Here is a 144,179-nt window from a genome sequence, read left to right on the forward strand (position 1 = left end):
GCCTGGAAGCCAAAAGCTAATTAAATCCCTTTTCTCTGTGAATTGTTGGTCCTGCCTTTTTGCACAGAGCAAGTTAAACCGTGTTTGCTTCAGCTGGGGGGGGTGGACCTACTACAAGAGCCGTGTGGGACAGAGTACTTTATGTGTGAAAGTCAAAATGTTGCTTTTCTTCTGCTCAGTTGCAGTTTGTCCTTCGTAGCTTACCTTGAGTAGTGGAAAGATTATGTTTATTTCTTAACAGTCTCTGTTCAGTATCCCTCACTTCCCTCTTAAACATCTGGTATTAGCAACTGCTGGAAATGTGATGCAGACTAAATGGAACATGTACTGATTTATGCAATGGCCTTAGTGGTTTTCTTGAGGTGTGGTTTGGTTCTTGGGGCCCCTTCCCCTCTATTTCTAAATCCATTCTTTGGGTTAAATACACTCTCTTCATTTTACCCTTGTACAGACTTTGGAATTCTGGTATCTGGGGATTTTCTGCAGATGGAAAGGAAGCCATGAGTTTTGAAGCTATTGAAACACTTGGAAGCTCAAATCTCTACAGCTATTCCACACAGCATTTGAAACACTAAAGCAAGTTTTATTACAGAGATTAGTTTACGTTACACTCATTTATTAAAACCTAAGGACATCTTTATAAAAACTACTGTGTATAAAGACGAGAGCAGTGCAATAGCAGTGTAAAACACATTTTTGGTTTACTTGGCAATCACTTTAGAAAGACAACATGGTTCATAATATGAAGTCAGAGAATGCTGCAAAAAATAGGACAGGATTAGACCAGAAACTAGATTAGCAAATCACTGGACACTGGCACGTATTGATTTCAAACATCAAGTGTTATGTAAACAGTATTATTGTCAATGTATCAATAAAGAGAAATCACTGCAACCCTAGAATTTCTAGTTAGCTTAATTAGCCTAAAATAGTCCGCTGACTATCAAAATAGACTATTGTACTGTATATATATTACCTTCTTAGTAATTTACTACTTTTGTAAAAGGAGGACTAGAAGAAATGTCGGTTTTACAGAAGAGAACTTTTGAGGCTGAGAAAAGGTGTTTCTTCCCGGCCAGTGGTTGAGGTTTTGTTTTTGTTGCTTTACTTTTCATACACAATCACAGGTGGTGGAATAGAACTGACTTTAGAAAATCATTTTGACGTGTTAACTTCGCTGCTTTTTCAAGTGGACAGTCCTCATACAGAAATTACAGCCATAGTAAAACTATAAAAAACAGGTCTCTAAAATAGCTGCTACAATATGCTGAATTATACATTAAGAGGCCAGATTATTTTCACTCTGGTTTTTTGTAAAATCGATAACCAGGCACGAAAGATGGTTAAATTACAACACCAAGTCCTGCACAAGCTTTATAACTTATCTTTTTATGTCCTACGTTATACACAGCAATTACTAAGAGGTTGGACACAGATCTCAGTGAAACAGAAGAGAGGAAGTTAGTTGGACAGGGGAGGAGGCTTCTGGAGCAGGAAGGTCACTAACAGCCACTGAGATAGACAGCTGCCATTGTCACATAAGGGGTTATAATTTACACACTTTTGTAAGTGTTAATTTTAGATCCCTTATTTTTCCAACCATATCAGGATGGACATGGAGGAAAATACAACTATTTTAGTCCAGATCGTTTCTTTTAGAGGAAGGTAGTGTTTGAACCAGTCTCTTTTGGCAGAAATAACTGAAAAATTCATTGCAGTTTATCTGGTTCACTGTAATTTTGATCAAGTAGATGCAGGGGGATACCAGAGCACAGCTACAGAGGTGGCTGAGGTGTTCAGGTGGCTGTTTGTGCAGCCAGTGCTCTTCTCCAGTGTCCCAACACCAAGAGAGAAGGGCTGAGAGAAATGGTGGTAGGGAAATTCGTGGTGCACTATTTCCCTTTAATTTAAGGCCCAGCTAGCATCAGTCTTATTCAGGATCTTTTATTCTGCTAAAATAGAGAGACTATCAGGTGATTATAACAACAGAATTGATGAAAAATTGTTCACCAGCTATGACGTGGTTTTATCCATAAATTAATTGGTAGGCAAAATCAGATTTTCAGCCAGGGAGTATCTACCTTATATTAACTGGCTCTCTATAGAGAACAAAAGAAAACAAACAAACAAAAAGCACATCCATTACCAGGTATAGGTGTACTAGAAGTAAAGCATAAAACTGCTCATTAATAACGCACAATTCCCAAAGGGAAAAAAACCCTTACAAAATACAGTAAGTCACACAAACCAGTATCTAATACAAATTCCTTTATGAACATAAGCTTTTTCCAAAGCTCTCTGTGGCAGTCATCACCTCACAATGAAAGCAGGTGCTGGGAGAAGGTAAAAGGACCAAGCAGTTACTGCAGAGGGCCACACTGGTTACTGTGGATACTTTTTTGGGTGTCTGCAGGGGTTATGGATCTTGGAGCCAACGAGGAAGTGTGGAGGAGGCATAATGTTGGCATGGATGGCATCACCTCCAGCTATGCGGTTTCCTTTGCTTTTCTTGGGAGTTCTTCCCAGCACTGCCTTACAGCTCATGTCTCCCACCACCAGGAGCATGGATCCTGTCCCCATCGAGCTCTCCTCCTCACGGACAGGGCAGCTTGGACTGTCTGCCAGCGTCTGCAAGCTACTTACAGCATGTCTTTGCTGGAGGGCCTTTGTGTTCCCAGCTAAAGTGCTTTGAACTTTAGCAATGCTAATGACATATTCTTTCTAGGAAATGAGGCAAATCTCTCAGGTTTAGCGTGAATCTAAAGAATCTTGACTCTTTATTTGAGGTGCTGTGTTATAAGGTGTAACACCCCAGGCGCACTGTGCCAGCTCCCTTAGGTCTCTACAACCTGGGAGCGTGTGCAGGAGCTTCTGTGATGAGTGAGAATGGGCCAGGCTTCACACTTTCCCGGGACAGGATGGAATCTAATGCCTGCAAGGTGGCAGGCCCACCCATGAATTTGTTCTTTTAGGCACTGCCTGCCACTACTCAGTGATACCCGGCATGTTTAGTTGTTGGTTTGCAGAGAAAAGGGGCATGTGCATGTTCATATCTTACTGAGATTGGGCTTTATTTGAAGACTGGACTTCCACTCCTGTGGTTTCCAGCTTTGTTGGGTCCTCCAATGCTATTTATTCCTGCATGGTTTTAGTCATGTGCCATCCTGAAGTCAGCAGTCACGAATTAAATCACTGACAAGAGTGCCCCTTTTGAGTTCTTCAACAGAAGACTAACATTCATTCAGCCAAAGAGGTACAAAAGGAACATTTGATTACTCTTTAACAAGGTGCTCCTCATGTTGTGGTTACATGGTAAAATACATGGTTATTTTAAAGTTACTCAGATTTGCAGGACAAAATATTAGACATGAAGGATTAAATTGGCATTATCATGGCTTTGTGTTATGACTTCCAGATGAAGTCCTCTGTTTGCTTGTCATTGCCAGGTTCTCCATGTATATATCTTAAAGAACTGAACTTCACAGGATTTGCTTATGTAATTGATACTGTATGATTTTAAAATAACCCCATCCCGTGGAAAGTTAAGCCACCTTATTGCAACCTAGTGACCAAGTGCTCCACATCCTTCTGTGGCAGAGTCCTTGCCTTTCTGGCTGCCAAATGGATTCTGAGATTTGAGTGGGGTAAACTCTGCAGCCAGTCAGTGGCTGAGGGAATTGGACTATTGCCTAGTAAAGCAGAGGGACAATGGTATTATTGCATTTGAAATATACAGTTTGTTGATTTTTCTTCTGTTTCTCTTTCAGCTTCAAGGAGTATGGGGGTGGAATGGTGTTGCATCCTAATAAAGTTGCCCTCTTCAAGAACCTGAATTTAAGATGGGCTCAGATGTTTGATGTCTTAGCAAAATCATTGCCAGCAATCTAAAACTCTGCATTATGTTTAAAATGATTGCTACCCTGCAGTCTAACTCAATGAAAGGGCTCTGCTTACCTTGCAATGCATAGGACAATACAGTTAACAGTGATGTGAATCACCAGCATCTACCCTACTGTGATAAAATGTTCACCAGAGAACTTTGGAAAAACTCACATTCAGGATTCTGACACTTAGATTAGGCTCAAATGGCAATTGATGGATGGGGAGGCAAAGAAAAGTTATCTACCAAAGGTTTGTCTTGTGGTTGTTTTCCACCTTTGTGTGGATTTGCCAGAGCAACTTAATTTTCTTCCTACTGAGCATTTTCTCAAATATGATGCTTCCTTTCAGAGATAATAGTGTCAGTCTAGAATTAAAATATTGCTTACAGACTACTTTATCCTGGAGACTCTTTCTATATCATTTGCCTGTACAAGTTGTTTGAATGGTGTCTTGTCTTCAGGTGACTTGCTCTATCTCCCTCTTGTAGTCTTTCTCTCTCCTCCTTATCCATAATTTTTTCAGCTCTTGTAATTTAGTTGATTTTCTTGAAAGCTGCTCCTTGAAGTCTGGTCTTACCTCTCCCATCTTGAGGCACATCAATATAATTTTCTGGAAGACATAAAGCACAAATGGTTTCCATAATGTTTCAGGAACATGCAACACCAAAGTATTTCTGTGAAGAAAAACTTGTAGTATTCTCAATTGTAGATTTATTTTAATTCAGATTTAGGCATTTTTTGCAGTACTGTCATCCAGGGAGGACCTCCAGACAGAAATATGCCATTTTCTTACAACTCTGAGGGTTTTTAAGCTTTCACCCAAAACTCAGTCACATGAGACCTGCTAAGGTTTGACAGAGAATTCCTTTCTAACAATCAAACAGCCTAGACAGCCTTATTGATATTAGGAATAAAAAAAAAAAAAAAAAAAAAAAGTTGTTTTGTTCTGTCACTGTCCTTTTTTGATATTGGTAGAAATGCATATCAACAACATGCAAGGCCTCTTGTCAGGTCTGCACACAGATGAAGTTTAAAATGAGTTGTTCATATCAAGAAGAGAGTCTCAGGAGACTTAGCTATAACTAATTAAAAAAACACCTGGGGAGAGAGAAACTGAAGAGTATGAGCACATATCTTGGCTTGCAGGCACCTCTGTCCTTCACAGCACCTTCAGCTGTTTCTTCCCACTCTTCTGTAGATTGCCATGTGTGGTTCACCTCCTGTGAAATGCTTTACTAATCTGCTATCTGCATAATCTAAATCACTAGACCGTTTGACAGGATGCAGTTTCTTTTCATTATCTACTTGCTTTTAAATACATGTTTAGAGATGAAGCAGAGCAGGCATTTGTGTGTTCCGGGACAAAATGCAATTTTAAACGTGTTGGACCTATCAGCCTCTTTTCCTCTACCTGAGTGTCCCAAAGTTGCTGCTGGCCAGGTCCTTCTTCAGGTTAATGCAAAATCAAGAGTGTCACCAAGGTGGTGTAAAGTGAGTTACTGGAGTTCCTGGACCCAAAGACCATAGCAAAGTTCATGAATATTTGTCTGCAGCACAGAAGCTAAAATAACACTCCTGTGAGTAGCTTGGATTTCCTGCCAATTCCTCTCATCTCTCTTAAGCTATGGGAGAATGAGTGGGAGGATGTGAACAGCAGAGCCAGCAACACATAGACCCCACTCAGCTCTGAAAGCCTCTTGCAGCAAGTAGGAAGTTTTCCCCCTGCCTTTTCCAAGCTGGATGAGTCTGGTGCCGAGTCCACAGCCTCTCCCTGATACTAAATCCTGACAGGACAGTTGCTACTAAAAGGTCCTCTTCCCCTACAAAAAGCTAAGTGGGGCGTGTGCTTGATTGATTGACTGGTGGCTGGACCAGTAAGGTTGGGAGGAGCTGCTTCAGCAATAGCAGGATCCCAAAAAACCACCTGCATTTTCCTAAGAAAGATGAATGCTAATTTCTGTGAGCAAGGGAATATTCCATATGCTATATTCCAGTCTCCCAGCACAGCGCACTTGGCAACAGAAACCCTGTGTTTGTCACTTCTGGTCACTTCTACAGGAATTTAATGCATGTAGAGCTGAAGGCAGTGCTCTGGAGGTGGCTCAGGTTGCTCCTTTTTTCGTTTGCAGAGGTTATTGTCCCTGTACAGCACCCCAGGCTGCCACTGCTGCTCTTCCCAGAGGAGCTGTGGCTGGCCCATCCCTGGAAGTGTCCAAGGCCAGGTTGGACAGGGCTTGGAGCAACCTGGTCTAGTGGAAGGTATCCCTGCCATGGCAGGGGGTGGAACTGGATAAGCTTTAAGGTCTGTTCCAACCCAAATCATTCTGTAGTTCCATGATTTTCATTGCCTGACAAGGCAGCAGCCAACTAAAAGATTGCCTCCTCTTTGACAGCAGTAACTGCTTGGTGGCTCAGTTCTGCTGGAATGAAATGCCATTCTTTAGTAATGAAGGAATGATTCAGAGCCTCTGGAGGCAAGTTTTTTCAGAGATTTCTGCCATTTTTCTGACAAATGAGGTAAACAGTTGCCACATTCACCATTACAAGGCCTCTGGTTAAGCTGGTGTTGACATAAAAGCTCCATTGATCACCGCAGTCCCTTCAGGCCTCAGATACACCCTGGATCCATGGCTTACACAAGTTGTGGCTCACAGTTCACATGAAAGCAACTGGTCTCTGCAACTATTCAGGTTCTACTCTGGCATAAAATGGAACTACACTGATCTGAGCAGACCTGCTGTGATCTGCACCCGTTGAGGTTCTGCTGCAGTGCCTTCCAGTCTGGTCAGTGGGAGAAAAGCTTTTGCTCCCTCTGGTCACAGGAAGAGCTGGGATGCCAGGCTAACAAACAGCTTTCTGCAATAAGAAGCCTTTGGTGGCTACACCAGTTGTTACAGGAAATAGGGATGTGCCCTCCTTCCCCAGAAATGAAAGGACAAGGGAGGACAAAGCACAAAGCACTAGGCTTTGTAAAAGCCTCACCAGATTGAAAGGAAGGATATGAGAAATTAATTGCAGGACAACCATTAAATGAAAAGCCATTCAGTTGTCTAAATATATTTCAGACCAGAAAGAAATAGAATATAATCTAACCCCTGTGCCTGTGGAGTCTGCCAAAGAGCAGGGAAATAATTTCCATAGTTTGGCATCTCTAGACTCCTATGGCTATGTTATACAGAGCATGTAACATTATATCCAAAATATATACTGAAAAGTTGCTTGGGTTACCAAAATTGATTCTTAAAAGTTAACAAAATTCCAAAATGAATGCTGCTGGTTCAATCTCAATTTGGCCATCTTATTTGCATGAAAGAAAGTGGAAAGTCTCAGACTTTTTAGGTGGGGCTCATTTTTTTTTTTTCCCCCAATGCAGAGGAAACTTCAGCAAGAAAAATTTGCTTCAGGTTGGCTCAGTACTGAAGAGACTGAATGTTTAGGTTTTTTTTTAATTGACAAGGAACAATTCAGCATTAAGCAGTGGCCCTGGGTGCTGCCATCTTCAATAAAGGAGCATTAGATTTGCCTCTATTTTCATCCCCAGGCTGAATAACCTCACTTTTGATGGATCACAAATTCTCATCTGGTCTAGCTGTGAAATGCATCCCGGCACCTGCATGAGGTTCAGATGAGAGGAGGACCTTAAGTCGTGGCAAATCAATTTTGTCACAGCCACTGTGTAAAATGACCGCCATCACTGATAGCTACCACTAATATTTCTGACTAATAGCTGGCTCGGGGAAGACAGACATCTGGTGCTTAAGAGTTTAAACAAAATTCAGGCACTGGAAATGTTCAACTTGAAAAACAGACTGAAATTTCAACTCCAGTGCTGTTCCTACCATAGCTGACAGTTCTGCAAGAACGGAGAGAAATGTCAAAATATGTTTGAAAGCGAATACCTCAGGATGGTGTTAAGGTTTAAATGGAATAAATGTGCAATACATGCCTGATTCACCAGAGTTAAACAACGTTGCTCTGCAGGTGGAGAGAAACCATTTGGATGATTTGAATTTCCCTTGCGTTAGGCTTACAGCAGTGTATCTGCTCACGCTGCAACCAGCTAACATCAGCACAACGCCTGTGAGGTCAGACACAAGGTGTGCAGGTCACCTGTCAGGCTGTTCCCCCTTCCACCTGGAAAATGCAGGTGGGAAACAGGCACGTGCTGACTTACAGTCCTCTTTCACAGCAGAATGGGAGCTAATTATCACCTAAGGGCATCACGTGTTAAAAGGGTGATTGCTGTCAGCTGTCTCAGACATCGGAGCACTGCAGAATGTACTCGAGTTGCAGTGACTGTTTCCAGTGGATTACTAGAAGGGCTTGCTAGAAAAGATCAGCCTGTGAAAAGATCAACCTGTGAAGCAGCGCAATTTTAAAGAACTTTCCATCTGAACAGTTTGTTGTGAGTGCTGGTAAGTCTGCTTTTTAAACTGCTCTCTCCATTTCCTAAGAATCTCACCTCTAATACACCAATTTAAGCTTGTGCAACTCCCATAAGGGCTCGGGGGTTATAAACCAAACAGCACATTGCATCACATCACTTCTGAGAGCTGCTCTCTGGACTTAGAGGAGCTTTAGAAACTTTGGGAATATCTTGTGTTCCTAAGGGACAGGCTGGCTTGGGCAGAGAGAGTTGCTGGCAGATGTCAGGCAGGTACCTGCTGGCTAGGTCATGCTGCTGCCCTGCAGAAGAAGGTTGGTGGGTCAAGGGAGGTGCAGGGCTGGTCTCTGTGCCAGAGGGAAAGACAAGAACTTGAAAGATTTAAACTCCACTGCTGCTTATTTTCCAGATAAATCTAAACCCAATACTAAGACCTTCTAATTAATAACAGCTGTGTCCCCCCCAATGCAGTCACCCATGAGATTGGGTTATCACACCAGTGGAGGTGCTTTGTTTGCCTCTTTAAATTACTTTTTAATTCAATTCCATGAATTAAATATTCAGTTCAGAGATGGTTTTCAGAGGAACACTTTGCCTACACATGTGTTTGGGCTTCACACTGGTAGGCCCACAGGTTTGGACTTGTGTCTAGGGCAGTACTGTGATCTGGAAGCCAGAGAGCTGGGAAACAAATTTCAACCAGCCAGGAACTGGTTTTGATCAGCCTGGTTTTGGTACAGCCCTCTGGTCACACTACCAAAGATCTGGCTGTTCTTTCAGTAAGTGAGGCTTGGGATCTGCTTGGATCCAAGGCCTGTCCCACACACGGATGCAGGGGGAGGTTTGGCACTTGGAGGGAGCCTGGAGAGCTGCTGCAGGCAAGGACTGGCTTCCTCCAGCTCTTTCCTCTGAACTGCGGGTATTAAAACAGCAGCTGGCTTAACTTTTGTTATTAATATGGCTGCCTGGCCAACAGACCAAAGCTAAGAAGGAAAACTGGTTTCCTCTAGAGTCTCTGGAATATCTATAATTGTACAAATTAAATACATCTTTTGTCCCATCAGCTGGGTTGGGTGGGAGAGGAATGAAACCACACAGGATACAATTTTCTCTCTTTTTTACTAATGGCCATCTTTTACAATACTCACTTGCAAAGAGCAGTGATTTGAAACCAGCTGGGTTGCTAACATAAATAAATATTACCTATTGTAAATAATGGTTTCTGAAGTAATCCTATGCTCCTGAAAGTCAAGTATTTTTCAATTAGTAGCAACGTTTTTCATTTGGTACTTCCTGAATTGGTTGATACTCCTGAACACTCTTCTGGAAAGTAAAAACATCCAGGAGAATTTCTGACGTTTGTTTTTATTTTAAATGGAAACATGAAGCATTCAAAATTTGATTTACAAGTTTTGAATGGAGGAACAGATGAAGGTTTCAGGACATAAATTGAAAGATAAGCACGGAAAAGCTGTGGTTTTCCTCACTGAAGAGGTGCAGGCTGACTTTTCATGATCTGAAATTCTTCCTCCTCTTAAGGTTATTTCAGAAAAATACTCAAAACACCCCAGACCTTTCAAAGAGTCTTAAAAAGAGTGGATGACCAATTGCAAGTAAAACTGAAAATTAGCTGGACTTACTAATTCTCCAGATATTTATGAAACCCTTGTGTCACTACTAGGCTGCCTGAATCAGATGTATTGCCTGAGGCTGGAATTCAGTCTGGTTGATTGTTGATGAATTCTCCTGCTAACATGTGGCAGCCATTAAACAGCTGATAAAATCTGAACCAAAATTTCTTTGTATGATTCACAAAAAAACCCCCAATCCTGATTTTGCTATGTAAACAGTTTGAGCTGCCTTCAATTTTTTTCAAGACCCCAAGGCATCATAATGCCAAACTGAATGTGGGTATCATGTAAGGAACTCTAGAGTTACTATTCCACTTGAGAATGTGCTCATTTTCACATGTTTTTCAGGTGGCTGGAGTGACCAAATAGCTTTAATTGCACTCCTGTCATAGAGAAAGATATTTGAAAAGAGAGGAACTATTGCTAGAGGCAAGAGAGTATTGTTTTGTCTGCTTCTTTAAGGTCCAAGCACGTTGCTTTGGAAAGGAGATTTATTGCTGTGTGTAGTGTAATTTAATGGCATAGATACTCCAAATGGGTTTCATCCCACCTAACTGCAGACATCAGAATGGTAAGATAGCTTAATTTTGGAGAGGCACCTCAGGGTCCTTTAGAAACAGAAAGCAACAGGCACCTCTGCAGAGCTACTCCACTCCTCCTCAGGCTCCAAAAGAAACCAGTAGTGCAGGAGCCTAAGAGTCCCAAGCCTAACTTAGGAAATGAGAAGCCCTACTGCCCCCAAAAACTGAATTATAAAATGTGCAGCACTAGTACAGATTTCTCTTAACATCATCTTCACTCCCATATTGCCACATGCAAATACACAATTTTGTATGAAAATGTATGCAACTCTGTTTTACAGTCCAGTACCACTAAGTGGAAGCATTTCTGTAGTCTCCATGTTCTGCTTAGAAACCTTCTTCCCTCATGTTTATTCATGACCAGATTTGATTAACATGTATAACAGACCCATAACATCCTAAAAGATTTTGATGGAGGACCCAAGGCCTGTAGGTATTTCCTCAAACACAGCTACCTCTGGAAAGAGAAGCAGATTCTTGTCCTACATCTGCATGGGCAGTTCTAGATGTTTTTTTCCCCCTATCTCACAAACTCAGTGGCAGTAAGGGTGAATCTCTGAGGCTCAGGACGTGTCAAGAGATGCTGCATGTTCCTGTGGGTGGGGTAATAGATGGGCACTTTCTGGAGCAGGGCTCGATCCTCCATTTGTTCTTGGTACTGCTGTAAAAGCTTTCCAAAAAATCTGTGAACTTGAATATTTCTGCATCTGTGGTAAGGACTGAGCTATCTCTGGTTTCAGCTCATCCCAATTTCCCAAAAGCTGCTGTCACCAGCTTTCAAAATCTGTTCCTAGAGAGTGGCTCTGACATACCCCAGATACTCAAATATTCTTCATGTTTGCCGAGCTCTTATACAGCAGTGCCAAATCATATATCTTGGATCCAGGAGAGCACAGTGGAAAGCACAGGAGGCTTTACAAGAGCATGCCCTTCTGTGTAAAAATTCAGGTACATGATAGGAGAAAAAGGCCTCTTTTCATGCTGACAGACAATTTAAATTTAACAGATCTACTAGAAATTGAAAGTGAGATATAAAGAATAAAAAGCAGTAAAACTTGCCATGTGGTTTTTGATGTAGCTTATAGGACACTGCCTTTCCCTGCTTACACAGTCCCCTAATGCACTGAAAATACTGACAGGGATATTTTTTAACACCCACAAACACCAAAACTTTGGTTTAACAGTATTACCTGATTCAGAAAGAAGGGCACTTACAGAGCAGCCTGGTAACTTTTAATTTTTTACATCAATTTATTTATAAATGAAGGTCATAATTGAAAAGGCTGTTTGTGTAAGCTATACTCAGTATAGCTCAGAGTATCTTTGCTTATGGGGATGGTCAATTCTAAGTGTTGTAACAGGTCTTTGCAAGTTACAGCTGAGGGTAAATGCAGCTCAGTTATACAGGACAATGTGGTTTGTACCTTGGCATTAAATGTACAGAAAAGTTACTGAGTGCAGGAGAAATGTGGCCAGATGTAAGGAATATTTATTATTGTTTATTTATGTGTCTATTTATCTGGCCCACAGTTTAATCTCTGACATTTTATATATAGGTATAGCTTAGCTTTTTTGTAAAATTCAAGAATAATCTACTGAGCTAAACAACAGCCCAGGCCAGCCTACATCAGGTGAATATCCTGCTCTTTTTGCCCTAACAGTCTCTGCCATCTTGGCGTTAGCAAAATTCAAGCTATTAAAATTGCTGCCTAGCGTGTCCTGATGTCCAACAGAGGCTGAACCCAACCACTTTTGTGGAAATTGCACTGCTGAAACATACTGCAAGGGGAAAAGGGGTCAGCCAAATATTAGACTGGACTGTTCTGGTACCATTTACAAAGCTTTGAGGTGGTGACTTCTTTCGAGGCCCACAGAAGTCAATAAAATTGAAAGTCACTGAGACATCAGAGGACTTATGTTAGAAGGGGACAAGACTGTCAGGGGACAAGAGTTTCTCCCAGATTCTATTTGAAAGAAGGCAGCAGCGTTGGTTTACAAAGCAGATCACATGAATATATTGCTTGAACTGGATCCCAGCTGCATCACTAAGAAATACTCCAGGCTCTTGTTCCCCTGGTAGGAGGGTGGGTGCTGCAGGGGCAGGGGGGCAGAACAGTGGAGGAGAAGGAAGGTGCCCAATTCCTGTGCTGGCCTCCAGTAACCAGGGAGCCCCTCTGCGTGCTGGAGCTGCTCCTCAACCTCTGCACTTCATCTGACTAAGGAAGTTACTCCCCCTTTCTTTCTTCCATTTCCATTTTTCTCTCCTGAGTATGAACAGTCTTCTGAGACAAGATGCATGTGCTGCTTCCCTCTGCCTCGCCAGAGGCTCAAATTGCTCCAGCTGCACAACCATGTATTTAGGAGGGAAGAATCAGTTTCAGCACTTGAACTTTGAATACCAAACCTGTGGTTTAGTCCAGAGTTGCGTATTTACTCCAAGTTAAACTAGCTTTTTTATTTACCCCTGCGCAATACAGGAGATTCTGTCATTTCTGGAAAGAAAACACATATTAATGACGTGAGAAAAAGTACTTTTGAATTAGTTATTCCTTTTACCAAAGAGCTTTATTTTATGCTCTCACTTTTCAGTATTAAGAGGGCTGGCTAGTCTTCTGACTCAGAGTTCAAGAGAAAATATGTAGCAATTACTGTGTTGAGAGCTTTCATTGTAGGATGAAACCAGTCGTGTTTCCTGCAACTGTTCTTTCTGTGTATGTTTTTCTTTTCACAACTGGATTTGTGTGGCTTTTCTAACAGCAGGAAAATTTCAACTATTTCTTTTAAAATAAGTTTCTGAAGATATTTCAAAAAACAACACTGAACTGCTTTTTAACGTTACCAAAAGTATCAACAGCTAAAAACCAATAGGAGTACAGCCTTTGAAATTTAACCTGGTTCCTGTTTGGCTTCCTGTTGTAGATCCAGTATGTGTTTCCTTGCACATAATCATCCAAGCAATAAATAATTTTTAACTTTGTTTCTTTGCAGTCAGAAGCAGAAGGGTAACAGCCACAACACCATTGCTGGTTATAGCACTGCACAATGGAGGCAACGTCAGAAAGGCGGTTTTATGCACAAATGCTTCTTCCCTCTTTCCTCCCCGCCTTTCCTATGTAAAAAAGTGATAGGAGAAATTGAGCTGTGTTGTGATGTGGAAAGAGAAGAGGCCAAGGACCTTGGGCAATTTCAGCAGAGTGCAAAAGACAAGGAAGCAATTTCTGTTCTGTGGTTATCTGAGCTGTATGGCTGGTTTTACACAGAAACGTGTTTTGACGCCAGTGCTGGAACTGCGACTGGTTTATTATTTTTATACTGTCTCACAGCTGCATCTAGATATGGGTCTGCTGGGGTATCAAATGTCCTGTGGCTGCAACAGGAACTTTGTGCATGGCTCAGTGACAGTGTATGACCCCTGCAGAGCAGCATTTCTTGAGTCACAGAGAAAGAAAAATGGTGCTTGGCTGGTGTCACAGGACTGAGGAATTCCACTTGGTATGGCATGGTTTGAATGATAATTTCTGAAGCATGGAAATTTTTTGTTGTGAGCCATTATGACTGCCAGCTGGTGAGTTATTCTCGTTTTGTTCTACATTACTTTTCATTACTTGCCCTTTTTTTTTGCATCTGTGTGCACATCTCCTATTGTGGATCTATTGTATGCTCATTTTTTCATGACAGGAATTTAAGCTTCTTAGAGCTGCCCAGTGATAACTGCAGCTATCATGTGTGCACTTTGACATTAGAGGAGAGACAGAAAGGCTGTAATAATTCAGGATGAGTAGTTCCACAGCAGCTTTCACATGCACACGCTGTAACAGACCACACTGCTGGATGCTCCTGTGTCCACTATAATCTCACAGCACTTCCACACGAAAATTTGGAAGCCTGTTACATACAAAAATAATCTTTACCACCAGTGGCTCCCTGCACCCCCAGAACCTGACAGATGAGTACTGGGCAGGTGGTACTGGGATGAGGCTTTGCCCAGAGATTCCCATTCTCTGGAGTGATTATGCAATCACTGCACAGTCCCACTGGCATCAGCAGCTATTATGCAGCAGCTGCATAATCAGGCATTTATTAGAAGAGGTGGGGAGGAAGAAGGCCACATGTTTGTCCCCTGCAGTCCTGAATGGCAGAGGGTGATACAACTGAAGAAAAACATTGCGTGAGTTTTGATGTGCAGCTGTTGGTTTGTGTTTTCTGACTGCTCAGTAAGCATCATGAGCTTGCCATGCTGGGAAAATGGATGCTTTGGTCTCACCAACCCCCTGCAGCTCCAGGCTGGGGCAGAGGGGCTGGAAAGCTGGGAAAGGCCCTGGGGGTGCTGGGGACAGCGGCTGGACATGAGCCCAGGTGTGCCCAGGGGGCCAAGAGGCCAATGGCCCCTGGGCTGTGCCAGCCATGGGGTGGCAGCAGGGCCGGGGCAGTGACTGTCCCCTGTGCTGGGCACTGCTGGGGCCACACCTCAGATCCTGGGGCAGCTCTGGGCCCCTCAGGACAAGAAAGGCATTGAGGGGCTGGAGCGTGTCCAGAGAAGGGAACGGAGCTGGGGAAGGGGCTGGAGCAGCAGGAGGGGCTGAGGGAGCTGGGAAAGGGGCTCAGCCTGGAGTAAGAAAGGCTTGGGGGAACCTTGTTGGTCTTTACGACTATCTGAAAGGGGGCTGAAAACAGGTGGGGGTCAGTTTCTTATCCCAGGTAATAAGCAACAGGGTAAGAGGAAACAGCCTCAAGTGGCATCAGGGGAGGTTTAGGTTGGATATTAGGAGAAATTTCTTCACTGGAAGAGCTGTCAAACACTGGCAGAAGCTACCCAGGGTAGTGGTGAAGTCCCCATCCCTGGTGGGATTTCAAAGCCATGTGGATGTGGCACATGGGAACATGAGTTTGGCAGTGCTGCTGGAACGGTTGGACCTTAAAGAGTCTTTTCCAGCCCAATGGTTCTATGAAAATTGATGTTGGTGTGAGACTTCTGGGACTGCAGCCTCACCTGTTCTCCAGACAAGTCAGATTTTGGAAGAGCCATTCTCTTAGGGTGCTCAGTTTGGCCAGCTGTGCAGACCTAGCTTCCTGTTCCTCCCACTGTTGCTTATATTCCACAAGCTCCCTTGCCAATTTTAAATTTACAAGTAATGGGTGTTCTGCTGCATCTCAAGACACTTCCTTGACCAACTGCCAACTTTAGAAGAAATGCCTGTTTGGAGGAGATGAGTCTCACTGGCAAATTTCAGCTGGATAAACGACTTCTCTAAACTCATCTTCCAGCATAATGTCAAAAAAATTAATCAAGCCAGGCTTCCAAGCAATTTCATCCATCTTAACATAGGTGGAATGAATAACCCCCTGGAAATGCCTCTTTCGATATGTTAGTGAGGATAACTAGTACATACAGGACTTTTAGATGGCTACATTGACTGAGTTTAATCCTGCTCTTTAGCACCAGTAAAGATTTGTATGATGAGATCATCCAGGTATTGGATCTTTTTGTGTCTTTGTTTGCTACAGCCCTCTGCTATCTGAAATCTCCTTACCATGAAGAATTTACAGACTGAGTTAAAATTGCCTTTTAGCCTTGAGCTTCTTAAACTTCTTAGTTTGACTGACTTTTGAGAAGTCATGGAAGCTCCCCAGCTCTTTCAGAATGCTTTCCCATCTGTCACTAGGATTTTTCCGGCTACAGGCCTTAGGGAAGGTGGTATTTCCCTCTAGCAATCTCCCCACTACTCGTGAGACAACAGCTCCCTACTTCTAGTTGGCATCTCCTCTCTGTGCACTCCAGAATTCCATTTTCTGGTTTAGCCATCATACTGTGTAAGAAACTGATGGTGAGGAGTTACCTGTTGTATCACTGGGTATTTCAAATAGTTCCAGGATATTCTCTATCAGCAGTGCCTACAACAGAGCACTGGAGAGGGAGCTGTGCTGTTACCCAAACCATTACAAAATTTTACACATATTAGAACAATGGCAGTACTGCCAAATATTTTCAGTGTGGCCCTCACAGAAAAAAACAGGTAAGTTCTCCATTTCCTCTGCCAAATGGAAGCACCAGGAGCTGACTGGGTCACCCAAGCACGGTGTAGATAAACACACCACAACCTACTAAGGAGTCACAGACTCCTGTAGTAACAACAGCACTAGCTCCAGCCAGCAGCCTCTGAGAACAATAAAGCCAGACAATCCCCTAGCTCATTTTTACTAAGTTTTTTTAAACATTCCAGACCATGTCTGCACTTATTTAACTAGAATAAAAGGAGAAAAATTAAACGGAGGCAGCTATTGCCCTCACAGGTGAAATTTATTATTGTAACAAACACTGCAAGGTTAGGACTCAGAATGGGAAGATGGGGATTATTCCTCATCATCCCGATGCTTAAGGTGTTTTTTTCCTATTATCTCACTTGTCTCTAACTCCTTCAAAACCCACCCCTCGCAGCCAAGTATGATTGTTGGACTGCTTCAGGTATTTCTACTTTTGCTTTATGTATTGCCAAGGAAAAGACAGGAAGAGTCAACCCAAGGCTGAACCAACCTTCCCTTTTTTTCTTCAGAAGCATGTCAGCTAGGTAATATTTTTAACACACCCACAAAAATGCATTCACAGCCTTTGTCTTCTTTTAGTTGTTCATGCAAACACTGGGGCTCTTTTTATTTGAGATGCCTATTTTTGTTATGCTCTGAGAGGTTTCAGTGAATATTAAAAAAAAAATATGGAGTCAACTCTCAGTCCGTCATGTAATTTTCTTTAAAATGTCTTAAAATGCAAATTAAGCAGGTGTTCTTCTGGTTGCTGTTAACTTCAGCAGCATAAGAGAAGTTTGGGAGGTTTTTGGGGAGTGAAAGGCTGATCTCTGGCTGCCTTCCAGTCACAACTTCTTCAGAATGTTTTTGGTGAAGCAGTGCTGGAGATGAGCAGGTAACAGGTGCTGGGTTCAGCAGTTCCCTGTGACTCACCACTTTCCAAAGACTGAATGCAACAGAAAATTACTTTGCCTCTGCGTGAGTGATTAAAATCTGTATCACTAATCAATGCAAGATATAGTTAATGACTGTTTAATTAATTTACTGTAATTCTTGATGAAGCAGTTACTTTTCCACGTGACAGCCATGATTTCCAGCAGACAGGAGGGAGCCTGTGTGCCGTGTGCTCAGCTCAGGGATACAATCAGCTCATTAATACACACAATTCCTGTAACTAGGACGACTCCTTTGTGCACAAACTCCTCCTTGATGTGTACTAGAGCACCAGTCCTTCAGGAAGAAAAATTGTAGGTGGAGCTTTTTCCCTTCCAGATTTGAGCCCCACAGTCATTTTTCTTCCGTGAACCACTGTGCCAAACACCTTTCCATTGCTGCCTTTAACATTTACTGTCAACAGGTCTGTCTCCCCCATAATTCCACCTCTGAGATTCTGTGGAGCCTAAGCAAAGTTTCCCACTACCTAGAAACACCAGAAAACAGATAATCCTACTTGCTACTGGGAAGTGAAGTAGCCGATTTCCACACATAACCGCTTTTTACACGTCTTTTTTACCCTCCTGTTTATTATGATGGGTGCCAAGTTTCAACCAGTTATTCCTCTGCTGCTGTTCTCTGGAGGCTACAGAATGTTGTGCTGCTTAAACTCATTTCCACTTTGAAGGAATGTACCTCACCTGTTCTGCTTTGGGATCATGTTATCACCTGACATGGGACTAACTTTAGCAGCGTTTCTTACTGTGTTCCAGTGATGTGTCATATTCCTGCCATTTCATGTCCTAAGCTGGTTTTATCTCCTCAGCATTGCACATTTCTGAGAAACTTTTGATGTGGATTTCAAACTCTCCTCAGAGGTGTTTTTTGTCTGCAGTGAATTGTAGACGGCTGTGCCATATGTATTTATGACAGTGTTGATCATGTAACTTCTCCAAAACACTTTAAGTTCCTGAAAATTGTTTCCTGATTGACAACAGCATTCTCTCATGTCTCAATGAAGAGTAAAATGACTCAGATCTCAACGTGTCTTGATTTTTTTTTTTTTTTTTGCTTTTGAGACCGAAACAGCCAAGATATATCTGATATCTTGCTAATAATGAAAAACTGTGTCTAATTTCTGGCTGTTCAGTGAAACATCATTATAAAACCAAGGTCATACAGACATGTTTTAGCACTTCTCTGATGAAATGACTGCTGTGGTTGTTTTCATCATGATCTCATCAGGGGACAGGGACAATAAAAGTAATGATGTGGTAGATTCCTGACCTCAGCTCTCACTGAAATTAATTGTCTGACATTGTTACCATTTATGGTCCTGCCTTGAGCATAATCACGTAAGTTTCTGATGTTTTCATTAATGCCTGGTATCCCATAATATGCCATCGCTTCACACAGAAATTTTAGCTTACTTAGAACATCTTTTGCTACCCCATAAAAGGGCTATTTATTACATATGGCTTTTTGTTTAATAATAACTCTGAGAATAATAAATAGGTCAGCGCAGGATCTTCAGCTCTCTTACTGGTTTGTTCCTCCTCAAGTTTAGGGAGTTACTTGTTTTTTTGACATCCAAAATATACATTGGGAGTTCATTCTCCAAGGTGAAAGCAATGGCATGTTACTTCAGAGACTCTTATCTTGTTTTTCCTTCTTCCTTCTCACTTCTGTTAAAAGCATCAAGTGTACGTAGATAGTTGTTTTGCAGGTATTTTAAGCAGTTCTCTGGGGCTTAAACTACTGAAGATGAGCAATATCCTGCCTATGTATTTTTTCTTTTTTCTTTTTGAAAAGTCTTTCAGTTCAGAACAATGAATTATACTAAATCTCCTACTCAAAAATCCTGTTGCCACTTTGCATAAAATAAGGCTTGTCCATTTAGATCATTAATTCCAGCTCCTCAACACCTCCCCTTTTATTCTTTCTACCACTAGAAATATCTTTGGCTGATGCTAAAGCTTCTCTGTCGTACTTCAGAACCCAAGTGAGGAGGTTATTTTACTTTTCTGTGCATATTTAAAACATGTAAAACAGGTACATGCTGTTAAAATTGCTATTGAGCATCTGGCACCTAAGAGGATGCAAGGGGTAGGACTTCTGTAACTACCAAAATATTTATAGAGTCTTTTAAAGTTTACTGGTTTCTACTGGGACAGAGGAGATGGAATTGGTTGATAGAATTTGGGTTGTCACACTCCTTCCTGTGTGATGGTACAGTGTTGTGACATTATACAGTGAAATTGTGGGTTTAATTGGAGCCTTCTGATTTCACATAAATTTTATGCTACTATCTGCTACTTCAGTGGTGTCATTCCAGATCTGTATCATGGAGATGAGGTAATGCTCTCACTGCAAAAAATTCTATCTTGAATGGATGAGAAAGTTCAAATATGGAAGATGTTCAGATCTGGTTTCCAGTAATTTTACTAGATTTCATTTCTCAGTGTGCAGAGTTCATTCAGCAATTGTATTCAGATAACCTTTTGGCCTAGTTACTATTTTCTCACAATTCATTACCATATTTAAGTTAAACTGCTTCAACTGTACAGTCCCTTTAAAAGAAAGTCTTTCTGGGAGCTGATGAATGCAATAGTCCCAACTCAATGAAAAGGCAGAGAAACAGCTAAAATAGGGAGTATCAATCAGCCTGCATCCCATGAATCTGAAGTTAGGAATACAGAGAAAGCAATGTGGGGTCTATAATTTATGGAGCCAAAGGAAAAGGAGAATATGGCACGAAATGAACAATATGTACTACATCTGTATCAACAAAAGATGCAGTTTGTGCATATCAATGTAGACAAAGATTTAGATTGAAGTGGACACAAAACCTTGCATCATGGCCTTAACTTCACATGGTAACAGTGAATTTCTAAACACAAGGAAGAAAGCAAGCAGGCACTCAGTAACTTGAACTATTTAAATGCAAATGATAGAACCAAAATCACCCAATAATTTGCATGTTGTAGTATCGAGGCAAGCAGACAAGACTCAGAGCACTGCAGATTTTGAGGTGTTTGTTTCCAAGCCCACTGTGTGTTTGTGCTGTTTACATCCTGCCCTGATGTGCTGGTTTGGGCTGGGGTAGAGCTAATTTCTATTTTTACAGTTATGTAGTTCCCAGCAAGCAAGGTAAGAATATTTAGAAGAAGATACATTCAGCAGTATCTGTTATTCTAACCCAGTTGATTCCAAGGGGACTGGAGGTGCACAGATAATGGTAGATACTGCCTCACCTAATCTTTGTAAACAAACAGATTTTCCAGGTGATGTCAGGTTCCCAGACAGTTCTTTCATAAAAGCATATAAGTATTCAATTTTATTTCTTTTCATCTTTTAAAAAAACCCAAACAAGTACTGGTGCTTTGATTTGCCGTATTTAGTCTAACATAAAAGTCTAGGTGGGGGCTCTACATAAAAAGTGTGCTTGGCCCTATGATGCAAAATTTTGCATCTTTAAAACAGCACCATTCTATTCCTGTTCAGTGATTTTGCAAATGCAAAGTTGAGATCTTTCTTATTTACTTAAAATGGAAAGAGGCAGCTTTTTTCCCCTTGGTTACTGCAAATAACTTGAATCAAGAGCAGCCCCTGCACAGACTCCTCTGTCACCACAGTGGCTCATGATTTTGGTGGACTGTGTTTACAGTGACTCACTGCAGCACCAGTGTCCCATGACACAGGTAAGATTGAGCTCTTAGAAGCCACTGAAGGAAGCACTGAAGTGATAGTCTAGATCCTCTTTCAAAATTGGGTATCAAAGCAAATTCTTTCACATAGTCTTTATAGCCACCAGCAAAATATTTATGTGTTTTTTGTACAGCTGCTGTGGACATGGCTCAGTTACCTGCTGGCTCCTAAACTCTGCCAGTATTTTTATAGGCTTTATTCTCTCGGGTGCTTTGGTAGTCATCTGAAGAGGTGTCAAGAAGCAGGTGAATAGCAGCAGGCTAAAAACTATTCCATTTGTTGTCCAAAAGACAAAGTGCCCCAGAGGAATTCACAGCAAAAGCAGATTCCAGCATTTTATAAGGGAAAGTAAAATAGACTTGCCTTCACCTAATCCATTCCAGCTGTGTAAAGGAAATAACACGGGCTAACCCTGCTGGGCTGCTACCTTTCCTGATTCTACACAAGCAGCAGGTTTCTGAAACTGGGAGTCACAGAGCACGTGTGTGATCACAGGCATTGCCTCTGCCTGCTGTGGTGCAGAGAGGCAGGGAACACAGAGGCAGGTGTTGGACTTGGAGACAGTATTTATTCCCTGTGATTTGCATCCTTGATGGAGGGCAGGAGGAGTTTAACATCATCACAGCAAGGCAGAGTGATCAGGTCTCCCTCTCACACTTCTTAATGTGATCTTCCTTTCTAGTCTGACCATTTTAATTACTATTAATTAACAATATTCCCACGGTTGTGAGAACAAGTTTGTTTCAGCAGCCAGAATTTCGATTCCCCAACTTGCGCTGTTTCGTTTTATCACCGCCCTGGCTTTTACTTCGCTGAGCAGTAGAAATAATTTGCCTGCTGCTTGTTGCAGTTCCATCTCCAGCTGTTACAGCTTGCTCAGGTAACCAGGCTGCAGGTTCTCCCTCAGGCCAGCGAGTGTGGAAGGGCCCAGCTCGTGCCCCTCAGCCCAGGAGGGAAGCCAGCGCTGTGTGAGCTCGGGCACGCGCGGGCTGTGACGGCGTTGGGGTTGCAGAAGGTATATCCACCAGGACCTTCAGCCCACACAGGCCTTGGACAGCCCTCAGATGCTTTTCATACTAAAGAAGAAATCAGCATTAGTTGGGCTGCACAATCCACACACTACAGGACGAAGCAACGTTAGTCCACACGGGGTTGTATGCTCCTGAGATTAATGATTTTCCTTCCTATCCTTGCACAACACCATGAGAGCAGGCAGCAGCTTTGCCTAATGGATTCCAGACCTCTTTACTTATAATAATATTATGGCTATACATGGTTCTCTTTGTCTCAAGTAAACAATGAAGTGATCCACTGTGACAAAACGTTTAAACATCATAGGGATGGTTCTACCCACTCTATACTATTACTTGCTTGATTTTTCTCTCTGACATACCCAATTCATTGCCAAGTCATGGCACTTAAAACTAGGGCAAGGAACGAAATGCTGAAATAAAAAGCAGTTACATAAATTTTTTAAACCCAGGGAGATCTGAAAACTGCTTTACAAACTATAGGTTAATCCTGACATCCTTCTTGGGACAGCTTCTTACACTGTCAGTTCTCTGCAGTACTCAAGGCATTTGCAAGAATCACTTTCCTATTATCATCATGTAGTGTGTTCTAGAATGGGCATATTTTTAACTGTGCTCAGATGAATGTAGTACAGGAAGTTAACAATTTCAACAACATCTGTCATCACGAAAACTGGCAAACTGTTTCGGAAAATGTCTTTAACAGTATTTAAGTTTTTTATGCCTGGGGGTATATTCATACCTCTCAGGATTAAAAGATCTATTCTGCATTTTCAAAATACTCATCTGTACACAGGACTCATTCTTATGGTATGATATCACCTGTGTGTGTATATATATATATATACACACACACACACACACACACAGTGTGCTTGTGAGATGCTAAAGAAAAATGCTTATTTTCTCTTTCAGACAGAAAATCTGGGATAAGTTTAGGACACATTAAAATGGCGACAAACTGAAAAGTTGATTTTTTTAGACTGGAAACCCAGTGTGTTACCAAAGCAGGTGTCATCATCTAGCATAATGGAAATTCAGATAGAAAATTTAAAACCAGTATTTTAACAGATTCAGTAATTTTGAAAATGGTGATAGAAATTATAAATCCAGTAGGTCCACTGCACTTCATCACTGATAGTATAGTTACATTTTGAGAAGACTGTACTGAGGTCATTCATCAAATATAGACTGCTGCAGAAAATCAGACTCTGAAACAAAGCTTAATTTCTGTAGGTCAAAATTACCATATTTTCATCTATATAACCTGCAGATTATCTAACAGAGAAATAAATAGCCAGGCAACCCACTCCCCACTCTTTTAGCAATTGCTGTAGTACACAAATCTGTCATTTTCTGAGGGAGCTGTTTACTCAAAATCCTCTTTTGCATGCTAAACATCTTGCCTGTGATCACCAGTGCCTATTGCTATTTTTTCTGTATCCAACTCAGACTGAATCATCTGTGCTCTTGGTTCATGGGCTCCAAGTTCCAAAAGTTGCAGGTTACAAGAATGAAAATGTGGCACCTCCTGTAGTGTTTCACATACTGAAATACAGGGGATAAATAGGGTTTTGACAGGAAACATCTACTTTTTTCTTCCACTGAGCAAGGAGAGGACTAGCGGAAAAAAAAGGAACAATTTAATGGGAACTGAGGGGAGCACAAACAGCTCACTGGGGAAGAAGTGAGTGTTACTGGAGTGACTTATCAATGCTCATCTCCTGCCAATACAGGACAAGGAGCATATGGGATGTGCTCACCTGATCCTAACATACATTGCCCGCTTAACGCTTTGGGAAAAGCAAAGAAACAGAACAACAGGAGTCAGTCATGTGAAGTAACCAGCAGTCAAGCCTTCAAGAACATTGAATGGTTTCAATTTACAATGTTATGGCAGACTACTAGTATATAAATTTGCAGATGCAGACATTTTTGTACATGTACACATACACATATTAAGCCAGGATACGATTACTTTACTACAAATGTAGTTCTTAACATACATGGCAATTTTAGCTGGAGACTGGGAAATCAGTGTGCAAAAAAGCTGGAAGACTTAGAGGAAAGAAAAAGGAAAGTGGAAGTGAAAAGAAGGATGCTTACAGCAAAGCACAAGCAATTCTCTCTCTTAAGCAGCAGCCTCAAACTCTTCTGTTTGAGCAAGAGCTGCTGGAATGGTCCGTAAGTCTGATCTCCACGGGATACATCCAGCACTGCCTCCAGTGTCAAGCAACCTCCTCTTTCACCAAATTAACCATCACTTCTTTCTCTATTGCAACAAATCTGCAACTCTATTTGCTCTGGATTTACACTTAAAATTAAGGGGCAAATGATGAAATCAAAGGACCATCACTGTTATCATCCCATCTGCAACACAGCAATACACAAAGGTTGCAGACTGAGATCAGTGCTGAGGCTTTATGTGCTCCACATCTCCAGGAACTGTCATCATCTTTTTCACCCTGCACATTCTTAGATCACTTTATTTTGCCAAAACTCAAAGCTCAGCCTTCTGGAACTCCTCTAAAATACACTGGTGACTCGGTACTCTCTCTGCATCCTTCCAAATCCTAATGCTTTCTTGCCAAGAAAAAAGTCCCTGCCTTTCTCGACACCTTTTTCAGAGAGAAATGTTTAACTCAGCTCTCTCCCTTTGCTTTCATTTTCTATGGCAAAACCAGTCCAAAATAATTCAATGTCATTTTTTCCCATGGCTATCTGTGTTTAATTTCTTCTGTTTATACTGCAGGTTCTGCTTGCTCCCACAGATCTTTCTCCCTTTTGGTATGAGGGGGTTTTTTTGGAGGTTTTTTCTTGGTTTCATAGCATTTCACCTTACAGTAGCCTACTTGTGTCACTCTGTCAAATGAGATCAAGCAAAGCTTTTTTGGCTATGCATATAAAAAACTAACCTGGTTTTTATGTTTCTGTGTCTCATGTCACAAATAGAGTGGATTTGTGACATCTCACGTTGGAGCTATTCCAACGTCGCTATTTATACAGTCTTTTAAAACCAGAGCAACAGATACACATAGCAATCAGTCTTTGAGACCAGATTAAAATGACTTTTATAATGGTTGATGCAGATTTGTAGTTTATTTGCACTACAGAGTAGTAAAACTGTTTAGTGCTGAAAGATGGCAGCACCTGTTTCTCTGAAAGGATTAAAAGATGTCTTAATATAGTCCAGAGTCAGACATTACTCCTAAGCAGTAATTCTGTAGGACAGGTCATGATATAATAAAGAATTATGTGCTAGAAATGGTGCTGCTCAGCCTGAATTCACAGGCACTTCCCAACATAGGTGATTGTGCACACTCCAAAACAGCAAAGGAATATGTATCAATATGGCTTAGCTTACTTACCAGGCAGATGTACTCTGAAAAGACACCAGGGGTGGGCTTAAAGCATCTCCTTTTAAAGTGTGTACTGTCTGTGATGTTCGGGGCTGGGGCTGAGTTTGAGGCTGTGTCTCTGGCTGAGGCTGTGTCTGTCTTGGGTCCTGAGCAGGGTTAATCCATCGTCTCTGTCCCTGTGTCATCCACTTTCCCTGGATTCCCCAGCGGGCCAGGTAAAATTTGCAAATATCATAGTTCATTGAAGAGTAATATAAAAGGTCCAGTATCAGTAAGATCACCACAAAAAAGCCATAGATCCACACTCCTAACAGTGCGCTGTAGTTGCTGTGAAAGGAAGAAAAGGGACAACAAAAAAGTTCTCTCAGTAGTGGTCACTGTATTGGTTCATGAAGGTTGTTTGTTTCATTAATTATATATAGATGGCTGAAACTAAATCTTGTTCTAAGCATATGTCTTTTAAAATGAGTTATTTTTTCAATATGAACACTGCTATAGGCATGATTTTAAAAAACGAAGGCCACCTCTCTTACAAAATTTTTATTTGTCCTTCTCATCTGTGCATAGGCTTTCCAGAGTGGCTGCTAAAGACCTCTTAATATGCTGGTAATAAATTTAGGAAGGAAGAACATTGGCAAAATCGTGTTAGACAATGCATTTCACAGGAAGTACTCATTGAAATGTGTGTGTCAGTGTAGTTATAATGTGTATATACAGATAAAGGCCATGAAAATTACATGGTGCAGAGAGCTGTAAAGCTGTGACAGGTGACTCAAGATACTAAAAGAAAGGGGGAGGAACAGGAGGGAAAGGTATAAGGGGTCAAAAATTTGGAGATCAAAAAGGGGAGGAAGTGCTAATACCCTGCTGGAGATGAAGTATTATTAAAAGAAAACTGACTGTCAGGAGTAAATGCAGTTTGGATTGGAAACTGTGAGTGGGGAGGATGAGGTCAGAACTGAGAAGGAAAGAAATGTATAAAAATGAGATTGTTAGGTAGAAAGCAAAAAAAGGCTGATTTAGACCCATGAGCTGATGTGGAAGTACATGTACTGGAGATTGTAAAACCAAGAGGAAGCTGAAGGGATGTTGGTAAAAAATGTCATTAAGGAAGGCAGTCTCAGAGAAAAATTATATCGGAGTAGTAGGTGGGCAACCCACATCTGCATGGAGCTGAACTCAAAACTGAACACACACTCAACCATGCTGTCCTTTCACAGCCAGTCAGAGAAACTTGGAGGGAATCATATTTTATCAGGACATTGATCACAATGGAAGTGCTGCAAGAAGAAAAAAAGGATGAGAAGACATTAAACATACAAGCCAGAAGGATATTTTGATATTTTAAAAACATGGCCCCCAGCCTTGCTGGATCAAAAGATTTCAAGACTCTACTTTGAACTTTCATTTCTATTTAAACTATTGTATGACTCTTCCATTTTATACTTTAAAAAAAATCAGGATTTGAAACAAGAAATCAGAATTTTACTTTCTGAGTTGCTGTCTGTCAGCACTTCAAGAGACTGATTCTTCCCTCCAGGGAATGATTTTTCCACTACACGGCTATAATGCCCTTACATCAAATGAGGTTCCATTTCAAATAACAAAGTAACAAGAAGAAGGTCCAAGTTATTAATGGCTCTCTTCCTGTATAACTTTATGACTATACAAGCCTAGAATTAAAATTAAAAAAAGAAAGAAATCAGTAAACTTCCAGGAGGATTGGAAGTAGGCAAAATGTAATGCTTCTGAAAACCCTTAACTCCAGGTTCTTTGCCTCTGCTGAAGACTTACACATGCAAGTCTAACTTCACACAACAGAGGGTAGACCTTAATGTAATGCACTAAAATCTGCAGTTCAGGCACTTGAAAGTAGAACAGGATCTGGTTAATCCAGGTTTCTCAGCAGTGCTGCTCTTGACTTCCAGTAAATTTCTTCCTATCGGGGTAAACTCTTCTGTTTTCTGTTAATATTAAACAAACAGGGAAGTGAAGGCTGGAAAAGTCAAGAAGGAATGCACTTGGACAAATCCCATTCTTGCTCATCATTAATGCCAACAGGATCCATTTTGTATACAGGTGAGCTGTTTTTGACCCACACTAAGAAAACATTTGTTTCAGCAACAAGGTGAGAGGCAGAAACATTCCTTATCATGAACTCAAAAGAATTTGTTTGTATTTTAGGTATTTAATTTCATCCACCAAATTTTTGATTAGTGAAAATGAGAGCTATTTTGAGGGTTCCAATTAAAAGCAGCGCTTTTTTAATCATGCCAATATGTAAGTTCCTAATCTACTCCTCCTAAATAACAGCTGTTCCTCACAAGTACAAAAATGAAAGGCTGCTTCATATTCACTAACAATGGCACAACAGCACTATCAAAAGGGCCTTGTGAAAAATCACAAGCAAAAATAGTAAGTAGTATGTTCAGTGCACGGAAGGATGTTCCACACTTGGATGTTTTCTGTTTCTCCAACTATTAAGGTGGTAGAAAATGTTAATTTTTCTGATGGCTACTAATTTTAGTAAAATTTACAACTGTCCTGCAAATCAAGATGTTCTCATTAGAAAACAAACAATCTTATTTACACAGAAAACCAGTAAGGCCAGAAACACAGAGGAGAACTCAGAATCCAAGAACTTCTAGGACTTGCTCTCATTTCACTAACCTGAATTATTTAATTGTCAAAGTTTATTCTTGCATTCTGGTTTTCCTCTTCTTTTGGGCAGAAGTTCAAATTTTATCAAAACTAAAGTGTGAACAGATTCCAAATTTGCTGAGATTCAAATTAAAGGGGTTTGTTCCATTACAGGGTGGATCAAGTTACATCTATCTCATTCATTCACTTTTTGAGACAGATGACAAGCTGGTTATGGACTAGCCTGTATCTTTTTAGTAGATTTTCTTGGGTTTTATGTGCAGCATATGAACAAAAAATAACTCATTTGGGAATTCAGGTTTGAAAATAACCAACAAATCTAAACAATTGTGGGCTGAATTCTACAGCTGCAGAGTTTAAATGTGGGCCCATGGTCACTGGAATGGTTTCTTCCCCTATTCTCCCTAAAAAGGAGCTGTTCCTTGGAGTAGTAACAGTAAGTGTTGCCCCTAGGAAATGCAAAGTTACATCCTGGCTACTGAGGAGACCAGTGCAGTTTTTGCATCTACACTTTAAATGAGATTTCCCCCCACCTTATTTTTCTTTTATAATTATCTCCAGGCCTTTGTCCAATCCTGAATTTTCCTGAGGAATCTGTTACTGCTGTACCTAAGAGGTCTTCCCTGCCAAATTACATATTTTTGCAACAGTTGATAGTGGGATTGATGTTTGTTTGGGTTTTTTTTCTCATTCTTGTAAAGATGATGCTCTGAGTGGTATCTAAGCAAATAGTATTTCTGCAGGGGACATTCAGTACCTGGAGAACGATGGTGCTATGCTGTTCTCACATTGAGGTGTGCAAAAGCCATTCCACTCTGAAAAACTGGACTAAGAGATAAGGAAAAACATGGATACACCACAGACTACCAGAACATTGTTCCAGTATCAGATTAAGGACCCCTACCATAGCAGTACTGCTGATCATCCACCGAAACATGCACAACAGAAAACCTGACTCTGAAAACTAGATAAAAATAGTATTCACTTGAATCTAGTTTAAGAATAGTTAAACAATTTCTTAGATGGTTCTGAGGGAAAATACTTTGGATTACAGAATTTTTCTTGTCTGTTTACATAGTTTGTATTTCTATATTTAATACTAAATGAATTATTCACATTCAAAAAGATTACAGACTGATTAATCTGCATGGTTACAAGGATTTAATACTCCCAATCTTTTGGTCTTATACAAACATAGAAATATTATGTTACAGTAATGGAAAAACGTAAATAAACATGGTTATATTTGCATTGTGGGACTGGTGAAGACAAACGTGCCTTTTCAGCTGTGCCATAACAAAGAAGTCACAAGTCACTTCATTAACTTTTTCCCCCAACTGTGTTATAAAACCAGAAATTTGTTTTGGTGATCACAAGAATGGCTAAGGGGAAAAATAAACCAAATAATAATACTGAAATAAACCAAGCAATAATATTGAATCAGTCTTCCCTGAAAACTATAATCCTTTTTTTTCAGTTCATTGCTATTCCCATATCTTATTCTCCCCAGCCACAGTACAATTTCATCAGAATTTTTTTCAGTGGTGTGTGAAATTAGATCTAAACAAAGAGCTGACTTTGTCACTGTAAACCGAACCCTGGATTAATCAGAATCCAAATTATCGTGTATGTTAAATAAAGTCAGAGTATTAAGTAAGAAGCTTTTTGCAATGTTTTTAATGTAGGCACATAGGGCTCACTTCTTTTTGCTCCTTCTAAAAATACCAGGAAGTTTTCTACCAATGCCACTGAGCTCAGGGTGAGGAGATCTCTCTCCTGCCTGTCTCACTCCATTGGTGGAGTTTTACGTAGGAAGCAGCATCTCTTCATTTTCCTGGTCCTGACAGATTTATCAGAAGTGATGTTTGAGGAACAAGGCAATACCAGTTCCATTCCTGAGCTTCTCTATGCTACAGCTCCAGAGGCTTTTTATTGTATCCAGTATGATGTCACACACCTTTGCCAAAGTTCACACACAGCTGATGTCCCCAGGAAATCCTGGACTGGGTGGTAAATAGTCTGCAGGTGGTTCTCAACCACGAATCTTACCAACAAAAACTACACAAGTACCTCTTTCACCATCACAGCTGAATAAGGTGACCTTTAAAAAACAGTTCTGCATGAAAACTAATATAATACCTTTTGCTCTAAATATTTTTATCGAGATAAATGCTGTAGCTCACAGAATATCAAACTCCTTTTTTTTTCCAAACAGCTCACATACACAACAGCCCTGTGATATGACGAGCCCTGGATTTATTTCTCTGGTGGTGTGTGCACATGTGCAGATGTGAGCGGGCAAAGAATGCTCTGTGTCCCAGGGCATCTTTTGCAGTCAGCCTGGATCTGTTCCTCTGCCTTGGAAAGGGGCTGGTTGCCCTCCACATTCCAGGCTGCTGGTGAAAGGAAGGGCAGAAGAGCCTTACCTGAGTAAGCTCTGGCCATGACTACACGGAGTAGCTGCTGAGACACTGAGAAAAGCCTGAAGCACTGTCTTTGTGCTTGTCTGAACTGCCTTTGATGGTAACATCCTGACCTCTGTGAGACAGGGTGGTCAGCACTGCTGGTGCAGGGTTTACAGAACACCAGGGGAATAAAACAAGTTTGCTGTGTGCAGGACAAAGACCTGGAAAAGTGTGGGGGGCAGCAGCCACACGAGGCCATTCCTGAGGCTCCTTTTACCACTCTAATTGTGCAGCAGATTCTGGTTCTGTCTGTGACTACCTGCGGAGCCCTTATGTTCTGAGAGTCCTGTGAGAACCTCTCTGACATCCAGGGCTGCTGAGGGAGCAGGGTCATCCCAGTACTCAAAGGGGCAGCATATCCTGGTTTTTTAGGGTGTGGAGAGTACACGTTGTGTGGGAGCACTGGGGCTAGAAACTCTGCCAGGTTGCCTGGAGCTATTTATGTGCCAGAACTGGGGAGCTCCAGGTGAAGCTGCTGCCAGTTGCTGGATTGTCTGGACTGCACAAAAGGTGGAGAAAGTGGATGGTCTTTAATCGACTTGGTACTACAGTATCTTCCTAGTGTTCTGTGTGATCTGTTCTCACGATGTTCCCAGGTGCACTACAAAGTCAAGGCAAATTTCACCTGAAGGACATAACTGCACATGAAGTAACGAGACAGTATAGATCCACATTGATTTAAAGCTATCTTATAAGGGTCTAGTCTATTTTTGTCCATCTTGGTGGGTGATTGACACTTAACACCTGTAAATTTAGAGAATGCAACTTCTACATCTATGCAAGACCCAGATTTCTCTGGGCAGGTCTGTGTGAGGAGTGGTTGTTAGGGAAGGCAGTGCTTTGCTGGCTCCACGAGCTGAGCACAGCTGCACACAGCGAGTTAGACCAGCCAGCATCAGTATTCCAGCACCATCGTCTCCTAACAGCCCTGCACCTGCTTCCATAGGGATGAATACAGCACCCCAACCAACTGGCACCACAGGAAACACCAAAATCCCTGCTGCAAACAGAAATCCATACACTGTGATTCCTCTTGTCTTTAATCTGTCCCTTCCTTGTCCTGGAGGGGCTGAATACCAGAATAAAATGACAGGGAAAGCAGATTGACTGGAATTCAGCCTTGGGGATTACACCAAGGGAAATCGCAGCAGATTAGGGTGGCCAGAATGCCAAATACTAAATAGGAAACTGACCCCAAGTGAAGATTTTGAACCAGTAAATAGGCAATCAGTAACAAAGATCTACTTGCTACTTCCTAGTGCTTTATAAAAAAAAACTTACTGACGTTTTTCTTGGGGGACAGCCCTCAGCAGAACATGGAAGTATCCCAGGTAACAGGGAAGGAGACCACACAGTGTTGGTATAAAAGCAAATACGTTCTGTTCCCCAAGGCCAGTGATTTGCTACAAGAGATTTAGATCCAAAAACATCAGGGATTCCAAATAATGCATTTGGGTTGATATGGAAAATGTCAACTCAGTTCCTCTCTCACCTACGAACAGCTCTGGGATTTATTTTTACTGATGCACAGTTAAACATAGTTTGGATCAAATTAGGGTCAGGGAAGAGACTTTTCTAACTTTTATATGTAACCTTTTATTTGTCACATTTATATGCAACTTTTACTCTCCTTGCAACGTTTACAGCCCACGTCAAAGCAAAGAAAGCAGAGCTGAAATATTATTTCTTTTAGGAGCCCTGCAACAACAAAAAGCCTTTTAGTAATGGTTTTCTGTATATGCAATTATTCTAATTGCTTCCATCAGTAAATGCACCTCAGACTATGTTATTAGACCAGGAACAGTTTGGTGAAGAGTATGTTAAAACTCATTTACTTACTTATGCATATATCCATCTGCATTCCCTGTTAAGTTCATCTGCATAACAGTCTGAAATTCTGTCTCATTGCAGCAATATTTAAACACTGTGTTGTTATGGTGACAGCAAAAGATGTAAGATTTGTTGTCAGAGAGACGGGGGCAGTGAAAACCAAAGTGGTAGCGACCTTTGTAGTCCGTGTACGGCTCGCAGACCCGAAAATGCGCGGACAGCACTGTAAAACAAAAACAACATTGGCTTTGTCAGTCACTTCTGTTATCTGGGTGTTATCAACTCTCAGTTTTCAAGGCTGAACAATTGTTGGTTGGTTTTTGAAAAACATTAGTATTTCAGAACTTTCAACGTTCCAACATTTAGTACTTAAAGGTAATAATGTTCAGACTTCTGTTGTATTTTGAATTTTGTTGTTTCTATGTTTCTGATTACCATTGTTTGTTTTAAGGGAAGGGAAAAAATGCCCTCCACTTTAAGAGGCACAGAAGTAGTTAGGGAAATGTTTTCATGCTGTTCTAAATATAGGGATATCCATAACACACAACAACATTCACGTTTGATTCTCCTGGGACAACTTAATAAAAACAAAAAGTCTATGTAGAAACTGCAATAAAAGTTTGATGGCACTTGGTTTAGTGTTCCTGATATCTTTTCTTCTTCTCTCAAGGTCAATCTTTGATCAGGAATATTCTATCAGAAACAGTCATTACAAACAGTGTAACAAATCCGAACAACTCTGAATTGTAAATAGAACTAATAAAGTACAGGTGCTCCTGGGAGTTCTTACGTTTCTGCTTTAACAAGTTCTCATGTAACATGTTTATTACAGCTCTGAGAACATTATTCTTTTTTACAGTCATGTGTCACACTGATTTCAGCATCACTTTCACTTGGGGAAAGAAGAAGCTGTCCATGGATATACTTTTATCATCTTAGTTTCCCTGAGTTTTTCAATTGTGCAGAGAGGCAGGATAGAGATCCCTTCCAAAACGGCCATAAGCAACCACATGCAGCTTCCTGAAAGCCTTTTAGGAGACAATATTTGGTTCCACATTCACAGTTTGTGTCATGGTAGGCCTTACAGCATCATTCAAGGGTACATGTACCCCACAGACACCCCAAAAGGCTTAAGCTCTGAGGGAAGTGAAATGCAGAAGTAGCGTCTGAATCCTCCTAGCAGCAAAATGTTTTTCCTTTGCAGAACTGAGGCTCAGCAATGCTATGGGCAGCTGCAGTTCATAAGGTTACATTAATTAATAAATGATATGTCACTGTGGACTGACAGAATTAACCCTTGTAATTTGGTGCATGAGTTTTCTGTCAGTTTACCAGTACAAGAGGTTACATATGATGACTTGCACGGATTTAGCTGAACTGCTCTGTATCCCTCTGCACAGAGCCCCTGTTGATCTGCAATTGCACCTCATCTGTCTAATTCTCATTTTTTTCTACCTTGCTTGAAAAACAAAAGCCTATTCCTAACACTTTTGTTTGTCAATTTTATAAAATATATTAATTTCAAGACAAATTTTAAGGATTATGACACTGAAGATCACTTCTTTATTTGTGTGTAGAGAGAGAGCATAGAAAAAAAACCCCAAAGTATTAAACTGACAACAAGGTAATTTGCACTGCTCTTTGAGTCAAGAAAGCCCACTGTAAACATTTATGTATGCACACACATAGCTGGCATCTGTACTTTCACAAAAGAAGAAATCATTTTTGTAGATTTATTCAGTCAGGAACTGAAAGTGCTGGAAAAAAGCCATTTCTAAAGGAATACAGATATTGGGAAAACGAATTACCTACCTGTTCTTGCCCTACCTGGGAAAAACGTGTTTAGACACAGGTTTTCAACATCCTCTGCAACTCTTGTAACAAATCTGCATGTTCAAATTCTGTCACAAAATCCACAAAGGATGTAATTGCACAGAGATGAGTTTGTCTGAACAAGTGCTTTGCTGCACCCCTCCTTAATTAACACAGCAATAATAAAAGTGTGCCAGGTTGGATTATGTTGTGAAAAACCTCGATGTTTGCAGTTGGAAGGGACCTCTGGAGGTCATCTCATGCAAATCCTCTGCTCAGGCAGGGCCACCTGCAGCCTGTTGCCCAGAACCACATCCAAATGGCTTTTCAGTATGTCCAAGGATGGAGACTCCACATCCTCCACGAGCAACCCATGGCAGTGCTAGGTCCCCCTCACAGTGAAAAAGCATTTCTTGATGTTTGGAGGGAGCCTTCTGGGTTGCAGTTTGTGCCCATGGCCTCTGGTCCTGTCACTACCCCTCAGAGGTTAAGCTTGCTCGTCACTGCCAAGTGCTTTATTTAACTGCACATGTGGAAGCATCCCCTGATCCCTATGTGGTCCTTTGCACTTTTTAAAAAGAAAACAATCACCAAACTTATCTGAGAATGAAAACATCATTACAGAAGGAAGGGAGAACTAAGATAACATCAGGTCCTAAGCAAATCCTTAAGTAGCAAAATGTGTCGGTGATGAAATAAATGCATGATGTGGGACTGAATCACATTCTGAACTCGGAAGTCAGTGTGTGGTAGGTTACCCCTGCTGGGCAGCTGACACCACACAGCTGCTTGCTCACTCCCCCTTCCAGTGGGATGGGCCAGGGAATCAGAAGAGCAAAGAGAAAATTCAAGGGTTGAGATAAACACTGTATAATAAATAAGAAAAAACCCCACAACACCATCAACAACAAAAAACAAAGCACAAGTGATGCTAAAACAATCGCTTGCTACCAGCAGACTGGTGGCCAGCCAGTCCAGGAGCAATTTTTGGATAAATTCCCACCCCAGTTTTATTGCTGAGCATCTACCCTGTGGTATAGAAACCACCTTGGCCAGTCTGGGTCAGCAGTGCCAGCCTGTCACCAGCCACAACTGTGGTGTGGTACCAGCAGTGCTTTGGTCACCAGCCTAAAACACAGCCTTGACCCCATCCCAGCCAGCCCTAGCACACAGTGAAAACACTTCATCAATTTATTGTAATCTGTGTAATTTCAATTGCTGCCTTTGCTTCTCTGTGGATCAGAGAGCCAATAAAAAAAGTGGGATTTATTTTCTTCCAAGTATTTTTTTTTCTGAAAATAACTTTGCTTAAATCCCCAGCTTCAAAGGACCTTATTTCTATAGAAATACTTCAGATAAAAGTATTGTACCTGGAAAAGCCTTAAGTTGTCTGTTGCAAAGGTGCAGCTGTGTCTGAAGTGGAGTTGCAAGTGCAATTCTCATGCTATTTTTGAAAACTGTTATTGAACAGTTGATACAGATGCTCCTCTCTCTGTTCCAACTGATTTCAAGAGAATAGTCTGTCATGCTTCATCATCACAAGACTTGCCTACTTTACCTTAAAAACAGCACAGCCAGGAAAACATCAAACTGTTTCTTCCCTATCTGGTCGCAGTTAGAGATCTGCCTAATGCACATTTTTAATTTAGATGCTAAATTTTTAAAGCCCCAAGACTCTCCGAATGGCTGGTGTTTATGAGCTTTCCATATGGAACCACAGAAATATTCATATGTATGCATTTTACCACGTGTTAACTTGCAGTATGGATGTTCATTTCCTACTTCAAAGAAAAAAATGCTGTAATGTGCAAATAATCTGACAATTTTTGCTTGTTAATATAAGTCTTGTTGTCATCACCAATTTTATAAATATGTTTCAATCTTTTAAATGAATAAGCATCAACATTTGCAAAGCCAGTCTAAGAGTTAGTGGTCAGAAAGTCATTCTTCCAGCATGACTGCATGGTGCTCCTCCCTTTATTATGCATTCCTTGTATGCCCAGTACAACCAGTAAGTGTTCACAACCCCTAAAATGTCATTGTGATCTTGCTAGCACTGAAATAAAATACCTCAAGTTTCAGTATTCTCAACCCAGAAATTCATTACTAAGATTGTGAATCTTAGTATACCAAAGACTTGGAAGTAAAGCAAGATCTTACAGATGGAAGCCTGTAAATCTGGGGCACTCGGAGGAAGTCTTGCCATTAGATTTTCATTTCAGCTCAGGTTAAAAATGATGTTCCTATCATTCCAGTGAGAGTAGCATCCTTTTTTTCCTCCCCCTGTCCTTCCCTGCATAAAGCCAGTACTTCTTCTTTATGGAAACTGATCTGTCTTGGACAGAAAAATTACATTGGCTGGCTGAAAAATAATAATAAATTTCCTCCTGCAAAATGTGTTGTGAGTTACCAATGACCTAAACCCATTCCTACAGATGACAGTGGCAAAATTCCACAAGGAGGGAGCAGAGTTTGGCTGGCATAAAAGGCTTGTGATCATTTCAAATTAAGCCTGGACTCTACATGCTAATAATGGCCATCAGATGATAAAATTCCAATAGCCAAGGAGTAACAAAATGATAAGAAACACATTTACAAAGCCAATAGTTATCAATGATAATAACTAAATTATGTAAGAAGTAAAAGCTGTGTGTAATTGGTTTCAAATAAAAACATTGCACTTCAGAGGCAGTACTCTTAAGAGAGAGAGAAAAAAATCATAACAGTAGTTTTATATCTGGGTTTGAGGGAACACACCAATGGCTGAACACAGCTGTTTGCATACACAGTGCAATCAGAATGTCCCACTCAACTCCAACACAAGTATTCCTATCATCTTGAGGAAATGGGTTGGAAGAGTGGGATCTCAGGACAGCTCTAGTAGAAGCCCCCTATAAAGAGTGGCAAAGGTATGAAACCTTAAAAATCAACAGAAGAGGCTGGAGCAGGTAGAAATTTTTGTGATGCTTGACCCCTGTTTGATCACTTCATTGAAGACTTTTTGGTAACTGACTTCATTCCTACACCAGGGAGGTAGATTTTTGAAATTTCTTTAGCCTGGAAGACAACAAAGAAGCACCTCCAGCCCCTGTGCCTGATCCCAGTCCATCAGAAGAGGAGGGCAGTTCCATAATTAGGAATGTAGTGCCAAACACGGGGATGTCAGGGGAAGGGCTCTAAAGCAAAAGAACGATTTAACACGAACAGAGGAGTGGTCTAATTGATAATATTATAACACTGTTAGCAAAAGGGCTGTGTCAGAGCTAAATAATCAGCTATCATTAGCAAGAATCTGCTTGAACACTGCAAACAAGCAATGAGACCGTGGGCAACAAAACACATGCTTGGACTGACTGGTGAGGATATGAATATTAATGTTTTATGAATATTGAAGACCCAGACTGAGTAGTAACAATTTTGACTGGAGCACAAGGATACTTTAAGAAACATGGTGCCTGGTAAAGTTTTTACTGTGGTGGTTGGGGATGCAATGTACTACAAGGGAATAAGGAGCAGTGATTGAAAAAAAAAGAAGTCTTTTTGTACTAAAAACTGCTTCAAGAATGGAGGATAAAAGAGATTGAACTGCAAGTTAAACACCTGTAGGACCAAATCTGCTTAGACTGAGAACCTTTTCAAATTGTATTTTAAACATTCAATCACAATTACAGAAAACCCTAATGCCATAAATTCTGAAGAACAAATACAACCAATAATCAGAGCACTCAGCTAATTCTCAGTCTAACAGCTGGCACATTTCCACATACATCTTTTTCTGTGTGCTAATAGCAAACATCTAGAGCAGAAATACCAAGCATCAGGAAAAACATCTCTGCTCCAGTCAGTTCTTTAGATTCAGGAAAATTACATGGATTGCAAGTTCAATCCTTCAGATTCTCTGGTGTGCACATAGAAAAACATACAACTGGAACCTGACTTGCTCTGCTTCCAGTGGATGGTTACTTGGCAAAATGGATGTATTTTGTGGTGTTATAGAAATTATTCTTTTCTTTTAGGTGAGCTGAAAAAATAGCATATCAAAAGAAATTAAGCTACTCTTTCAACTTTCCAGTCTGCTTTCTTCTTAAAGTGGATTTTCAATTCCATTTCAAATTCCAGCTTCCAGTTCTTAACTAGATGATCTTGAAGGTCCCTTCCAGCCCTAACCATTCTATGATTTATTTATTATGCAATTAACAGTCATTTGGTCTTGTTTGTTCTGTAAGAAGACAGTATTAAATTGCAACTACATTTTCCCTGCGGCACACATCAGCACAAGATAAATTATGCAAGTTACCTGCTGACAGGAGTAACGAGAGCAGAACCATCAGCACATTCAAGGACTGTTGACCACAACTTGTCATCGTTGGCTTTCATTGGTCCATTAGAGAATTACCTGTTGGACAAGATGCAACATCGTGATTAAGTGTCTGCTTCATCTCCTCTTGTTGTTCAAATATTCACTTCCCCACAAAACTTTGGTAAAATGAGATGGCTTCAAACAGTAGGAAAAATATCATACTTTTTTCTGGACTTACAAGTGAAATAAATTCTCCTTTCTATGATTAAAATTCCTTTCTCATTTCACCATGGATATATACAGCTGTTTACATACTTTTCATTAACCCAGAGTAGAGATGAATCATATGAAGTCTTTACTGAATATTCATACGTCCCCTGTAACCTGCATCCAGCAGAACTGTGCTTGTTTTACGGTCACAAGAACAGGCTATTGTATTATATGTGTAGGGGCTGGAAAGGAATAAACAACAGAAAAATAAATTGGCTGCTTTGAAAGTCAATCTGTTTTACCCCATTAGAGGGTGCCGTCGCTCAGAAAGTGGGTCAAGCAACTGAGATGGTTGGAAACACTTCAAAAAAGTCTTTTCTTTAGAATCAGAGCCTCTCACGGGATCATTATTTGTCGTTTTCCTAGGACGGGGAGTGAGAAGTGATGCGTTTTGGTTTGACTGGCAGCCCTCCTACAAAGGCTCTCCTTGGTGTTTCCCAGACAGGGCGAGTCCAAACTCCTCTTCACGTTGATTCAACAACAGCAGCTGCAGCAGAGACTGTGCCAGGTGTCACCACCAAGGCGAGCAGGAGCGGGAGGTACCTGGTCCTGCTGTCACTGATAAACCCTGCTAACGCTGGGCCTCGGAGGTTTTCAGCATCCTGGGCTCACACTGACTTCAGGGCACAACAAAGAGGCAATTTCTGCCTTTGTACACGAACACTGGGAGCTTGGGCCCCAGACAGGATGGCCCAGGTGGTGTTGCAGCAAGCTGGTGTGGTGAGTCCAATTTCTGCACTGCTAAAATTCTTCTAAGGTGTTTACAATGAAGCAGCTTGGGGGGAAAAAAGGGAAATAGCAATTTCTGTAAAAATTATGCTGCTCCTGACACCTCAAGAGACACATTTTGCCAAATCCTTATGAAATAAGTGCTGTATCCTATAAATATTATGTGGTTTACTAGTTGGTGTCTGCTACAACCTACTGAATCAAGTTAAATCCCCAAACAATTGCACCTGCATGTAACAAAAGGGGGAGGGGGTGCAAATTAACACACCATGAGTAACTGAATTCTGAGTAACAGACGTGGGCACTGGAGGGGAGACACAGTGCTACCTACAACGTGATGAGAGGCAAAAGATTTCTCACAGACACAAAATGCTGTGTGTGGTGCAAGCAGATTCACCAAAAACCATCTTAGCACAAAAAAAAACGGCTCACAAACCTAAAAGTCAGTGTAACTTTTAGAAGACATCATGACAGTTTGCACTGTTTTCTGCAAGCATGATTAACACCCAAACCACTGTATTTGTATCTTTAAAATAAGCCAGTTCCTCCAGAGGAAAACAATTTGAAACTGTAACCCTAAAAAGAAAATAAAAGTGCAGTAAACTAGGAATGCTAAGTAAGATTATTTCTCATCAATACTGTTTGAAAAAGCTGCCTCCTTTTTTTCAGAAGGAATATCATAATTATTAAAAAACTAAGCAGACTTAAAGTTGGAATTGTATTTAAAAAAAGATAATAATTAATATAAACCAGAGGTTGAGAATGGAGAAGTTTAATCAAGAAAAACAGCTACAAAGAACAAGTTATTGCCAATATTGACAGGAATAAAAGGAACTTGATATTTTCCTGAGTAAACCAAAGCTGCAGGAATTCTGGTGGTGATTCATTACTAAGGAAATCTTGGCCTTCATAACAGTTAATTAAAAAGAGATCAGTAAACACTCCCGTTGTGTATCTGGGACGACAAAGATGTTTGGTATAGCTGAGACTATTAAATATTTCCATACCAAGAATAATTCAGGATGACATTAATGAGTTGATACTAAGGTTTGTAATTTAATATTGGCAATTCTGTGCAATTTGTACCTAGTTATTTCAGCAGAGCTGGCTGGGGGACGTGTATATCATTTTTTCAGTTTGCTGGAAAACAATGGCAACTTTCAGAGGACCTGAAGAAATATAAGAACATTTTTAGAAGTGACATAAACCAGGTAATCACAAGCTTGTGAGTGTGATGTTGATCCAGACAAAATTAATGGCATGGTTAATATACATTCCAATAAGTAAATAATTAAGGAGATAAATATAATTAATGTGATCACTGTGGGCTTATGGCAAAGTTAATTTTATTTCTCTCAGGGTTGTGTACTAAAGTAGCTTAAAGATAGTCATAATGTAGTAGATGCTTGTAAAATATCTCACTTTAGTAGCATGCAATTTGAGCAGGCAGTGAGAATGACCAAAAAAAGCTTCCTATCAGTTGTGGAAGAATAACTCAGTCTGGAAATCAGGTGCACGTCTTGGAAAGTACAATCCTGTTACTAACTGAGTACAGCCTCACTGGTAATTTCTTAAACAGCACTGTTAGTAAAAATCTGGAAGCTTTTGGGGGAGGGAAATTTTACTCAATTATATCCAACAGAAAAGGCAACAATGAAATTGGCATTTTAATCCAAATCATGCAATGCTTGTATTTTATTGAGTGTCAGCTGGGAGGATCAGAGGGGGGACTAGAACAGCGAGAGCTGCACATTGAGAGCCAGCAGAGTGACAGAACCTGTGTAAATGAAAACACACATACATCTAGGTGTATATTTGGGGCAGTAGGGAAATGCTCCAATTTTATAACTTAATTAATAAGCAATAATTTTATTGCTTCAGTGATCATTAAACAGAATAAGACCATTTTTCAGAGGTCAGAAATACAAATAACTGTTCACTCCTTGACTATTTTGAGTTTTTTACATGCTCCTGTCTGGCTAAAGCCATCGTATTTCATGCAGTACCATGATGACCTCTCTGAGCTATTAGAGCCCAATCAGCCACTGGAAGAGATGTGCAGGACAACAGGTGATATGCTACAGGGAAGAGCTTAAATCATAAAAAGTGTTTTCTGATGTCAGGCCACAATAGAGAGGGCGGAAACATGGTAATTAGCAGTGATCTGGATAAATAAATTATTATTTATTATTAATTAAAGACTGATGTGATCATCAGAGCATTACATCCAAAGGACAGAGGAAAGGAGGATCTAGTTGCAGTTTCTTTTTTTGTATTTTTTAAATAAAATTTGAGGGCCTTCAGGCTGTGTGATTAGGTTTTTCTTCTAGTTCAGAAAACCATCAATTAGAAGGGTGGTCTAATGCACCAGTTTTCATTTTTAATGCACCATTCAAAGCTTATCTGTGGTCACTGTGGAGGTAAGGATGCTGCCCATCCTTTTCCTTCTCCTTTGAGATTCGTACCCTCACACTACCTCCTCCTTTCTGCTGGGAATCACAATTGTCTCTGCAGCTACACCAGAAAGCAGACTAAAGAAATGGTTGAGGATTTGCATTTTTAGAGGCCTTTTCTCACTGTGTTTCCACATCTTGCCCTTATTCCCCTTAATTATCATTATTATCATTATTATTTTTAAGCAAGCAGCTGCATGGCACTTAGTTGCAGGCTGGGGTTAAACGATGACATGTCTAATCTGGAATAGAAGAAATGGCCCTCACTCATGATTTTGCTATCTTCTCATGGATAAGGATTCTGCTCAGAATATTGCTCTCCCTTGCAGCAAACCCAGCCATGCATGATCCAAAGAGAGCCACACTCAAAGGAAAGGTGATGTAATGTTATGAGCAAGGGGACTATAGAAATGTATCAGCTCATTATGCCACACTTTACTTTTCCATGACATTTTAGCTCTCATTCTGTTCCTACGTACACTGCTTTGGTTATCCTCATAGTTTTATCTAGCTGTCTTTTCTTGAAGGGAATCAGTGAATCACTGCAAAGAAAAGCTGCCAAGAGAAACAACCATTTCATGAGGGAAGATTCTGATGAAGAAATTATCTTCCCCTGACTTTGAAGGAAAATAAAAGTTATGTTTAGAAGAGATGTCTGTAAAACAATGCACATTTTGCATTTTTTGGTTAGTAGGAAGAACAAAAGGAGCTAGCAGGAGAGTTTATTAAATGCATCAGCACTGCCTCACAAGTCCTCTCTGCATAGAACAGAAAACAGGGCAATTCAGGAGGTAATTTAATTCCTTTTTCCTGTCGTAGGACTAAGAACATCTAAACCATTCTTAGCAGAAGTTCACAGGATTCCCACCACCAGTGGTTTTCTAAGCTTCTCAGGCAATTCCCTAGAGTGTTCCTCTACCCTAGAAAGGTTTCCCTATGCCCAGCTTGCAGCTCCTTTGCTCTGCTTTAAGCTGTCTCTATCAGTGGTGGAGCTGGAGAGTGATTTACCTACAGACACCCTGGTTACAGCTCTTGGCATCAATCTTTGGATTAATACATACAAGTAGTGCTACTGTATCTTCACTCAGCCTTTTCTTAGGCTAACAGCTCACACTTCTTGCAATCTTTCCTAAGAAAACATCCTTGTTACACCTTCTATGCCCCCTCTTTTATCTGCCTCTATCCCTTACAGCAAGGTTGTGCAAGTAACTTCAGTATCATTTTGTTTTCAGTTGCTTGCATTTTCTAGTGCCCTGAAAGTCCTAATAAACATCCCAACAGCTGCCAGTTCTTCCAAGGTAAATAAAAACACTGCATTACCAAAGGCAGAGAGCCATGGAGCTTCTGCTAATTCTCAGTTACTCAAGAGACACACAGGTAAATCCCTTTTAAACCAAGAGAGGCACATCTACAAAGAACTACGTGGGTAAAAATACATCAGGGTACATGACAGACAATGCTGGTTCATTGTGGAAGCAGTAAGGGGATGAGGAACACGACCAGGGCATCACAGTGGTGGAGAAAGCTGTTTAAAATTAGATGGAAAAGAAGAGGCTGTGATCCAAACCTAACTCCTAATCCAGCTCTTTTCACTTCTCACATTAAATAGGCCTTAAAAATGCATCCAGCGTGTGCTCATAAATGCTATTACAATGAAATTACAGGCTTATTTCAAAGGAAGCCATATAACTGGCATGAAAGAAAACCTGATTATTAAGAAAACATGTGGTTTCACACTGCAGCAACCTCAAGAAAATGTTTATGAAAAACAGATATTAGTTTTCAATCGACAGTTGTCTTGAAACAGCCTATGAAAAGGAGCTACTGGTAGAAAACCTTCTGGATTATAATGCAGCATTAACATGACTCAGTGCCTCTTCCCTAAAAACATCTCACTACACATATGCTGGAAGTTAGGAATGTGTGAGTCTCTACCCAACAGCAGATGAAGCATTTGCAGTCAGGGCTTTAGCACTGCTAAAGGTGAGCAAATGTATATTACACTACCTAGGCCATGAAATTCTTCCCCCTTACTTCATGAATTTTATAATTGAAAATATGAACTGCTTTGTTTTATTTCACCCCCCCAATATTTATTATTTCCACAGCTGTTCTCCAAACAGTTATGAAGAGACAACATGCATGAATCCTAAAAATAGAGCTCTGAAGTACAGCCTGAAGGCCATCTTGAGAACTTCAAGCTGTTATTAACGTGATGAGGCCAACAAGTGTCAGCTGTCAAAGGCACTCATTCACCTCCTTTTACCTCTCTTTTAACCCTTTCCCCTTTTCACCAACACATTTAGTTGGTCATTAGGAACTGTCCCACACCACACCCTGAGAGAAACATCCAAGTTGGAAATGGGTTTTAGCAATTCCCACCCTAAGCATGATGCACAGTAGAATCTGATACAGAAGTTAAAGGGTCCCTTTATTACAAGAGAATTAATTTTAGACAGTCAGTGGTGCATTCAGACCTTATAATCACAAAATTTAACTGATGAGAAAGTTCCACAAGAGAGCACAAACTCTTTATTGACAGCCAAAGTCCAAACTGTCTCCACAGCACATCTAAAGATATTAAAGATAATACCATAATGTAGCTGTAGTGCAAATAAGTGATTCATTGCATATTTGCATTTAGTAGAATAAATGTTTGATTTCCTAGATTTACTGCTGATAAAGGTCAGAAAATTTTAGACTGTTGTCTTTCCTACAACTGGCCCTCCACTTTATACATTAGACCTCATTTTGGGGAAAAATACCTGAATTACTTGGTGGGGACAGTCAGCTTTGTAAAAATAACAGCTGCAGTTGTGATGATTTACTGACACTGACAGCTAACTTCAGCTACAAGTTAGTGGCAACTTTCTCACTTGTCATTAAACAAGATTCATTCTGCAGCCAAGAGCAGCAACCTTCCCTAATGCTCTGAAAACACTGAGACTAAAATATTTGTATTTTCTCATTTGCATGTACTTTATCAGCCTGAGCGTAGGCAGCTGGTAAAGGTTTGTTGTAGTCATCCAGAATCCTTATTTTTAGTGAAATAAGTCAGTTCAGATGTACACCTGGATTACTGAGTCAGCTGAGGGGATTTTGTACAACTCAACATCTACGATCTGTGGGAGCTCAACCGAGTGCTCTGTTAATGAATTCATCAATCTGGCGGGGTGAGACTATCAAACGATGCACGAAACAACACAGTAATCCGAGGAAACTGAATTTTCACTCTGAAATTATGAATGGTCTCGGTCTCCCATGAGGCAGGAATGGGAATTACACAACACACTGTTGTGTAATAATATTCTAAGAGAGTTTAAGAAAGCCATGGGATACATTTTTAAGTGATTACAAATCTCTACTGTTAATCAAGTTTGGGTTTTTAAAGAAATGCAAGGAAACTTCTACTTGTGTTTTTTGAGTTACTTTCGGTATGGAACCAGAGAAAATGTGCTTTAATTTAAAATATTACCAAGTCTTAAAGCAGTAATACAATTTCTACTAGTTTATGTGAAACAGTTTGTCCAAGTAATTTTAAGGATATTACTAAGAAATAAAATGAGTTTTGATGGTAAGATTAGAGGTTTTATAACAGCTAGGTTTTAAAAAAACTCCCAGATCTAATCCCTCATCTCTGCTTTACAGTATAGCTCAAAAATTTGAGAATGTGTGTACCTGTAAAAAGGGCAGTAAACCTGGCTTGTGTATTTTTAATATCCATTTGAGAAAAAAGTAATATATCAGCAGTTTATCCAGGGAAAAATGTGAGCATATTTTCAGTTTCTCCAATATGCTGTCAGCTGTATATATACAGAAACCAAAAACTACCTACAGTCTCTCTGGGAACATTTTTTGACATGTTTTTCTTCCAAAATGGACTCTTCTGAAAAATAAACCTTCCTGTGCAAAGTCTGTGCCACCTAAATTTTATTTCATTCTCACATTCTTCAACATCAATTATCAACATCTGTATCTAATCAGATGGGTTTCTAACCTTCTGTCACTCTGGGCCTGTAGACATTTTCAAATGTTATTTTGTTCAAAAGTGAAAAAATATGAAGAGCAAGTTAAACAAAAATTGAAGTCAACTCCAAAAAACATAAATCATGTCAAATACAAAGGAAATCTGAATTCTCATAAATACTTTTTTCCTCTTTCCGTCAACTTTAGAAAGGATGTTTCCTTTTACGAATACAAATTATTACTCCATTCCTTTACAATCTAATTAAACATTTCAAAATGCAAAAAAAGTACTTCTTTTTTTTTCCCCTCCTAAGGATCATTTAACCATGCCAACACAAAGCATAGCTTGTCTGACATAGATGGATCTGCCCTACAAGTATTTTGGCAGCATTATTCCAACTTTCCTAAGGATAACACTTCAATGTGCAAAAGGTAGGACTTCTTCATTTTGTAAATCTGAAACTACTCAGAGTTTCCTTAAGAGGAAAACAATTCTGAATTCCTGCAAACATTTTGGTCAAATCTTCCTTACCCTCTCATTAAAGAAAATTATGAAAACCATCCACTGGAATAAACTGAGAAATCACAGAATCAAGATGAAAGGGACCCACAAGCATCAGCAAGTCCAACTCCAAAAGAATTTGCCTCTCCCCTCAAAACATCTGCAAATGTTTCATATGCTGAAATGCTTCTCAGTAACGTCACAGATGAAGGCTGTTCCTAAAGCAGACTCCAACAGGAAGAGGAGCTGTCACTGCACCAGCTAAGGAAAAAGGAAACTGTGTGGGAGCCTTAACCAAGGAATGTTGGAAAGAAAAAATGCACAGTAGAAGGTGGGAGTAACTTCCTTTTCACCTGTTCTTTTGCCTCGTTCTGACTGAACACACCAGCCTCACACTGCAGCAGAAAATGCCATTTTTCACTGCTGCACACGTAACAAACATATTAAAAAGCTGGTTTTAAGGGCAGTACGTGGCTGTACTACTGCAACCATCCTAGCTCACAGCCATTCTAATTAAAACCCCTAAATTTTCAACCCCAAGAACACTGGATTGTTAACAAAAACTTAATTTTGAAAGTAACAAGGCAGAGGAACCAAGGAAAATGCTAGTGAATCCTTTGTCCTCTCCTCTTAAGCAGAAATACCTGCAGGACAAAAGAAAGGACAATTTTTAGTAGTCAGAACAGCAGGTGTGGAGGTTGCCAAGCAGAAGGAGAAAAAGCGTGCAGAGCAACAGAAAAGTGGCTTTCAACAATTTCTCTTTTTCTTCTTTTTTTAAGCGTGCAATTTTTGGAACTGAAAAACCAGGTAAAACAAAGCTGTGCTGCTGGTGGTGACATCACACGCCCCCAAACTTTGTTTCACACCCTTTGTTTTACAAGATGTAAAAACTGCTTATTTTCTGCCTAGCTTGGGGTGTCTGCAGATTTTATGCTATGCACAGAGGTGGGTGCGAGAGGAGCTGCATCCAAAGGCTTGTACAGAATTCCACAGAGATTCTGATTCTTGGCCTCCCATGGATTGAGCATCAAACACCCCCCTCCTCACTGAGCCCAGGGGAGCTGAGCAAAATGGAATAGACCAGAAGCATCAGCTGCAGATTGAAGCCATTTAACATTGATTTGGATATGCTCGGTGGGCAGGTTTACATCCCTCACACACAGCATAATCCAGGGTGTTCCAGCTACTCCAATCACCACCACATTTTGGCTCCAAACAGTCCCATCCTCAAAAGTGGCTTCCATCTGAAACACTTCCCATTTACAGGTGTATAACTACAGCAATACACAGAGAACAATTTGCCAGAACTTTCTGAAATGGTTCCTCTGAAAGTGAAAAGTGACATTGATTTCCCATTTTCCTTAGAAACCAATATATAGAATACCACCAACAGAACCTCTCAAGTCCAAATATTTGGTAAGTAAGGAAGAAAGTCCAGCATGCATCACATACATAGCCCAGCAAAGTTATTTACCAGCAAGCAACACTTCAGTCATGCAGTCTGTTCCTTCTCTCAGATATTTTGGAGTCCAAACAAATGGGAAAAAAAAAAAAAAAAAGACAAGTGGAAGGGTGGCACTATTTCTAGTTTACAGAAAAGAAGCTGATGCTCAGAGCAGCTACAGTCATAAAGGAGGACTACAACAGAATTGAGGACTGTACACCAAGTTTCTAGACCTACTACTTTAAACAGGAAACACAGATTTAAAAAGCCGTGCGAAAAGGGGTTGGGGTGGGGAAAAGAAACATCACCTATGAGAATACAAACTCACTTGATGCTTAAAAGATTTGCATGAAGTTTATGTGCAGAAGAGAGCATGGCTTGGGAGTTCTGCTGCACCCAACTTAGTAATGGTCAACTTGTCAACTTTCAAGTCACTGTAAGGTGTAGTGATGGCTTCTGGATTAGTAAAGCTGAAAAGTGGCAGTCAGAAGTTGATTACAACTTTCTGATGGGAACCAGATGCCAGCCACTGCATCTTCAAGATGCACTTACAAAGCCTCTGACCCAAAGAACTGAAAGTTTAATTATACCTCTGTATAATTAAATACACAGCTCAATTTAATGAGAGGTTGTAGTGAAAAGATACAGGGATACCAACATCCCTTAAAAGCATCCTTGCAGAAAACAACCTTAGATGTCTTTGAAGGATCATACTTAATGTCCTCAGATAGTGAGTGACAGCTCAAAATTAGGTAAAGAAGTAAAATAAGAATGCAGAGTTTTAAATCCCAAGAATTATTAAAAAATTAGATGTTTTATTTCTGGAAATTTTGGCTGAACAACTGCATTTCCTCTCTGCAATAACACTACATCACATGCATTACCTCATCAAAGTCGACATAAAAAAGCCCTTATTTATACAGGGAACAGTTTCTCAGAGTCTCCTAATGACCCATTCTTTGGGGTATTTTAGCAACATGAAATTAGTTATGTTTGGTAAGCAGCAATTTTATTACCATATAATACAGGTGGTTTTAGCTATTTCCCTTAAATGGGGAGCACAGAAAACTGATCATAAAACATACTAAAAAAAGCCCAAACAAACAAAAAGCTAGAACTACAGCATCTAAAGCAGGGAGGGCACAATATGCTTGCAAATTTTAGGAGCAGAGTGTTATTTTAATCCTGGTATCTCAAGGCATTTTCAAGGTCTGTTCCCAAAATATTGTATCTATTGTAACAACACTTATTTTAGCCTCTTGCCTATTAAAAATATAATTCTTTTGGCAGCTGCCACAGATGCTCCTTCTGCAATGATTTTCTTTTCACTAACCATAAGGGCTTTTACGCCCACTTTGTAATATACTCACCAGTATGGATGAAGTCACATAGCCCAGACAATCAATTTTGTGTCTTGGCACAGTAAACTACATCCAAAATATATTAAATTGTGAAATCCTTAGAACTTCAGTGTAACTGAACTGAATCTAATGGAGTCTGTGAAGAGCACAGAGGCTTTTTATATTTAAAATTAACCCACTTCTTACAGGTTACAAAGCAGAATTCCCCACATAAAGAGGCCTGATATGGAGAAAGGAGGACTGGAATCTGCCTTCCTTATTTTACCTGGAATGACAACTCTCAGAGACATCTCTGGACAACTCTAGGGGAAAGACAGCTATTATTTTAAGAGGCAAATGATAGAAATATCACATTTCTATCTCATATAAATGAAACAGAAACTGAATGACAGCGTAATGGGGAACAGAGTTGTCCAAGTAAGGGAATGGTAGCCAGATAACCTTATTCTATTCCTTCCCATCCTCTACTTCTTTCAGCTGCTTAAATCATTATTTAGTCCCTCCAGCAAAAATGGTGTGAACAGAAATTATCAGATCTGAAAAGCCCTTCCTGTTCTTGAATTTTATTCTGAATAATTATTTTACTAAAAATCAAAGTCAGCAGTCCATTCCTCAGCTTCCTTGGGAATCAACTGTCTTCTCCACTATTAAACATAGTGCTCTGGTTTGTGGCATTTCAGCAAAGCTCATATGTCACTCTCTATTCGCCTTGTTGTCCTATTTTTTTTCTCTTCAAACAAATCCTTCTATTGGGTGAACACCTTATCCCTGAATCCTCATGTTTTAATATCTGGGCTTCAACATCAGTTAAAAGGGCAGGCACAGGCTGCAGCTTGGTTTGGTGTAATTTCTATCATGTAATCACCATCTAGGATTACTGTCCTTTTCAGCAACCAAAACAGTGGCAAATGAGGCTTGCCCAAGGGCTCTTGAAGAGCCAGTGCATCAGCTGTTGGAGCTGCTGTAGATCTGAAATGTAACCTCAAATCAAACAAACTTTACACTGTCAGTAAATTCTACTTTAAGAACATAATCTGGCCTTACAGTTGCAGCAGAATGTAGCAAGTAAACACAGCCCTCCTAAGAAGGCTTAACCAATCCAAGGTCTTTCATGCAAAGACGTAATTCATTTTTCTTTAGCATCTTATGCATTCTGCACTAATACAATGCAGAAATTTGATTGTCCTGGCCACAATGAAAGGTTAGGAAAAAAACATTGTAAGCTGACCAATTAAAGGAAGTCATCTGCCCAAAAAATTATTTACACAGTTTTCAAAGGCCAGAATAATACCTTATTCCACCTGCACGAGACTCAAAACATTGGAGTAATCACTGGAACTGCAACAGGGCTTTTTGGTTGGCAGAATTACTCCTTTCAGCTGCTAGAACTTTAGTTCATCATCCTAGTTTTCTGCTGACTGGTAGAACTACCAGATGGCTGTACTCTAGTTCAGTAGGTTAGAAGATCCTATCAGTCCAGTCTTCCTCCTGCAGAACTGACTTCAAGATATGGGGGCATGAGGAGAAGTTTGTCTTACAGATAAATTTCTTCTATATTCCTCTAAGGAGGCTGAAAATGTTTTGAAGGAAAAAATTCATTCCTGAAAAGTCTTTATGTAATTATCATAGCAATAAATTATTACATCATTTATATAAATGTCTGTTATTCTCCAAAGCTCTTATCAGCATGGATATCTTTCAACTCAATGACTTCTATTGATCAGCTGTAAATAAATAGTAAATGCTACTGGGCCAGTTTAATATTCTCTTATTCTTGCTTTACAAGAGGGCTGATTTGCCCTTGCTGTATCACTGCTTTTGCATCCCACTTCCCAATAAAGTTTAATTTCTCAGTGTCCTCTTTGGAACAAGTATCACTTGTCCTGGGAGAAATATGGGAGAAACTCAATAGTCTTTGATTAGGAAATTAAGCTTGGATCATAATCCTTATTTCAAAGAAGCACTCAGAAAATGAAATACTGAAACACCCATTAATTCGAAGAAGAAAATATTTTACATTAAACCAAAAGGGCAAACCTGCAATTTCATCATTCTTGTAAGATCTAAGCATAGCAGCTTCTGAAGGCCATTTTGAACAATGAATTTCCAAAGCAAGTCATGCAATCAATCATCTTCCTTGTATTACAAGGTAATTAACAGCAATTGGGAAGGCCATTCTAAACTACAAAAACCTCTCTTGGTCTAAAAAGAAAACTCACCTTGAAGCACAGCACTGATTAAAAAAGAATTAAAGCAAAATCACACTTAGGGAAGCATTTCTCAGTTAGTCAGGCCTTTAGCTTGAAAGTGCAACATTGTGGGCACCAAATTCTGCATCACCCTTCTCAGCAAGGTTCATAACCAGGCTTGGCATCTGCACTGTGCCTGCCTTCCAAATTCCCTCCTTGTCAAAAAAGGGCTCTTCAACTGAAGATGACTGTAAAATATGCTCAGAGAGGAGAGCAAGATTCGTGTGGAGAAGTGGTAATCTTCTTCAGGGAAGCCAAGAGGTGGCAACCAGAACTGAAACATCACAGTGTGCTAAGAATCCCTGCTGCATATGAAAGAGTGAGCCCGTTTTTTTCTCCAGCATGAAAATACCTGGCATTTTCAAACAGATGAAGCAAGCCATCAAGAAACCCAGAAAGCATTGTTTCTTAAAGCAAGCAGAAAGGAAAACTGACTAGGAATGGAGATAAATAAGACAATTAAAGGTAACTTTAATTGTTGGTGCTGCTGGGCAGGGCTGGCACAGCATCCAACATTCCTCCAGCAGTGGGCAGGGGGTGGGCAAGGTCCCACCAGGGGACACAGCCAGGCCAGTGACCCAAACTGACCAAAGGGATATTCCCAACCATGTGACATTGACTCATACAAAACCTAAGAAAAGGAGGAGGTAGGGAGATCACTGATTATTTACCATGCTGGCCTTCCAGAGCAACCACTGTGTGCTGGAGCCCTACTTCCCTTGGATGTTGCCTGCTGATGGAAAGTAGAGAATAAAATCTTTGGGCTTTTTCCTTTGCTCGTGCATATCCAGCCTTCACTTTTGCTTTAATAAACTTTATCTCATCCTCCTTGTTTTCCATCATGTTTTCTCTACCCTATCCAGCTAAGGAGTGATAGAGTAGCTTGGTGAGCACCCACCATACAGATACTGGGTTTGCCTGGCAAAGTTCTGGTTTCGGGAGGGCTACAGGGGTGGCTTTTGTGAGGAGCTTCCAGAAGGCTCACCCATGTCCAGCAGAGCCAATGCCAGCTGGCTCCAGGACAGACCTGCCACTGGCCAAGGCTGAGCCCAGCAGAGATGGTGGTGACACCTTGGGGATAATGGACTTAAGAACAAAAGAAAAGTTCTTGCACAGCTGTAACTGGGTGCAGAGAAGAGTGGGGTGAGATGTGATGAACTGCCCTTAACCTCCATTCCCAACTCCCTGTGCTGCTGGGAGGAGAGAAGAGAGAGAATTGGGAATAAAATTAAGCCTGGGAAGGAGGGAGTGGTGGGGGGCAAGTGTTTTAAGATTTGTTTTACTTCCCATTATCCTGTTCTTTGTTAATGAATCCAACCCATTTCCCCAGGTCGAGTCTGGTTTTCCCACGACAGTGATGGGGGAGGGATCTCTCCCTGCCCCTATCTGAACTCCAGAGCCTTTCATTATCTTTTCTCTCCTCTGTCCAGCTAAGAAAGGCAGTGCTAGAGAGGCTTTGGTGGGTGCCTGGGATCCAGCCAGGTAAAACTGACTACACAACGCCATTCAGCAGCAATACCTTGGCTTCTGAAGGTCTCTGACTGGCTGCTAAACGCCCGAAATACAAGACAGAGAGATGCAGGCACTAAGGAGAGGCCTGTGGGGATATCAGCACAGTGAACCAGAAACAGTGTCAACAGAACCGCCTCAGCTGCAACTGTGCAACACGGTCAGCCCAGGAGAATGTCCCTGTGAAGGACAAACAAAGCATCTGCAACTAAAACAATTAATTTCAAAATTCAGGGCAGCCGGACCGGTGTGACCACCCACAGACATCTTCCAACTTTCCATGGGAAGAGTGATCAGCACGGTTTTGAAAGCAAATATTGCTATTAAAAGGGGAGAACTCCCACAGAAGTACACACAATAAGATTTCAGAGCATATCAGTGCTTGGAAGTGGTACCAGTTAACCTGAGTAAGGTGTTTATTTTGTTGTTTGTCTTAGAGGTGGAAGGGAGCAAGAAGCAGCTGAGTTCAGCCCTCCTCCTGATAGGAGCACATCAGTGGCTCTCTGAGGCTACTCACGGAGCAAACACCAGAACCACCAGGAAGTTTAGTGGAAACTTCCATTTTGTTCTCACAACCAGGGAAAAGCATCTAGATTATCCAGCTTTTCTCCAGCCAGGAAAGCAGTTTCATTGTGTTTCAATTTGCTTTTGTATTTGGAGCATGAAAAACATTCTGGAGAGGTTTGCTGTGCCCAAAGGAAAAGAAATAATCATGAGCATTAAGTATTTATACTGCACCATATATATATTAATGTCACCTATTTTTACCACTAAAAGCCACATTAAAGCCCTTTTGCTTTTAATAAAATTTGTTATTGAAAATAAAACCTCTTTTTATATTCTGTATAATTCATATTGTTCTATCATGCAAACATATGGCTCAGATTGCTCATTCACATCAAGAAAAATATGTTTATTCTCCCACTGACTCAGTGCTATAAGAAACTTAATTCACTCAAAAGTTACCCATAATATAACTCAAGAAATGAATATTTAAATCCTTCAGAGCCTTCTTACTGGGAAAAGGTACTCTGATAACTAAAGAGAGCTGCTTTTCATCAGGAAAATCAACAGCTTTACAACAAAAAATAACTACTGGTACAAACATTAGCATTTTCTTCACTGTTACAAATATGATTCAATTTGAAAGTGTGCATACAGGTAATTTCCACCTATTTAAGCCCAGTCTGCAGACAGCACCCAACAGCCTGGAGTAGTACTTTATTACTCAGCTGTGCACTGGCTAAAATTTCTATCCAGTTGCTCAGCACTTCACAAGCAACCAACAATTTGGGTCTAGAGCAGGCTAATCAGCGTAACAGAGTTATCTAATCACCACCACAGCGCTGACATGCCACTGCAGGCACACCCTCCCCTGCACAAGCACAGCTCTGGCACAGGACTGCAAAACTAGAGTATCAATGCAATCCCCTCTGTTCTTTGCAGACCAAGAGCCAGACTGCAAAAAAACCAAAGATCCTCCTTCTGTTAATGGACTTGGACCTCTTTGATGTCTCGCTCTTCTAAGATGAAGCTTTTTAAAGAAGAAAAAAGTACTCTGTCAATAATTACAAGCAGTATGACTTGTGCTCAAACACGACAAGTTTTACTTTTGGAGAACAAGTGGTGTGAAAGTGATTTCCTTCGTTATTTGAAAGATTTCTGTTGTGTTTTCAGATAATATACTTTCAGGCATTCATCTTACAAGAAATATTCTTGGATATTCTTTTTTCCTTGGAAGTATTTCTGAAGGGTTTTTAAAAACTGACAGGTATATTCATAGCGCCTTAACAAAAAGACTCCCCGTGTGTGTGCAGCAGCTTGACTTTCACCCCTTGGATTTTGCAAAGTTATCACTGTGTCAGTCCTTTTGGTCAACCCAGAAGGATTCTGCATTGGACAAAACCAGAATACATCATGGAAGCAACACCTGGGATCAGAAACTGATTCCAAAAATTTTGAAACGTTCCCGGGTTTAACTGCATTACAGAAAACTTGCCTCTGAAAGTTTCTTCTTCCACTGTACTTCACACTAAAATGGAAATGGCTTTGGACTTTTCTGCTTTAACTGTCCTCAGTTTTTTGTGCAAAAATGATTGAAAATGATGTGATCTATGTGACATGATACATAGGATATGATATCTGTGTTGTGTATCAGATGACACATATGACATCATATGACGTGATACATGACAGATATGACAATATGATTACACAAATCATATGTTATATAATGGCACATGGCAAATGCAATTTGTGTTATATATGAAATATATAAATATATATATGAAATAAATGTGATATATATTATTAATGGCACATATATAATATATGTGATAGGATATATGGCTTATATATATGAGAGAGATATGAGATATGATATAACAGGACTTTTTTTTTTTTTGAAAGATCCTCATAAGAACATGTTCCAGCAGACTAAGCTCACCTATTTTCCGGATTTTTTGTGTATTTGAAGAAGGAACGGATTTAGAAAAAACCAGATGAGTCACAACCTTGTGCAGTCCTGAACCCCAAACGATCAGGAAAGCAATGATTTTCATTACCACAATGCCCACTTCATGTTCAGTAAAAACTTTAAATATCATATAAATTCTCCACTTAATAGCTGGATTTTCTGCAATCTGCCTGGATTAAGCTACATTGTCTCAAGATACTAACTGTGACAAATCTCATTTTCAAACCTACTACAATATGTTTCAAAATCTAGTCCAAAAGCCCTTTTACTGCCTTTCAGTAAAAATCACCTATTAACTATGCTGAATCACAGTGCACTATATAAATGGAAGCAAGAATCTAATAAAAGATAGGATATTAATAAAAATGAGGAGTGGGAAGATGGATCAACAACTGAGAAAGCCGCTTAGCAACGAGAAGGGTGCAGAAATGAAAAGGATGCTGCACACAGGAAGCAAATTTATGCAAAACACAGGCTAGAGTACAACTGAACAAGGATCTGCCTTTGAGTAATAAAAGAGCATTTCTTACACATGTTTAGGAAAAAGCACTTAGTTAAAAAACATTAGCAGTCACTACTGGCAACTGGACTACCAGGTATGGGGCAGGTATTTTTGTACACTGCCATGGTTAAAAAGAGTTTTCTGTCCTAAATACACTTCAAAATTAAAACCAGTTGTGCAGAATGAAAATTCAAATCCTGTTCCAGTTATTTGAAAAGTCAGTGCAGCTAAGGAAGAACGTAAGTGAAAACAGGAGGAAGGGTGGAATTTTTTATTTCCGTAGTAACCATCGTACAATACTTCATAATTGAGAAAAGTTTTAACTCACTTTACAAATAGCTTGGAAAGAATTCCTCAAGCACTTGGAACGTGTCAGTTTTGCTGCCTGGAGTCTCAGATCCAAACAACTGATGTCTGTCTGCTTTGTTTTAGCCCACACCTGTCCAACTGGTACCGTGCAACGGGCACCTCTGTGCGATTTTCACTGACATATCCTCTCCCCTCAGGCTCTCATCTCCAGAGAATTCAAAGGTTAAACAACCATGACCAATCAATGGCAACAAGAGATTTTAGTAAACTTAAAGAAAGAATGTCTTAAAAATTTAATGTTTAAAATTGAATAGTTAAACAATGCTGCACATACCTGTGAAGGGCCTTATTTGAAATGTCAGCCTTGCTATCGTCAGGCCATAATAAATACACAAGGCTCCGGTTTTCTGGGCACTCGAGCTCTGTTGCTTCATTTTCTTTCCTTGTCCAAGATCAACTTCATCAAAAGGATGGGATGAGTATTTATCCAATAATTGACACTAATAAGAGAGGGATGGTGGGAACAAAACTTCTGGATAAGCTCACATTATCTAAAGCAGGAGCTGCCTACTGGCCCATGCTGATGGACCGATCATGTGTGGTCACTCTTGTTTCCCATGTCTAGACACAGCCCTCTGAAGGGCCCAGCTCTGGGGCACAGACTGCTCCACCCTGTGCTTCGTTTCCAAAATCAAGCACAGAATGGTATTCTAGGAAGAGAAACAAAGCTATCCAAACCACACCAAAATTGCACCAGGACAAGGAATCTGCTGCCCACTCAATGCCTCTTGTAGAAGAGGGGTGAGTTAAGGGTCCCTAAGCAGAATTCCCCTGGCAGATACTCAGACATTCCTGGGACACCTCTCACCTATCTTTAGAAACATTCTGCAGCACACAGATCTGTACCTATTCTCAGTTCAGTGGAGAGGGGCTTTCCACATGCAAACATCTCCATTTAGAAGACCAAGGACGTGCTGCTGACTCCATTGGGTGGAGAGAACTCCCTTGTGCATGAATACATCAAGTCCAAAGAGTCAGAGTCACGTCCTATCTACTAGCACTGGGCACCAGCCAAGGGTGAGACAGCTTTAGGAAACCTTATTTCTGGCAGCAGTTGATTGTCTTTTAGTCAAATGTGACACAGAGGGTTGGCCTCATCATTACAGATAAATAAGGAATACTGCAGTGACAAGAGACCAGGGAAACACAGCAAGACCACTGGAAGATGCAGCCTTGAACTTTCTTGAGGAAACGAGGATGTGCCAAGTGAAGAAAATCCAACTATACACAGTGGACAGCAACCATGCAAACTGCAAAGAGCCCAGACTGTAACTGTCATACATGAAATCCCTAATTAGCTTGGTCTTTGCATATTAAGTGTTTTAATTAATTAATTTTGAGTTAAATATTTTTAAATTGAATGTTAAAATTAAACCATCAGCCCAGGTACCAAAAACCAAGTTCCATTAATCACTTGTACACCATAAGAGTTATCTTTCCTGTGTTTACTGTATACTTTTACAAGTGTTTTAAGATGTGTTGGATGTATTTTTTGGTGGTTTTACTTGTACTTTGGTTCCAAGGCAGATTTCAAAACCCCAGTTCCAACAAACAGCCCAGCCCCCATAGCCATTACCCTGTAAGCTCCATGGCAACCTGAATTTTAATGATCCTTATCTCAACTAATACCACCCCTCTGACAAGGATGAGCCATTGGTGGACAGAGATAATCTGTCAAAGGGAAAACACCAATCACTTTAAACCTAAGGGGTGGGCTGTGGGCGGGCTGTGGGCGGAGCAAAGGCACTATAAAACAAGGGGCCAGCAAAAGACACGCCCCTTCTCTCCAGCCTTGCTGAGGTGGAGTTCAGTGCTGGGAAGGCCTGACTCCTATTAAGGAGCCTTTAGTAATTTCTTTGGCTTTTGGACCAGCCAAAAGCCAGCCGAGCACTGTAAGTCCTTTTTCTCTACCTGAGGTCCAGTGCTGTTTCAGCCAGAAGATCTAAAATCCCTGCGCTCCTCGGGCATACCATCTATCGAGCCATAGGATCCCAAATTTTTTTTTCACTTTTCTGTTTTCAATAAATTATTTTAATTTTTAACTAAGAGTTGTCTCATTTCTCACAGTTACCAGCAGAAGAAATCTGATGCTGAAAGTTGCCTGTGGACCTCTGGCGAACTGAGAGCACAATAAGTTCCTGCCATGTGAAGGACAGATGCAGGGAGTACAAGAGGATTACGGCGCTTAACAAGAGCACGTGAGAACCAGAGCTTGCATAACATCACTGAGAACCATGTCAGGAAGAGAATTAATTCAAAAGTCTTCTACTTCAGAGTTACGTACAAGGTTTTAGGAGAAGATAAGCAAGGCTATCAGCCTGAAATTAAACAGGCTGCTTATTACATTTGTGTTTGGCATACCCAAGTCAGCATGGTTAGCCAAATCGTGACCTCCAAACTTAAAGGAAAAGCACTTCACAGAAAGAAGTTAAACTGAGGTTCAAGAGCACTTTGCTTTTGCCATGGCAGAATACAGAATAAAATGCTGCAGTAAATGAACTGAGCAAGGTGTAGCACATAATGGAGGATTAACTAGCTGCTCACTAGCCAGGCCACTCCTGCATACATCAAATTGCTAACCCAGGCTCCAAGGACAATATTTACGTGCTAACAGAACAGATCTCAAGACTTCAAGCACTCAGCAGTCTGTGCCTTAAGACACAGACCAAAGTTCTTCTGTCATATAGCTGTTGGAACAACCTGTACAAGCAGAGAGTGAATGCCCCTACAGCACAAAAGGAGGAAGAACTTAAATACTGGCTGAAATGAACCAATCAAATATGTAAAAAGAGAATGAGGGGGAAAAACCTGGAGAGATAAATGACTCCAAGTATTCCCTGTATCTTAAGACAGCACAAGGTTATGTATAAAGCTGTTGGTTGGAAGCTCAGAATACCTTTATGGTACCCATTAAGCAAATGTATTCTGCAGATTACTTTCCCAGCAAAGAAGGCAAATAAAGAAAAAGCATAGATATTTTGATGATATAAAAGGTTAATACTAGTAAAGCTTATGTCTTAACCTAAAAGAAATAGCATGACTAAACATGAGTCTAAACAACTCCAGAAAGAACTAGAATTTACAGAGTAAATCAAAGAAATAAGGTAAATTCCCTAAAAATAACACCAACATTAATACCACATTTGCAAATGGAGGCCCCTCAAACTGTTCAGGTGACCACAAAGATGTTACAACAAAGGGCTGTTGCAAAAAACCCTCAATTTCTTTCCATGTCTGGTCTGAATTGCTATTATTTGTTGTTTATAATGCTCAGTGATGGTTCTGTCTCCTCGAGATAAACTCACACGAGGCCTACCTGGAGAGCAGTCCTTGTAGGCACGATGGTTAAGCACACTCTGTGACTCCAGAACAAACCAAACTCTTTTGCAACACCAGTAACTGAAACTTTCTTTCCCAAAGAGGTGCTGATTACCCTGCCTCTAGCCACAGTAAGGACACTAGGAGGGAAAATCCCTCAGCATCTGGTGACTCACTGAAAACATGGTTAGTGTCCACATGGACAGAACTTATGGTTTATAGAGGAAGGACGATTTGACAGCCTCAGAGGTTTTTCTTCTTGTTCTTCCTATATCAGGAACCCAACTATTGCACCCCTGAGAACACATAGTTTTAAAGCAGTCTGAATGAACACTGGGAATTTGATCACATTGACGGTCCCTTCTCTCAGCACCAAGGAGCCCAATTCCTACTGCTGACCAAAACACTGCACTGGGAGCAAAAACCAAGAGCCCTTTCTGTCACAGAAACTTTAAATCTGCACAAGAAACACAGCACAAAGCCATGGTGGAAAAGAGCTTTAGTGCTGCCACCTGAGAAAAACCAACCATGAGTGTCTCTGCTGTCAGTGGATCAAGTGCCACGGTGTCATCCTGCCATCAAGATGCTGTTTCTAAGTTAATGGATTTCTAATGAAGACCAACCTCGATCTCCTTTTTGTGATTCCAGGTCTCTTTTTGTGTGCCACTGCTGCCCTTGAGGCTGAAAACCAGTAAGGCAGAGCTTCCACATTCCCACTGTTACTACTCCTCTCTCAAGCTTTGCCCATTCAGTCCTTCAAGGACTCTGTGCCAGAAGGCAAAGGAATGCACAGGCTTAACAGAATTTCTTCACCAAATTTATTTCAGAGAATTTAGGAGTTCCAATTCCTCAAAACTACAAGTCCCAAGACACACTTTCCCTTACACTGAGCTGACTCCCTCCTCAAAGCATCCACAGCTGGGAGAACACTTCCTTGCCTTCACCCAGAAATTTTTAGTAGGATTCATCACTCACTGAGGAACTGGGGGATAAAATGGTAAATGAAATTCATGCTGGTAAATGCAAAGTAATGCAGGGAGGAAATCCCTTTCCCTCAGCACTGGGCAGGCTACTGCACCTTAGAGAGAAAGGAAAACTATAATGAAATAATGCACATCAATTCTATGCAGGTAGTGATTTAGTACTCAGTAGCAGGTAGAATTTCAGAAGCTGATGAGAAAAAAAAAGGGGGGGGGAAGAAAAGCTCATTATATCATGGTATGATTTTTCTACATCTCTAGAGCTGGAAAGGGATCAGAAATGACAAGGATAGTCAGAGGTGTAAAATGTTTTCTGTATGCAAAGCATTTGAACAGACTGGGAAGATTCAGCTGGGAAGGAATTTGATAAAAGTCTACAAAAATTTACAAGCAGCATTGACAAACTGAATAGACAGCAATCCTGCATCACTTCTCATAATACAAGAATTATCAGATAGCACTTTGAAAAACAACAAAAGGAGGTGGTTTTCCCACACAGCATGCAGTTTACCTGGATTTCTGTTTATAACAGAAGCTTACTTATCATTCAAGAACAATTAGACAAATTCTATGGATAGAAACTCCCACCGACAGCTATTGAACACAAAACTGACTCTGCTGCCAGACAGAATGTACCTGTGATGCAGCCAGCCAGAAGCTGAGAGGGTATATATGGAGAAACACAATTTCCCTATACTTAGATAAAAAAATACCTAGCCCAGCAAATACCAACAAGTGAGAAGAATGCTTAAGCTGACCCAAACATCCACTCTTACACTTTTCTCCTGTGTCATCTGCCCAATCAAAAGAGTCACACTGGTCTTCAAATTGTTTCTAGGAAAGCAGCTATTCCCTTTTCTGTCACAATGAAACAGGAATGAGATCTCACCTTTTTATTTTTTTTAAACACTCTAATGTTGTATAGATATTTATGCCTTACCACATCCTGCTGATCACTTGTGTTTTGATGGCTTTACTTTTTGTTGTATCGTGCTTTTTATGGTGCAAAACAGTGGAGGGTTTGTGTTCTAGTGATCTTCTGCTTGGACCAAAAGCTGCCAAAGCACAACATTAAAAAAGCCAGAGCATGCAGAAGAATTTATTTTTAAAATTTTAAGTGGCAGTTTACTACTTCTCTCTTAAAGCAATATGTTCCTCAGACATTATTTCATCCTCCTTATGTGCCAGAACTGCTCCTAACCACTCATACCATTATTGCAAAGATCATTCACTTTTGTGACAGAACAAATTTCAGGTTTAGGTGCTGGTTTACGTATTTTAAGGCATTGGCCTTTCTGCTTAGCCTTGTTGGAAATTATGGATCCCCTTCACAGGGGAAGAAGGAAGGCCAGAGAAACTGCCATCCCAATTAATTTCCATTGCATCCATCATCACTTGGTACTTCAAAATTCAGGCTCTGAATTTTTGAATTCTTGCTGTGAACGCTTGCTGGGTCACTGTGTTTGTTTTTGGTATATCATTACACTTGTTAGCAGCAGAACACACAAGCTTGCTTTACTGGGTCTGCTTTGCTACTCATAGCTAGACAAATTAATTTTGATTACAACCTTCTTCCTGCTCCCCCAAATGAATAAAACCATCATTCTGATGGATTGCACTGCTTGGCTACAGCAACAACATGCGAGATAATTCCACCTTACAACCCAAGAGGTATTTATCACAAAATACTTTTTACACTTACTGAAAGAGGATTAAAAAATTTGTGATTCTGTGATAGCACAGCCATTATGGGCTTAACAACTGAAGATAACAAATTCCTTGAGGACCATGTCTTAGCTTTGTTTTCAAGGAAAGGACATAGGTAATCTACTCCCTTAAGCAAAGCTTTGGGGGTTTTTTAGTGCTTTTTCCTGAACTCTTCAAACTCTAAGTCTCTGGCTGTTCAATCATGGAAAACGCTCTTGTGCAAGAGGACAGGACTTCTGAGGGCTTGCAATGATGATGGCTCTGGAAACAAGCTGATCATACCATGTGCTCAGCATCTCAATTCACAGGAAAAAACATGTTCTTGTGGAGGGCCACTCTGTGCCAGATACAATTCTCCATAAGGGCCATGCAACTGACAGGCACTTTTTGTTGTTATGGCAGCTGAAGAGGAAGAAAAATAGAAAAGAAATTAATGTTTAAGTGGGATAAACATTTGTTTGGTTTCGATGCTTGAAACTAAAACATCAGAACATTTACTTCATACCAGGCAGAAAGGAAAAGGAAAGGAAAAAGCAAAGGAAAAGAGAATTAGGCTCATGAAACAGGAAAATGATTTTCCAAGATCCGATCAGTACTGCCTGAAACAAAACCATTGCTACCAGCCCCAGCACCACTCCATATGGAAGACACGAAGAGGAAAAAGACCCCAACAAATACTTTTGAGGTAGAAGCCTGGCTCATTTTGGAAGTTTGCTGGCAGCTGCTGGGCAGCCAGCCCATGCCAGCAGTAAACTGCAAAACACAGTCAATCCCAACTGTGGCAACTAAAGCAAATTACAAGATTTCCATTTGTCTGCCTAAGCCCACCCAAAAAAAGGATAAAGGGCTGACAAGACAACAGGGAAGGCAGAGCAAATTCAGAAATGAAAGAGAAATTTTAGCTTTGATCACAATGAGTGATCGCACTACAGTTTCATTTACATTATTTATTTTATACAAGGCTTTTAATTGTTTGTTATAATATGCAGGAGGTAGCAAAAACAATGCTTGCTTTCTGAGCCTAATTATCAAGAAAGACAGTAACATAAACACATCCTGCTTAAGAAAAGTGTTGACTTCCTTGAGAATATTGCTCCTCTTTTATCTTTCCTTGAAAAGCAGTTGGCACCAAGAACTGTGACTGGGGCTTTCTGTGACGCATGCACAGTACAGGGCACTTCAGAAAACCATGGTGGGAGCTCTGGCTTGAGGCTTTAAGGCTGGCCTATAATTATCATTGGTTTAAGACTATTGGTTTACATTTCACTGGTCAAAAGAGAAAAATAATGCCTTAAGTGTTTCAAACTGTGAAGCCTTGTGAACGTGTTTATTCTGTACTTTATTTCCATCACTGCAGTAAGTTTGGAGCAATGTTACTGATGTTCAACACAAAGTAATTAATTGCATGATTAATAGTTCTCAGTCACATGAACTCATGTTCATGCTACTGAAAATTTCCTGCTGCAGTCCTAACTCAGAAGGTTTAGGGAGAAGCTAGGTGGAGTCAGGGAATAGTAATAAAGGTTAAAAACTGAACCAAAATTTGCCATAAGCATTAGCCTTGTTGCAGCTCTCATCACAGAGAGAGCAGACCAATAGAAAAGCACAAAATGAACACATGTAACACAAATTAATTTTAAGGAGAGCTATGTGTGCATGTAGATCCATATTTATTTCTCTCATGTTCAAGAGATGCCAGAAAAAAAAAAAAGCAACCCAGCAGCAAACTTCAGACTCCAGCCTTAGGGCTCAAGTGACTAATGATGGATAGAACTTTCCCTGCTATAAATATGTTACTGTGAGAAAGGAGGGAGTGTCTGACAAAGACTGAATTAATGGACTGCATGACACAAAAGTGTGGAAATCTAATCACAGAAACAGGGAATGGATGGGGCTGGCAGGGGCCTCTGGAGGTCATCCAGCCCAATCCCCCTGTTCAAGGGTCACCTCCAGCAAGTTCCCCAGAATTGCATCCAGGTGGGTTTTGAATCTCTCCAGAAAAGGAGACTGCACAGCCTCTCTGTGGAGCCAGCTCCAGTGCTCTGCCACCCTCACACACCCATAAGCTCTTGACTCGTTCTTCACCTACTCCTTAGCAGAGCTCAACACATTCCAGTTGCTCTCTCACATAAACAGCAGCTCGGCCACCTTGCCTTGCTGCCCTGGCTTTCCTAGAAGGAGTGCAGCCATCCATGACTGTGTTCCCACCGTGTCTCTCTGGCTGCAATGAGATCATGGTCCTGATGATAAAGAGCAGAAAGGCAAGAGTAGTACCATTGCTGCCAATTCCCTTCCTTATTAATTTCTCATTGTTATATTAAGCTTACTGCATCCCGATTCCTGCAGAGGGGACTCAGCAAGGGTTTACTTTCACAATAGCAGCCCTCAGGCACACGGGGCTTGACCCTGCTCCCATTCAAATAAATAGGAATTCATCCACGGACTTGCAAAAGTAGGATACACCTGTCTTGAAAGCGTTATTTCATATTAAAGAAATATTCGAGCCCTGTTCAGTAATTCTTCACTTGTGCCCTTCTACTCTGAAATAAAGGTGAATTGTTGCAAGACAAGGGTGTAATTTATCAATATAGTTCTATGTATGAGGCTCCTAAAAAGCAATTATCACCAGCAATGCACGATGTGAGCTGGTTTCTTATGTAAAATTTGTTTCTGAGGTAAACACTCTGGAGTTTCAAGGGAGCTCCTTCTGACCGACCCTAGCTGGGAGATGAACAGTGAAAAGGAGGAAGGGAAATGGGAAGCAGAGTGACAGGTCCTGATCTTTGAAGCAGAGGTGAGCACAGTGATTTGTGCACCCTGCTGCTCTTCCAGCAGCAGAACTGCCTGTCAAAAACCACAGGGTAGAAGCAGAGCAGCAGCAAGGCTATGGGACCCTTTCCATTTGCCACCTGCCCTTAAGGGGCTGCGGGACAGGACATGGCTCAGTGCCACTGCCCTGGCCAATGTCCCTGCACTAGAGCAGTCCCTCTGCCAGCCCCTTACACAAAAGTGTAAGGCTTCCCACAGGAATTCACAGCGTTGCCCAAACAGGGATGAGAAGGGCTCCAACACAAAGTAATAATTAACAAGTCTCCAACTTGTGTGTATAGAATCTCCTTGCATAGCTGGCTCCAGTGATTGTTCACTTTTTGGCTGGAGTCCAGGTTTCTAAATCCCTGCCAACAGTATTTCTAAAAATGAATTTGCAGCAATATCTTAATCAACAAAATGCTGCCACATCACAACACTTTACAGCAGGATCACAACAAATTACTCTTAAAACTCCACACAGTTGAAAGGGATAATGAGCATTATACTGAACTTGCCTCTTAAAAATGGTGTCAGTCCTGAGAACGACCACTCGCTGATTTTTGCCATGACTTTCACATTTCAGCCCTGTCAGTGATACTGTCTCCCAAAGAGCCAGATACTGAACCAGTGTTTTATTCAGGTCAGAGCTCCTTCACCACTAATCTATAAGGGGAATTCAACTGACAGTATGAATGTTACAAGAATGAATGTCTTTTTCTCACCACAAAATAGAAATTAAACCTATTCTGTGAAGATGCTGTTCAGTTCTCATTCATTTCCATTCACACACGCTTGACATCTCCCTCCTTTGGGATAAAAAGTTCTTCAGGACCGTGAAATTTTGGGCTACAGCTTTCAAGTAAATCATTCGAGCGGTCTTGTGTTCCAGGTCTGCATTTTGGGATATTTGGGCCCTTAGAAATAGAAATGTTTTGTATCTTGAGGATAGGAAGCTTGGTCTATTATCTTGGCAGCTTTCTGTCCAATGATATGCAATGGTCCTACTGAAAAAAACAAGACATGAACAAAGAACCCAAACTTAACTCTGGATCTTAATGCATATTGAACATTTATATTTGCCATTCAGGATAATGTGTCTGAAGTGGATGTAATTTCCTTGGAAAAGTTTCTCTCTCTAGAATTTTGTCTACATTTTCACACGTTAAAATAGTAATTACTGGAAAAGTGACATAAGGGAAAAGCATGTAAGCTACATGCTTTACAAGACAAAGGTATTTTTTTTAATTTTAATAACTGTAATAATTATTGGGCAGGGGAGTAAGTAAAGAAGAATTTAACAAATCTTGATGCTGTTAAGATACCACAGGGGAAAAAATGCATTTTTCCAAAGGTTCACCACAAAAAGAAACCAGTCTAAGACAGGAGACAACCAGAGAAAATGATACTCTGACTACCACAAGCTGAAAATTGTGTGAAGAAGCAGCCCTGAGGCTCTCACGTATGGGAATGCAACACAAATGGCAAAAGCTCTTATCTGTATCTTCCCACCACTTCCTTGAACCCTGACAGCTCTATTTGGACAGAACAGTGCCTTTCTAGTGCCAAAATTAATGGAATATATGGATTTGGGAAAGGAAGGAATTACAGATATCTGTGAGTTACATTTTGGAAACCCTAGCCTCCAACAGGCTTTAGGTGATTCATTTTAACCCCTCTTAAAGAAAAAGCCTGTAACTGGAGAGGATTCACTGTTGTGAAACAGCAACACAGGAACGTCAGTAAAATGAGGGCTGGAATGTCTCCACCTTAAAAAAAAATAACATACAAAGGAAGAAAAGGAAAAAAAAGTTTTAGTTAGGAACCAGTCTGGCTAGAGTACAGCAACTCAGAGCAGCAGAATTGCATTCCAAAGTTTTCCTTGGTAACTTCCAAGAGTCTCACATCAGTGTGGGAGAGGACATTTTGCTTCTTCAGGTAAATTGAAATCCCGCTGCCTTTTCTGCTTGAAGTAGCAAATCCTTTGTGCAACAGCTACTACATCACACCTCACAGATCCTAGAGTTCCACTGCTAATATGACCTGAGGGGCTCAAATGGCATCCATTAGAATAAGTAAGATTTTATCAGTAACATGCTGAAGCCTCAGTTGTTTCTCTGGGCAGAACGAGTGCGGATAATCCTCCACAGTGCTGCCAGGAATGCCCTGAGATTTGCTGCTTGCAGTGCTTGGTCTGCAGACATGTTACTGCCAAGAGCTCTGAAGCTGAGAACAATGCTTCATGTTCCTTGTTATGGGAGTCTGGTTCTTTATTAGGAAGTCTCTTTCTAGCTACTGAAGTATGTTTAGGAATACAGCTTGTTCCTATGGAAATCAGAGAGAATTTTGCCCTTGCCTCCAAATAGAGCAGGAACAGACTCCCTGTCTGCAACATCAGACATCTTGGCATAAAGTGAGAAAATTGGGAGGGCCTGCTAAGCTTCACTGGTGTGGAAAGGTCAGCCTACAAATCAAGAGGCTGCAGGATAAGCGGGCAGGCTGCAGCACATGCAGCAGGGAGGCCTCTCCCTGCCCTATCCCCAGAGAACACCCCAAATCCACTCCTTGGCTTCTTCCCCCTGCACAGCCAGGAGGAGCTGCCAGTCCATCCCACAGCTGAAGGGAAAAGGCAGAGCAGCAGCAGCATCTCATGGCTGAGGTGCTGCTGAACACAGTCACTCTGAGCAAAACAGGTCTGGGAGGAACCTGAATGTCGAAGTCATTTGAGCTGATGTCTCTGTTTCACAAGTAGGAAACGCACCCAGGTCCAAAACTTCCAAAATGACTTGGGAGTTTGAGCATGTGAATTTGCATCTGTGTGATCAGGCATCTTAGAGATGGGGGAGAGGTATCCCTGCAGAGTGCATTTTTTAAAACACAGATTTCTTTGGGTTGTTTCAAACTTGGGCCTTAAAAGCCTAAGTAGTTTTGAAATTATTATATACAGTTCATTAAGAATATGGTGAGTAAATGAAAGGTCAAAAAGGAGCTTTTCTACATCTCCACATTTAAGTTTCATTTTTTAGAAGAATAAAATGACAGAAACGGGAGAGTTTTAAATTTCCACTGGTATGTAAAAATGTATTATTTGTTTTATCTTAAGTTTGGCCATTAAATTCTGATGAAAAGCAGAAGTAAGTCTACCATAGATAAGACAGATCACTTTAAAAGTCAGTTTTTCATCTGCAAGCCTTTCACACGAAGCAATTCTGCCTCAATCTAGAAGACTGATTTATCAGAAGTATTGATTATTAACATGATTTGGAAATGAAGACTAAACAAAAAACCCTATAGCTAAATCAAGTCCATCACCATTTGAAGTACAAACACTTTATAGTAGTTTATGAAGAATGTCATTGAGCTTCCAACTGGAATAACAGAAGCATCTCTCACACCTAACACCATTATTTGCTCCTGTCAAATGAAGTTGTGTTTTTATAAGCTCAAAAATAATACCTGGAAACTCACCTGCCCAACCTTTTCCTAGAAACACAGAAAAAAAATCCCAGAAACGTTTTACTTTGGATATTCAGTGCTGGTCTCTGCCCTTCACGAGTCCCTTGCTGCCAATATGCCTATTTTAAATTCAAAACTGCCTTATTTTTCCATCCAGAAAACCAGTACATTCAACCTGACAGCAAACAGGAAAAGCAGTGATGAGCCTTTCTTTGTTTTCAAGTCCTTGGAGTACAGATCTGTGAACTTCTTCTCTGAAAGCTGTTTCCTTCAAATATGCTCAGCAAAATGAATGTTAAGGAACTAGCACTGGAAGTTATTCCTCCACAACATCTTCACACTGATCTCCAGCAATCTCACTGCCTCTCAGATCACTGGTGCACAGATGCACAGAGGACTGAGACAGGAGAAATGTTGGCTACCAGTTGTTATTGTGCTGCACTAACATTTTGCTGCTTCCCCAGAGATCTCTCTGGGCACAATATATGTCCATAGCAAGACTCCAGACTCCAAATAAGCAACACTGAATGATGATGATTAATGGGGGTAGGGAAAAGTTAAAATAGAGGGGCAAAGGGACCTGTCCAGAGTAGATCAGTTACAGAGAAAGGAGCTCAACCACCTCCTCTAAATACTGGGCCAGTATCTTATTCATCCCAGGTGTGGGACTTCCAGCACCAGAGAAACAAAGAATATTAAATCTATTTCCACATGACAGCGAAGTTTGAGCAATAGGCAGGTTGAGCAGATTGGAGTATCTTGAATATGAACACCACTAGAAGCATTTTTGTTTATGAAAACCAGTGTACATTATAGCCAAGTTACTTTGGTATAATGTTGAGTGAAACACAATGCAAACCAGTATCATTACCCCTATTTATAGACTTAGCCTTCATGTCTATGTACTTTTTTCCCCACTCCCTCAATCAAAACCCCTTTATCAGTGACAGCTCTATATACTCAGATGTCTTCTCACAACCTTAAGTGATTATTGTTCTGAAAATATCTATAATAAGGGCTTGTTACAAATTGTCTTTCTTGATGCCTGTTATCAGTCTCAAAAAATAAAACTAAGAATTTTTTCCCCCCCCTCATGGCAACTAGGGTCTGAAAAATGAGCTGGAGTATCTGTTGTTCTTACTACCACCAATAACAAAAGACTGAGCTTTACTGAGGATGTAAAGCAGAGAGTAAAACCTCTATCACCTTCTCTCTACTTGTACTGACCGTGCAGCCCTAAGTAGTAAAAATTTAATTGTTCAGCATGGAAATTTAAGTCAATGACATCCAAAGGAGACAAGATGACAACTGAGATTTCTTTTCTCTCTTTCTATTTATGGGATTGTCATAAAGTTGCTCCACTAGTAACTCATGGCTGGTGGTGGTCCTCAACTCACAAGAAATATTTTCAGACAGGTATCTCGCTACTGGATTGATAAAAAGCAGAAGACAAAAGTCAAGGTCACAGGCCTTAGGGGTATTTCAGTAAAAGCTTCAAGTGTGATTTGCCTGCTCTAATGCACTTGGAATGACGCATATGTTTTAGCACTTTGCTGGACTGAGCTGAGGATAGACTCTTTCTCACAATATGAAAGAGACAGTTATTTTATAACAATTTATTCACTCAGAAGGAGTGTTTCAAGAAAGCAGAAAGAATGTATGCTTCATACAGAAGTTCCCCTACTATTATAACTTCCTACTCCTGTAATCTGAAACAGTCACAACTGAACATCTCTCGGGCAGTATTTCAGAACTGAATATTCTAAAACATTCCTTACACACTCACAATGCTTCTCAACATAACACCATATATTAAACTGTCTCTTGCAAAACTATGAACATTTGGAGAAGAGCTTCAAATGTTTAACCTAACATATAGTTAAGTTAGGAGTGTATGTTTGCTCATTCTCTCTAAAAAAAGGTTTGAAGTCCCTCTCAGGTTGCACTACTGAGGCAAGTGATTACAACTGTCATTCAGTTTTACAGCATTTTCTTTCCTTACTCTTGCATCTTCTCATTGGATGTGTACTCTTTGTGACAGTCGTTATTCCTACAAATTTCAGAAAGCTAAAGACTCTTGTTTTCACCTGACTCTGATGAATTTAACTCAGGAAAGCAGTTAAAAATGGCATTAGAACTGCTGTTCTCAGCTGGATAATAACAGTACACATCTTTTGGGGACCAGGAGGACTGCGTCATGTTAAATAAAGGCTGGAGTTAAAAAGGGGGATTTTTACCTCTACCATTAGGGAAAAGGAATGTATAATATATGCTCACTCCTTGTAACAGAAGACAATACACTCATATACTCAGTTTTAACAGTGCTCCATCTTAGATGAAGTGTTTTGCTTGATTAGCTCAGAGCACAGGTGCAAGTGAGTGACATTGTGACATTTCCTTTTCTTGAGCAGAGTGGGGTAGGAAGAAGTTAAAGAGACCTGTCAAGGTCACACCACAGCACGATGACAAAGTTACACACGAAGTCACCACTGATTCCCAGCTCAGCTGTAGCAGGGACTGCAACACAATGCTCCTCACAGGGTTCTGTGTGGCCAAATGACACACAAGCAAAAAGATCAGTAACATCACAGCTTTTAGTACTAACACGTCTCAGGAGTCCTCTGAACATGAGACAAGTCAGACCACGTCTTAGTTTGAGCTTTATAGCTAAACGAGGTAATGCAGCAGAACAACTACTCAGAAACCTTGTATAACTCTCACATTTGATTAATCACATCCACGTATCGTTAACTAAGTCTGGGGAAATCGCTGAGCGTTGGAGGAAAAGCAAACAGGGGCCACAGGATCACGCAGGGTTTATTTGCTTGTTTTCGTCCCCGGTGACAAAACACAACACCAGTACGAACATGAAAAGAGAGAAAATCGGGCAAATAGATAACCCCGAGGGCTGCGAGGGGTCCCGTTGTCATGGAAACAAGTCACCACTAACGAGCTTTCCGCGGCATGAGTGATTAATACCCGAGCCTTGTAAATAAATATTGATTCCGAACCCAAACAGACACACAGGCACCCTGCCGCCAGCCGCTGGATCAGGGCGAGCAGCAGCGCAGCGCGCACTCGCCGCGGCTCCCTGCGCACAAAGGGGACCGCACAAAGTTTCCCGAGCGCTGCTGCCACCGCGCTGCGCGGGGGAGCGACGGCGGCCGCCGCACAGCACAGCGCGGCCCGCGCCGGGCCAGGTGCTGCTCTGCCCCGCTCCGGGAGCCGGGCACGGCGCCCGCAGGTCTCCGGCAGCGAACGGAGCAGCGCAGTCCGCCACCGACCCCCGCCCGGCCCCGCACACCCCTCCCAGACAGAGCACCGTCACCTTGCGCTAAGTCGCTGCCCGCGCACAGCCACTTTTCCCAACAGCTGCACGGCGAAACCACGAAGGGAAGCGCGGCTCCGGCGTGCGGCAGCGGTGTCCAGGGCGGTGGAGGCACCTCCGACCTCGGGGAGCAGAGCGCGGTGCTTCAGCCGGCGAGCGGGGGGACGAGGCACCGATGCACAGGAGAAGCTGCTGCTGCCTCCTTCCCCATCTCCCCCCTCTGCGGCTCCCCCATCCCCTCCTGTCCCCGCCCGCTTCTCCACCTTCTCTCGTCCTCCCCCCGCCCCTGCTCCAACCAGCTGCTCTCGCTCCACCTGGGCCGGCTCTCCAGGTGCCTCCCTGCTCCCATACGCGTCCCCTACAGCAGCTGGAGCTCCGGGGCGGGTGCTCCGCCTCTCGCCGCGCTGCCTCCGCTGTCCCGCACGGAAACTTCCCCGTCCCCCGGCGCTCTTGTCCTGTACGGAGCCGGCTGCTCGCCTCGGCCGGGGACATCGCAGCACGGAGCCCTGTCCCGGCTCGGGGACAGGCAGAGCCGCCCGGAGGTGGCCACTCACCTCAGGAAAGCGCCAGCGGCACCCTGCGGGGATGGGGGTGGACGCAGCGCTGGTGGCATCACCGATGGAGGTGAAACCTGGCGCACCCCCTGCTCTCCCCTCTGCCGCTGCTCCTGCGGGGCTCCCGGGGAGGGACGCGCCGCCCGGGCGCTGCTGGCACTGCCGGGCCGCCTCTGCGGTGGCCACCGCCCGCCCCCCCGGGCTGGGGGGAGGATGGATGAGGGAGGGGGCGCTGGCAGGGCGGGTGCGGCCGGAGCGGAGCCGTGCGGTGCCGCTCTGCGGTGCGCAAGGATCGGCTTCCCCCGGGCAGGCTGGGCCAGGAGGTGACAGTGCGGTGGCTTCCCCAGGGCTCCCAGCCCGGCGCTGGTCCCTGCCCGGCTACGACCCGGGCCCGCTCCCCTCTTCCTTTTCTTCTTCTTCCCCCTTCCCGCACGCCGCCCTCCCCGCCCAGTCCTTTACGAGGGCACCGGGGATTAAGTGTACTTTCAGTTTTAAGAGCATTATATTAATAAACAGAGATTCGGTGATTTTAAATTACTCTGCGAGCATCCGGCAGCCTGTTAAGAAGCAATCCCCTCTAGGCACGGTTTAATCGGAGGGATCAGAGCGGGCGCCGCGTCCTCCGGTGCCTCCGGCGGGGCTTGCCCGGGGAGCCGCGGCCGAACGCCCACCTGCTGTGGGGTTCCTTAGGAAAATTCCTTACGGGAGAGCCCTGCCCGGCCCGGGAAGGCGGTGCGCGCACAGGTGCCGGCGGGAGGGACGGAGGGAGCACCGGGAGAGTCCCGGCCGCCGCCTGAACACAGCCCCAGAGTTTTGAGTCACACGTCTGACGAGAGACTAGCCCGGGCCGGGCTGGCCGTGCAGTTGGAGTTTGGACCCTGGAGGAAGCGCACGTCTTTAGAGCAGTGGGAGGCTGGTTTTTATACGGCGTGACGCCAGCGGACACACGGACAGGCAGCGCGATGCGAGCCCTCCTGGCGCCTCAGTGCCATTCTCGAGCTCACCTGCGCACCCGGCTGCCCCTCGCTGCCGCAACAGCAGACCTGCGGCTCCAAGACAAAGACTAAAGCAACTCCGAGATGGGAAGAGGGGGATGGACGCTGATTTGAGGGCTCAACCCTCAAAAAATGGCTAAAGCTTCCCCTTCTCCCCCTCCTTCCTTTTGCATCACACCTCCAGAGCCCGACAGTTGGTTGTGACCTCAGAGAAGTTCTAAGCTAATCGAAGTAATAATGTCTATAAATGACTTCTCTCATGAATTCTGATTATAAGAAAAAAATATTTTTCATTTACATTTTAATGCATAAATCATGCAAAGTAGGGAGCTCCAGACACTGTTGCAAGAGTGATGAGTCATGCCCACCACATGTACATTATTTATTGTCTGAGGATGGGACCGTGTTTAAATTAGGCTGCTTGATAACCTAATCTGGATGTTCTGAACTGATTCCCTATAATTATGTTCTGGAGAAAGTAAAGCGTCATTTCTTAGCCCTAGTCTCCCTGACACATTTTAATTCATAGTCTTGTGTGGAACTACATGTTTTGAATTTTCGAGCAGGTGGAGTGCTCTTTCTGCACAGGCCCTGCACGTGGAAAGGAATGATCACAGATGTACTTCTCAGATCCAGCAGGAATATAAGAAAAGCCATAGTTGGCTTTCTTCACCTTAACAGATAAGAACTGTAAGTTCAACAATTTCAAACAGAAATGAAGATGCCCTGTCAGCTTGTGCCAATTTCTCATACTGGGATGTCTCATTACACGGCTGTGTAAAACTAGGCTTCACCATCCCATTGGGACTAATTCTGTTCCAGACACCAAAAAAAACCTCCTTATGGCTAGGTAGGCTGTTGTTATTTTTTCATAAAATAATTACAGAATAGAGAAATTGTGGACCACAAGTTCATCTGTTTGTTTCCTTCTTACAGTCCTGTACTATTGCTGATTCCTCCATTTTAGTAAACCTTGAGAGTACAAGGGCAACAAGCTGTTCTGTTCCCTATTCTTCATTTGTTTTTTCTTTTTCTTTTCAAGCAGATGGTATCAAGGAAGCTCTTCCCACACATACACAAAGATTCAAAGCCATTCCTGTGAGGAACTCAGGCTTCAGCTACTCCTTTTGTTCTGTGCTTCTCTTTCTGAGAGTGACACACTATCACCCTCACCCATTTCATTGTTGTGGGTGACCAAAGGAAAAGCAATGGCCAGAGTCTCCTCTAAATATGACACAAACAATTTTGTGTTACTCATGCCTATTTCGTGAGGAGCAGACATTTTCCAGTGGATAAATGTGTGAGGGGAAGGACCAGGGTGGAGGGTGTTTATTTTTGTTTGATATTTTGAAGGAAAGAGGGAAATGCTGGGCTTTTAGTGATTTGAGCTTTCAACTGGCTTTTGGTCAGATCCCAAACCCACAGGGCTGAAATAGAGCAAACAGTAATAGGAAATGCAATCTAGGACAAGAAATTAAAATCAAATCCTGATCAATGATTCTGTCATCCCATTCTAGTGCCAGATTGCAGCTACCAAATGCTTGTGTCCCAACAGCCTCATCATCATCTGCTTAATGTTGTATGGCTCTTTTTGCAGTAAATATAAAGTAAAACCTATCTTATATTTTAGTGAGTTGGTAGACACTTTTTAAAAAAATATCTTCAAGTCTTCCTGCTCTAGCACTCCTGTCCCATAAAAAACTCTGTTTAAAATCATGACTTCTGTCACAGTGTAAACTTCAAGTACCTCTCTTGGTGTGGAGGGTGACACCAACCAGAAGATGGGTGATTTAAGTATCACTCCTGCCCAAACCAGGGCTGGAACTGGTGTTAGGATTCAATGCCACTGAGTCTGGCAGTGTTCCAAATCAAGCCTATACTGCTTCAAGTTTTCGAAGTTCAAGCTCTATATAAAAATACAAAAGATGGTTAGAATCCAAGCAGTGATCATTTGCTTAGTGTGGTATCAAGAAACTTGAATGGGAACCTCATTTGGGCCTCGGGATGAAACCACAGTAAATAATACAATAATGAAAAATAGCATAAAGCTGTTATTCAAAGAATCTTTTTTTTCTCTTTTCTGAAGTTAGAGAAAGGCAGTATTTTAAAGTTCACAACATCTGAGCAGCTAATTTGCTATTTTAGCCCTTACAGGCCAACTCTGCTGGCTCACATGAACTAACTTTTCTCCCAGGGAACGTTCCACTGACGGCAGCAAGGACAAGTTCACATCCTGGGCTTTACAGTACAGATCCTGTGCTGAAACAACTGTGTCAGGGGCCAAATTCTGCAATGATCTGCAGGCATGAGTTATACACGAAGATAAGCATTTATCTAAGCCTTTGTGGGTCTGACCCCAAATTTCTCAGGTGCTCATCACTAAAGATGAAAAGCCAAAAGCCAACAAGGCCATATTGTTCCATCCTGGGAATTCCACGCACTTTCATCCTCTGTATGACTGTTTAAAATAAAGCTTTTCCTTGGCACCATCAGGAAATCTTGATAATGCATTGTAAGCACAGAAGTACAGCATGTCAGTATCAGATTCATTTTTGAGAAGGCTAATTCACCTTCTAGTGTTCTTAATAGTTTTCATTGGACTATTATGACATGAAATGCACCATTTCCACACAGCATTTGGTAAATACTGTGAGTAAGACAGTGTTTCAAATATTGTTTCAGTCATCTTTCATAACTCATCTTTAAAGGTCACCTAGGGGGAACCTGCATGGGTTTTCTTCTGTGAGGGACTTGCATGCTGACAAGGTGCATTAGATCTTTCCAGATGAGAACTGTTGGCATCTGGAGCGAATTAACAGTCAAAGTGTTGACTGAAAACAGGGCAGTCCAAACTCAGATGGTTTGGATATGGCCCTGGCTACCACGTGGTCCTTGGAAATTGCCAAAGATGGTTTTTCAGAGCTAAATGTCAAAGAAATGACTTGGGAGCAGGCCCCACTGTTGCCATCCAGGCTGTATATGTGTATATAAATGTTCTGTACGTTTTGTTTTCAGGGAAAAAATTATATTTAAAAGTGGATGAGAACCAAGCACTAGCACATTCTAACTTCTGTAAACATTCTTGAAGCTGTGAGTTTGAAAAGCACTACCTACAACATAAATACTTGGGTATTGTTTCAATTAGCTGGGGTCCCCAAAAAGATAAAAAAAGAAAATAACAGAGGCAAAACAATAGTTAATTTTAATAGTGCAAGGACATTTATCTGTGTGATTTGTGCACACATATAGGCACATATACATAAATGTACACATTCATTTTCAAGCCCACATCCAGGGAAGTAGAGTGGGTCACAACACTGCACAGTGCAGATGCCACTCCATGCTAGTTGGTGGTAAGGGCTTGTACTGGTAGATCCACCTCAGAACACACACAAATGTTAATCCTGTTGTCCCAGAGGGAAGGACATTCATACCTCCTCCCCCAGAGGAGCCTACTGTGAATTCAGAATGCTCTCTCCTCCCCTTGAATCCTAAGCAAGCCAGACTGCAGCACCTCTCTCCCCCTCATATGCACTCCAGGCAGCTGCTGCTCAGAAGGGCAAGAGGGGAAGGGAGGTGTTTTTGTGTTAGCAAATCAAAAATATTGGTTGCTTCTGTGTGTGGACAGTGGGTTCTGCTACAACAGCCGACATTTAAAATGCATTCACACTTGTCACAGAATATTACACAGCATGTGGATTGTCCCTCCCTAGCTCAGCAAGGCCATCCCTCTCCCCACTCTCCTTTAGATGCTTTTTGCTTTTTCTCTTTGTCTGATTGCCAGGGAGAAAAGGTGTGATTGCTCCCAAAAGGTTAACAGGCCTGTGCTGTTAGGCTGTGTTAGCTGCACTTGCAAAGCAGAGAGGGGAGAGCTGGAGTAGCCTTCCAGTCTGACATTAAAAGCAAAGGTGCCTTCACAGTTCTCTGTAAAAAGACAAACCACACTTCTGAGTCATTCTGTGCACAGCAGAGGAGTTATCAGTTCCAAAAGAGTCAGAGTTGGATGGGACTGGATAACTTTGTGTTGGTAAAGAGAGGAGGGAGGAAGTGGAAAGAAAGAAAGAAAGAGGATTTGGCTCTACAAAATCCAAGTAGATCTTTGTGGCCACAGTGTCCAGCCAAAGCCTCTAGTTATGAAAGAAAGAGATGCAGCTCGATGCAGTATTTGGACTTGGATGTGGAATCCTGAATAAGAGAAAAAAGTGGTGGAAGAACAATTGCAATGTAAGTAGATTTATGCAAACCAAATGGGAAGTTTGAAGAGAAAAGAGAGCAAATGCTGGGGCACGTTTTATATTCTCCACAATTTAAAGTTTAAATTATTGTACAATACATATCAGCTAATAGTTTTCCCACAAGTTCAATTTTGTCACTGTTCACTTTCTGTCAGAGATTATTACACAGGGTTGGATTGTTGAACAGTGGCTACATTTCATTCCAAATATGGCTGCACTTCAGGGGAGGGATTGTTATTGCTGAATTGTCTCAATTTTTAAAGGAGTCTGAGATCCTTGACATGGAAGAAGCTATGCAGACGTGTGATGATTATATTTTGCTGGAAGATATTAACCAAAGCAGGGAGGAGAGCCAGCAGGGTGGGTTTTCATGTACTCACAGCACAAGGTTCTTGGGAATCCTTTTTTTTTAATTCCTTCCTGGGTCTTCGACAAGTGGAACGTGTTTTGGTTTAGCTATCCACAACATAAACACGAAAATATCTGGTCTCCCAGATGTGCTGCAGAGCATCTTGTTTGTCAAGTATTTTAAGGTTCTCCAAATGAGCAGGAATTTGTATTGTTGCGTTTTGCTTACTAGAAACCAGCAGGAACTTTTCCACAGCCATCTCTGTCACCACAGTGACATCACATTGGGGGGTTTTTGTAGGGTGGTACACGAGACACATGGGACTGACTCATGTTCATGTTTGTCACCATAGATGACCTTTTCAGGACAGAGTGGTTAGAAGTTTGCTGGGAATATAGGTTAGCTTTGGGTCTTTCAGTCCTCTGGTAGCTGTAGGATTTTTAAGGATTTGAGCCAATGAGGGAGGAAAGGGAGGCTGCTTTTCAATGAGTTGGAAAAGGTTTTATTTTGATGGGCGTATGAAATGAGATTTCCCTCTAATCCTCTGTGTAATTCGTTGGCGTAATCTCTTTGTAGGTGCATCATATTAATCCTTGTTATTACAGAGAGGACCTCAAACATGGAAAGTTTCAAAACATGCCTCTATATGGAAAAGGCCATGTTGGATCTCCCTACTCTTTATACTATAATAAAGATTTACATTGTTTATGCCTTGGCAGTTCACTGGAAATAGTCCTTGAAGTTAGTATGCACAGAAAAACAAGAAAGAAGGAATGAAACAAGATAAAGTATTTGAATGAGAAACTTGCCATGTACCATTGAACCATGCCAGCCAGCAAAGGGATTTTCCTCCTGTGTGGGAATGAACTGGGTGTGCTCTGGGATGTGTTCTGATATTGAAGCAGTCCACAGAAAAAGGGAAAAATCTGAAATTCCAGGGAAGGAAAAAAAGTTCAACTCTCAGTCTCTCTCTGGAGAAAAAGAAACTGAACAACTGGCTGAAAGCTGGCTGGGAAAAAAAAAAAAAAAGTCTCTATCTCTGTGTGACCTTGAACAAGCTGCAAACTGCTTTGAGAAAGTTTTGCTCAGTTTTTCCTTCCCCCTCTCAGGCTCAGTTTAAAGGCACAGAAAGGCCACAAGAATTAATTTCTGGGCATAGGGCAGCGATAGGGGATACACATCATAAGGTCACCCCAAGACACTGGGCGAAGTGGGTTTTAATGTCAGTGGAACCCAGAGACTGAAGCATAGTTTGCAGAGTTGATTATGAGTTCCTTCATATTCAACTCCATGGGTTCTGTCAGTGCAGAACAGACACACAAGAGAAAACAATCTATAAAACTGTAATGTAAATAGGTTTCTCTTGCACAATATTCCATGGTCACAGGTTTTAGATTGCCATCCTTGGGCTAGGATTTGCATACAGTAAATGCACCTTCATTGTTGTATGGCCATGGCTTATAATGAAAATCCCCTCTGTATTAATAAGTGGTTACATCCAGAGCAGTATTCCATCCTCCTGCTTAGGATTTCTTCCTGATGGACTGGAAAAGGAAATTTTTAACTCCACTGTAAAATTCTTCTCCTGCCTGAAATGCGAACTGGGATGGCCACTTCCCCCATGATGGTGTGTTCCTCCCTCACTGTGCTGCTGTATCCTCCCTTCTACACTTCATTTGTGGCAACCAGCCACAGGATCACGTGTTAAGAGTCAGGACACCAAACTGCACCACTGAGCTCACCAAGTCTGGGTACTTTCTAGAAAGTCTCATGAGCTCATACAGTGTTTTCATTTCTCTGATATGCATTGTGTTATACTCTCTTCAGTATTTTCTCCTTTGTAAAAACAGACACATCAGCCTCGGGCAGATTGGAGGACACATATTTACATATCCTCCTGAACCATCTCTGTCCATACCCTTAAAGTTATTTAAGCATCAGAGTAACACTGCTCCATATCCTTAAGGGCCTGGGTCAGAGATGAATTAGAAAATGTTATCTTCACTTTGAAGTCCAATTTCAATACAAATCTGCTTGCTTCCTGCTGCTCCTTCTCCTCCTGCTTATTTATACCAGAAACCTTTTTGTTAGTGAAAGAAACAAAAATAGGTTACTTGGTATCTCAGCCCCTTAACCATGAATTTTTGGGCTACTCTTTATTCTGAGGAAAATAATATCTCTTTAGGGGTGGCACACCTACATTAAGACACCACAAATCACTGATGGAAAATGAAGGGACTGTACATGAGACTTCTAAAATGAATGTCCTTTTCTGTTCCACACAAACCTAATAGGATGTTGTGGTCCTGCTGTCCCTTACTAAAGGATGGTTGCAAACCTCTGATGTTCTGTGAACCATGGCTGGTGATATTCCTTTTCAGGATGAAATACATTAAACAATATCACTGTCTGCAAGTAGTAGGCACCAGCCATTTGGTGTCATAATATTAAGCTTGCATTTCCATAATCATCATAAAAATAGAAGACTGTTCTCCATGCTGCTTCTTGGGGAAATTTTGATTTCTCTTGGATAAAGTATTTCTTTTCCTTTTCAACAAATAACACACATGGAATAGTAAGGGAGGAAACAGAAACCAGTGGTTCATGGAATCACAGAATCATTAAAGTTGAAAAAGACCTTGAAGATCATGAAGTCCAACTTTGTGTTGCTGTTATCCCCAGAGAGAGGGCGAAAACCACAACATAAGTCCAGGTCAGATGTGTATGACTGAAGTGACCTCGTTTAATCACCTGTACCTTTTATAGCATGGTTTGCAAAAGAGAAATTACATGGTTGGCTTATTCACCCACCACCTCTCAAGGTGATAGGTTGAGCAGTAAGACACCCGTTTCCAAATATTTTTCTTAAAGAAGGAAAATAATTTTCACAGTTCTCATAACAACCTGCAGGTGTAGAAATGTTTACATTCTCTCAAACTGTTGTCCATGCAGTTCACATGAGAACGAAATCTTTCACAGAGAAGCTGTGAGAAGCTGGATTTCTCTAACTGCCCTCTCATGAGAAAGAAAAGTTTCACAAGAAAATTCCTCTGCCAGCCCTTCCTAACATCCACAACTGTGAGCCACCACCACCTTGTGTCATGTGAAAAGGGGGTATTTCCTTGACCCTTAGTGTTTAATTTATCAGTCATCCCCCAGGAAAGCCGAGATGCTTTGTGCCTGACCAGTCTGTCCTGTCCCATTATGGGGACCTTTTCCCTGAACAGTCCTGCTGGATCAGAGGGTGCTTGGACTGACTTATGCAGGGACACACACCAACAACATCCCCCTCAGCAGGTGCTGTGGATGCAGTCTGTGGCTGTGGGAATCATCGTGGAATAGCTTGTGAGCATTCCAACTGCATTCCATCCAGGGAGCAGCAGCTGTATTTTGCCCTACAATTTCTGTGCTGTTACAGGCTGTGTGAGGATGTGAATAGAGCTTCTCAGTTTCCTCTGATTTTACCTCCCGCCATTTTTTCACACCTCATCAACCAACCCAAGAGCACTGAGTGCCATGTCCTGTCGTTCCCTGAACACCTCCAGGGACGGGGACCCAAACACCTCCCTGGGCAGCCCCTGTCAGTGCTTGACAACTTTTTGGTGAAGAAATTCCTCCTGCTGTCCGACCTGAACCTCCCCTGGCACAGCTTGAGGCCATGTCCTTTTGTCCTGTCCTAGTTATAAGGATCTCAGGGCTCCTGTGTAATGTATGTGCATAATTAGAGGGCTGGAAGTCTTTCATGCCAATCATGGTGACAGGGACTGTGGCTGCCTCTCACCCAAATGCTTGGTGGCATTTACATGTCAAGGTTTCCGAATCCTGTTGCGCAGACTCTCACAGGGAAGCCCTTTCAGGGCAGCCAGGGAATGCCACCAGCATGACTGGTCATGCCCGCTGGAATTCTGGACATTCTCTTGGGACAAAAAACATCTGCAAAGACAAGGAGTAAATAAAAAGAAGTCACGAATATTTTCATAGCTATTTCTCAGTTTTGAGGGTAATATTCAAGAATATTTCTTCTCCCCCTTTTCCACATATCAAGAGCTTGTCCCAGACTCCTGAGGATCAGAAATTAATGTGGGAGGAGCTGGAGAGAGTCCAAGTGCAACATAATATTATTATTGAATACTACTACTACTAATGGTTATTATTAGAAGCATCATTATCATTATTTTTGTCTTTATTTTACACAGTTCCAATAATTTTTCTGACTCCTGTATTTTTATGGTACTCCTGTATTTAAAAGGATATTGTTTAATCAGAAGGAGTCACCTAAGTTTTCATTATAACAGCAATATTTGCTCTACAAAGGTATGTAAATAAGGCACACTCACATTCTAATCGAGTGTTTCCACATCCCATTTATTTGCAGTATTCTTAAGAGTCTTGCAAGAGCTGTTTAACTGTCTCTGGTCTCTTCTGCAGAAGAATCACATTTGACTGGATTTCTCCTGAAATTGAAGTCAGCCTGACCACCTTCTCTTGGGCTCTTCACAGCCCATTTAGAAAGGGGAACTGTATCTAGCTGATCATTTTTGCTTCACAATGGTAGGTTAAAAAATAATCACGCATAATTTTGTGCTTTTTCCCTTCATGGCCGAGACTTTCCCAAAGTTTGAATGGAGTGGGCAGAGCTGCTAACAGGAGTACAGTCTCACTTGGCAGCCCCTGCTGTGGTTGGAATCAGCCAGGGAAGGGCCTGAATTTGTTCAAGTGGCAAACAAGAAGAGAAGTCTTTATAGCAGATTCTAAGAAACCTTCACATGACCAGAAACCCTATCCAACTGTTGCCACCTCTGAAGCACATGCAGTCATGGCAAATCTTGCAGTCTTCACACAGAGGAAATTCCCACTAGAATTAACAGGAATTTGTGTGAACAAGGATTGAATAAGTGCAGACTCACAGCCCAGCAACAAGTCTTTTCTCATGACAGCATCCAATTAAAATTAATGAAGTAACTTGTTCAAGGATCACCCAGGGAAATGATGGGAGAGGCAGGGGTAGAACACAGATTACATGAGTCACTGCCAAGTTCCTTGATGCTAAAAAGTCAAAAATACTTAGAAGACAGAAAGGCTGAAGAATAGTGAGAAATGAGAACCATTAGTTGAAGTGGCTCCCAGGCAATCTGTCAAGGGTGATCAATTTACCTATTTATTGCTACCAAAATATAAACCATGCAATATTTCTCACCTCTCTAACATGTAATTGGGCATTATGGTCAAAATGTGGGAGTATTTTATTTTTTGTAAAGGAAAATAATTATGTCTTAACATCCCAGGTGGTTTTCATCTCTGTTTTCTTTGACTACCCAAATTTCAGCTGCACCTTGACTTCTCAGAGCAGCCCAGACATTTCAAATACAGCTGGCTGTGCCTGATTTTGCCCCTTACCCAGCTCAAACAAGAAAATTATATTCTGCCTGTGACCACCCCTCCTCCTTTCTCTAGCTTACCCTCTTCACTGGAAGCAGCTGAAGGGAGCTGACATCCCTTTGCAGGCCGGCTGAGAAAGCAGCTGTTAAATCAATTTATCATCACCTGTGCTGTTAGATTGGCATGAGGGGAATGGGAAGGGTGTAAGGATTTGGCCTGCTACTTATAAAATAAACAGTTTGGCTTGCTCGTGTTGCAAGTGCCACATGGGAATCAGTAGAAATAGGAAGAGTTTCAGAAATCTAATTTGCTTTTCATTGTGTATGCTGTTTGATTACCTTGCACCATTCTTTCTGTTTGCAATAAAAATAGTGACTTCCCAGTCATTTTCGGTTTAGGTCTCTCTCTGGCACTCACACACCAATATAACATTTGAATTGCAAATGCTGGAAGAATTTATTAAAGGTAGTCACTTCCTCTGGATTTTATGTGTATATGTGTCTATATCTTCCTAATGTTTTCAGTTGCTGTGAGGGCTTATTCTGTTTTTCAGGTGCCTTTTAACTAGCTCTGTGTCCACGAGGGAGGAGGAAAGGAGGAGCAGTACATTTAATGTACTTCCCTGCAAAGCTGTTCAATCACAGTTTTTGAAAGAAACATCTGAATATTGTGCAAGAACTTCAGTGCTTGAAGAAAGTTCCCCTTGGCTGGGCACTCAGAGCAGCCTTGTCCGACACCCGTGCAATTTAAATGATTAAATGAATTCAAGAGGAAGATCCTATAATGAAATTGCATCCTCTCCTATTTTTCCAGCTGCCTGCCCTTCTCCCAGCGTACCTAACTCAAAATGAGGAGATTGCCTGCTGTGGTCCATTACACCCCAAAAGGAACAAGAAAGAGTGTCTGAATGAAAAATGTAAACCTTGTCAACACAAGTCCACAAACACCATCCAAATCCCTGAACCCCAGAATGCAATATCCTTTCTCCAGGATCCAGATGGCCATGGGAACAGTACAAGAGGAACAAAAAAAAAAGCCACCCCAACATGCAGAGAGCAAATTCACACAGGCCACTGATAAAGGTGAAAAACGGTAAGTCCCACATGGGAAAAACAGTTTTCCCAAGCTTCTTCCAGGGAGAATGTGAAGGATTTTTTCCCATCGGTTCAAACACTGTGAACCTTTTCTGGAAAAGGAACAAAGGCCAAGTTGTGTTTTCAGTCCCTTGAGCTGAAGTTGCAGGAGCCTGGGTGGCTGTACAGGTGCTAAAGAAGGAAAAGGCCCCTTGATGATATTGAACCTCATGATACAGAAATAAGACCTAGCAGTTTTAGCTTTCTGCTCAGCTTTATGGACAGCATTTCAAAGCAACCTGATATCAACATAAATAACACTGCAATAATGCCCTTTAATTGCTTTCCATTCCTGTATTTTCCCTCTTCTCCTTTGACAAACTAGGAGGTTACAGCTACTTTTTTTCCTTAAGTTAGTTGATGCAATATTGGTACTTTATGCTTGATGAGCTGTAAACTTAAGATGGAAGGGGTCAAGAATCCAGGTTTTATCTTAATATGTCTAGATCCATGTGTCTGAGTGATATAACATGACCAGAGCTGCAGATTAAAGTGAGCAGATTATGCTGCTGTGATAAAGTCGACGCACACAGCACATGTCACATCGCCACTTACGATTGCCTCTGGCTGAATTTAGGGGATATGGCATGACAGTGTATGGATCATGAAGCCAAACCAAATTTTGAGTGCCTCAATTTCCTGACAAGCAGTATTTTAGCAGTAGGATTCCCCCATACTCCCACGCCCTTACTGCATTCATAAACTAAAGTCAATATTTTGATTTCAGACTAAATTATGATGTTTTAAATTTGAGGTTTCTGTATTGAATTGAGTCATTAGTAGGATTTTCTCCCTCTTTGTCTCCCCTAAATGATGTCCCCGTCTTCCCTTCATGATAAGTTCTCCTAACTACATTTTCAATAACACCAGAAAGAAGGAGGTTTCTGTCCTTTATTACAGAATGTATTTCTAAGGTTCATTTCTTTCCTTTCTATAGAAGATGCACATACAAAGTTGTTTCAGAGCAGCACCAATTGAAATACTATTTGAGTTTGAGAAGATCCAATTACTAATGTAGAAGCAGCAGGAAGACCTAGAGGCTATACAAAATCATTATTTTTTATAATTCATACTCATAGTTCAGTGAGTCTGATGTTTATTTCTAGGAGAGACTTACACCATGTGCTTCATCTAGAGGCAAATCTCGTTGCTGATCTCATTCCTTTTGCTCTTGGCAGTAGCTTAAATTAGCATCACCATGAAAACTGAGATGGGAATTCAACAAAAAGCCATGGCTAGTGCTGGACTCTGCAGTCTCTGAAGAATGTCCATGCTGTTTGTGCTAAATTCAAGTTTGTAGTTCACTTGGGCTACCTATGACAAAAAGCTGCTACAGTGTCCAATTCCTCCCCTCATCAGGAAAAAAATAGTTGTTTTGCCAAAATATCAACCCTAATACAGACTGGGAGAAAAGTATTGACAGGCAAACAGAAACCTCAGTGGCAGTCGAAGGAGAGGGGATGGAGAGATGTGGGGTTTTTTGAGACCACCAGGTGGGCAGGCAGTATTTCAAATAACTTTCCATTTTCATTCTTCCCTGTCACACCCCTCAGAGAGGAGAGGGAAGATGGTAGGTTGGGTTGGGGATGCTTCCATGTGAATGGAGCTGCTTCCCTTCCTCTTACAGAGCCAAAATAACCTCATTCCCTCTCATTTATGTAAGATGCAGGTGCATAGTTGCCCAGACTCTGTCAGCAACTGGGTGGTTTATGCTGAGAGACAATCTTAGGTGTCATTGTCACAGCACAGAGGGGACATTACCTTAAGGCACAGAGAATGAGACCTTCATGCTTGCCTGGGAAATAAGACACCAGAAAGGTGTCCTGGGAGAATCATCCCCTGGCCCTCCTCCCTTCTCCAGAACCTTTCTGCAATTTCTGCTGACCAGCATTCACTCCTGTCTCCTGCCTGAGGGTCAGTATGAGCCACTGACATGTGTGGGACTCTGTTTGGCAGTAGAAATGGTTCATTTTTGGCCAAATTGAGCCAAGTGTGCCAATTTTACCTCTACGACCTGAAACACCAGGCAGTGTCAGACATAATTAATGACTCAGAAAGAGAAATACTAAATAAAAAAGGAATGTAAAAATATCCTGATATTACCACATTGTCTTTTATAAGGAGCATGACACCATGATAAATGATAATCCAATTCATCCCTGATACAAAAGTTGAAATCCTCCACTGAGTTATAACTGTAGACAGTAACACAGCTCCTTATACATCTTGAGACACTCTGTTGTTTATTTGAGAGAATTGACTCTGTTCTTGACATTTGCTCTTATATTCGAGGCACTAAAGCTCTGGAAATCTGGAGAGACAGTTTCTTAGTATTTGGCTTACAAAAAAAATCCACGGACATCCAGCCAGCTGTACAGTCCAGCCAACAAAAAATGCCAAATTTATTGCTAATTGCCTAGTCTAAGCTAGGTGAGCTGAATATCTATTATTTCACATTTTCACTGGGCTAAATTCATTTTTCTAAATTTTTTTTTCCTAGCACAGGTTGTAAAAGGAATAGTGGAAATTATTGAATGTTTTCACTGACCAGAACAGAAGCACTATCTTTCATTCTTTAATCTCCTCCTTAAAAAAAAAAAAAAGTTGGCAACTTCAGACTGATTTTGAAGGCAAAAGTTGAAAAATCTTGTTTGAATTCAGTATATTTCTATTATAACATAGTTTCCGTTTTTAAATTGTCAGCCAAATCAGTGAAGAATTGTGACTGTCCAACAAATGCATATTTGGTAAATAAGTAATTAGTAAAATTTATGAGAATGATTCACTCCACTCTAGATACTGTTTGTCACAATTTTCTAAGGTCATTCTTTGTTTAGAAATATGGCTGACATTCATCTGTTTGTAAAGTGCACATCTAACCTTGAATTACATAAGCAATTGATGAATAGCCACTAATATTTCCACAATTGCTGCTGCAGTACATCCCCTCTGATATGAGGCTCCCACTGGATTAAATTTTGGGCACATAAAGTTAATCTTCCTGTCTGGAATCCCTCATAATAGGAGTGCTTTGAAAAGATGAGAGTTAAACAAGAAAACACCAAGATCTGCTTTGTCAGAAGTTTACTGCTGAAACAAAGGCAGAGTGAATGATTTTCTCAAGAAATCTGTAAAGATCAGAAACTGAACCAGCATCTCCCAGGGCCCTCTGTGGTGCCTTTCTAACAGGTCAATCCTTCCTGGCAAGGCAAGGCAAACCACACTTGTTATTCCATCCTTTCCCAGCTCCCAGTGTGGGGAAGCTGCTGAGCCAAGGATCACCTCTGTCCCCCTGGGCACAGCGTTGATTTCAGAGGCTGCTGCAGGACAGGGTGGAACAGCCCAAATAAAACAGCACTTTGAGAAAAGAGTTCATGATTTAGGCACTGCTGGTACCTCCCTGGAGTGCTTGAATTGCAGCTGAAATCAGGAGTGTATAGCAGTGACACATCATTACTTTTATAAATAATGACAGGCTCAGAGGCATATGAGGCTCTGAGTTATAATATTCTGATGAAAGGGTCTGTATTTATATTCTCATAAAAAAAAGAAATCTCTTTGGAAGGCACTTATCACAATAAGTTCTTTTTTATTTTCTTTTTTTCTTTTTTTTTTTTTTTTTTGTTTTTCCTGTTTGGAATGTTATGTTCTTTGGGAGATTTCAAGTATTGATTTAAAATAAAACTCCCAGGAAGAAACTCACAAAGGGAGAAAAAAATACTTTCAAAAAGAGAAATTACATGGAAAATATGAGAGAAAGAAAATCTATTTCTCTCCTAGCTGGCATTCAAATAGAATGGATATAGTGGTTTTTAAGAGTATTTATTTGATAAAAGTAATCCAGCTATTTATGAGAAAAGGAAAAATGAGAGATGATGAGGAAAAATTAAAGGATGGACATTTAGCTAAATTCTTACCTTTCATTTTAATTAACAAGAAAATAATCTGGTAGAATAATGGTCTTCAAATTGTGAATCCAAGAACTGTGCCCCCCTTCCCCAAAAAATATCTGGAATTGTTGCTGTTTGCACGGATTGTATGTAAATAAATTTTAACTACAACATATTTTGCTCTTTCTTAAGCAAGCTTTTACTCTCTATAGTAATTTTACTCTATATTTATGGTCTTTGGTAGATGATAACGAGCTGAGCCATATCCCATCTAGAGTGACACAGAGAAAGTGTGTGGAAAGCTGTTTCAAGGAGGCAGATACTGCTCTTTTAGGCAGCATCTCACACCTTATGCAGCAATTTACTTATGCACCTCACTAACAAAACCAGACCTGCAGTTCCAGCCACATTTCAGTCACCAAGAGCCTTTTCCCAGGAAACAGCAGGAGACTGGTCTGATTAATTAATATTTGACACTACTGATCAACTTTGCTTCCAGCTTTTCAATGCTTTGTGAAAAGGTGCATACTCATTGAGTATTACAACAGTAGTAGAACCTTAGGAAATGGTCAGGAAAACCCTTTTCCTTTTCCTTTTCCTTTTCCTTTTCCTTTTCCTTTTCCTTTTCCTTTTCCTTTTCCTTTTCCTTTTCCTTTTCCTTTTCCTTTTCCTTTTCCTTTTCCTCTGGTTTCTTTCCCATGGAATGTTTCTCTAGGTGTTTGCAACAGAGCACAAAGGTTTCTAAAGAGGAGAAGAAAGTTGGTTGAGAGAGGAGCTTCAGAATAGCCAGGGTCTGAAAGAGTTTTCAAAATCCTTCCAGCTTCTGGTAAAACCCCTGATTTCAGTCATTCTAAAACATAAACATGTGACCACCAGGATTTGTAGGAAGACCTGTGCTGGTTGGTGTTTTGTGACCATCTCAAGAGAAAGGGAAAATAACCTGTGAATAAACAGGGATGAGCCTCAGGATTCTCAGACAGGAGTCTTCTCATGTGAGAAATGATGATACTTGAACCTTCCAGACAAAGGAAGCATGAAAGCCTCACTGAGAAAAATCCCTTTTGGATAAACCTCCCCTGAAAACATGAAGTATATATGAATCATCCCTTCATCAAATGAAAACTGAACTGTAAAATCTTGAGAAATGACATTTAACTCTCACACTGTTTGTGTGGATGCTGCCAAAACTGAAGACTCAGAACTGCTCTTGCTCATCTAATGAAATTCTTGAGGAGAAAACTAAAATTCATAGCAGTCTTTTGTAGAGTTCTGCTGCCTGTGGTAGAATAAATTTCTAAGTTCTTGCATGCTCCTAGAAGGAAAGCTGAGGTAACCATAGTGGTACTCTGTATTGCAAATAAGAATTGTTAAGTGCTCATTTTTAAGAATCCCAGTCCGTTAGATTTCTTACAGAAAACCTCTTTTATGGATCTGCTTTTTTTTTTTCCTAGGAAAATGCAAAATTAAGTCATCATGACAACATTTTATTGTGCGCAAAATTAGCTCGATTACTAAATCAGACAAGAATTCCAACAGAAACAGATATAACAATAGTTTAGCAAATAAAATCCTGATGGCTCCTTCTTCCCCTGCTTAGAAAATGAAGAAAGATTAGCCAGATGTTATGGCAGGTCCTGCATTGTTGGCTGTACAGTGTGAAATTGTGGATTTTAAGGGGAACTAAGTATCTCCATTCTGCCTATTAAACTCGTTCTCTTTTAACCCTGATAATGGTCTTTGTATATGAAAAGTACCTGGAAAAGGAGGATCCCAAGCATCTATCTTTTATTTTTATTTTTATTTTTATTTTTATTTTTATTTTTATTTTTATTTTTATTTTTATTTTTATTTTTATTTTTTTATCACAGATTTTGATTTTATACCCATGTCACAACAGCTGTGCCATAGTTTCTATGGATTAGGAATTGGAAAGAGCTGATAACTTTCAGGACAAATGATCATAATTAATCTCTGAAAGGATAGAAGGTACAAGGGTAGTAAATTCTGTTCCTACCTAACTTGAGGCCCTGACAAATTGGACACTTAGCTGATGTGCTTAAATTAGAAACAAGGTCATGTTGGGTTTCCCACATAGTTAATTCATGTTTCCTGAGGGAGGTGCAGCCCACCTAGGAAATGAATCACCCACTGGAAGTTCACTGACTGCAAAGGCACCCACCAAGTGACCTTAATCCAGATATAGATTCTTCAGCCAGGTACTTGAAGTTAGTTTAAAGGAATCCAGGACTCTCTAGGTAGATAGATAAGTTTAGTTTGGAGAGGGAAAAAAGGCAAGATGAAGTGGGAAGTCATGCTGTGTTTAAAGAACCCAGGCACACTTGGTATTTGAAGTCTTGATAAGAAGAAAAATCAAACACCTCAAAGAAGAACTTTGGTCCCTCATTCTTTGTGTCCCGTTTTGGACTCTGACCTTCCATTCTAGAAAAGAACTCAAGCTGAAAATAAACCCCCCACCCTCCTGCTCTCGTTAGGATGGTTGCTTGCTTGGGAATGTAAGACCACCTGTCCTGGGTCAGACCAAAGTTCTTCAACAACGGCCAGAACTACTTCCCTCTGGTGAAGCACAAGTTTGGAACTTTCTGTGATATTCTTCCAATTTCTAACAGCCTATGGCTCACAGACATCCTTTGTAGTTAACAGCCTTCAACTGTATTTCTCTTACACTGACCTTCCAAATGCCCTCTCTAAACTCGGCCAGCTCTTGTCACCCGCACTTTCCTGGGGCAAGGAAATGCACTGCTGAGCTGCACATTAGGCCTTGCCTTTGTTTCTTCTGATCTTGTGATGTTTTCTGTGCCCATTCCTTCTGCAATCAGCACCAGGAAGCCTTGATGGCCCTTCCCTCCTTCGAAACCTCTGAAAGGTGTGGAGGTAACTATTTGGAGCAAACTCCAGAGTGACTGAAAGGCTTTGGGAATGGTGCCACCTTTTTCTCTCTTTCCAGGCTCATGAGGACACAATTGCCTGGCTTGAAGGAGCTGCTAAAACACAAAAGGCTCATAAACACCAGTATTAGGGAAGAATGACATGGAAGGGAGAACACTGATTATGGATTAAGGGCAAGAGCTTTGTAGGCAACTGAAAATGTAACATAGATTTCTTAAATGCAACGTACTCGAGAACTTCAAAAGAGGTCATTCTGCAACTGCCAGAGTTCCTGAGAGGGCAGAGAAAAGCAGCCTCTGAATCTACACCTCTACCCACTGCCTGAGGAAGTTTTTACCCTGTTGGATAAAAACAGACATAATTTCGATGGGTTACTGTCTTCTAAACCAACAGTGAATTCTAAACCTCCGGAACCGATTGGAACATTTTTCAAATTCCCGTTAAAAAAAAAAAAAAAAGAGGATGCAGTTAGTCTGTGTTAAAAAAAGAAATTATGTTAGGGAACACAGTGTATTAAGGCAATTATTTTTAAAAATTTAGGCACAAGACAAGCAAGAAGACAGCTCAGACTTTTCAAGGAGATATGCTGAGCAGGGAAGACTATGTATCTCAATGAACTTTTCAGCCCAGCTGCAATTCCAACTCAGTTACAAAGTGCATCCTTTGCAGAAGCCAGAAAAAAGCTTTAATATTTCTACTGGTTTGTTTGTTTGTTTGTTTCCCACCAAGCTCATTTTAGTTATTACAGTTTTCTACTCTACTTGTATACAAAAGCTTAACCAGGGGCCGTGACTAACACATCTCAAAACCTTCTCCCCTCCAAGCACATGCTTTATTATCTCCTGGAATAGGTATAGCAAGTTGGGATGTGAAATGGTCCAGCAAGAGAGAAAAGGCGAATTCCACGGGGTTCTTCTTGAGGGAATGAAATCGTGGCGTGAAGGATGCATTTAAATTGTGTTATCGGTTTCAGGTTCCTCCAGCCGTAGCAGGGAGTTAATGACATGTTGGCAGGCACACCTAACTGGGCAGATCAATAGAGATAATTTGTTTGCAGATAGTACACTGTTATCTGCACACTGAAGTGCCCCAAAGAGATGGTTTCCCTGCAGGAAAGCACTGACTTTGCTTTAGAGAAGGAGTGCCTGCAGAAAACCCTGCTGTGCCACCCTCTCTGGTTTCTTAGAGTCCACAGGCCCCGGTGAATCCACATTCTGGACTCACCAAAGCAAGCTGCTCTTGCAGAATGGCACCAGGTGATGCATGAATAACCTGAATGATGCACTGTTGGGGGGGGGGGGGGGAGGGCAGAAAGGAAATAAATATTAAAAAGGTTACTGAGCTATGGGGTACTGTGATTTCTACCCATCTACAGCTTTTCTTTTTCTTTACTACCTTTAGCTTTCATTTCAGTCTCAGATGCTCCCATTTTGCTCCTGCCCATCCCCTCTTTTTCACAGGCTCAGTCCCTTGCCATGTTTTCCCACCTTCTCTCGCCTAGAATTTGAGATTCCCTGTCCCTATTTTATAGTCAGAGCTCCTCAAAAACACTCAGACCTTGAGTATAACAACATGGCACATGACAGGAGTCTTAATAGGAAAGTTCACGATTCAGGGCAATAGGCTTGTTTAAATTCTGTTATTTCTTTCTGCCTTTCTTATGGGAAAGGAAATCATCTCTGCATGTAAAGTCTCTTAGTGAGGATACAGAGCTCCCACAGTGTCAAATGCCTCAGTTCAAGTCTAAGTGTTTGTTACAAGCACTTACATTGCACTTACATTTGCATTTGGCAAACTTATTAAGAGGAAACAATAATTGATAGGAATAATTTGACATCAGCTAAAACCCACCAAACTTTCTAAGTTTCCATTTCCCAGGTCCCTCCTAAGTCCTTGCTCTCCAAGGAGAAATGCCAAATGATCAGAGAAGGTACTGAGTGTTGGAAAAGCTCCTGACCAGGACATCACCTCTGCTCACCATATCCCCACCCTGCCTCCATCTTAAACAATGAGGGGGAAAAAAAAGTCTATATACACACATTTATCATGTATAGGCCTTTCCAGCTTTTTCCTTTTTTATTGACTTTTTTATATCTATCCATTAAATCACACACATGGCTGTTGTGATTGCTTTAATGCTTTGATTCCCTTTCAGGGTGCATCTGTCCCCAAACTCCTAAGCCAGCCAAACTACAACAGTGCTGGAATTACACTGCAAATGTACAGGTAAGTAATACCTGGAAGTTCATCTATCCAGTCCATGTAAATTAGCTGTGCTTTTGCCATTTTCTGGGCTCTGTACTCATGCAGATTTCTCTCTGCTTTGCAATGCCTCGGTAATTTTCTCTGTCTCTTGTGTTGCCACGACTGTTTCCTGTGATTGAGCATCTGTAACCCTCTGAATGGAAACACGTGCAGGGAACAGACACCGGGGATTTTAACGTTTCTGCTAGAGACATACTTCAAAAATTTTGCAGAGGAAAAAGAACTTGCCAGTGAAAACTGAACAAGCACCTCCTCCTTCAACCTATAACACAGAAACTACCAGATATGTCCTAGTAAAAAGTTAAATTAGCATAGAGAAATTTTAGGAGGCCTTCAGAAATAAAAGCAAATTACTCTGTTCCATCTGGCATCGCAGGGTCTATTTCCAGATATGTAGCAAGCTCTGGCTAATAGCAATATGATTTCAAAAAGTACATTCATGTCAGGCTCAATCCCTCCTTTATGGACAGGCATTATTTCTGGGAATTAGCTGGAAAAGCAGGCATTTCTCATCTGATTATGGTTGAAAGGCCTGATTAAACAGCCCTTTTGGGTAGAACAGTAGCCCTCTATAATAAGACATGGTAAATTATTAATATCATCCAAAGATTTCTGAGGAAATGAAAGAATTTTTTTCAAGTCTCAGAACACAAAGACCTGCTGGGTTGGACCACACTGCCATGGGGGGGTTACTTATTCAGAAATTGCCAGGAGCTGTGGTAGCACAGCACAGGCACTTTCATCACCAGATGAGAAGGCAGTAAAGGATTTGAAAGTAGGGGAAGCCTGGATGACTTTTCCTGTCACAGGAATCCACATAGCATTCCTTAAACTTCTTTTTTTAAGAGGTGCTTGGAATTTTTTTTGAAGAGTGAGGCTGAGGAAAGCCCTGGGTGGAGCAGGGATGCTGTGCTGTGACTTCAGACTGGGATCTCTTCTCAGCAGTGCTGGCAGACAGCTGGTTAGAAACTGATAGGGGCAACATGAGTCTGAAAGTGCCTTTGAGCTTCATTTTGCATCCAAATCCAATTGGATATGTTAAAAACTTCCACTTATTTGTACTGCTGCATGCAATCCAGTGATCAATGTGGTATTTAGGCTTACAGGGAGAAAAGGAGGTTTATCTTCCACCATCTACAAACTTTAGTGTTTCAGCCTGTGCTTAATTCCAGCATTCAGGTCTTGTACTCTCTCACCAGCTTCTCACATCATGAGCTAAAGGGTCTCTGACACTTCCATTATCTTCAGAGGTATTAAGCCATCATCACATTATTCCTTTTGATTTGCTGCTGAAGCACAAACTTTGAGAGTTCCTCTAGACAGCAGACTTTTCAGTCATCCAAGGGGGCATGAATTAATAGTATATCCTATACCCCAGGACACATGCATCCAGCTCTACAAATCAGAAATTCAGTCTTATTGTCGCCTCATTCCCAAAATGAGTCAATATTTGAGTCTGAAATTAATGGGGAAATAATGCGAATTGCTGGAAATCTTCCAGCAGTCATGTGATGGAGAACCTCTCTCAAAGGAATCTCCACAGGGAAATGAATGTAATTAAGGACCGAGGTAATAAACTGCCAAGAAATTTTAACGAGTTAGAGAAGCCTTATTTAAACCCTGAGTTCTCCTAGTGAGGTGAACAGGGAGTGTCATCTGCCTCTGAGCTGCTGCAGAAAGAATTTTAAGTACAAAAAATTAATATTCTGCATAAATGCCTCTGTATTTTCTGTTGCCTCCCTGTACATACTATCCTACCATATTAAAAATAAATTAATAACATTTGTAGAGGTCTCCTGTGCAGTGCTGGTTGTCACCCTGTCTATCTTCAAAGAAATCCAAATAGTTACAGGTGAAGTGGAATGTGTTCTCCTTTTCCCAGTGCTAAACACTGTTCTGAATTGCTGCCTTCACTCCTGTAGCAATAATTAAAATTAAGAAATTAGATCAGATACCCCTGGACAGCCCCAGGTCCCAGAAGGCCCTTCAACATTTTGCTAATGAAGAAGTGCATCAGCCTGAGGCTCTTTATGGAAGGAGGTCACCCCATGAAAGGGTCCTGGTGGCAGAGCATGCCGTAATAAGGGATGTTTCTGTGGCTCCCTGATGGCTTTGCACAAAAATATAAATATCAATTTTATCAGACACACTACAGAGCTGGAGCTGGCAGAGTCCTTTTTCTCCAGTGCCTGAGAGTGCCATAATAAAGAAAATAGGGCAGTGGTTAAGTGTTGCCTGGGACTGTCCAGCAGTTCGGCAGCTGAAGGAGCCGAGAGAGTCACAAGAATTAAAATGGTCTTCAGGAGAAAAATGTCTGTGAACAAATCCCATTTGCTTTGTTTATTTGCTGAACTGCATCACATCAGGTCACCGTGACTCTGGGTTTTAAGAGCTGCAGGGATCGTGCCTGCATGAAGAGTATGATTTTACAGGAAACAGAGAAATAAGCTTGAGCCCAGAATAGAAAAAAGGGTGTTTGTCTGGGGAAGGAACAGAACAGAAGGAGCAGCTTTCCACCCTAGAGAATAATGAAACAAATTCAAACCCACTTGGAGAGTGCAGCTCCATACAATTGCTTAAGAACCACTGAGACTGAGGAAGGAATTTGAGCCCTTCACTTCCCCCTCTGCCCTCGTTCACTCCTTTCCCTATTATGCACATCTCTTGTTATTTTATAACTGGAACACTCACTCTAATGTGTTATGTCTAAGCTGCATTGTCTGGCCTTGTATTGTGTGCAGCTTTGACAAGCTTTCAGATTGCCTAATTGCACCCTTCTAGCTGAGATCCTGGGAATCAGGCAGCATTCGGGAACATGGAGGGGAAAAAAGGTACTTTCTAAAGGTCCTTCTGAAAAAAATTTAAAAGGCTTCCCCAAATATGCTAGACTACAAGTCCTTCAAACAGAATGTGATAAATCTTGTTTATCAGTAAAAAAACAACAGTGTATGCTTTTACACAGCCATCACAGAGGAATCCTTTGCTTCTGCTGAAAGTGATGGGGAACAGCAGCATAAAAAAAGCAGCATGGCAAGGGCTGGGGCTGGAGCAGAGAGGGGAGCTCAGCTCAGATTCAGCAGCAGAACCTGTACCAGGAGGGAGCTGGGTTTGGCAGCAACAAGAGGAGGAATACTCTGAAAAGCAAAAGACAAGGAAAGATGTATGTGCCTGGAAGCAGTGGGATAAGTGCCAGGTGGAGACTAAAGACAATAGTAGGAACTGAGAAGCTGCTCCTTGGAAACAGGGTCATGGGAGACAGGAGTTTTTGGGAAGACAATGCTCTGGAAAATGTGGGACTGAACGAAGGCTGGGAGTGCGGCGGCCAGGACCACGCAGAGAGTAACAAACAAAACCCCCATGTAAAAATAGATGGGTTTGGGGAACAGAAATAGAATTGATGCTTTGGATGGAAGATGAAGTCAGGCCAAAGTGTGCAGTTAAGGAATTCATGAAAGATTTTGCCAACCCAACGGGTTATAAATCTGAGACTGAAAAAAATCTTTCTACATACTCAAAAGTCACATATGTGGCAAGAAAAAGTTTATTGTCAAATTAACCATGGAAAGATTTTCTGGAGCAGGAGTTCCTAAGTCTGCTGCTCAGTAAAGCCTCTCAACCATCTGAATTCCTTGTGGGTCACCCTCTGAATTAAAAACATATTTTATCTGAAAATTGAATTATTTCCTAGACTATTTACCATTGCCTCATGGACCAGTAGCTTGAGAATCAAACCATTTTTGGAGGCATTTTTAGAGGGCACAAGACCGAATGAAAAGGTTGCAGTGGGAGCTGGGCAGGAACTTCCTTATCTTGGGAGTTCTGCCAGATGTCCCTGTGGTTTGTAAATTCTGTCCTCTTTGTGTCCCTTACCACTGGACATCCTTCTTCCCCAGCTTTGTCAGCCTCCCCCTGGGCTGAGATCACTGAATAGTGTCCAGCCCTAAACCTTAACAAGGCACAAGTAACTTATTTTTTTAACACCTGGGCATCACTTACAGCTTGTTGGCTGCTCTCTGTTCCACCAATTAAATCCCCATTCTTGTTGATTAGGCTTGGAAGTATCAAACAACAAAGAACATCCTTTCTGAAGAAGATTTTACATGTTCTGCACTGTCAGAGGAAAGGTAAGATCTGGGACTAGAAACATGGGGAAGGGAAGATGAAAAGAGGACAATATTTTGATTTGAGAGACTGAGCTGATAGGACAAAAATGTGTACAAAAGACAAGGAATAAAGGATGGGGAAAGCTGAGTCTAGGTGAGAAAGAGGCAGAAAAACATTAAAAATAAGGGAGGGCTGTCTGCAGAGGTTATAGAGGTCTGAATCTCCATGGTGATGCCAACAAACAAGACATTGTGAACTTCCATGTTTGTAATGAAACATGTCCAGTCTGATTATTTATTCTCCTGGTTGCATTCCTTCAGTATATGGATATTTTACTGAAGATAACTATACCAATACAGGTTTTAAGTACTCACAGAAAATCCAAGCTGGTTTTCTAAATTTTCCCCCTTAAAAATCTCCAATCATTTGGATGTCTGTTATACTGAGAACAGTGTGCTCACACTGTGCTGGGAATAACAGCCCTAAGAGGGCTCTGCCTGGCAGAGAGATTTGCCCTTGGTACATCTTCAGTGTGAGTGGAGGCTCTGGCATCTGTTTTCTTTCCATATCTGTGTTTTTCTTGAAGTTCCCTTCAGAGTGCCTACAGAAAACTAGAAGTCAGAACATCAACAAAGAGACCACTACAAGCAAATAATTCTTTGAATACACAGAAAATATTCTTTAGGCTCTGGCACTGGGAAATCTGCTACTGCCCTGCAGTGCTGGTCTGAAATAATGAGCACATACAATATTAAGAGCTGTTAGATGTGTACACTGTTCCAGGTCAAGTGGGTGAAAAGGCCACACCACTACTAATTTTTCATGCTCCTACTGAGTTTCTGAGTGCTGTGCAGGACCCATGATGGGGATGAGCACAGCACCAACAGAAGTAGCTGTGACTGTAGCTGGAATTGCCTTTGCCTATAGGCCAGGAAAGTCTGCAGGGAACAGCAATAGCTTTTATCAGAATAATTTTGGGGAAAAAAAACTAGACAAAGCCATAGAGATCCATTTGGCTTTTTATGTTTATGTCTCTCATGGCAGTAGATTTGTGATTTTCAGATTAGACATTAGGAACTGGGATTGTGCAAATCTAAACTTTTTCTTTCTTGCTGCCTTTTGAAGGTATTCACCAAAATGAGTCACTTATAGAAGAAATACCATGAATTCTGGATAGGAAAAGAAATATCAGCTCACTAAGGGATAGATACATGTACAAGGATGATTATTCTTAACACAGTTTCCAGAAGTACAAAAGATGGGAGCTTTAATTAGAACTAAGGTTATTTAATGAGTAACAAACTGAAGATTGCTGCCATCAGAAGCCATAAATTCATGGCAGCATCAATTTCCTAGATCCAAAGGAAACCCTACCAGAACATCCTGGCTAGACAATACATGGACACTTTTTCTGACTGAATTTAAAATTTTCCATGTTTGTATTCATAATTCAAACTAAAAGGCCAGGCTATTTCATTAAGAACATAACTGCAGATGTGAGGAGCCCATGCAATTACTGACAGCACAAAAACGTAGGGTGAAATCCTGTTTGGATTTAGTTAATCATTTTACTCTACAACAAAACAGTCCTGTGGGAACCTAGAATGCAGAGGATATTTCTCTGCCTGTTTTGAAAGGTTTTACCCCCCTGGACAGTACTGGTTTTGACCTTTGTCCATGGGAAAATTTGCCTAGCGTCTGGGAAGAATTTGAATCTCCAATGGTGTGAATTAGGTGATAGAATACTATGTGAGATTATCACAGGGTGAAAAATTTAGAGTTTTTAGGCCTATTTGCATAGTAAATAGATAGAAGTAGAAAACCTCAAAATGGAGGATAAATTGTAGTTAAAAGCTTCTTTCTCCTTCTTCACTAACTCCATATTTTGCAGCAATAGTGGTCTGGGATGATTGGATACAGAATCCCACAGTTCCTGTCTACGTGATTTAGGAACTTGTTGGACACTGGTAAAAAAGTGAAAATATCTTGCATTTTAAGCTTTCATTGGGTAATTTACCTTTAAAAGGGCTGTGAGATCTTGGTAAGTTGTCTTCTTGCTGTATTCTCTGCTCTGTGCTATGTCTAAGCCATGCCAGTGGCTTGTACTCCTTAGATAAGAATTAATAAACACCTATCTGGAGACTGAGAAGGATGAAGTCCCATTTGCCTCCTTTTTTCTCCTGGCAAAAATCTACACGTGTCCCCCATCAGGGAAGACAACAATCAATGACGTGGACAGCATTAAGTCCCAACCCATTTGGGAAGACAAATGCATGGGTTAAATAAATCTCACTGAGGGAGAAACATGGCTTCATGCAGAAAAATTTATTAGTCCAATCCATAACATGACCAAGAATTCAGGCTGGCATTCAGCAGTTCAGCTGCAGAGCTCTGCTGGCTATTCAATATGTTTGCCAGAGGAGTTCTAGTTCCAAATAAATTAACATAATATAGGTTTTGCCTGCAAAGGAAAGTGGCAGTGGTTTCAGTAGGATTTTTTCTTTAAACCAATTTCATTAAACACCAAGCAAATCCACGTGTGGACACAGTTAAATTGATTTGCAACTGGCTTCTGTTGATCTAGCTTGATTCAAAGGGTGGAGTTTGATACAGCAGCTGCACATTGATTTAAGTGCATCTGCACAAGACTGCAGTCACTGATTTAAACAGACTGAAAACAAGACTTCAGTTAAGCCACTTTTGCAACACTTTAAATAGCAGGTTAGGTTTTACTAAGTAAATACTCACTAAGGAAGTTGGCAGCCACTTTTCAAAACACAGGAGATTCAAATCAATCCGAGTTCAATTTTAAGGAACAGACATGAGGCTTTCTATTTGTACAAAACCACCAAGGATCAACTCAGGTGCTGACCTGAAAATTTTCTTTTTTGACTTATGATCATTGTGTTATAAAACTGACCCTACTTTTAAGGGGGTTTGATCAATTTAGCTTTCCATTAATCCTTTATTTTGTCTTTATTGACTCAATTTTTACATGTACTTTCAACATTTTCCCATTGCCACAATGATTGTTTCTTCATACTTATGGAAAAGATTTATTAAGTATTCCAGCAGCAGTGGTCATCTAAGCCTGTGAAGGACACTTAAAACCCAGAAGTTTTGATCACCAGGATGCTTTCCTACAGTGCACAGAAGAAAAAAAAAGAGATTTTGCTAAGATACTGAATAACTTTCCTTATAGGGATGTTCAAGTCATGCTCCAAAGTCCAGTGGTTCCAGAGGGACCAGGATTTCACCCTGTACCTTCTCTTTGCTTAGTTTAATGTTCAGTGTGCCATCAGTGGTTAACCAGGACAAATTTGATTTGTTTGGTGAAAGCAGAACCATGGTGACAATGATTTCTCTGTTTACTAGCTTTAATAATACAAAGTTGTTGTCACCTCCCTGTCACAAACACTGAAGAAAAGGCCACCAATCTGCAGTCATTTTATGGGGGAAAATGGTCTTCATTTTGATGGTGTTCTTCATAATTCCATTCGGGGCTTTAGACATCAGGGGTAGGGAGCTTAACTGGGAATCCGGAATGTTTATGTTCTTAGGTAATATGGGATTCCTTTTGCTGGGAATTTTAAGGTGTCATATCATCTCATTTTTCTCATTTTTTAAAAAAACCTCAAAACATTATAACATAATGTACATCAGGAGGCAAAATATTTTTCTAGCCTCAGAGATAAGTCATCTTTCATGGTCATAATTAAATGATATGTGAAAAGGGGGTGACCTTTGAGGCAAAGCAATTTCCACTTAAAAAAAGGGAAATTTTAACAAGATACTCTTGTGAGGCCCCTTCCAGCATATTTCTGGAGAAGGCTCCTTATGTCATTACAAGTCCCCCAAGGTAAACCACTTGTGCACTAAAGAGGCTGATGCAGAACAGTTTTTAGCTGCCAGCCATGGCACAGTGCTATTGCTGCCCCTTCATGGATCTTGAGTGGCCTCAGGGCTGCTCCAGACTCCACATCCAAGCAGAAGAACAACATATTTGCTATCTGCTCAACAGAAAAAAGTCTGAGAACAGTAAAGTGGTGCATGGAGTCTGTCTAATACAGATGAGAAACTAAAGGCTAGCTAAGAAGGTTACAGTGAGTTTTAACAAACACTGAGAAAAAAGAGGAGGAAAGCAAAACTGACAAGAGCAGAGTATGCTGGATTTTTCTCAACCTTCTATGGGGTATAGTGATGTAAGTATATTAAACCCCCAAATAATAAAATGTAAATCCTGATTCTACTGAAGTCAACAATAAAACTCCCACTAACCTAAACATAACTGGAATTACTCTCCCAGTGTACTTGTCACTGTGCAATGTGCTGGTCACTATTTAACTCTGCTGTAAGCATCAAACAAGTGTGATTGACCCTGGGATTATTTCAATGTCACCCTTCTTACTTTCACTGAGATGTGGTTCCACTTCCCAGAGCAGCACACATAATCTCTTTCAGACTAAGGCAGTATAGATATGCTTGAAAATCAAAAGGCACAAAAAATTGTGGCTTAACACTATAGAATGTTGTTCAGACTTTAGCTGAGAATAGTTTCAGGATGTGGCTGAATATAAACACAATAAAACCAAATGAAATAAAAGGTGACTTCAGAGTACCCATTTCTATCTGCAGCCTACAAACTGCTACAGCACCATAAACTCCTCCTAAAAACCTAGAAAAGACAAGGAAATAAAACATTAATATTGCCAGTCAATATAAATTCACTCTGTTGATGCCTGCACTGACCATGTGAATTTGTGAGAATCCAAAAATTCATAGAAGTTAAAAAATCAAATATGTTAAAACAATGTACTAAACTTGATAACAAGATGTCATGAGTGGACGTAGAAAATGAGAATTATCAACATTTATACAAAATACTACTTATAACAAAAACAAAAAAAAGTGGGAAACCATTTTAACAAGGGACTAGGATTTGGATGCAAATCTATTCATTCAAAGTACCTTCCTCAGACTGAAATCCATGTCCTTTTGATAGACTGCAAACATGTACAAGAATGAATTCTTTGGAGTTGCTAAGACTGGCTACTAAGGCTGGTTCCCTAAGGAGAAGAAACTTCTTTAATCATAGCTTTTGAGTGCCTGTTTATCTTATCTTTCCACCCGTAACTCCTGAGGGGTCTAAGTTCATCCAAACTTGACCAATAATTAAGTTCCTACAAGTTTTTAAGCACAGTCAGGCAAAAAGAACAAGAGAGTATGAGCCCCTTGGTGAGGCAGAGAAGCTCCAATGTGACTTTTGCTTTGCTTGATGACAGAGAATTCACACAGAAAGCAAACCCACTAAGTGCCATTGTCTTCAGTCAGACCTCAAAATCACTGCAGGACACTAACCCATAAAAATGTTGTTTCTATTACCTCTGGCAGCCCTAGAATTATTTGTTCTGAGAATAGATATAACAATGGATTGTATTAGTGATTAGGAGTTTTGCTGCTGTCTCAAGGGTATTCAGGACTTGAACCTTCCACGCAGAGGGCAAAATCCGCAGGGCACATGCTCCATTAAGGGCAGATGGTGTGGCCCAGAATTCTTGATCTGTAATCAGGCTGGGGTGACAGGAGTACACAGTCCTGTGTTTTTAATGATTGTAAGACTTGTTGGCTTACCCAAAGGTTTCAAGTTCCCCAATAACCTTGGCTTTGATTAGGATGCCAGGCTGAAAAAATCTGTGATAATTCATTGGAAAATCTCAGGCTCAGTTCTGGAAAGAATAACACTAACTGCAGTGACTGAATAGGTGTTCACCCTGTTTCAGCCTCATGGGATGACAAGACATATGTTCACTTACTACAATAATACTTTAAAATCATAAAGGCAATCAGCTCATCTCGAGTAGGAGTGATGGGTTTAAACATCTGAGCTGATTGGCTGTTAACAGAATAAACTGGGTTTTACTACACAAATTTTATACTGGGAATAATTTTTAAGCAGCCGGAGCTGAATTACAAAACTGTTATTTTTGTTAGGTGAGCTCGACTGGACTGTAGGATCTGAGGAGGTGAGCTAAGTTTTCTGAGCATTCTCCTGCTGGACTGCAGAATCATCTGCTGCACCAGAGGCATCCTGTGGCAGCAAAAGTGCCTGGTGGCACAGCTGATGCCGGGCCCGGTGATGTTGCTTAGCAACTTCCCAGGGATGGCTCTGACAATTAATTCTCTTGTGTGTCGGGTGTGTGCTGGGAACAGGGAAAAACAGAGCAAACAGCCCTCCAGAAGAGACCCCAGGAAAGCTGCATGTGCCCATCTGCAGCAGGACTCCAGCCAAATAAGCCCTTGTGCTGGAGCTGTTTCTTAAGATTTTTTGGATGCCCTCATTCTTTCCACACAAAATATAGCATAATTTCTAAAAGGATTAATCAATACCAAACTGTGCACACCTGTTACAGAACAAGAACATCTGCATGGGCATTGCTTCAGAAAAGGGCCTTTTCCATTTGTATTCACACTTGAATCTGAAATTACTTTCAAGTGTAAAAAGCCCTCATTTAACCTGAGCCATTGGTCCAACCACAAAACCACAGCATTTTGCCCACCACATATTATTTTTGCTCTTCATGTGAAACCACACTAAGCTGTGCCTTGGTGTAGTGGTTTGGTCTAAAATACTCATTACTGTTTATCTTCTGTGAGATAAGAATTAGGAGAAACACAAAGCAGGCACCAACTTGAATGAATATAAAGAAGTTTATTAACAGACCTAAAAGAAGGAAAAAAAAAAAATTATACCACCTTCAGAACTCTCCTCCTCCCCCCACCTTCCTCCCTTCTCCCACTGACAATGTAAAAAGACAACCCTTAAGATGTTCAGTCTGTTTACCACTTCTATAATAACCTTGTTTAGTCCATTTAGAAAGAGAAGTCTCTTTTTGCTCATGCTATGAAAACAGTATCACACCGAGACAGCCACCCACTTCCAAATATTGTTCAGTCCATTTAGGAAGAGGAGTCTCTCTGCTCCCAATGTGAGTCCCTTCCCCAACTTGCAGCTTTTCCCGCAACTGCTTTCAAGGGTCCACTCTTGAAGTTTTTTGGGGTACAATTTTAAGGTTGAGCCGTTCAGAAACAAAAACAGAGGCCCTTCTCCTTCCCTGGGAGCAAAGGGTCTTCCTCATCTTCATCATTAGGACTATCTCTGGGAGCATCTCTAGGAACTGAGGTTTTCTCCTTTCCCATTTGGAGCAAAAGTCCTCATCTGGTTCATCTCTCCCTGTCCAAACTTCTCATGAAATTACAGCTGTGTCAGCATCTGCCTATCTCAGCGCAGGTGCTTTTGCTTACGAGTTGAACACTCCACCCCCCATATCTTCATGAAATTACAACGGGATACTCTGATATATCATAGCTTCACAACAGAATTTCAGCTTTAAGCATCTCCTCTCTCTCTTCCCTCAGGTTTTCAGCTCTTCACAGCACTAAAAGGGTTAATCTCACCTCAGCCTTGCAGCTTTGCAGCTGGAATGTTGAATTTTTCTTATCGAAATGGAGAGGGGGGAGCTGAGCCGCTCCGGCTGCCCACGGCAAGGCAGTGGGGGAAGGTTCCACGGGTGGAACAGGCCCATGGCTCCAGGCTGGCCGTGGCCCGGCCCGGCCTGGCCCAAGCAGGGCCTGGTCGGGCCTGCTGGCCCCTGCACGGGGCCTGCAGCCACCTGTCCCAGCGCCGGAAACGAGAGAGAGCTTGGGGGGGAGTTTGTCTATTCTTAAGTGTGTATCACAGAGGCGGTCACCACTTTAAGTGGCTTAAAGAATTGTCCATATTCAACCTGGCCAGCTGATAGGTTCTATCAGGTCCCAGAGGAAGCTGTAAGCACCCCTTAGCAAGGACACCCCTTCCGGGACTGTGCTTGCTAACCTATGACACTTGGTCTGAGTCAAGGTGTCCCAAGATACTGAGAATGAATGACAAAAAACAATGAGTTCCCATCTTCAAGGTGCTACAGGGTTGCTCCAGAGCTGGGCCACAGACACAGTCCTCTCCCTGGCTTCTCCCTTTCACTTCTCAGGGAAAACCACCTGTGTCCCAGTCTGTTAAAAAAAGACTTCAAAACAGTCACAGATCTTTTATAAGGAAGAAAACCAGCATTTCCTGTGTGCTTTGCAACATGGTTTCTGAAGAACACTGAAAGCCAGCATTTTGCAGGAAATTGCAGTGAAGGGAAACTTGGAAGTAAATTTACATTTCTGTAGTTTTAGGAAAAAATCTCTGAAGGACAACCTTTCTTCCTGCAATAATTAAAAGAAGCTACAGTTCTCTTTCAATCAGGATGCAACAGTTTTAATACACTTTACACATGCACTGTGGAAAGAATTTGATAATACCTCTGAAAAAAACCAACCAGCTTGTTTTGTAGTGGTCAAAAATAGCTACAGTCTCTTCTGTAATTCAAAATTCAATCATTTAAAACACTACAGAGCTCTTCTCTTCCAACTTTCCAATCAGCTCTTGCACAGGAGTGACGCCTTATTGTTGCAACTGCTTCTTTTGTCTGTAGAGTCATGTCAATAAAAAAATGATTTCTTACTGGAAAAACTGCCCTAATGACAATGAATATAATTTTGGAAATTATTTCATTGGGTGAAGGATTTGACATCGTTTATACACTGACTGATTTTTAACATGGCAGTGATTTTTGATCTACCAAAGAAAACACCCAGCAAATGAAAATGTTCTGTGAAGACTGTGCATTTACATAATGAGTTTACATTTAATCAGGAGTTGAATATGCATAAGCACAGCCTGTTTCACAGGCTGAGTTCTGCCCACGTATGTCAGCTGTTGTGGCACTCCAGACACGCCATTTCCATGCCATCTATCCAGGGGTTCCCTGGCTTCCAGGCCATGGACACTGCTTGAAAACAGCACAAAGCAGCACTGCCCAGGTCCCCAGGAACACACCAAGGGACCAGAAGTCCTTTTACTTTGGGGTTTGGCAAGTACAGCAGCACCACTACTCTCTTTATCACCATGTATAGGCAGAGAGAGAGAGGGAGAAAGGAGTAAATATGTTGCCCTAAACTAGAGTTGATCTGATTATTAATATAAGGAAAGAGCAATCTGACAGAGCAGCTGTGAGAGGTGAGGTATAAGCTGGAAACACCTTGCCTATCTGGAGCTTTCCACTACCAGCACCAGGCTGAGAGACTTCCCACAGCCTTCATTTCCTTGCTTCTGTACTGGTTATTTCCTTGGTAAACATAAGTGGGGTTTTATTCATTGTCTTTTACAGTGAGATTTTATCCTCTCTCAGACATATATTGGCCAAAAATGTGCAACCTCTCTTGTGGAATTTTCAGCTATTGAGGAAGAGTTGAGTGCCAAGAAGCAGATCACTCTGTGGATGCACTCAGAATATTCACTTTCCGTTTCCAGGCTGTGGCATCAAAGACACAAACTCCCACCAGCTTTGGGCTGCAGATATTAGACCCAAGCTATGTTGAACAAAATTGATTCTGAAGTTAGTTTTCCAGCTGTTATTAATGTTCTTGTTTTCTAAAGTATTACTTCAAACAGATATGAAAACCTATGTCATTGCCACACATCCATCCTCCCACTCACACACTGTCTATCGAGGTATGTTATCTGGCTGAAAATTGAGTTAATTCCCAGGCTGAACAAAGTTCATAAAACTTTCAGCATAACTGGGCTGGATTTTATGAGCCTGAAGCCACGTTACAGCTTGGGAATGAGATCAGGGCAAGCTCAGTTTCTCTGGAAATTTTGTACATTCTTCTCTGTATTGCTTTGAATTTATGAATTTCCTCAACTTCTATATTAAATATAAGGTGGGAACCTGCTTGAATTCAGTAGGAGAGCAACACACTCATGAGACACTCTCCAGTCCCTCGTAGCCCAGTGGACACTCGAGATCCAACTGAGATTTCATCTCAGGCTGTTGATTTCAATAAAAATACTCCAGATATCTTAAAGAGTTCTCTTCACCTCTGCTGGTCAGAGTAGGAGGAGTGTAATTAAGTTTGCATTCTTACTGAGATGGAAGATTGAAGGCCTCTTCTCAAGCATTGATGGAATAAGGAGCTGAAAAGCTGTTTTCTTTAAATGTATTTGGTGGAAGGGAAAAAAAGGATGTTTTTCAGGGACTATACAACACCACATGGAATTACAGGGAAGAAACCCAGGCACATGCCTTTTAAAATCTCATGTGAATGAGTGTTTCAGACACTCAGATCATAGTGCAGACCAAGGAGGAGGGGGGATGCACCATCCCGAAACCTAACAAAGGATCACACTAAGGGAAAGAGTAAAGTCTTTTTCTATGCTTCTCAAACAGTAAAAATACTCAGGACTGCATTTAGGATACATGCAAAATATTTACTCTCCCAGCAAATGATGTCCTTTGGGTGTGAAATGAAGTGTACTGTCAGGAGAAGGAAGAGCTCCTACTGTCTCTACTTGTGCAGAATGTTACTCCTCCATGAAAGAGAGTTTGGTTTGCACAGCTATCAATTTGGCAGAGTCCTCACACAGAAAACCCTGCTGTACCGCCTGCAGAAGAGAATCTTTTCTATTGCTTTCAATAGCTACCAGGCCCAATTCCTTCAAAACAAACCCAGGAATCAATAGAGTCTCTGAAGTAGCTTTCACCTCTGACTGCATCTTGCACTGTGTCAAGGGCTCTCAAACTGTGATATACAAACCATTTCCAGGTGCTGTGCCTGCATGATGCTGCAGCTGTGGTAGCTGGAATTGAATCCCATTGAATTCATTAAACAGCACCAAGTGAAGTGCTCAGGCAGCTTGGTGAGGCTGCACAGCCCTGCAGGAGGTGTCCAAGAAAGAGCAAGATGTGCTGTGAATCAGGGTTGGGGTAGGTCTCAGCTCCACGTTATGCCCAAACACAGACCTCAGGACGAAAAGGTTTCCTCTGCTCATCTTGTACAGCTGCTGCCACTGCTGACAGTGGTACCTGTCACTGCCAGGGATGACAAAATCCAGTAAAAGAAAGTTTGGTCAGTATTACTTCTGACCACAGATACAAAATGGAGGCAGCAGGGAAGAGTGGAAAATTAATGGCGAGTCTTAATGAATTTCCACTGAGCACCTTTCATCTCATATATCACACATTAATGCAGTGTTTAAAATTTTATTTAAGTCAGTAATAGAAAAATTAAATTATCCATTATTAATAAAGTAGCTTGCAGAGAGGCTTCCAAAAAGGTGAACAGTTTCCAGAGGAGATATGCAGAAGCTGAGATGGTGATGCTAAACAAGGAGGAAAGTGTTTGGGACCCTTTCAAAAGTGTTTCTGGACACTCAGGATTTACTGCTGGGATGGCAACAGTCAAAGCTGGTGAGAGAATAAAGCTGAGGGTAAACTTGGCTTTGCTGTTCAGAACTGGTCCATGATAACCCCCAGTCACAGTGTGTGTCAGGCAGAGATGTGGCTTATCTGGTAATTTTTACGTGAAAGAGAGTTCTGTGGGATTCATCAGTGTAAAGGCAATTAGATCTCATAAAAACCACACAAAGCACCTGTTGCTGTTACAGCCATGGAGACCTGTAATTATTTCACCAGCACAGAACTGCTAAAACAGCTCTAAGCCTGTGGTCACATCATCCAAAGCAAATCCAGTACTGAAATGTATGTTACTGCACATCAGCTGGGCACCAGGAGAATTCATAGCCCTTTTTGACCTATGCTGATTGAGAGCTTCATTTCTTTAAGCTGATTTTCCTTCTTGGATGGATTAAGAAGTTCATGAACATAAATGCAAATAGAAATTAGCAAAGCTGTGGTAATTTAACATTTGCAAGTCATAAAGAAATATCCCACTTTTCTTATCCTGTCAGGGCTGGGGTGAATTGACATTGGTGCCAAAGAAAGAAGATTGTTTTTGCAGACTTGCTGGGGTAGGGACAGGGCCTTGCAGTGAGGTATACACCAAGCCAAAATCAGGCCTCCTGCTTTACTGCAGTAATAAATAATCACTGAATTAAAACAGAGAAAGGCAATTACCCAGGATCTTGAGAAAGATTATTTTAATATGGAACAGGGTACTGCTAAAGCAATTAAATAGCTTGTAAAAGACCCTGAAACTCAGCAGGATTTCAGCATCTGCAGGTAGGCAAATCTATCAACACTACTTTTCTGCCATGCTTAAATACTCCTTCCCCCCACAGAACTGTGTGTGCCCTGCCTACCATAGGGAAAATTTATTCTGAATTGCTGCTGCCCAAGTCCCTTTCATACCCTGCCACACACACTGACCTCTGCCTCCAGCTCAGAGATGGTTCTTCTCGAGCAGGAATGGAGGAGAAGAGTGGAAGTGTGTGGCAGAGTTTTGAGAGAGAGGGAAGCTTCTCTGGCAATCATGACATGGGATGTATAAAAATTATTTCAAAGTGGCATACCAAGAATCCAACTCACCCAGTGTCAAAATCCTGAAAACAAGGCATTATAGATTCTGAATGCAACAAAGCAACAAAAGTATACCTTGATTTTGTGTTAGCAAGGTCTTAAGTCACTTATTAAGGTTAGAAGCTTCTGATATTGAACTGAATTTCCTTTACTGTATGGGATACATGTCCTCTCATATAAGCTATGTCACAGAAAACATTTTTCAGTATGTATTGTGTAAAACTTCTTTTTTTTTTTTCCCAAAATATCTCATATTTGGGTAGGATAACAGGAGATAACATCCAGACCTGCATAAAGAACGCTCATTCCAGTTGAGTCTGTACAGCTTTCCAAATATAGGAGCCAGAGAGGATGCTCTGTTCCTTTTTTTTACCTATTTATAGAAGAGGCATCTTGCTGAGGGTTAATTAACAATCCAACCTGGGTAAATCAGGTATTTCCAAAGAGGTGACAAGAGAGGTGATTTCCCCTCAGGTGGATGTGCTACCCATGTTCAGTTCATACAGAGAGACACAAGTTCTACAGGTGATTGGAGATTGTCAGCCTCCTTCTGATTAAATTTCAAAACCTTTGAAAGGCTACTGCTGCTTACAAGATTCACTTCTAAACCCTGGATGTTTGCTCTAGTTAACTGTCTCCTCTCTCATACATTTTTAGCGAATTACACTACTAATGATAGGATTAATACTAAGCCATTTCACTATAAATGGGTTGGATGTACTGCTACTATCTTGAATTAATCTGCATTTGGCAAGCACATCTCTGCCCTTGTCCTTCTTTTCAAAAGAAATTTAGAATGGCAGAAATAAAATGTCTTCAAGGTAAACCTGTGTGATAGGACTGGATGCCTTTTATAAGAAGGGAAGCTAAGCAGACTTTCCAGGAAACACAGGAATTAGACAAAGCTACAGGGGTTTCTGTTTGCTGGTTTTCCCACCACTTTCTAGTAAATTCAGCAGTTGCTTTAATTTTGAGAGCTCAGCTCAGTAAAAGGGCAAAGTCTCACGTATTTTCCTTTGGGCTTATCAAATCTAGCGAGTTTGGTTTGTGAAGGTCTTGGCTCTTAGCCACTGCTCCAGCTCTGACCCCAGTGGCCTGGTGACACTGCTGGGTGTGTTCCCAGCTGGTCACCTCAGTCTCCACAGAGCCAGCTGCCTCTCAGCCTGGCACTGCACGTGCAGCAGAGCTCAGTCTGGACCAACTCAGCCCAAACCAAATTCATGTTTTGCTTTCTGCAAAGTGGTTAGAGAATTGGGCAGCACTAAAATGAGGGGGCGGGGAAAGACTTCTGGAACCATCTGCCCCTTTGCCACAGAGCCAGTGAAAGGCAGTCCCCAGCATTCTGCTTGGCCTGGAAGCATCTGGAGTTGGGTCCTACATTACCTGAGAGAGCAGATGGAGATGCTGAAGGGATAAAACCTGCTTCTTCCAAGGAAGAAACTCACCCTCTGAGGGGAGGTCAGGGACAGGATGATTCCCATGACTCACCTTTTGATAATGGTTCAAAAGCAGTGTCTGGGGAGTTGTTATGGACTTATTATTGGCCACATAAGTCAACAAGGGTTCCTAGAACAGCTGAGGGCCTGACCTATTGCCGCAGGCATTACGCTGCCTGGGGTAAAGGGGCACAGGAACTAAGGGACATTACTTCGAGCTTCTGCTTAGCTTTGAGGTGAATTATTGCAGAAAAGGGGGGAGGAAAGTGAGGGAAAAAGGAAAAAAGATTGATTTTACTTTTGGCAAATATTTGGCCACCAGGATCTACTCACCTGTCATTTGTCTTGACTTGAGAATTGGCCTTTGCAGAATGAAACAAACAAACACTGCTACACTGTGTGGCATTTTGCAGTGACACATAAGCCTCACTGAGGATAACAGATATTTATAGAGCAATTCATATGACTTTAAAATTATCCACCTTTGCTTTATCACTGTTTAATCTACTAGTTTGCATTTGCTATTTGAAATGTAGACAGAAAGGTTGTGCTGCTGATAGCTACGTGAAAAGCCTGCTGTGTACTAAGACTTATTATTTGTGTGCATTCTAAGATACTCTCCGGGACAGGTTTTCACATGGACAATTAAAAGCAGACTGTCTTCCTCCCTTATTCCTTAGAAGGTGCAGAGAATGGCTGCATCCCTCACAGATTCCCCAACAGATGCAAATAATTCCCTAGAAGAACCATATACACGACAGTACAATCCCCACTGCATGGGGTAAGCTGAAAATAGAAAATATAAACTGCTCTGGTTATACCCACCTTGTTCCTGCTCCCTTGAGGGGTCAATGCCAGTTGCCAAAGGCTGGCAGAGTGCTGCAGCTTCAAATAAAGCTGCTGTGTGGACAGACAAAATTCAGGGACATGAAGGCAGCCTACTCACACCAAACTCCTTGACAGCTCATCTTTCACATTTCCTGCCACCCACTCACACACAACACTCCCTGCCTTGCCAGCACAAACATGGTGAGACAGGGAATTGGGCTTTAATTGCCAGAAGTCTTATCCTGTGGTACTTTCTGGGAGATAACAACTTCATAGCCAACACCTGTGAAGCACAGCGAGGACTTGGTCGCCACAAAGAGACAGAAAAATTCCTGTATTCTGTTGGAATAATTCAATTCTTGGTGAGTTTTCAGCTAAAGCCCATTATCCTTCAAGAAGAGCAAATTTGGAAAATTAGTGTCTGTATTCTCATCTTCACCATCCCATGCTTGCTTTGCTTCAGTACCACAAAACAAATAAATGGATAATTTGATTTCCTAGCTGAAAACATGCAGAAGAAAACTCCAGGAATAGAGAGTTATTTATGCCTGAATGTAGGGCTCGCAGTCATATTTATGTAGTTGGATGAGCATTCTGACTATCAGGGTTATTATCACATCAAGATTTTTAAAGGCAGCTGATCCAAGTAGCTTCTACAAAGATGCCACTCAATCCCAGCTCTCTTCCCTTCTTCTGGGGTCCAGGAAGCCTTCAGCAAGATGATGTACACCTTTGTGTGAGCTAAATCTTGAGAAATTTAGTTTGACACAGAAGCAACATGTTTTACTGACAATCACAAAGCAAATTACTATTTTCACACAAGTTCTAGGCTTATCTCCAGTTTCTGAAGTGCATTAAAACCCCATGCAAATCTGGGAATATGCTGACAATCAGAGCCTCATGACCATACCCAATAATTCTATTGTTACACTGCTCACACTTGCTCTTCAAGGTTCCAAAGAGAAGATCTTGAATCCTGGAGTGAGAACAAGCTCAGGTTTACAGTCAGGAGTTTCTGAAAGCTGCACATGCCCCTGCTTCCAGGTGGGTTTCCTGTGAGAGTCTGTGGTGACCACCCTGTGGGGAGGTGACCACCCTGTGGGGAGGTGAAAACACAACTCAGCAATGCCACACTGAAAATGGAAACAGGGCTCTTTGGCTTCCAAAAGCCTGTTTCAGGAAAGACAGAACAGTTGTTTTAGTTAAATGATGACAGATTTTTTTTTTTGTATGTTTTTGGTATATTCTTATATTTTTTTATATATTTTTGGTAAATATATGAATAGCTCTAACACTACTTTAAGAGAAATTTAGTTTTTTTCCTTAGGGAGTGAGGGCCTTCTATCTCAGGACACAGACATGATTGTTGCAGGGACAGGGAGGAAGGGAATGTCTTGGTGTTCCTAGGAAGCATTAGACAGCAGCAGTGCCAGAGATGGGGTACCTGACAAGTGGGCCAGGGGCTTGGTGAGGAGCAGCAAAGCTCACTGTCCTGCTGAGATCAGGAATTGTACCCAAGAATTTCTCCCAGGCAATCAGTGACAGGATGAGAGAAAACGGCCTCAAGCTGTGCCAGGAGAGGTTCAGGTTGGACATCAGGAGGGATTTCTTCATGGAAAGGCTGCTCAGGCACAGGAAGGGGCTGCCCAGGGAGGTATTGGAGTCCCCATGCCCGCAGGTGTCCAAGAAATGACTGGATGTGGCACTCAGTGCTCTGGGCTGTGTGACAAGGTGGGGGAATTGGTCACAGGTTGGACTCCATGACCTGGGAGGTCTTTTCCAACCTCAGTGCTTCTGTGATTCTGTGAGAACTTTGTTTTCAGGCAATGTTAAATTGATTCCACCCTATGGAAATGCCAGTGCCAACAAGGAGTACAAAGACTAGACAAACTTTTGAGCCCAAAATTCAGAGGTGGAAGGCACAGGCTTTAAAGCTGGACACAACTGAGTACAAATGTGAGTGAGCAGACTTCTGCGTGCTGGACTAGATGTGTTAATCGTTTAGACAGTGAAATAAAATCTAGTTGGTACCTGAGCAGTGACATTAAGAAGGAGGGACATGTTGAGCTGGGTAAGGCAGCCCAGGGAGGGACAGGGAGGCAGTGAGACCACCAGTGGCAACTCGTGGCCCTCCTGTGCTGGGTTTCAAGCAGCGGTGCTTCCTTTCCTGTGCTATGACGCTGTGGATGCTGGAGACTGAAGGATTAAGATGTGTGATATTTTCACAGCGTGAGCTTCAAGCCAGCAGGCTCTGAAATCACCAAGTGTCCAAACAGTTTTCATTGTGCTCTCATCCATTCCCAGCTAAGAAAGAGCGGTGGGGGGAAGGAGCTGCGTCCGTGTGTGAAATGAGAATAGCAGAGCACCTGCTGGGGCAGGAACTGTATTCATGAGGCACATAAACCAGGTGACAACAGGAGCACCTTGCAGCTGGTCCTGCAGCACAAACTCTGCTAACACAGCTAACGCAGCTCTCCCAAGATTGATGAGGTTCACGAACCGGAACGTGGCTATTACGGAAGGAAGCAATATGTGTTGTTCACCAGGCGTACAAAATGCTGGAAAATCAGCCCTTATCTAGGGGAAAACAAATAAAAAAGATAAAAGCAACAAGTTCAGACTATCCAGAAGGCCTAGGAGACTTGCAGATGTCCATCCATAGGAGACATAAAAAGTGTCTAAACCTATGAAGACCAGCCAGTCCCAGCTTTTCCCAGCCAAGGTGCAGCAAAGCATTTTACCCAGGTGTGTGGGGTTGGTTACTGGGAGGAGATATTGCAGGGTCAGATGTGCTGAGCAGTCTCCACCAGCATCTCCCTGGAATTCCTCTTCCCAGCTGCTGGAATCAGAAAATGAGGAAGGGAGAGGCTGAGATGCCTAACCCAGCTCTGAGTCAGGAGCAGTAGAGCCACATTAACAAAATACTCCTTTTCAGGGCTAATGAACCTAGGCAAGGAACCACATTAACTCAGCCCCCGCCCCACAGGTTAGATTAAGCTTGCCCTGATCCTTTATGCTGTCAAAATATGCCCTGAGGTCTCAGAGCTGACCCTGAGCAGGAGGCTGGCCACAAACCTTCTGAATTTCTCCATGATATTGTCAAACAACCCATTTTGAAATGCGGTGGTGACATTGCAAAGTTACTTCCTACCAGTAAAAAGGGTGTGCCTGACTTCTGCTGTGGTTTTTCCCCTGAAGAGAACATGTCTTCTCACAGGCTCAGGGCAGTGTAAAGCCTTTTTATCTAGAAGTCAGATTTTTTAATATACTGTAAACACATTGCCTCCATGGGGAATTAATGTCATTTTTGTGGGATTACTGAAGGAAATAATACTTATCCAATGGAAGTGAGCATAGTTTTAACCATTAGTTTCAAAATGACTAAATTAAAAAAGATCTAGTGATGGATCATATCAGCAAGTAGACCAGATACAAGCTACAGATCAACAAAATGCTACAGAATTTTAATTGCCAGAAGTAAGTTTTGGTTCCAATCAACTTTTTTCCTGTCTTCTTTCTTTGTAAAATTTTTTTCTGAGTGTGAACTGTATATTTATCATGAAAAGTGTCATTAGTCCTTTTCTAAGACATTCTTCAATTAAACTAAATATAACCATAAAGTCCTCTGTTATATAAGGTAATAGAGCATTGCAGCAACTGTTAACTAGATCTGTTAACTCCTTGAGAGCACCAGAGGGGCTGGAACCTTTAAACCCGTCAAGGACAGTAATATATATGTGGTCCCAATTGAAAGTGGGGCAAAAGTGATATAAGACCATATGGTGCAACACCTGCACAAGCCTCTAAAGGTCAATATAGCTCAGGTGGGGCTTTTGAAAACAATGCTGATGAACAAATTTGTTTCCTTACTCTTTGAATAGTGCTGAAAATATTTTTGTTTATGCTGGTAGGTTCCTGAGTTGAGTTAAATGTCTGATGTGGATCACAGGAGATTATTTGCCTTTGGGAAAGGGTGAACATGATATTTTTTCTCTTGGGAATAGACCCAGATATGGTGGTAGAGCAGAGGGAGTGGGTAAACTCGGCTCTCAGGCTGTTATTACAGCCTTGTCTGCTCAGCCAATGTTTTCTGTTGAACATTATAATTACACTGTTGTCATTGTGTGGAATGATGCAGTGTGTACACAAAATAGCCTGCACACAGCCTGTTCACTCAGTCACAAGCACAGCGTGAAGATGACAAAAGGAAAGAAAAAGAAAAAAGAGGAATAAAAAGGAAAAAACAGAAAGGGAAGAGGAAGGGAAGATGAATACTCCAGCACAATGAGGATTACAGAGGTATGTGACTACTGTCTGTGTGTTTCTGAACAGGCAAAAGTGAAGGCAAGTGTGGTTCAGGAGGGGCACAGATCAGTTCTGTCACTCGGCTGGACAGGGAAACACATTCCCTTCCTGGTAACACAGCCTGTTCCTGCCACTCTAAGCCACTGCAATTCCAGCAGTATTTTAATTCCCCAGCCCAATTTGTCACAGGATTGCTTCATCCAGACCAGTCCTGAACTGACAAATTTGGTCACTGGGAAGAATTTGTGTATGAAGCATCTAACCAACTAGGCAGAGTAGGCACAAAGATTCACCACTGAGAACATCACATTCTGCTGGGTGCTTCTTTTGAAAAGATGCCAGCTGTCTATGCAGCATTTCTTCCTCCGACACTGAAGAGTTTGACTTGGTAGCTACCACTGCCATACATGAGTCAGAATGGTCAGAATCTGACACTCCGAATACAGAGGATTACGGGAGAAGCTGGGAATGCTGCAGAGTCAAGCAGAGAAATTTGTGGAGAAGCTTACACCACCTGAGTGCTCAGGACATTTGCCAGCAGATATAATGGATCTGTGTGGATGGGTGTAAGAACAGAGTGGATCGTGTGGTGCTTAGCTTGAAAAAGACTTGATAAACCCATGATTATACCAACTTTTCTTTCTGCATTCTGGCTATTTCACTTCTCTGGGCTACCAGTTAAATCTATATATAAACAGGAAGAACAGTAGTAGGCTTTGTCTACAGAAGAAACAAGGAAAAGCACCTGGATATAAATGGGATGAGCCAGTACAACTGTTTGTGTAGCTGTGCTTGGCTATGCTAACAGATAAATGGGAGGCTTCAGCCTACTCACAGTTAATCCTGTTATAGAAGATGCCACCTGCAAGGTGGCCTTCCATTTGGAAATTTGGAAATTCAGCTGTGATCCCTCCCTTTATGTGGAAAGTGGGAAGAAGCAAAGTGGGAGAGTTGGGTGTGCAACAAGTGATTTAATTGGTAGCACTTCACTGTTTGCTGGCATAAACTTATTCTGAGATGGGACTTCAAGTTGAAGAAGCTGGAATACCTCTCTGAAGTGCGTGGATCAAGTGTAAATCACCCTTGATTTATAGTCCACAGGGCCAGCACTTGCATTGCCCCTGTGTCCCAGTATGACTATGGCCATATCTGCACAGTGTAGGCACAAAGCGCCCCAGTCCCACAGATGTGTCCTGATATAAGAGAGCTCTCAAGAAACCACAGTTCTAAACTGCTTTAAACAATTGTCCTGGGTCGCAGTGTATTCTATTACCATCCTCATGAGCTGTGGAAATCAGGTGGGGCAGTGTTTCCTTACCTCCTCCCCCCAGACTATCTTGCTGTTAATGGCCCATCATTGTCCTGCTGCATGACTCAGAGATAACTCCCTCCGGACCATCTTCTGTTAACGAGCCTAATCAACACTTGGCCTCATGACTCATTACCCCATTGTGAGATGCTCCACCCAGAGGGAGGAACCAAGCATTCCATCCTGGATATAATCTGAGATTCCCAACACCACAGACATGTCTTTCCACAGGATTCCCAGAGGACAGGAGCTACATAGCCACCACTGGACCCTCTGAGGCAGAGCAGACCCTTCTACAGGATCACTGCTTTGACAGAACCACAGCCACCACTTCAGGAGGACTGTAGCCACCATCTTATTGGACTGCTACTGCCACCCTGACTAGCAGGGTGTCAGGTTGTATCCAGTTGTATGTCAGTTTAACCCAGTGTTTTCTGCCTTTATTTTTTTTTTAATTTCCCTATTAAATTGTTATTCTGACTTGGTGCCTCCCACTGCTTTGTTTTCAAACTAGTACAACATGTAAGGATGAGATACAGGTGTGTCAAAGAGATGTGAGGAAGAGGAGATAAAACAAAGCAAGGATAAAGGAAGAAAGAACAGGATGGCAGTGGACTGCTGTGGCTGGCCAGCTCAAAACTGGAAAGCCTGAAGCACTCTGGTAATTCTCTGTGGCTAACCTTCCCCTCCCTCGGCCTACATGGTCAGGGTAACCTCCCCATGTGGTTCCCTCAGAGGAACTTTCACGGGAGGGCTGCAATGGCACAAAAGGACACCTGTGCTACCACCACTGAGACTGGAGAAGGGGACCCTGCAGGCCTCAGAGGTAGCCTCACCTCTATTTGGTTTGGAAGTACTTTGCCTCAGGGTTGTGGATTCAGGAACAGCTGCCCAAAGGCCCTGTGTGATGAGTCAAGCCTTCTTGGTGCTGATTGTTTAATGCTAATTGTTCTTCCCAGACTTTGGACACAACATGAGTCCTGCAGATATCTTACTGGAGAACATTTCATGCCATACATATCACAGATTTAAGTTGCCTTCTCAAAAAAATAAAACTGTTTATGTACAGTAGGGTGCAATTATCTTGGGTGAATGTGTCTTAATTTATTTGAATTTTGAGGTATCATGCTTAGACACATTTCATTGCTGGCTTTAAACAGCCTTTGCAACACTTTAGATAGAAGTTGGACTGGAACAGTCCTCAATCGTTATGTCATTGTCATCAAATATAACAGTGCCAACTTACAAACGCACTAAATGGCTACACTGAGAGATGTGTACTATCTGTGAAGCATTTTTGTAGCTGTCTGATAGTTCAAGATACTAAAACACTTGAGAATCTCTGGGAAGTAAAATTTAATTCAGTTTCTTGGCATGAGCAATTAGTTGGTTGCCTTAGCTACTCCTCAGATTAATCTGTTCTATCCAAATTAAGTTTAAGCCAACACATCTGTGTTGGGCTGTTGGTTAAAAAGGAGATGGAGAGGCCTATACATTGTTTAAGCAAGATAAAAAAATTCCAATAAATGTACTTACTTTGTGTTAGTGAGAGCTTTATAATTGTGTTTAATACATTCAGCAGTATGAAGACTTTACTCTTTAGTTTTGTTTGCATTCAGGGGTATCAGCTTTTTTTTTTTTTTTTAATGATCTATTACACATGGATTTTTAAATCTGGGATATATTGAACACATCTGCTTGGACAGGTTCAGCGATGCCAATGGAACCCATCCAAAGAAGTTTGAAGCTTAGCATGGAGAGCCTGTTTCAAAGATGATGTTAAAAGAATGGGAGATTGGGCTTTTTAAATTCAATCTAATATTGAAATTATCCAGATACAGAAAGTTCAACCCAATGAAGTTCTTGGAATAACCTCAGACCACTTGCCTGGGCACCAGCTGCCACCCCAGGAGAGTTCCTGCCATTATGATGTCCCAGGCAGCCTAGGGCATCACAAAAGCACCAGGGGATTGGGATGACACATGCCCCAAGATTTTTTTTTCCCTTTTTATACGTATCTGTAGCTTTACAGATTTTAATATATGGCTGTATAGCATCTAACTCTTTGTCACTTTAGCATAGCAGTTGCACTTTCTCACATATTATCCTACCCTCTTGGAATTCTGTTTAGTTTTGCTTTTTAGCCTGGCAAGGACACTTTGTTTTTTACCATACATGGCAGGCATAATAAAATGTAGGGCTGAAAGATTTGGGGGGAGCTCCAATGGGACAGAAATTACCTCGCCAACTGCTCTTCTAATTGGACAATATTTTTCAGATATAAATTAATTCATTTAATTGATTAAACTTATAAAAATTGTATGGATCTGAGACTGTCCTCAGGAGTGTGGATGACCCTCCCCAGTTTAATGCAGGTCTTGTGTTCTCCGTTTTAACATGTGTGTGGCTTGGCTCCTCCGCTGGAGGACAAGTGTGAGCTGTATGTCTCCCCTGGCTCACACCCCCTGAAATCTGCAATCTGCAGGTCCTTGCCCACACTGCTGGCACTGCCTGTGCTCTCAGCTGGCTTCAGCTATGCAGGAAGACCTGTCTGTAACTAAGAATGAAGCTCAGATTTATGCTGACAATATGATAAAAGCTATAAATTGCTCTCATGGATGCACAGTTTATATGTGGGCCTTTGTACCACTTCAGTTTTCACAATTTATAAGCTACATATTATATAGATATATGTTTATAAATACTTATGTATACAAGGGTAGATAAAAGAGCAGGAAAATATTAGGGCTTCAACTGACACTACTTACTTAGGTACACTCATAAATTTTTATCAATATAAATGCATTCATTTTAAAACACTGAGTAAATTTCTTGAATTATATGGTAGGAAAAGAAAGTTATTTAAAATGACACAAAAATTACACTTAATTTTGGTCTAAAACAGGACAGGATTCAAATGAGTCTGAATGGCAGAGCTCTTCAGTCAGATCATGACTTTTCCCGAAGTCACCTCTCAGACTATAATTGTACTTTAATTACTATTCAACCCACTTAGGTTCCACAGTTGTAAACTGTCTCCTGTTTTTTGAGTTGTTGTTTTTTTTTTTTAATTGCATAACATTTTGTGGCTTCCAGCTCACATTTCTCCTTGACAGATTGAACTTAAATCAAAAAAACCCAGATACTTTTTTTTTTTCTTCTTTTCTGTGGGAATCTTAGCAGTAACCTGTGCTTGCTTCTTAAGCTCTGTCACTGATAATTACTGGCAAACAAAACCAGTAAGATGTTGACTAGACCAAAGTTCCTTTTCAAAACTACTGTCTGCAGTCAATAGGTAATTAACTCCCTCTATGGATTCAGAGCTCCCGGCTAGAGGGTGGGAAATTAAGTTATTAGCAAGGCTGTTAATGCAAATTTCTAATTTACCAACACTGCTTGCTAAGAAGGACTGCATACTATTAGGGATCTGAAAAATGTTTTGCCTATAAGTTTGAAATATTTTCATTTAGCTTGGGCTTTAATGGCTCCTTACTTCTCAGCCTTGTTATGAATATGCAAATAGGAAAGCAAGCTTATATAAGCAGTGACCGGGATTTATACTACCAGGAACATTTTCCAGTAGAAACAATGGGATTTGCTGGAATTAAAAAAGTAAGGCACGTGGAGATAAGGAAAAGAAGGCAGCATGAGGAGGATATATTGTGTTTTGAATACGTAGGATTGGATATTCTGCAGTGACAATGAACAGTATAGAAGCTTTTTAAGAAACCACCCTGGAAGTTTCTCTGTCAGCTCTCTGTTAGTCTCTGTTAGGATTCTCCAGATGAATCTCTGCTCTCTGGTGGAAGGAGGCCTGTTCAGAAACAAAAATTCAAATTTACATGTTCCTACTTATTGTGTGGTCCAGGACCTCTTTACTGACCACGAGTTCTTAGAACACCATTTTGGTGAATGCCTGAATTCTTAGGAAAGGCAAGGTCTTGCAGAAACACACTGGGCATGTTTAAATTCAGTCACTGAAATTAGTGTCACTCATTGTGGTGAGACTATTTGCTTTCCTATTAGACTTGATTACTTTACACAGCAAAGTTAAATTGGTATAACCCATATCAGATAACAGAGACTGAAAGAAGCATTTCTTCTACTTCTCTAAACTCTTTTTAATATAAGAGTGAATGCTGGAGACAAACAAGAAACCTCAAGAATTACACAGTTGTAGTGTGTCTGAACACCGGACTGAAACAACACTCAGCACTTCGAGGAACAAAATACTTTCCAGATTTGGGAAAACTCTAAAAGAGCTCATTGGAGAAAGCTGGAGCTGAAATCATTGTTCCTTTTTGGTATCAAGACCCTCATTGCTGTGCTCACTGTGGGTGGCTCACTGCATATTTGAGTGTCTCCATTTAATTAAGCACTGCACAGCATTGGTACAACTGAGATGTAATCTCAGGCCCCAGGTCCTGACTCAGAGCACATTAATGTCAGTGCAAAGGCTCCCATCAGCTCTGATGGGTTTAGGTTGGGCCATATATGAGTTGAAAATATTGAAAAAAGCTTCCTAAACTTGTCACAGAATTTCCAAGTCATGAGACAGACAGATTTTTGCTCTTTAAAACACAGAAATGGCTTTTCATTGAAAAGAAATCCTTCATTATGCTTAAAATATGTCTCAACACTATCCAGGTTCCTTTATCCTCAGTAACTATGAAATATGGAGGAGCAGTATATCTACAAGGAATAGGAAGCAGTTATAAATTGTCATGTGTCAAAACAGAATGCAAGACTTCTGCACCACTTAAAAAAGCTTTTTCACTGAAGTACCATGTAAAAAAAAAAAAGTGGCAAAAGAAATAACCCAAATAAAATTATGAACTAAGCCTCTCACATGCATGTTTCTACTCCTATAGTGTTCTTTTGTTCCTTTCCCTTATCTGATGCATCCCAGACTTTATCTTCTGTTCTGCCTTCCCAAAGCGTCCTTTTCCTCACTGTAATATTGATTGAAACAACTTGATCCACGTGGCCTGAGTCTCTGGAGAGGGAAGGGAGATACCCTGGAGCTCAGACAAGCCCTTGGGAAGAGGAGACAGCAGGAGAGGAGCAGATCACAGGGGGCACCTCGGAGGGGAGATGTTTCCCCAGGGATCCATGAAGGTGGCAGTGTGGAATTTGCTGTGGCCTAAGGAGCCACAGAAAGCTGTTGGACAGTGAGCAGGGCTGGAGGAAAGCACCTGGCCTGCAGAACCCAGGAGGAGGACGCTTGGTCACAACATGGGGTTTGTTCCATCTTCTGCAGTTTGACTTTTCTCCCTTTTTAAAATTCTTTTGTTAATGGTCTCAGAGATTTAGCTAGTTTGAGTTCTCATAATTTCTTATAACAATTTTTGTTTTTTTAAAACCATATAAAACAAATGAATAATTTATTACATACTTTTGCCAAGAATGACCAACCAAAGATCTTACATTTGTACATTCCTTCCTCCTTTCACTTAACCTTCTCCCTTTTTCAAGTGTAGAAAATAGAGGTGGGGAAGGAAGAAAATTAAAAAAGCTAAGGACTGAAAGCCAGACAGACAAAATAATTTTTGTCACTTGTGTAGGTAAATGAAAAATGGTTATAAGGTTCCATTGAATGACATTGAATGCTTCAGTTAAAATGCAGTTCCCATTTGTCAAAAGCTCCAGCTTAGGAGGATTTTTTGGATGTATGAACTGCAAAGTTATTCATTTAAATAATATGCAAATTTCTAAGCAATGACAACAAAAAAGTGAGTAAAAATTTAAAATTTAAAAGCCATCATTTTTGCTGAGTGTTGTTTACTCAGCTGGTAGCTCACTTTTGATTGTGGGCAGTGACCATTAGTGCCTTGCTTTTACAGATTCTCTGCTGATAAGAGACTTGAGCTGCTGACCCAGAAGAAGCAAACACGATCCCCAGGGTGTGGTGACACTGCAGTTATTGCTTCCACTTATCACCACACTGAACTTATCTGAAACAGGGTGTGGAAAATTGCTCGCTGTGCTGAGCTGGCCAGAGAGGGAATGGGTACAAACCACTGCTCCCCTGTAAGGAAAACAGTGATTTATTTGGTGAGGTGTTGGCTTATTCTGCTGACACCAACCACCTCAGGGACTGCAGGCAGTGAGAGAAAGCATTAATCATCAGGACAACGAGGTGCAGGCATTTGCAGCTCTTGTGTACACAAAGCCAGAGGTCTTTGGCCAGGTACTGATTGGAGAAAAAACTCAGTTGAAGTTCTTGGTTTCTTGTCTTTTGCTTTAACTGAGGTTCATGACAAAATAAAAAAGAAAGAGTCAAGTTTGGCCACTGTTTCAGGAAGTTGTGTGCCATGAAGTCGTTTCAGCTCACTGATATAGAATATAAAAGAGATACTGAGATACAAATCCATCAGGAAAAAGCCCCTAAGTGGGACTGCCTTGCTAATGGCCATTTCACCTTTTTTGACCTCTCCGGCTTGGTTCAGTTCCTCAGAGCATAAGCAGACGTCTTGTCTGTCTTTCCTCTGGGGCTCCTTAACTATGTAAGGTGGATCAACAGCACCAAATGTGATCATAGAATCTTTAAGGTAAGAAAAGACCTCCAAGATCATCAAGTCCAGCCTTTGAACAAACGCCACCATGCCCATATAGAGAGAAGAGGCTTTCTGAGGGGTGTCACTCACAGATAATACAAAGGTTTCAATGTAAACATGAACCATTGCCATTGGGGAATCAGTCCCCAGCCCCTTAACGAAATCACTGTGGAGTATTGATCAAGAAGTGACAAAAAGTTGAGAAGTTTTGGGAGTAAAGTTTATGGTTAATGTAAACATGCTTGTTATTTAACCCTGCTCATGATAAACAACATTAAGTAGATAACAGGGTCTGCTGCATGTAAGCAAAGCCTACTGTTCCTAGTGTTATCTGTGAACGTTCTGCAGAGGGGGAACATATAAATGTTTCCATTTTACAGACAGGGCAGTGGGCACCTGGTGAGATGTAGTTGTGTATCAAGCTGTTCAGCAGACAACCTCAGTGCAAGGAATTAGAGTTCATGCTTCTTAAGGCAAATTTTGCTTTCTATCCACAGGGCATTTTATTCTCCGTTAAAGTACGTTTCTCTGTAAAAGACCCATTATACAGAAAAATTTGTATTAGGTCAGAATAGTGAACTAAGGGAAAACACTGTTAGGGGTGATATTGCTTCTTCTGTCACTTAATATGCTGGAAGTGCAATGAGCTTGCAAGCCATTTCTTGGTACATATAAATGCTAATGGCATTCATTAATACACAGGTATTGAGAGGCAGAGCCACAGCCCACTGAAGTGTGTAGAAAAGGAAACCCTTCATTTTCACAAGCTTCTGAAAGGGACTGGTCAGGCACAATCTCCTTTCTTCTCTGACTGATGCGCAGAGAGAGCTTAGCTGAGGGGAACCACTGACATCATAAAGTCGTATCAGGCAAAGCATCATAAAGAACCAGGCAGAGCAGCAATGCCTGAAAGATTTCTTTTACAACTGTGAACCTTGTTTCACTTGTGGAACTCAGTATTTGCCTGTAAACAAAAATAATTCTAAAGGCAAGAAATAGCAAAGAGCAAGTATGGCTTATGAGAAACCAGCACCGAAGTTCATATGTCTGACCTGATGAACTTTGCTGCAGGGGTTTGAAAACGCCCAGCTGCCACTGCTGTTTTGGTTAAGCTGTGTAACCTGTGTCCTGCTCTGTCAGGTTATTTTGCTGCAAGGGAAATGAGTCAACACGAGGGCATTCCGCAAAAGGCTCCTTAACTCAGCACGGAGCAAAACTGTGTCCTCAGCAGCTCACTATTCATAGCTGCTGCCCTCGTCGGGAAGAGTCAAGGGCAGAGGAAAAGTAGCTGCTGGATCAGGTTACCCTGGCACAGTCCATCAGGGGCGGAGAGGCAGAGCAACACTCACCATTCGGGTTTGACAGACCGGTTTCTGTTTCATAGGAAACAAGGATTTCCCCCCCCTCCCCCCCTTTTGAGGGTTAATGGGTGGTTATGCATCAAAAGTACCCTAAGTCTGGTTACTGCTGAATGTCTTCAAAACGAGTCAAGCAGACATCCTGGCTGTAGCAATATGGTGACACTGTAAAAGGCTGTAGGTACTTATGAACAAAAGGAAAAAGGGAGGCGGTGGTTGCAAGGCAGACAGGTGACAATTAAATCATTTTAAATACTATCTTGGTGCGCTAGAGGAAGGCTAGAAGGCATTTACCATGCTATTCCCACCATGCTAAATAGTAATTAAAGACTTGTATCTCAGATGGCTCTCTCATCTTGCAGCACTTCGGTGTTTTCAGTTTTTCAGTAACATTTTAACACCCTCATGCCAAGCTGTGGAAAATTATCTTGCACTGCAGCATCTGTTCCCAAGCTCGCTCTGTGTTTGTGGTATTAAAGCTGTGCCTTTGTACTCTGCTTTTTTAGGCAGCTAAAGGACTGTGGGATCGCTCCTTTCCTCGCCAGTTTTCAAATGAGAGGTGTTTGGTTGAGATAAATGTGCATTTGCTTTATTTTAATGAAAACCCCCAGGGTGACAGTCCTCACTTGGCCTCTTATGGGGAACTCCATCCTTTGCTGCGTGGAGGAGAATGAAAGCATGCACTCATTCTGAGAGGGACAAACTGTAGGAAGAGAAGAGCAGCGATGTCTTCTTGCTTGTGGTTCCAATTTATTGTGTGTGATATTCTGCTCTTCACTCGCACTGATGTGTGAACGTTTTGTTGAGGGCAGTTTTCAATTAGGAGGTACTCTAAAAACAGGGCTTATATGGTTTTTAAGCTTGGAATATCGTTTTCCCAAAGTAACTAATAATGTTTGGTGTCCATCTGTTAGTGCCTTGAAAGAACATATTTTTCCAAGACTAAAAAGTTAGACTACATTAGGCTGGCCGAGTTCCTAATCAGCTGTTTTTTCTCAGAGCAAGCAAAAAAAACAGAGTTTTGGTTGCAGATGTGGCTCCCATCAAGCAAGGCACACCCATGTGCTGTCAGAACATCTATTTATCCTCAGATGAGAAGTCTCACACTGACAAAATGCTGAGCTGTGGCTTTCAGGTGAGATTAAAGGCCTTTTGTGTCCCCAGTGTGCACTCTATGCCACTTTCGCTTTCAGGGAGTCTCTTTAATAATTCATTATTTCTTCTAATCATAGAGGTCTTCTAATCAGAGAGATCTCTTTCTGAAAGCAACCCTACCTTGATGTATTTTGCTGGTAATTTCTTTAAATCTTACTATTTGTGACCTCCTAAAAGAAAACTGTTATGTGTTTGGGAGATGTTTAATTGGGAATGAATTAACTATTCTTACGCCAACCAAGAAGTGTTCTAGCCAAGAGCAATGGCAACAGTCAAAGCTTTTATGTCAGATTGTGTCTGGATTTTGTGAGTAAGAGGTGGGATGGCCTTTACAAAAACTGCCACCTTATTGTCAACATTCCACAGATTTTATTTTTTTAGCCTTTCTTAAACAAGGATGGCAAAAAAAAAGAAAAAAAATAGATTAAGAACTCATTTTCACAGTTTGCTTTCTATTAAATCTATATAAAGTAGCTCACAGAGACCCTGTTCCTTCAAGAGAATTTCACATGTAGATGATCTTGTAATAAATTATGTCCCATTAGGAAGTTATTTTCTGTATCTCTAGTCATTAGTAAAACAGCTGTAAACAGGTGTAACAAATTAGAGCTGTTCATGCAAGGTTGAATGCTTCAATGAGAGAATTTTAATTTTGCAAAAGAGAAAGAAAAATCCTTAAATATTTAAAAACAAATATTTTGGTGAATAGTGAGCAGCTGCTGAACTGAAAACAAAACTTCTGGGAACTTTGTCACTTAAAAATAATTATCTATTTTTGGCCTTTTTTTCATCAGTCCAGGAAGTGGATCATCTGTGTGTTTCTCAAAGGCTTGCATTTTGGTTCAAGATGTAATTCCAGAATTTTTTGTCGCCTTTAGTTTCAACAGACCTTTATGATTGGCTGATTTTCTTTACTTGGGATTTTATACAGTACTATGCATGTTGTTAAAAAAAAATACTGAAAGCTGCTCCCAAAAAAAATCATTGTTCCCAAGATATAGGGATGCTTAAAATAGTCTCTACTTTCAAGTTCACTTTCAAGTTCATGTAACGGTCCAATTATACTAATTTCATTTACATTATAGCATTGTTCCTATGTTGTGAAAACCTATTATTATATTTCGTGATCTCATTTTAAGAGTGTCACATTTGTCTTTGCAGTTCTGTGTTACTACCATGAATATGCTGCACCTACAGCCTGTGACTAGTTTTTTTATATTCCTCATCATATTAGGAAGACAATATAGAAATTTGTATCACAAGAAACCTGCTGCCTGTAACATACCTATGTTTTTATTTTTATATTTATACATGGGGGTTTTTTTAATGCATTTATATGCTTTGTGGTGACAAAATTCCCTTGTTTTTGGGAATCCCACTAAGGTACATAGAGTAGTCTTCTGAGTCTGGTTTCAAAGTCCACGTTGGCACTAATGTTTCATAAGGCATCCAGAGCACACAGGGTGGGTGAGGACCTTGATGATCAGAAAATATGGCACCTACGGGAGAGCTGCAGTTCTCCCTGTATTCTACTCAGGTGGCTTTTCCAACAGGAATTTTGGGAATTCCGGGGGCACCCATGGGTAGGTAGCATAGGCCATGCAGGGGCAGTTTGTGTTTACCTGGTCATGGAGAGGGGTGGAGCTCTGGACATCCCAGGCACATAATTCCACAGCAAAGAGAAGTTGCAGTCAAAGGACATCAAATGAAATATATTCCTTATCTTCTTTTATTTTGCTACTGGCTACCCATTTTCCTTGGCAAGGGCCTGTCTCATTGCTTATTAAACAGCCTGTGTTCCCTTCTTTTTATTAAATCTTCCTCTCCTCTCAATTGCTCTAAGCACTAAGTTTTTAAAGGACTCAGCCTGGCATCAGCAGGATATTATTTTTAAACTGTTCCTTCTGTGCAGCTTAGGATTTTGCAAGGCAATGTGCTTGAGGGAGGTCATCGAAGCTGGACACTGCCATTTTTCTCTCATGCAATAGCACCTTAGGAACAATTTTGCTTCATCTGATCTGGCTTCTCAAATTCATGATTTTTAAGACAGCCACTCGGCTGATACGGGTTGAAACAACATTACTGGTGGCCAGCTCAGCTTGTGCCCGGGGAAAAGGCTCCCCTTGATTCACAGATCAGCAAACTCTCCAGCTGGCCTGCAGAAGAGCCTTTGCTCCGGTAAAGCAGCATTGCTTTGTCTCATCTGGCACAACAGGTGTGTGTTGGTGACAGCAGTTACTAAAAAGTCTGAAAATCTAAAAAATCTTTTTGTTTATTTGATGCTGAAGAGTAAAGATAGCAAGACATGTTACCTTTATCAACCCAGCCATGTAGCAAATGCAATGAAGGAATTTCTAGCAAGTCAGAGCATTTAACTACTGAAATGCCACCTGTATTTTTTCCTTGGAATTGAAATTGATACAGACACTTGAAATGTGAAAGATGCCAATAGCAATGAAATTTTAACAGGGTTTGTATCCGAGTTTCCTTCTACCGGTACATGAAATGGTCATTTGCTTAGTGAGGCAAGACTGATGAGGGTGGCAAGTAGAAAACTAATTGAGGCAATTATTAGGAAGAGGGCCGAGAATGTCCTTAGTATTGGATATTTTTGCATGTTAACATGATCACAGCATCATGACACAACTTTTTATTCCTTAAACAGCAGAAGGAGGCCCTGACTGGCAGAGGAGTTCCCTAAGCTCGGTCCTGCCTGGAAAGGGCCTCATGGAAGAGGTCCCACCCAAGGGTTCAGAATTCAGCAGCTGGAGGGACTGTCCTAGTATCATCCTCAGTTTCCTGGGAAGTGAGGCACACAGGAAAGAGGTGTCAAATTTCTGTTCATCTGGGAGTTGATTCCAGGGCAGTCAAATGCCAAAATAGGTGTTGTTCTAAGGCTTGGGCCAAAGTGGGTGACTGCAGATCTCCGCAGCAGAGGCCAGGACTGAGTGGCACCTGCTGGGTCCCAATCTGGTGCCCTCATGTGGCAATCATTTAGCCATTATTGTATGATTGCTGCCAAGAGTGAAGTTATTTCCCCCCTGTATTTTTCTCTTCTCAGATGTTTGCATCACATTATATCCCCTTCACATTGTTTTCCCTTTTACAGTAAACAAATGTAAATCTGACAGATTCATGTCATAAATCTGAGTTGGACATTTCCAGCATCAAGCATTAATATAAGTTCCTTTCAGACATAATTCTCCAGGCTATAGGCAGAAAGAGAGATGGTGGATGTTTCTCCTTTTAGTACACTATCATTATTCTGACAACTTAATTTAGTTTCTTATCATTTGTCTCTCTCTGCTGTGCCAGTTCCTACATGCACAACTCATTTTTCTCCAGTAGACACCACTGTGGGGATCATCATTTCCTTTATCTTGCACCCAGGGGCACTTTCTTCACCCTGCTGTTGTCAGCCCTAGGCTCTGTTCCCACAATCTATCCAACATCCCCAGCTGGGAAAAGCACAGCACTTGGCCCCAGCACTCAAAACCTTTCTGATTGTGTCCCTCAACTGCCCTGCTCATGATGAGTGGATAAATAAACAGGCAGCCAGGCATATTTGTTTTACATCCTTTAGGATTCTGGGCTCAGAGAGGCTCCCAGGCACAGGGAGGCCCTACACAGAGGCCCAGTGTCTGCCAGTGACCCCACCACCCATCCCATCCTGCTGGAAGATGCTGTCCATCCTCCAGCTGAGATAACTTGGGCTGCTCCTCAGCCAGCACCTGAGCTGAGGCTGGTTTCAGCTTCTGTTACAATAAACCTAAATGAAAATACATTTGGAAGTTGGTGGTTCTTCCCTGCTCAGCTCTGTCAAAGCTTCCCTCACATGAAGCCAGTGTGTAATAACCACAGGGAACCGTAACCACAGTTATTTGTATTTATTTATGTTTCACATGAAGCACAGTCTTACAATCATCGCTCCTTAACCAACCACATAGATATGGATTTTGTCAGATTAAAAGTATGGAGATCTGTAAATAAGTGATCCACTGGTACTCTTCCCTTACTACCAATCAAACCTTTGAAAGGTGGTATGGGGGGAAGGCATTGCCAAATGCAGTTTCTAACAAGACAGGCCATGTTTATTTCATACATCCTCTGTTTCTTTGCTGTTTGGGACCACCAGAAGAGTTATCCCAGGACTATTTAGCAAACGGGAAATGCAGACACTCTTTGCCATGCCCCTCTGAAACAGAACTTCCCAACCCAGCAGCATTCAGCTCCCTATCCCCCTCCCACCTCCATTATCAGTTTCTCCTCATTTATAGGCGCTCTCAGCAACTCCTTTATCTAGATTATTTATGCTAGATTATTTAACTGGTTTTTGTATGTTGTCATGGCATTCTTCCACTTTGTGATATAGGTCCAAAAGGCACATTCCCAGGGGAGGGTTGTTGGTGCCAGGCACCCCTCACTATTGGGGTCAAAGCTGCTCAACCCTTATAATTCTGGTTCTGCAAAGTACAACATTCCCAGCTCACAAATGAGCATTCCCTTGCCGTGTCTATGGTCTTTAATTCCTTCTCTCCATGCAGAGCAGATTTAGGGACATGCAGAAAATGAAAAGATGCAGATGCAACATATCAAAAGACAGAGTTCTTTTAAAAATAAATAGCTGCATTAGGAGGATCGAGGTGGTAAATTCAATATATACACTGCAATGTTACCTTCCTGCTTAAAGATCCTTCCAGTCATTTTTGCAAGCATTGGGGGCAGGATGTTTTGCTGCTGTTTAAAAAAATGCCAGATACTTGTTCAGCTCTTCTTTTAGGGCAGAACAAGGGGAACTCCTGGCACCTCCTGCACACATTTCATACCACTTGCAGCTGCTGCACAGCAGAGGGAAGGTGGATACAGAAAGATGAGCTGCAATTATGTCCTACACTGCTGGACAGCGGCAGCACTAAGCAACCTACCGGAGGAATTTCAGTCTCAAAAGGCTCTTAGACTGAAACTATTACCTCTAGTAGGATGAGCAATCTGAGAAATAACACGCTGAAGGAGTGTGTAGAGATGATACTGCACAAAAGGTTATAAAAGGTTCCCTTCAACACCGAGACTAAACTTGCATAAAAAGGATGGCTTCTGGAAAGGCCTTAAAAGCTGCTTAATAGTAACTTTTGCTTCTGCCACGCATCCATTTACAAGGCTTTTAAAGAAAGCTTGTATTTTATCACTCCCAGGCATGCTATTTATGTCAGCAGTGGGCAGATACAGCCAGTCCTCTATGCAGCTTGTTAAAAGCTTTTAAAAATACATGAAGAGCCAGGCGGAATAAAGGTCAAGTAAATAACAGGAGTGTATAAAATATGTTGCATTAAACATTTAAACTAGCGGTTTTCCTAGTTTCTTTATTTCATGCTGTTTCTTCATAATACTTCAGAAACAAATTTGCCCGGTGTTCTTCTAGGCAGCATGTTGCAGCTGAGCCAGGAGTGCCTAAGCAGAATGGGCAGAGTGGGAACCTTGGTGATCTGTCAGCTCACATTCCTCTCTTACCCAGCATTTGTCATTTCCTGGTAACACAGAGCTGCATCCCAGCAGTGCCACACACAAAGGCTGACACTACCTATTTAAGTGGCACCAAAACAAAAAGGAAAACACAAGTGCTTTGCAACCAGAAAGGGAATTTCCAGAGGCCAAGGGTAAAAGACAGTTTGATTTCTCTTCATTTTGGGCTTTATTTTATTGTTTATGCTTTATAATTCCCATTAAAACATTGAAGGGCAAGTAAGGAAATCTTGAGCAAGCACGCCTTTGAATTCAATTACTGGGGTTTATTTTTGTTTTCTCTTGTCACTATGTAACATCACCAAGCCATGGTGAGCATCTTGCCAGTTACTCCACAAAAATCGTAGTATTTTCAAGGTAACAAACATTTCCCTGCCATTCAAATTCTATGGGGAAAAAAAACAATTGTAATCTGAAAATTTTGACTGTCTTAATATCACCTCATGATACGGATATCACAAATTTTGGTTATCTCTTGTGTGTATCAAATTTGGGCTCACAGTACCCAGCATGGATAGAAATCTAACATTGCACCAGGACAACAGTTTTGAAACAGGAAGAAGTTATTATCTTGTGGCTCCATGGTTTAACCTTATTCATGGTAGTGTGAATTTGGGGGTCAGGCTTTACATTTAAATGGATGGTTCAACACATGGGTTGGAAAAGAAGGAAAATTGCATAAAAATTATATAACCAAATTTCTGAAAAGTCTGTCATAAAATATATCTTCAGCCTGTCATCATCATTTTCTGATAGGTTATTTTGCTTTTCCAGATCTATATTTTTCCATATAGGGACTCTGACATCTAATTTTAATTACCTCAGCCAAAGGCCTATGTCACAAATCAGGTACAGCTGTATTCAATCTAAGCACTTTGTTGGGTTTTGAATTTATAAATATTATTGTCACAAAAAGGGAAAATGTCCAAAATCTACCATACAGGCCTCAAATGTTCAATATCCATGAGTCCCCCAAAATTATCTTTCTTGCAAGTAACAAAACCAGAAAATATCATTTAATTGAGTCGTGACTGGGCCCTTTCAAAATGATTAAAATTACCACGTTCTGGGCCAGGCTCTTGAAATGTAGTTAGCTATACTTTAAAAATGTGTTTGAATAATGTTATGTATATTTATACCAGGATTACAGAACTTTAGCAGATAATAATTCCAGTACTGAAGAACGAAGTGGTTGGGTTAAACCCTTCCATCAGCGGGTATGGAAGCAGGGCCCCAAATCCTATTTCATGATTTGTTTGGACATTCAAATGACTGAGTCTCACTGAAAATCAGATGGGACCCAGATTCCTTACTGAGTGTCCAAATATGTAGCACTTGCTTCTGGGAAGAGTGAAGGAGGAAAATTATTGTTAATATTTTTGAAGAAGTTAGAAACAAACAAACAAAAATTTACTCCAGGCTCTCTTCACCAGAGGAATTACAGTAAAACCAACAAAAGGAAATTACTTGAAATAGTTATGGGTTATATCTCATGAATCTGTCACGGATAACACGCTGTGTTTGTCCTCACTGTGTGTGATGGCTGCTTCCAGCTGTGCTGACATCAGTTGCTCACTGCAACAGAACTTCATAAAGGGGCAAAATTTTTCTCTTTGTAAAGACAAACTGTCCTTAATTTTCTTTTCCCAGTTTGAAAGGTCAGAGGGATCACAATTAGGGATACATTAACTTCCTTAGCTCAAACAAGTCTCCCAGAGTTTCTGTCAAGACTGTAGTTAGAGGTGAAACTTTTGCAAGATGTTTAACCTTGGTTTTTCTTTTCTACCCCTTTTTTCTGTTCTGTTTCTTTATGGTGGCAAAGCCTATGGGTGTGCAAGAGAAAAGCAAGGTGCAGCCTCATGACATAAACACACACAGCTTGGACAGGCACGTGTTCAGGGTACCATTAACTCATCCCAGCTTCCTGCCCAGCCCTCTTGGTGGAAGTTGCTTCAAGATAAAGTCAGCAGAAAGGAGCCAGTTGCTTCTGTAAAGAGCTTGGTATTCTCATACGTGGTACTGGCTTCCAATAAAATATTGAAGTCTGCCCAGAAACTGCTTTGCTAAAGGTGCAGATTCCTTTGCTAGAAAGCAGGTAACCTCTGGCAGTGAGACTGGAGATAAAGCAGGATTACATCTTAAATGTCAACACTAAGATTTGCCAGGGCTCATCAGTCATTTTCCTTTCTTTTCCTCTTTTTTTTCTGCACTGAATTGGAGGATGGAAAAAAGGGGATTGCTGGTTTTATGCCAATAAATCCCATTCTTGTCTAACACAGCTGGATTAAAGGCTCTTTGTGCTTTATGATCTGGAATTACTGTCTCCTAGCTATAGAATATATGTCTTGATAATTATTCCACAAATTTTGTAAGCCTCTATCTAGCTGGGCCCCCAACCAGAATGGGAATTATAACCTCATCTGAAAAAAGGGATTATGACTACGTCCTCCCCTGCCATCACAGAGAAGTTGCTCCCTGAGGACTCACAAGACAGGGCTCACAGATGCTTAATTTCATGAAAGCACTAAGTCATAGTGACACAAGTGCCAAAAGGAAGAATTACACCCGGGTTTTTAGCTGCCTGCAGAACATACTTGGAAACAGTTCCCTCCCAGTTACCAAAAGGGGATCCACAGAACAGTGTCAGGTTGCAAAGCCTTCCTTCGCTGTCACAGGGCTCTCACTGCCCTACCTACCCCTGCAGACAGTGACCATGTACCAGCTCCTGGAGGCTCATTAACTTGTTCCTAAGTGATGCACGCCTGAAATACTTTTCAAAATGTAGAAATAAAGCCCTTTCTGTGACTGTGCTCCTCTAAGACAGTTACCCATAAATTTCTGGAAAGCCATGAAAACACTCCACAGGGACAAAATAATTGCTGATGATTCAGTCAGAAAAGCGACAGTAAAGGTTAATTTCCTAGAAAAGAATATTTCTCTAATAGAGATGCAGCATGAGGAAACTAAGGTCTAGAATTCAGTTTCAGAATTGAATCAGACAACTTTCTAAAAAGGCCAATATAAACCGAAACCTATGTATTAAAAATGTTGGAAATAAAAGAATGCAAAGACAAACATCCCTTTCCTACAGCAGGTAAAACAAAAGACACTGGTGTATGGGGGTGGAAAAGGACTTCTTTAGTAAGAACCTTGGGACTTTCATGAATAAACATAAAGCGTTTTAAAAGGAGCTCTGTGCAAAATCCACCCAAAGGTTAAGACCCTTTTAACAATTAAGTAGTAAGGAAAAAGAAATCCAAATCTTCTTTTGATCTGAACAGACTGTCACATTCAGCAGCAAGCAATAATTTGGCCTGCAGCCTGCTTCCCTTTTTCTCTCTTTTTTCTCTTTCTCTTCCTCTCTTTTTCTCTTTTCCTTTAATTCATTTCTCCCTTTTTCATTAACCCCTCTAATTTCTCTTTTCCCTTCACCCTGCCCCTTTATCCAAACCCCACTGCCTAAACAATAGGTCAGGAACTAACATGACAAGTGTGTAATTACTAATAAAACCTTCTGACTGTTTGCAGGCCCTCTGAGTTTTGTCCTTCCTTTCTACCAGTGAGCATTTTCGAATCTTAAGTGCTCAACCTTAAACCAATACCTGTGACACGGTCAGGGCGACCTGCAAAAATCTAGGTATAGCTCTTACATTTCTGAGAAACCATTAGAAAACAGCCAAGAGCTGACAAGCCACCAGCTTCTGAAATTCCCCAAATGAGACAATCGACAAAGGGAAGACTGGAAAGGCCTGACAGCAAAAAGATGGGTTGGAAATGCTGGAGAGAGAAGATGAACAGGACTGTTCCGGAGCTGAGAGGAGAACAAAGAGCTTTGCAGTGAGGTGGCCCAACAAGGTCGTCTGGGCTGCAAGGGTCTGAGCACTTTGGAAGCTATTCTGGCTCTGCAGAAAGCCTGGGGATTGCTCTTGGCTCCTTGAACCCATCCCAGAGAAAGTTTCAGAAGACAGAGAAGATTAAATGAGCAATATGCAAAGAACACTGCCCAGCTTTTGTATTTTGTGCACCTCTGAGAAAGCAGCAGTAGCACTGCAGGAGAAATGCCTGCCTGTCTCAGGTCATCTACTTCTCTTCATTTTTTGATTGTCTCTGAGCTGTCACGTTCCAAGGTTTGTGTAACATCTCTGTGATCTCTTTCCTCCATGGAAATATTTAATTTAGAGTCCACTGTCCATGGAACATTAGGATTGCAGCCAAAATAGATCTTATGGGATTAGAGCCTCTTCAAAGAGAACTGAGAACTGTCCAAGGAGAGGCACTGACCAGAACTGTAACTATGTGCATCTCCTACTCAGATTAAACCATACTTGCTAAAAGTACAAGGAACACCACACTGATACTGACACCTTGAACCGACTCATGACTCAAAATCAAGAACCTGCTGGCAAGGCTAAATTCCAAACACCAATGGCACTGGAGGTAGACACTGACTCTCTTCCCTGTCCTTCTCTACACATACAATTGAATTTTGAATACTGCTTTTCCTGCCCAGCACACAAAATGCTTCAGAATAATGGATAAATGCTGAAGAATGGTTAGACAGGGCTAGAAGGCAGCAGACAAAGCAATGGTGAAGTGTGGTGACAGGGAAAGTAAAAAAATATTACAATAAAGAGTTGTAAACTTCAGTTATATGGACAAAGGGAGAGATTTAGGTTAATTAAGGCCTAATAAATCCCAGCACTGATATTCATTATTAGATTTCCAAAACTTTGATCATAATCAAATATCTGGAACCAAAGACATGGGCTTCTTATGTGAATCCTAGCAAAAAAAAAATCTTTTTTTGATGTTATCTCTTATACATATGTGTTTGAACACTGCTACTTACTATTGCCATTTAAAATATTTATTACAGTTGTTGACTTTACATGCCTATATACACTCCCAGCTTTGTTGAATAAAACGAAATATTGCATCTATGTCTTTAGTTGCTAGGCATAACCTCCATTAAATATAGTTAAGACTTTCAGTATGAAATAATCTTTGCTGCTTAATAAAAGTGAAGTTGGCCAGTGATAATTTATGTTCTTTGTAAGCAAGGAATGCCATAGAAAGAGATGCTTTGATGTGGTTCAAATGAGAAAAAAGGGACAGACTTCAAGTCAATTATATCAGCAGCTTCATCAAGGCACTCAAAAAACTGTGGACATCATTAATTAAGTTTATTTATACTTCCTTCCCTCCCTCTCTTCTTCCCCCTCCTGCCACCTTAATCCCCAAAACACTCCTACATCACACCAATATTCTTTGTAGAATTGAAAAATAATTCTTCCTCCCTTGCCAAAAAGGAAAAGTAATTTTCCTGCTCATCTTTGCTATCACAGTTTTGCTCTTATCACTTTGCAGTAAGGTGCTGGGGTTCCATCAGCTTGGCCAGTGGAGATTTCCAATCTTCCCAGTAAAAAGCGGAAAATGGGAGCAGCTAGTAGAGGCAAGTCCAATGTGCAAGAGATTGGCACCCTACTCTCTTTTTGGTCTTCCCATGTTTGGTTCCAAGGTTTTAATTTGAGCCTGTCTCTCTGTTTCTAGGATTCGAGGGGTTTTCCATCCATGTGCTGTCTCCACCCCTGTCTCTTCCTTGAGGGACAGCTGGTGTGGGACAGCGTGCAGCAACTCTCCGGATGTTCAGCGGGCTGGAGCCCCTCACCATCCTCTTTTGGGTCAAGTTCTGACACTACCTGAAGGCCTGCACACTGAGGGGACCCAGAAGGTGAATCTCTGATTGTAAAGGTGGGACCTGAACTCAGGAGCACCCTCCCCCAGGTAAGATTACTGAAAAAAGCTTGGGGATCCCACATCTTGTAATAATGCTGAAACAGCAGCATAATTTTCCAAGGCTGAGGGACTCTTCTCTCTATGCTGGCCAAAAGTGATGCAAAGCTCAGGGAGATGCTTTACTTCAGATCTGTTTTTAGTGTTTTTAAGCCCACATCGCTCACCACTCTACCACAAATGCTGTCCTTCACTGATAGCGCTGTCCTGTGCTTTGTTGAGTCAACACCTGGAGTTTCATTGGAATGACAAAATGGTTCAAAATCACACTTCTAATTAATAAAAGTGTTGGTGAATGGCTCTTCTTATTTTGGACCATGCACCCAGGGTGCTGGAGCCACCTGTGCCATTTGCATTTTCCCTCACAGCTGACCCACTTGAGCTAAGCAGCACCACATTACACCACTAAGGTCAGCCTTGAACACCAATGCAGGCAAAAGAGAGCACCTAATCCTCAGGAAAAGCAAATTTGCTTTTGTTCAGGAACGATTCCCAAGGAGGGGCCCAGAGTTAAGTGCCCAGTGCTGCCTGGGGGCTGGTTTCCAAAGGAACAAGGAAGTTTTCACAGTCGCCCTTGCGCTGCTTGAGCACCTCGAACATCACACACTCCTCAAGACATTAAACTCTGCCTGCACTTGTCATTAACAGCAACCAAAGACCCCAGATCACACCAATCCCAGCTCCAGGACCGAAATATGGAGGTTAAAAAATGGTGCTGCTGTTGCCTGGCATTGAAGTGCCTGTGTTTTCATTTCACCGCTATTTGGCAGTATAGGAAGCTGGTGCAGATACAGCATCGTTCACTTCCTTTGTGCCAGCCGGATTCTGTCATTTGTGGAGGTTGAGGCTGCACTGTGTCAGTATTAAGTTGATATTTTGAAGAGTTTTAACAATTAGCCCTGCCTGGTCAGTGCTGGCAGAGAGTCACCAACTTCAGTAAGAGCAAAGATAACAATACACTTAAACAAAGCTCACAGTACTTATATTTCAATTCATTTCTGAAATCTCTCTCTGCAATCAGAATATTTTAAGGTTGATGCAGCACACATTTTTTATTTTAGGGGCTTTTTTTCACAGAGGCAACCAAAATGGACGACTGAGAAAGCTCCACCTGAGTCTTTGTTAATCCATGGAAGGACAAACTCTGTACAAGACTTCACATTAAATATTAAAATGTTGACACACATAGTAGTATGAGAGAATAGAAAAACATTCTTGCTTTTTGTCTTACAGCAATATTCATACCAAGTAAGTCACTGATCAAAAGCCTACATACTACTTCTCTAAAAAAATGTTGCATATATTAGGATGTGCTGTTTATTTAGGCTCGATAGACTTTGAGATTATTTAGGCTCTAGTCTTTGATAATATCTCATTACAGATTTTATGTCTTGATCTTATAGAGAAACCTCAGATTGCTCAAGTAGAAAAAGCTATAAAAATTCGTTACAGGACTTGAACTGTTTCTAGTGTTTTCTATTTATGGAAACTGAGGAAGCTCTTTTGTTTGTCCAGAAAAGGATCAAAATTTCATTGCAATTTCACTTGCTCAGTAAGCTTGGGGTGAAACTGGACACAGATGTTTCACTTGTATTTTTGGGTCAATTCATGTGGTCAATTCTCTCCTCAGAACAGGAGAGAATCAAACTAGAGTTAGACAGTGCAATATGCTTTCATGGATTTTTTTCAGTCAGTTAAATTGGTTTATATTTTATTCTACATAGAATGAGTGGGTATGCTAAGAAAACCTATCATATTTTCCAAAGCAAATTGCTATCCCAGGCTAATGCCAGACATTTATATTATTTGAAAGATTTGTTCAATATTGATGGTAGATGATTGTTTTGCTTTTCATAATGTCCTTAACACAAACAAATCTGCTCAGAAATCTTTTAAGAAATGTTTTTCAGCAGAAAGTGCCCAATCGTCAAAGACAAGGCTTTTTAGAAAGCAGCAGACTTGAACAAAAACATCTGGAAAATACATCTTTATGCCCAAACTTTTACAATACCTTGTTTAAACATTTTTCTAATTAATCTTTTCTATTTTGCTTTAAAATTTCAGCATCTCTGACCTCTATATGGATTAAAAATGTGCAAAATGTGCGAATGGCTGTTAAATAGCTTGAATTTGATAATAAACCTTCAGATACCAGTAACAAAAGCAGAGCATAAGCAGACAGCTTTTGGGGTTGGTGAGAAAAGGCTGCACAGGGTTAGAGATGGGAATCAGGCAGAAATCTGCCCTCACATTACCTGTGCTCTACCAGCCATTGTGACTGCAGAAGCCCAACAGGGGAGGCTGTTCATTTTTACACATAAAACACAGGGTTTTTTTGTGAAAATATGCTACCTGATACAAAGGATATCAACTTTATGCTCAAAAGGCTGAAGCAAAAAAAAAAAAAAACCTTCTAGTGGGTCTAATTAAATATTATTTTAGAGCATTTTTTAAAGTTTTTTTTGTCAATTTAAGGAATGTTGCTTTTCTTTTACGTCTTTCTATGTGTTCATTTGTCATTGTCTGCCTGTGGAGCACCTCATGAAGTCCATCTTTTGAGGAAAGGCTGTGTACTCTTTTCATTCCTGCTAGCTTAAGAAAGAAGAAAAAGGCAGGAAGAAAGAGGGGGGAATAAAGGCAACACCTTCCTACATATTCCACCAGCATCCTCATCTGGAAACTCCCTGGAGATCCATGTTTGGCCTCACCAGGAACAGGACAGAAATAGCAATAACAGTGTCTTTGACGTGCTGGAACTTTTGTGCCACCAACATAAAAGCTCCGTTGCGCAATTTCCTATTTTTGCGGTGTATTTTCATCCCTAAGGATTCGATGCCTCTGGAATCTGGGTTGGAGGGCAGCACCCTCTGAGTGCAGGACATGCTGAATAATAGGAGGAGGAGGTGCCTGCCAACCCCTCCTGTCCTGTCCTGACACAGAGCACGAGGGAACCCAACTCTGAATGCTAAATGACTCCACAGTATAATTAGGGCTTCAGGCCTTAATTCCAGTTTGCACAATTAGCTCCTTAGGAGCCTCAGGGGATGATTCTGAGATGGCCTGTGCCATTTCAGGGTGCCCCAGAATTCTGCAAAAGGCTTCCAGACCACGGGAAGGAGCTGCAGAAGACACAAGTCTTTCTGGGGTTGCAGCAGGAGGCTAGGCCTGGTGCACCAAAAATAGAAATATCAATGTATGGCTGGGCACCAAAATCCCTCTTCTTTACTTAAAAAGGCAGGCTAATGAATGCATTGAAATAAATTAACTTTCCTCGGTAGCCTGGCTGTTTTCTGCTACCTGTTGCTGGCCATGCATTGGGAACTAAGCTTTCATCTAGACTTCCCACAGCACATTTGGGAATTACTGCACACATGGGGTGGGGGGACAAAGGACAAAGCTGCAGCTTTTTGGATGTTACACAATGGTGATGATGATAATATAATAACCACAGATATTAATTATAGCATCATTTTTATACAGCAGCTAATAACACAGTACAAGTAAATGAAATGCCAATATTTTCCATAACCATCACATAATGCCTCCCAAAATCAAAAAGACACATCTGCCCTTCCAGCTTTGTGGAGAGATGTGCAAGCATAGGCTCAGCACGAATCCTGGTGTCCTCATCCCTGCAATACCTGCCATTACTTATTCCACACATTCCTTAGAATAATGAGGCCCATCATCTTTTGATGAGACTGTGGGAGTTGATATTCCCAAAATACAACATTACACTATCACATAATCACTACTACTTAATACTGCTCGGGGAAGGCTATTTCTGTGAAAGCTATTGGGAATACAATAGCAACATGGAGAAGTCAACACAAGGCAGAATTGCTCCCTTTCTGCAGGGAATAAAAATAATTGTGAACCTGCTTTTATGAGACTTTATAAACCTACAGAGCTGGATCAGGAACAGGAGCCAAGACAAAAATTGTCTCATCTCACCACATGTGTCACAAAACTATCTGCTGGCAAAGGGACTCCATTTGGGCAAGGATTGGCATCTGTGGACAAACTGGGCATTCCAGCAGTATTAGAAAATACACCCAAGTATCTTCTAGCAGCACAGAAATGAGAGCAACCATGTTTCTGGCTGGGAAAAGAGGTGGCTAGCAACAGACATGGAGAAAATGCAAAGAATCAAAAAGTACTTCCCCTTTCTTGAATTATTGTAGTTATTTTTCCACCAACAGAAAAATATAATCACTAAGTAGCTTTAGAGATCACTGGAAGATGTAAAAATGTAGCTTGAGTTCTCCTGGCAAGATTTGATTCAGCTTGTCACATAGCATTGCTGACCTAGGCTGATCTGCAGACAAACAGAGGAGGGAAAAGATGCAAACATAGAATCCTCTGGGCTTCCACTGGGAGAAAGAAGAGGATTCAGAGTTCACTGTGTTAATGCATTATGGAAAACAACTAAGCATGTTTAATTAAATCTTCATGAACTGCCAAGCTCTTGGGTTCTGACATAATCTGGTAAGAAATTTAGTGAGGGTTTATTTCTACTGCTTGTAGCTAGAGAGAGAGTCATCAGCCAAAACAGACCCTCCAACTGCTCCAAGGTACCTCTTGCAAATCCATTTCACTTCGGTAAAAGGTTGGAATTTGTTTGGTAGGTTTTGTGGCTGTGCAGAGACCCACATGGTGAAACATCTGTGTATGTATGGAGGAGGTGGAAATGTTTGCATGGCAGCAGAGTTGTAGGATTAATTTTAGGCTGAGCAGCCCTGAGGGAAGTACATGTTGAGCCCAGGGGGGAGAAAGAGGTACAAAGAATTTTGGATTGATCTTCATTATCCCACAATTTTTAGTTGTGACTCCACCTGAGCTCAATGAAAGCAGATGTTTACAAAGCATGGACAGTGGGAAGAGGCATTGGGAGGGATTGGAGGGCAGCAGAGGGTCTTGCTGCAGCTACCATCACTGCTGTCAGCACTGATCCCAGCCACAGACACAGGTGGCAGTTATCATCATAGATGGGCTATCCAAAATGGCATCTCCCAGGGTCACTTTAAGAATTCCAGGAGCCCTTGTTTGGAGAGGTGGAGAAGGGAGATCCATCCTTCCCAACAGGGTAATTCCTTAGTACTTGGTGTACCAGGTTAAATCTGGCCTCTTCAGTGGCTCAGACATGCTCATTTAAGTAGAAAACTATAGGTGGAGGGGAGATGGATCTGTGACAATTTTCACTATCTGTGCCCCGTAGCCCAGAACAGATCCCTCTTGCACCCTCTGTCCCCAAAGTTTGTGGCCTAACCATGGGTAGTCATACAGGGAAGCAAAAAATGAAGGAACCATCCCAAGTCTCCCATATTCAGACAGTTTGCAGCTATGAATTCTGGAAAACTAGGAAAAAAAATTGACCTCCCTGCAGGACTCACATCTGGGATGTCAAGAAGCCCCTTCCAACATCTTCCACAGGGTAAAAGGATCAGGGGCAGGAATCACAGGCTGCCCTTGAGCCTAATAACATTACAGCAGCAGAGCCACTGACTGAGCTAGGGAAAATGGTGTATTCTTGCCTGTTCTCTCAAGCTCTGCGTAACACGGACTCAAAGGATTTGTTGAGGTTTTGTAGAGACTCAGTTTAAATGAAATGTTGTTATTTATAAACAGCAAAACACAGTTTACTGTGAGTTCCAGTGCATTTCAGAAGCCTGCTGAATAACAGCT

The 144,179-nt window shown here is 41.3% G+C and overlaps 1 protein-coding gene across 7 annotated transcripts; it reads right to left on the reverse strand.

Moving 5' to 3' along the window:
• Positions 1 to 19,185: 19,185 nt before the first annotated feature.
• Positions 19,186 to 72,661, reverse strand: SHISAL1 (shisa like 1). 7 transcript variants are annotated; one of them, XM_069003389.1, is made up of 7 exons: positions 72,025 to 72,245; positions 62,715 to 62,834; positions 40,683 to 40,765; positions 38,595 to 38,693; positions 32,495 to 32,708; positions 25,539 to 25,856; positions 19,186 to 22,215 (listed from the first exon to the last, which is right to left on the reverse strand). In XM_069003389.1, the coding sequence occupies exons 4-7, from the start codon at positions 38,659 to 38,661 to the stop codon at positions 22,200 to 22,202; spliced, it is 615 nt and encodes a 204-aa protein (XP_068859490.1). In that variant the 5' UTR covers positions 38,662 to 38,693; positions 40,683 to 40,765; positions 62,715 to 62,834; positions 72,025 to 72,245; the 3' UTR covers positions 19,186 to 22,199. The 7 variants fall into 7 exon arrangements, with proteins under 7 accessions (XP_068859490.1, XP_068859492.1, XP_068859491.1 ...); XM_069003391.1 differs by lacking the exon at positions 62,715 to 62,834; XM_069003390.1 differs by lacking the exon at positions 40,683 to 40,765.
• Positions 72,662 to 144,179: the final 71,518 nt, after the last annotated feature.

Source organism: Aphelocoma coerulescens, chromosome 1A, assembly GCF_041296385.1.
Source record: "Aphelocoma coerulescens isolate FSJ_1873_10779 chromosome 1A, UR_Acoe_1.0, whole genome shotgun sequence".
Lineage (NCBI taxonomy): Eukaryota > Metazoa > Chordata > Aves > Passeriformes > Corvidae > Aphelocoma > Aphelocoma coerulescens.

What these genes read in the sequence shown, in the direction of transcription:
- SHISAL1 (XM_069003393.1), bottom strand. Translation starts at nt 38,661, where the DNA reads ATGACAAGTTGTGGTCAACAGTCCTTGAATGTGCTGATGGTTCTGCTC. An exon ending in CTCGTTACTCCTGTCAGCAG is followed by an intron (nt 32,709 to 38,594) that starts GTAACTTGCATA and finishes TTTGTTTTACAG; the next exon opens with TGCTGTCCGCGCATTTTCGG. An exon ending in GCAGATGGATATATGCATAA is followed by an intron (nt 25,857 to 32,494) that starts GTAAGTAAATGA and finishes TTCCTTTCACAG; the next exon opens with CAACTACAGCGCACTGTTAG.